The sequence below is a fragment of the Barbus barbus genome (genome assembly GCF_936440315.1).
Source record: "Barbus barbus genome assembly, chromosome: 5".
NCBI classification, from domain to species: Eukaryota; Metazoa; Chordata; class Actinopteri; order Cypriniformes; family Cyprinidae; genus Barbus; species Barbus barbus.
This window is the reverse complement of record NC_136733.1, coordinates 27179926-27322828: the sequence shown is the minus strand read 5'-3', so window position 1 is coordinate 27322828 and position 142903 is coordinate 27179926. Positions and strand designations below refer to the sequence as shown.

The 142903-nt window shown below is 37.7% G+C and overlaps 10 protein-coding genes across 18 annotated transcripts in view; 8 read left to right on the top strand and 2 right to left on the bottom strand.

Moving 5' to 3' along the window:
• Window positions 1-21923, top strand: part of LOC306870414 (spectrin beta chain, non-erythrocytic 1-like) — a gene marked incomplete at its 5' end in the record, with an annotated part of 133084 nt that extends 111161 nt beyond the window's left edge. For 2 of the 3 annotated variants that reach the window (XM_079417671.1, XM_079417670.1), the window contains 21 exons: window positions 1-54; window positions 248-450; window positions 1143-1233; window positions 1444-1590; window positions 2987-3250; window positions 3392-3616; window positions 3906-3995; window positions 4099-4392; window positions 4532-4662; window positions 4752-4956; window positions 5120-5497; window positions 5615-5859; window positions 6184-6322; window positions 6462-6546; window positions 6736-6932; window positions 7047-7159; window positions 13483-13558; window positions 17947-18128; window positions 18227-18400; window positions 18519-18561; window positions 18661-21923. The exon at window positions 1-54 is cut by the window's left edge and continues 129 nt beyond it. In XM_079417671.1, coding sequence (XP_079273797.1) covers window positions 1-54; window positions 248-450; window positions 1143-1233; window positions 1444-1590; window positions 2987-3250; window positions 3392-3616; window positions 3906-3995; window positions 4099-4392; window positions 4532-4662; window positions 4752-4956; window positions 5120-5497; window positions 5615-5859; window positions 6184-6322; window positions 6462-6546; window positions 6736-6932; window positions 7047-7159; window positions 13483-13558; window positions 17947-18128; window positions 18227-18400; window positions 18519-18561; window positions 18661-18870 — 3546 coding nt within the window. In that variant the 3' untranslated portion in view covers window positions 18871-21923. Of the gene's footprint in view, window positions 55-247; window positions 451-1142; window positions 1234-1443; window positions 1591-2986; window positions 3251-3391; window positions 3617-3905; window positions 3996-4098; window positions 4393-4531; window positions 4663-4751; window positions 4957-5119; window positions 5498-5614; window positions 5860-6183; window positions 6323-6461; window positions 6547-6735; window positions 6933-7046; window positions 7160-13482; window positions 13559-13955; window positions 14070-17928; window positions 18129-18226; window positions 18401-18518; window positions 18562-18660 lie in introns of all 3 variants that reach the window. The other variant, XM_079417672.1, reaches the window with a different exon arrangement.
• Window positions 21924-25129: 3206 nt separating this feature from the next.
• Window positions 25130-36962, top strand: LOC306870271 (cdc42 effector protein 2-like). 2 transcript variants are annotated; one of them, XM_079417440.1, is made up of 4 exons: window positions 25130-25504; window positions 27296-27459; window positions 27562-27684; window positions 32464-36962. In XM_079417440.1, exon 4 carries the CDS (start codon window positions 32755-32757, stop codon window positions 33523-33525), a length of 771 nt encoding a protein of 256 aa, XP_079273566.1. In that variant the 5' UTR covers window positions 25130-25504; window positions 27296-27459; window positions 27562-27684; window positions 32464-32754; the 3' UTR covers window positions 33526-36962. The 2 variants fall into 2 exon arrangements, with proteins under 2 accessions (XP_079273566.1, XP_079273567.1); XM_079417441.1 differs by lacking the exon at window positions 25130-25504 and adding an exon at window positions 25700-25715.
• Window positions 27446-55105, top strand: LOC306870270 (zinc finger protein ubi-d4-like). Of its 4 annotated transcripts, none has more exons than XM_079417438.1 (12): window positions 27546-27684; window positions 43028-43188; window positions 46073-46180; window positions 46397-46575; window positions 46682-46774; window positions 46891-46972; window positions 47619-47660; window positions 49719-49856; window positions 50264-50395; window positions 50482-50594; window positions 50751-50832; window positions 52290-55105. In XM_079417438.1, exons 2-12 carry the CDS (start codon window positions 43056-43058, stop codon window positions 52370-52372), a joined length of 1185 nt encoding a protein of 394 aa, XP_079273564.1. In that variant the 5' UTR covers window positions 27546-27684; window positions 43028-43055; the 3' UTR covers window positions 52373-55105. The 4 variants fall into 4 exon arrangements, with proteins under 4 accessions (XP_079273565.1, XP_079273564.1, XP_079273562.1 ...); XM_079417436.1 differs by lacking the exon at window positions 27546-27684 and adding an exon at window positions 40598-40646; XM_079417439.1 differs by lacking the exon at window positions 47619-47660 and having other exon boundaries at window positions 27446-27684.
• Window positions 55106-55944: 839 nt separating this feature from the next.
• Window positions 55945-57441, bottom strand: LOC306869480 (muscarinic acetylcholine receptor M1-like; the record flags this gene model as incomplete). Its single annotated transcript, XM_079416252.1, has 1 exon — window positions 55945-57441. The coding sequence occupies one exon, from the start codon at window positions 57439-57441 to the stop codon at window positions 55945-55947; it is 1497 nt and encodes a 498-aa protein (XP_079272378.1).
• Window positions 57442-61381: 3940 nt separating this feature from the next.
• On the top strand, window positions 61382-89986 carry LOC306869978 (unconventional myosin-Ic). 2 transcript variants are annotated; one of them, XM_079416970.1, is made up of 32 exons: window positions 61382-61970; window positions 77802-77960; window positions 78875-78990; window positions 79337-79535; window positions 79609-79689; window positions 79912-80094; window positions 80217-80315; window positions 80415-80528; window positions 80882-80953; window positions 81051-81170; window positions 81343-81425; window positions 81598-81703; window positions 84260-84340; window positions 84430-84521; window positions 84626-84720; window positions 84811-84857; window positions 84936-85016; window positions 85106-85211; window positions 85340-85457; window positions 85538-85651; window positions 85802-85878; window positions 85998-86066; window positions 86154-86238; window positions 86341-86500; window positions 87315-87398; window positions 87469-87562; window positions 87662-87720; window positions 88335-88470; window positions 88702-88772; window positions 88882-88979; window positions 89164-89263; window positions 89505-89986. In XM_079416970.1, exons 2-32 carry the CDS (start codon window positions 77835-77837, stop codon window positions 89523-89525), a joined length of 3087 nt encoding a protein of 1028 aa, XP_079273096.1. In that variant the 5' UTR covers window positions 61382-61970; window positions 77802-77834; the 3' UTR covers window positions 89526-89986. The 2 variants fall into 2 exon arrangements, with proteins under 2 accessions (XP_079273096.1, XP_079273095.1); XM_079416969.1 differs by lacking the exon at window positions 61382-61970 and adding an exon at window positions 71051-71641.
• Window positions 89987-93148: 3162 nt separating this feature from the next.
• LOC306869479 (unconventional myosin-Ic-like) lies at window positions 93149-97597 on the top strand (the record flags this gene model as incomplete). The annotated part of the gene is made up of 10 exons (XM_079416251.1): window positions 93149-93155; window positions 93628-93696; window positions 93784-93868; window positions 93971-94130; window positions 94930-95013; window positions 95084-95177; window positions 95277-95335; window positions 96275-96350; window positions 96826-96976; window positions 97555-97597. The coding sequence occupies 10 exons, from the start codon at window positions 93149-93151 to the stop codon at window positions 97595-97597; spliced, it is 828 nt and encodes a 275-aa protein (XP_079272377.1).
• Window positions 97598-110139: 12542 nt separating this feature from the next.
• Window positions 110140-111726, top strand: LOC306869856 (ependymin-like; the record flags this gene model as incomplete). The annotated part of the gene is made up of 6 exons (XM_079416781.1): window positions 110140-110266; window positions 110401-110435; window positions 110860-110994; window positions 111108-111294; window positions 111403-111487; window positions 111603-111726. The coding sequence occupies 6 exons, from the start codon at window positions 110140-110142 to the stop codon at window positions 111724-111726; spliced, it is 693 nt and encodes a 230-aa protein (XP_079272907.1).
• Window positions 111727-113489: 1763 nt separating this feature from the next.
• LOC306869278 (pannexin-1-like) lies at window positions 113490-121853 on the top strand. Its single transcript, XM_079415967.1, has 7 exons — window positions 113490-113713; window positions 115078-115214; window positions 115297-115496; window positions 116378-116583; window positions 116712-117022; window positions 120417-120567; window positions 120857-121853. The coding sequence occupies exons 1-7, from the start codon at window positions 113533-113535 to the stop codon at window positions 120940-120942; spliced, it is 1272 nt and encodes a 423-aa protein (XP_079272093.1). The 5' UTR covers window positions 113490-113532; the 3' UTR covers window positions 120943-121853.
• Window positions 121854-122580: 727 nt separating this feature from the next.
• LOC306869765 (insulin-like) lies at window positions 122581-123962 on the top strand. Of its 2 annotated transcripts, none has more exons than XM_079416671.1 (3): window positions 122581-122674; window positions 122771-122955; window positions 123717-123962. In XM_079416671.1, exons 2-3 carry the CDS (start codon window positions 122778-122780, stop codon window positions 123863-123865), a joined length of 327 nt encoding a protein of 108 aa, XP_079272797.1. In that variant the 5' UTR covers window positions 122581-122674; window positions 122771-122777; the 3' UTR covers window positions 123866-123962. The 2 variants fall into 2 exon arrangements, with proteins under 2 accessions (XP_079272797.1, XP_079272796.1); XM_079416670.1 differs by having other exon boundaries at window positions 122626-122674; window positions 122752-122955.
• A 155-nt stretch (window positions 123963-124117) lies between these two features.
• Window positions 124118-141703, bottom strand: LOC306869764 (rho GTPase-activating protein 35-like). Its single transcript, XM_079416669.1, has 7 exons — window positions 140962-141703; window positions 132266-136232; window positions 130449-130590; window positions 129938-130015; window positions 129516-129647; window positions 129237-129342; window positions 124118-129151 (listed from the first exon to the last, which is right to left on the bottom strand). Exons 2-7 carry the CDS (start codon window positions 135992-135994, stop codon window positions 128785-128787), a joined length of 4554 nt encoding a protein of 1517 aa, XP_079272795.1. The 5' UTR covers window positions 135995-136232; window positions 140962-141703; the 3' UTR covers window positions 124118-128784.
• Between the last annotated feature and the right edge of the window lie 1200 nt (window positions 141704-142903).

Here is a 142903-nt window from a genome sequence, read left to right as displayed (position 1 = left end):
TTCCAAACCTTGCTACGAGATGCAAAACAAGCAGAGGGCTTCCTCAATAGCCAGGTGTGTGATTATGATACTGCTTGTGTTTTACTTGGTTACTAACAATTAAATGCTTAATATTAAATGCTTAAATGTTTAATATTAAATGAAAACATTCCATATCTTTCTTCCTTTTGGGAAAGGGCCCCATTTCAGTTGAATAAGCTGCAAATAATGACTCAGAATAATACGTTTCCTTTCTCTTTGCCTGCAGGAGTACGTTCTATCACACACAGAGATGCCCTCCAGCCTACAAGGGGCTGTGGAGGCCATCAAGAAACACGAAGACTTCCTCACCACTATGGAAGCCAATGAAGAAAAGATCAACGGCGTGGTTGAGTCTGGAAGGAGACTAATTTCAGATGGCAACACCTATGGAGACAAGATCCAGGAGAAGACAGACTCCATTCAGGAGAGGTGAGCAGGAACAGAACAAATGAATAGAAGGCATGCTTAGAAGTAGAGGTGAACAGTATGATCAAAATCACCATGTTATGAATATTTTTTGTTTTAATTTAGTAATTTTGGCAGAAAATGGATATATATTTAAGTAAATTTTGGTATCAGTAAGATTTTTTTTTTTTCAAGAAATTTTCTTCAAAAATATCAATCACAACTGTTTTCAACATTGATAATAAGAATAAATCTTTCTCTGGAACCGAATCAGCATATTATAATTTCTGAAGGATCATGTAGCACAAGACTGGAATAATGGCTGAAAGATCAGCTTGCTATCATAGTAATAAATTACATTTTAAACTATATAAAATTAGAAAATAATTATTTTAAATTGTGATATTTCACAATATTACAGTTTTTGCTGTTTTTGTCAATAAATGCAGCCTTGGTTGAGCATAAGAGACTTCTTTTATAAACATAAAAAAAAAACAATCTTACCAACCACAAACTTCTGAACGGTAGTGAATATATTACACTCAATAATTTCAAAATGCCAAGTAAGAAGCTGCACTATATTGGAAATGTGCAGTATTCATCACTATCCTGGCAATTATCTACACTGATGATGTGCTGTTCTCCAGCAAATCCATTAAATCCATTACAGATAACATCATGTTTTTCATCTCATGTTCTCTTTTGATTTCCTTCAGGCACCAGAACAACAAACAAGCTGCCAATGAGCTGCTGGCTAAACTGAAGGACAACAGAGAGCTGCAGCACTTCCTACAGGATGGACAAGAGGTAATAAAGTACAGAGCAAACAAGACCACATACATCCATTATACTGAGTGCATTATGAGACAAAGTCCTTCTGACTGACATGAAGGATAATGCTCTCTCATTTAAACGACACCAGTAAACCACAGCACCACCTACAGGATGAAGCCAGTGATGATACATTCAGGCTTTTGTGGGATTAATGAGACTTCTTTTCCTTGCCCGTCTCTTTAGCTGACTTTGTGGATAAATGAGAAAATGTTGACAGCTCAGGACATGTCCTATGATGAGGCTAGAAACCTCCACAGCAAGTGGCAGAAACACCAGGCCTTCATGGCTGAGCTAGCCTCCAATAAAGACTGGCTGGACAAGGTTGACAAGGTATATTCTCATGCACATCTCTTCCAGTGATTTCGGATATCTGATGTAACAATACAGGTTTTGAAATGGTGAAAAGTCATAAAAAATTGCTCAACTCCGATATATTTAATTAGTTAGAAATTTCTCTTTTTGTGGAAAGTCTGGAAATGCCATGGGAATTGTGGGATTCCTGGAATGTGTTAATATCCATGATTCATAGTTTAATCAGGGCCATACTAAATAAACAAAAAAAACAAGGCTTGTGAACTCGTAAGCAGAACAGCATAAATCAAAACTACTACAGAGTAGGGGTGGGAGAAAAAATCGATTCTCCGATACATCGCGATTCTCTCTTCAACGATTCTGAATCGTTTCGGAGCTTCTTTTTTTTTTTTTCCGCATATGGCACGTGCACGCGCTAGAGACGCCGTTGCACAGAATTTGCGCTGTGAGACACGTGCACATTGCTTGACAGTGTGTGCTTCCTCCTGTTTTACTTTAGATATGCTTTAGATATTCTTTCATTTATACCGTTTGGAATGCAGTAATATTAGATGCACGAAACTCGCGCACTGACAGACTTTCACGTGCGCTTTGTGTTTGTTTGTCCTGAAGCTCGATTGCGGCTGTGGTTAAATGCACTTGCATTTTCGATTACTTTTTTACGAAATTGATGTACACGCAGTCAGTTTTGTTTTCAGAGCAGGACAAAACATCTGATATATCGAAATAGATCAGTGCATTAGTCTGAATGCAGCCTGTTAAAGCTGCCACTGTCTGATCTCATCAGTACTAATCAAACGGCAATAATGCTGAGGAAAAAAGAAAAACCCATAACTATTGTCTGTAAACTTTCGGAAACTTAAAGAACACTTATTTTAAATAAGTAATTGTTTTAAAAAGTAGCCTGCTTATATAGTAAAAAATGTAATAAGTAAATTTTGCACAAAATACATTTTATTTAAAATTTAAATGAAAATGTAGCCATGTGCTGTAGGCTAAGATTGAAAACTGAGAGTGTGACGCATCATGATATTGAGTTGATAATGATAATCGTAATTTAATTGAATCATGAAACCAAGATACTTACATTTCACTGCTGGTTATACTCTGTATAATTGTGTATGTGACGAATAAAAATCTTGAATCTTGAAGATTCACACCCTTTTAAGATGGCAGTACTGACGCACAGAGATTCCAACTATAAACAAAAAGCATAGAAACTGCAATTTTGGTTAAGATGTAAAGTTGTAAAGATGTATTTGCACAGCAGAAGAATTAATTGGGGAAAAAATGTAGATCAAGAATCGTTTTGGAATCGGATCGTGACTCCCAGAATCGGGATCGGATCGTGAAGTGCCTGAAGATTCCCACCATTACTACAGAGACTTTGTCTCTCTTTTTCTTGTTCTCGTAGGAGGGTCAGGTGTTAGTAAAGGAGAAGCCTGAGCTGGACCAAACGGTATCAGAGACTACGAGCAGCCTGCAGAAGCAGTGGGTGGAGCTAGAGAGCACCACTCAAGCCAAAGCTCAGTGTCTTTTTGATGCTAACAGAGCTGAACTTTTCACCCAAAGCTGCTCAGTGCTGGACTCCTGGCTCCAGAACATCTCTTCTCAACTCCAAAGTGATGACTTTGGAAAAGATCTCACCAGTGTCAACATCCTACTCAAGAAACACCAGGTAAATCCAAGGCCATATAGAAAGATCACTCACAGATCACTTTAGTGTGAAAGTCCCAGGAAAAAATGTGAAAAATGTTTTATCCTGTGTAAGCCGTCAAGTTTTAAACCTAATTTGACCCTGTATCTGTGTGTGTCTCAGATGCTGGAGCATCAGATGGAGGTGCGTGAGAAAGAGGTCCAGTCTCTGCAGTCACAGGCTCTGGCTTTGGCCCAAGAGGATTCTGGGACAGTGGAGGTGGATGGGCAGCAGAGAAGGGTGACAGACAGCTTCTCTGAACTGCAGGACCCCCTAAGACAGCGGAGGCAGCGTCTTCTTGCTTCAAAAGAGGCTCATCAGTTCAACAGAGACCTTGAGGATGAAATTGTGAGTCATTCAAAAACTGCTAAAAAAATATAGATGTATAGGATTTTTCAAAGTTAGAAAAGTTTGGGTACATGTTACAAAGAAAATACTTTCTCCGTCTTTCTACGACAAAATTTCATGTTTAATTCATGTTACTTGATGTTTCTTTGTGATTATTTGTGAAATTTACTAGCAATTTCTGAGTGAAAATTGTTTCATATTAAATCCTACACCAGTTTTTTTTTTATGTATTCATACATATGAGCAATATTCATTTGTAAAAATGCTTAAAGTTTGTTTTTGTCTAAAGTTATGGGTAAAGGAGAGGATGCCTCTCGCCACGTCCACAGACCACGGTAAAGATCTTCCCAGTGTCCAGCTGCTCATAAAAAAGAATCAGGTAATCAATCACTCAATCAATGTTTTTGAAGCTATAAATAAGTGTTTACTTTTGATCATCTCAATAAATATTCCACATTTTTTTCACTGTCTGACTCCCCCAGACTCTGCAGAAAGAGATTCAGGGCCATCAGCCCCGTATTGATGATATTCAGGCTCATGGTAGGAACATGTCCCCTGAGAAAGAGTCAGAGATGGACAGGGAGAGGAGAGCTGCTCTTGATGGGCGTCTGGTGGAGCTGAGGGAATTGTGGGCTCTTTTGATTTCTGAGACAGAGAAGAGGAACTTGAGGCTAGAAGAGGCTAACCGAGCACAGCAGTTTTATGCAGATGTTGCAGAGGCTGAGGCCTGGATGGGAGAACAAGAGCTTCATATGATGTCAGAGGAAAAGGCGAAGGTCAGTGAAATTGTACTTTGTATGTGTTTGTAGTAACTTTTCAAAGAGCTAGTTCATGTTACAGTTCCGATGAGTTTACTTGATGTTTCTGATGTGTTTACGTATTCAGTGTTTAAAGTTTTTATAATGGTTGTTATAGGATGAGCAGAGTGCTTTGGTGATGGTGAAGAAACACCAGATTCTGGAGCAGGCTCTAGAGGACTATGCACAAACCATCCACCAGCTGGCCAATAGCAGCAGACTTATGGTGAATAGTGAACACCCAGAGAGGTGAGGGCCATAGTAGGTTCTCTGGACTGTCAGACAAAGCATTTGACATGAAGTATTGGTATAATCCATTGTCTTTCTCCCTTTTGTAGTGAAAGAATCACTCTGAGACAGGCCCAGGTGGATAAACTGTACGCAGGGTTGAAGGATCTGGCAGAAGAGAGGAGGGGAAAACTGCAGGAGAGACTGAGACTGACCCAGCTGAAGAGAGAGGTGGATGATTTAGAGCAGTGGATCGCTGAAAGAGAGGTTGTCGCTGGGTCTCACGAACTCGGACAAGACTATGAACATGTGACAGTATGAATTCCACTTTTCACACTCTTCTTGAATCTTCACTACTGGAATTACAAAAAAACATAATTCGATTGATCATATTTATGTGAATACTGCTTCTTTAAACTTTCTTTAAAGATTATACCATGCAGTCTATAATTCTGGATGTTTTCTCTGAACTCTCCAGATGTTGCGAGATAAGTTCCGGGAGTTTGCGCGGGACACCAGCACAATTGGCCAGGAGCGTGTGGATGCAGTGAACGCTCAGGCAGATGAACTTATTGAGTCTGGTCATCCGGAAAACGCCAGTGTGGCTGAGTGGAAGGACGGGCTCAATGAGGCCTGGGCCGACCTGCTGGAGCTCATTGACACACGCACACAGATGCTTGCCGCATCGTACGAGCTGCACCGCTTCCATCAGGACGCCCGGGAAGCTCTGGGGCTCATACGGGAGAAGAAGGAGACACTAGCAGGGGCCGAACTTGGACGGGACCTGAACACTGTCCAACACTTGTTTAGACAGCATACGGCATATGAGCATGATGTACAGGCACTCAGTGGGCAGGTGAGAGTCTTCATTGAACCTTTTCACATATATGTTGTACATTTTCTGATGGCTTGATTTTGATGGTTTGATTATGTATCAAAAGGTTAAACTTTATTCTTTGACTCTTCACTGCAGGTCACACAGGTTCAGGATGATGCTGCACGTCTGCAGAAAGCGTACGCTGGAGAGAAAGCTGATGATATCCATCGCCACGAGCGTGCCGTAACAGAGGCCTGGGAGGGGCTTCAATCTGCCACTCAAGCAAGACGGCTACTCTTATTAGACACAGTGGAGAAGTTCAGATTCTTAAACATGGTCAGAGACCTAATGCTGTGGATGGAGGGAATCAACTTACAGATCCAGTCACATGACAGCCCAAGGTACATTCAGTCGAAATCATACACTATCATTCAAAAGTTTGGGGTCGTTAAGCTTCCTTAATGTTTAGAAAGAAGTCTTTTATGGTCACCAAGACTGCATTTGATCAGCAATACAGTAAGAACAGTAATATTGTGATATATTACTTCAGTATATTACTTGGTGTATATACAGTGGCACACTGAGAAGTCCTACATTTAAGTATACACAAAAATATAAAAATGCCTCGCAACTGTACAAGTTATTAGTAATCAGTTTAAGAGGAAATTACATACACGAGTAAGTAAATAACTGATGAGATTCATATATGCCCTGTTTTGTTATAGGGACGTCTCCTCAGCTGGTCTGGTCATCGCCAACCATCAGGATATTAAGTCTGAGATCGAAACCAGAGTGGAGAGCTTTACCGCATGCAATGAAATGGGACGCACCCTCATCAACAACAACCACTATGCTTCAGATGAGGTCCACACAAATAAACATAAACATGTCTGCTCTGTGCAAGATAGCACATACACACATTTTAATCATTGCATGTTAGCCTAGGAAACCCACATGCACCCACACACACACTGTGAGGTAATTGGATGTCTGTGATTTCTAGATTCAAGAGAAATTGGATCAGCTTCAGGCCAAACGCACTGAAATTAATCAGAAGTGGCAAGAGAAAATGGACCACTTACAGATCGGTGAGTATGTGGGAGGAAGCTTGTTTCTGTGGCTAGTGGCATGCTAATGAGATTTACATTAAAGGTGGCAGTTTTGATATAAATGTTATATATTATATACTTTATTATGAAATTTTTTTGACCATGTGACACATCCTTGCTTTTATGTGATTCCTCATACTTTGTATTCCTGTTTTTTGTGTGTGTTAGTTCTGGAGGTGTTACAGTTCAGCAGGGATGCATCTATGGCCGAGTCGTGGCTGGCAGGACAGGAACCACTGGTCAGGGCAGCAGAATTGGGCTCTAATGTAGACGAGGTTGAGAGTCTTATCAAACGCCACGAAGCCTTTGAGAAACTGGCAGCAGGCTGGGAAGATCGTTTCACACAGCTAGAGAAGCTCACCACGGTTTGTTATTTACACACCTACATTAACTAAAGTACAGGATTTGTAAAATAATGCTAGCATAATTTTTAGCATCTGACAATTTATTTTTTATGTTATTCTCATGTTCTCTATCAGCTGGAGGAACAGGAAATTCAAAGAAGGGAAGAGGAAGAGAGGGCCCGACGACCACCCACACCTCCCCCTGTGGAGGAGGTAGTACAGTCTGAGATAAACGATTCTGCTGCAAGGTAAAAAAAAAAACAGACAGCACTATTCCTGTCAACAAGACACTAAACAAGCGCTAAACAAGAAATAGTTTTGGTTTTATTTACACTGCCATTTGAAGGTTTGGTAAAGGCAATACTTTTAAGGCCTTTCCACACTGAGCGCAAAAAAGCAAAATGAATATCGGACCATGATGACATGCTGGAATAAAACAACAGATTCCTATGGATGCTTCCACATAGGCCACGAACATTCGCGCACTGAAAATGCATGTTTTTTTTTTTTTTTTGGAACCAGTCCGACAAATCTTCTAAGTTTCGCAAAGGGAAAACACGCACCACCTAGCATGCAGGCATGAATTAGCAGAAGGCGAACAATAGTTTCGCACTTGGTGTGAAAGCACCGTTCATCTGCGATTCGCCTCGCTTTTTCGCATTGCACTCAGTGTTGAAAAGCCTTTATTCTGCAAGGATGCATTAAAGTGACAGTAAAGACATTTATAATGTCACAAAATACTTAGACATTCTCTTCTTTTAAACTTTCTATATATCAAAATATCATTTAAAAAAAAAGTATCACAATTTCCCCACAAAATTTATTAGGAAGCACTTAAATAAATGTTTCTTATCAGCAAACCAGCATATTACAATGATTTCTGAAGAATCATGTGATACTGAAGACTAGAGTAATGGCTGCTGAGCCATTCAGCTTTGCCATAATAAGAATAAATTACATTTTACTCAGATTACAAAATACAGTGACCTCCATAAGTATTGGAACAGTAAAGACAAAATTGCTCTGTTGGCTGTGGAGTCAAGACATTTGCAAATATGATTAAAAGAGGAATATGAGACAAAACTACAGAATGTCACATTTTACCGCATGCAATGAAAATGGGATGCACCCTCATCAACACATATATGTTTTACCTAATAAAAAGAACAGCACTTTTAGAGTTCATCCCACTCATTGATGTGAGCATAAGTATTGGGACAGTTGAACATGAGGCAGATATAAAAGATTATTTAGTTGCAGATCCCTTGCGTGCAATCACAGCAGTGAGTCTGTGACCCATAGACATCACCAGACTCTTGGTCTCATCCTTTGAAATGCTTTTCCCAGCCTTTAATGCAGCCAATTCCAATTGTTGCTTGAGTTTTTGCCTTTACTCTCCTCAATAAATTCCTTGACTGAACTGGCAGGGTGTTTTTGGTCATTGTTCTGATACAATATAAAGCACTTCCCAATGAATCTGGTAGCATTTTCTTGAATATTGGTAGGCAAGATGGTTTTGTACCCTTCCAAATTCATTCTGCTACTGTCATCATACATTGTCATCAGTAAAGTTGAGAGGGCCTGTTCCAGAGGCAGCCATGCATGCCCATGCCATGACACCACCTCCACCATGCTTTACAGATGAGGCTGTATGCTTGGGATAGTTGCAGTTCCCTTTTTTTCTTCACATTTTTGCTTTCCCATCACTTAGATAAAGGTTCATCTTTGTCTCATTGGTCCATGAACACAGTTCCAAAATTCTTCTGGCTCACCTTTGTGCTTTTTTGTAAACTCTACTCTTGCCTTTCTATTTTTGGTGATGGTCAGAGGTTTACATCTTGCTGTGTAGCATCTGTAATTCTGTGAGTCTCCTGAGGACAGTAAATTGTCAGAGCATCACCCCAGCTTTCTGGAAGTTGTTGGTGATTTTACAGACACCTCTTTTAGGATTCATTTTCACGGCTTTTCTGATTTGTCTGTCATCAACTACTGTTGTTTTCTCAGCAGTTGGTTGCTGGTGGTTTCCAAACTCTTGATTTCTCCATGCCCTTTGTTTTTGCTAGAGCTCTAACTGACTTCCTCTTTTCTTTTAGCATCCAAATTGCTTGCTTTTCTCTCAAAGTCAGCTCCCTCATCTTCATCCTGGTTTGTGTGTGTCATCATCGAATGCAAGATTCAGAATACAGAAGTAATGGATATAACTGATACGACACATTCCCTGCTTTAAATATCTGAAGAATTAATGCAGCAGGAGACAGCTGATCACTTAGAAAGACCTGTGAGGCAACTGTTCCAATACTTACGCTCACATCAGATAGAGATAGGGATGAAACTCTAAAAGTGCTGAACTTCTTAGCTGGTAAAACATCTGTGTTGAATCACCCAATAATAAAAATGTGACATTCTGTAGTTTTGTCTCATATTCATCTTGTAATCATAATTGTAAATTTTGTCAGATTTTTACCTAAGATGGCGGCACGCACAGTCGCAGCGGCTTCTCTCTCTCCCGACAAATCGGTGTTTTCGTGTTTTTTGTCTTGTAAGTCGCAATGTTTTTGCACATCTTCGTCTCGTCTACCTGTCTTTAAGCGCGCATACAGTCGTGAGTTTCTGCTCGATGTCGGCAGAACCACATTTTTAGAGTTAAACTCCGCGCACGCTGAAGAGCTGCGGGACCTCGGTCTGCTCCAAATGCCTACTCGATCACCGACCCCCACTACTGCATCTCGCCCACAGCGGAGGCGCTACAAGCGGCGTGAGAGGAAGCAGAAGAGGGGTAAGCGCGGAGGTATCCGAGCTAGGCTAGCGGCCAACCCACACAAGCCAGCTATCCCCACCATCGTACTGGCGAACATACGCTCTTTGGACAATAAACTGGAATACATCTGACTACTCCGCTCTACTCGGAGGACTGTAAGAGACTGTTGTGTTTTTGTGTTTACGGAAACATGGCTTAACAACAGCGTACCGGACTGCGCCATACAGCTCAACCAGCTAACATGCTATCGAGCTGACAGAGCTCTCGTCGAGGGAGGTAAGATCCGCGGCGGCGGTCTCTGTGTTTACATCAATGATGCATGGTGTCGCGACGCTGTTGTGGTCTGCAAACACTGCTCACCCCTGGTGGAGTTTATGATTATTAAGTGTCGGCCGTTCTATCTACCGAGGGAATATACAGCCATACTGCTCGTTGCTGTATACATCCCTCCCAGCTCCAACAACAACAACAGGAGTGAGGCACTAAATGATTTGTACCAGCACATCAGTGAGCAGCAGACAGCCCACCCAGATGCTTTTCTTATCTTGGCTGGGGATTTCAACCACGCAGACTTAAAGAGTGTGTTCCCAAAAATTCACCAACACATAGACTTTCCAACAAGGGGAAAAAAACACTCTAGACTTTTACACCACCCAGAGAGGAGCTTACAAGGCCCTCCCCCTCCCCCACCTCGGAGCCTCAGACCACATCACTGTCATGCTAATGCCTGCATACAGACCGCTCGTTAAAGTCACCAAACCAGTTCACAAACAGATTCAAGTGTGGCCGGAAGGGTCGTCAGAGGCACTTCAAGACTGCTTTGACACCACTGACTGGAATATGTTTAAACAGGCTGCCACATACAACAACACTACAGACCTCCAAGAGTACTCAGAAACTGTTACTGCCTACATCTCCAAGTGCATTGATGATGTAACAGTCACAAAGTCCATCACCGTCCGGGCCAACCAGAAGCAGTGGATGACAGGGGAGGTCTACAGACTTCTGAAGGCTCGGAACGCTGCCTTTAGAGCTGGAGATGAGGAGGGCCTGAAGACAGCTAGGGCTAACCTATCCCGTGGCATCAAAGAGGCCAAGAGACAGTACTCCAGGAGGATAGCCCATCGTTTCAGCGACAGCAGAGACACGCGGAGCCTGTGGCAGGGGATACAGACCATTACGGATTACAAGCCCCCACCACAGACCTGTGACAACACCATCCCCCTGCTGAATGCCTTCTTTGCTCGCTTTGAGGCACAAAACAGCACCACTGCACAGAAGACTCCACCTCCTCCCGGTGACTAGGTGATGACGATGTCCCCGGACAGCGTGAGGAGGTCCCTCAGCAGGATCAATTCACGCAAAGCTCCGGGTCCTGACAACATTCCTGGGCGTGTACTGAGAGACTGTGCAGTGGAACTCACTGGGGTCTTCACAGACATCTTCAACATCTCACTAAATCAGGCTGTTGTCCCCACATGCTTCAAAGCTACCACCATCATTCCAGTCCCTAAGAAGTCATCTCCATCCTGCTTCAATGACTACCGTCCAATAGCACTCACTCCCATCCTCATGAAGTGCTTTGAACGGCTAGTCTTGCACCACATCACGTCTGTCCTCCCCCCCTCCCTGGACCCCTTCCAGTTTGCATATAGGTCCAACCGCTCGACCGATGATGCCATCACCACTGCCCTCCACCCAGCCCTCACACATCTGGAGAAAAAAGACTCATATGTCAGGATGCTGTTCATAGACTTCAGTTCAGCATTCAACACAATCATCCCTCAACAGCTCACTCACAAACTGGCCCAGCTGGGGCTCAATACCTCTCTGTGCAACTGGCTGTTGGACTTCCTGACCGGGAGACCTCAAGCAGTACGGGTCGGCAGTAACACATCCAGCACCATCACACTGAACACTGGGGCCCCCCAAGGATGTGTGCTGAGCCCCCTCCTCTTCACTCTGCTGACCCACGACTGCACACCATCACACAACTCCAACATTTTCATTAAGTTTGCGGATGACACGACTGTGGTGGGTCTCATCAGCAACAGAGATGAGACAAACTACAGGAGCGAGGTGAGCTGCCTGGCCGGGTGGTGCAGTGACAACAATCTCTCTCTGAATGTGAAGAAGACGAAGGAGATTGTTGTTGACTTCAGGAGAGTACACACTCAGCATGCTCCTCTGACCATCAACGGTGCGACTGTGGAGAGAGTGAGCAGCACCAAGTTCCTGGGTGTGCACATCACAGAGGACCTCTCCTGGACTAACAACACTGTAGCACTGGCCAAGAAAGCACAGCAGCGTCTCTACTTCCTCCGCAAACTCAGAAGAGCCAGAGCCCCGGCCCCCATCATGTGCACCTTCTACAGAGGCACCATAGAGAGCATCCTAACCAGCTGCATCACTGTGTGGTATGGCGCTTGCAACGCATTCTGCCGCAAGTCACTTCAACGCATAGTGAGAGCAGCTGAGAAGATCGTTGGTGTCTCTCTTCCCTCCCTCCAGGACATTTACAACACCCGTCTCACCCGCAGAGCCCTCCGCATTGCAGGTGATCCCACCCACCCGACACACAGCTTCTTCAGTCTGCTGCCATCAGGGAGGAGACTGCGGAGTCTCCAGGCGAGGACCAGCAGACTGAAGGACAGCTTCATACATCAGGCTGTCAGGAAGCTGAACTCCCTCCCGTCCTTGCCCCCCCTCCCCTCTTTCACCCCCATTTAACACAGCAACACACTAGGAACTCTGACTCTGTGACACCCCACCCATAGGACCCCCCCCCCCCCCCCCCCCCCCCCACCGACCAACAAACTGTGACCGGCACCTGTTACTTGTGCAGCATTGGCTGATCACTACCCATCCAACATTGACTGCAAATTACCTCTTCGGATAGTCTGACAAAAACTATCCGAACAGTCACTTCAACTTGTCACTTTAACAGACTGATAAGCTCTTCTTGCACTACACTCAAAACAAAACAAATCTGCACAGTTTTGTTTTTGTACATTCAACTGGTTTGCACTCCATCTATTCTGCCATGTGCCTTATGCACTTTATCTATCTCTCTTTTTTATTTTTCTACAATGTCCTCAGACGGATAAGCTCTTTTGCACTACAAATATATCTACACAGTGTTGTTTTTATTTAACTGGTTTTGCACTCTATCTGCCAGGCGCCTTATGCCACTTTATCGATCTAATTCTTATTTTTTTCTACAATATCCTCATTTGTATATTTGTATAGTTGTATGTACATATGTTTAAACTGTATTTAACTGTATCTGAACGTGTTTAATGTTAACTGTATGCACCAAGGGTCTGAGAGTAACGCAATTTCAATTCTCTGTATGTATGTGCTGTACATATGGAAGAATTGACAATAAAGCTGACTTGACTTGACTTGAAATGTCTTGACTCCACAGCCAACAGAGCAATTTTGTCTTTACTGTTCCAATACTTTTGGAGGGCACTGTATATTCAAAACAATTAAATATATTTAAAAACAATATTATAAAATACTCAAAAACAATTATTTTAAATTGTAATAATATTTCACAATATTAATGTTATAATTGTATTTTTGATCAAGTAAAACCTTCAAAAATTACCAATCCCCAAATTTCAAATGGTAGGGTATTTATTTTTTAAAGGTTTATTTAACATTTTTTAAATGTTATTTATTAGGAAATACATTAAATCAGGCCAAATGCTAAACAGCCAAATTGCTATTGCCAGGTGTGGCAGGTTTGGTTGTACTTTTTCTGTTTTTAATGATGCATTTACACATTTACATTGGTTTCTCTTTAAGGACGAGCCTAGACCAGACTACATTGAACCAGTCAGTATCTGTCAATGGTGTCTACAGTGACCAGGACACATCACAGGTCATATACGCTCCACACTGTACTTGTACTAAATTCTCTTTTCATGATAGTTCCAATTATGCATTCAATTTCATGCACGTTTACATTATATGTTAGTATATTGACTGTTTTCAAATTCATGTCGACACACGTCACAGTCCTGGTCTCAACTGTACAGTCTTGTTGTGTGTTCAGTGTCTTTTTCCTTGTTCCTCTCAATTATTTATGTTGATTTTAATGTTCTGCTGTAAACTCTTGAGTCTTTTTAAGTGTGGGAGATATTGTCACAACAAATCGAGTGTCTAACACGTTTTCATACTGTGTGGATGTCCTTTTAATTGTCAGAACAATCACACACAATTGCCAGTTCTAACACTCGCATGTTAATATACATTCTTGTGACGTCTCTTATCTGCAGTCATTATCGGTCTCTGTATCTGAACTCAAGAAACCTCAACCTAAACCAGAGAGTAAACCTCAGTCTAACCCAGTTTCTAAGCCTGTGCCTAAACCCCACAAGGCACAGGAGCGTGTGAGTACTAACCCTTTAGCGCCAGCCTGTAGCTGTAGTGTAGCATCGCTGCTTGCGCTTAACAACCCAGCAGCCTCGCAGCATGTCGGCAGCTATACCACACCTGCTAGAGGGCAAAGTCACAGCTCTGCTGCTTCCTATATTGCTTTCAGTGGATCAGTCTTGTGCTTTTATTTGTATGTATTTGGCTATTGTAATGTTGAGCGTGTAATATTTTTTTTCTTTCTTAGGCCTGAGCTTTAACATCAGTGTTTACGATGCACTTTATCACATACAAATTTCTACTTCATGATGTTAAAAGGCATCTTTGTTGTTCTGTGTAGTGCTGTTGTTTTGCTGTTTGTTGTCAGGGAACTTTAACTTACATTATGTATATATAGTGTTTGGGTGCATCACAACAACTGAACTAATTCCTACTAATCCAACTCACATGAGACATTGTTTCTTTATTTCCTTCAGTTTCATTGGATTTTACTTTATGCCAAGGCAACTATTTTTTCTAATATATATATTTACTTAGTTGGCTTAGGATATGAAATTAGTTTGAGTAACTGTTTTAGACAGATGTGTCCTAGTGTCTTTGGGGCAGTGTTATTTCATTATTACACCCTCATTCCCCAGGCTTGTCCATACTGCCCCCTGTTTATCCTTGGTGGAACATTCCGGCCTTGTGTGTTTTTTTTAGTCTGTTTTTACTTATGTATTTGAGTGTGCCTTCGCTTTCCTTTTGTATGCATGTACATTGTTAATATGATTAAAATATCAGAAAGGAATATTTGTTTGTGAATAGTAATTATACTTCAAAATTAGTAACAGAAAAAATAAGCATAATAAATTAGCTTATGAGAATACTGAAATAGGACATGTATTATATAGGGTCAGGAAGACATTTTTCAATAAATTAATGTTTATTCTTTTATTCATTAAATTGATCAAAAGTTATGGTAAATAGTACTTTCACTTTGTTAAAGATTTGTCATTCAAATAAATGCTGTTTTGAACCTTCTATTCATCCTGAAAAAGAAATATCACAGTTTACACAAAGCCTTAAGCAGCAAAAACTCTTCTCTTTCATAGGTTCACTCAACGTTGCGTAGCTTACGCAATGGGAACACCCCCAGGTGTGACGACTGTCGAAGCCCTTATAGAATTACGCCAATTCATTGGCTGATGGCGTGAGATACCGCTCCTACGTCATACATGATTGACATAGACCCGCACTCACGCAATCTTACCCCTCAGATTTTCCTCTCTTCAGAAGCGTTCTGGCCTCCGGCTGAATGGCCAGAAGAGTGTGCTCGCTCCAGCCCAGCAGACTGTCATTTTTGGGGGTCTGTCTGGACTCGATGCAGGCCCGTCTGGCCCCTGCTCGGGTCGAAAGCATCAAATCGTGCTCGGCCTGCTTCAGGCTGGGTCATCGAGTGTCAGTGGGCCTGTGTCGCAGGCTCCTAGACCTCATGGCAGCAGCTTCCCCGGTTCTTCCCTTGGGGCTGCTCCATATGAGACCGTTCCTCTGGTGGATGAAGTCCCTGGGTATTCGCCCCTCCTGGCCGTCCCTCCGCCTACTTAGAGTGTCAGGCGCCTGTCTCCGCGCCCTCTCAGTGTGGCGGGACCCCAATTTTCTCCAGAGAGGAGTGGAAATGGGGGTAGTCTGCCGTCGCCAGATGATAACGACGGACGCTTCGGTGGGGGGGTTGTCTTCGAGGGAAGGTCTTCGAGGGACACATTGTGGTGTCTGGACAGGCAAGTACCTCGTCTGGCATATAAACAGCCTGGAGTTGAGAGCGGTTCATCTGGCTCTCATTCACTTTCTTCCGTTCTTGGCGCACTCTCGTGTCATCGTCAGGATGGACAACATGGCGGTGGTGTCTCACATCAATCGCCAGGGGGGCTCCCGGTCGTGCACCCCTAAACAGGCATGCGCGCTAACTCCTCCTTTGGGCACAGGACAAAATTTTGTCCCTGAGAGCGGTCCATGTCTCAGGGGTCCTGAACCTAGCGGTGGACTTTCTTTCGAGACAGAAACTCAGGTCAGGGGAGGTGGACCTCTTTGCGTCTCAGGAGTCAACCCAATGCCCCCTTTGGTTCTCCCTCTCTCACCCTGCCTCTCTGGGGATAGATGTGCTAGCGCACTCCTGGCTGTACATGAAACTGTATGCTTTCCCTCCGGTCAAGCTCATCCCAGTGGTCTTGTGCAGGGTGAAGACGTGCAGAGTCTGCCTTCTCCTATTAGTCCTGTTCTGGCCTTCCCAGACGTGGTTCTCGGAGTTGGTTTCCCTTCTGGAGGGCGATCCGTGGGAGATTCCAATCAGGAAAGACCTGCTGTGTCAGCTCCAGGGCAGAATTTGGCACCCACGTCTAGAGATCTGGAAGTTGTGGGTATGGCCGATCAGAGGTCGCCCATAGCATTTAATCTCTCAGATGGAGTCCGTGAGACCATTAATAGTGCCAGGGCCCTTTCCACTAGAAGGCGCTATTCCTCCAAATGGAGGGTTTTCGAATCCTGGTGCTCGGCTCATGCTGTGGACCCAGTTAACTGCCCAGTTGGTTCAGTGCTGGAGTTCCAAGTGGATGCTGCACACTGGTGGTGGTTGAGGAGAGACCCCCCCTCATGATTGTAAAGCGCTTTGGTTGTACAGCTATACACAGTGCGATATAAATGCTTCATTCATTCCTGCAGGATAACTTTTCGCCTGGAACGGCCGCTACCACCCTGAGAGTCTATGTTGCGACTATTGCTGCTCGAAGGGACTCGGATGATGTCCTGCTGGGTAGACATCATTTGATCACTTCATTTATGTGTGGAGTTAAGCGCTTGAGGCCGATTCGTCCTCCTAGTTTCCTGTCTTAGCACCTTTTTGTTGTCCTGAAGGGGTTGCTGGAGCCTCCTTTTGAACCGCTAGATAGATCCTCCCGAGAGAATTCTGACGCTAAAGGATACTCTTTTGTTGGCATTGGCCTCTTTTAAGCGTGTGGGGGATTTGCAGGCTCTGTCTGTTAGCGAGTCCTGCACTGAGTTTGCGCCTGGTCTCTGGTCAAGGCATTCTTAAGACCTAGACCTGGTTATGTCCCCAAAGTTCTCTCTACGTCTTTTCGTTCACAGGTGGTAGTGTTGCAGGTTTTTTCTCCCTCCTCTTCAAGTGAGAGAGATGAGCATTTTTATGGCAGCAGGTTGGTCCTCTACCCCATACTTTTGTGAGGTTCTATAACCTTGATGTGAACACAGCTCCTGGCTCCCAGGTTCTTTCTGTTTGAGCCAGCTGGGTTTTTAGTATTCTGGTCTGTAATGGGCCAGACCTGGCAGCGCGTTAGATTGGCGTGTGTGGTATGTCTTTCCCATTGCGTAAGCTACGCAGCATTGAGTGAACCTATGAAAGAGAACATCTCGGGTTACTTGCGTAACCCATGTTCTCTGAGTAGGGAACGAGACTCTGCGTCCGCTGCCAAGGTCCTCTTGCTGTCGACCTGCTTCTTCGACAGGAAAATCTGAGGGGTAAGATGGCTCGGCGTGGGTCTATGTCAATCACGTATGACGTAGGGGCGGCATCTCGTGCCATCAGCCAATTAATTGGCGTGATTCTATAAGGGCTTCAGACAATCGTCACACCTGGGGGTGTTCCCATTGCATAAGCTACGCAGCGTCTCGTTCCCTACTCAGAGAACATGGGTTACGCAAGTAACCCAAGACGTTTTCAACATTAATAATAAAAAATAAATAAATTTGAGCACCAAATCAGATAAGAATGATTGCTGAATGAAAACTGGACAATTTCTGACAATTCAGCTTTAAACTTGAGTTTTAAAAATATATTCAAAAAGCATTATTCTGCATTATTATTCTGACGTCTCCTAACTGCAGCATGTTTTGGTCAACCAGGGATCAGAATCAGAATCTGTAAACGGTCCGGGCCGTGACAGCGGTCTAGACTCAGCATCACGGCAAGACCCTTCAGCAACACTGCCAGGGCGAGGAGGAGCAGAGGCGGCCACAGAAACCATGGAGGGCATCCTTTGCAGGAAACAGGAAATGGAATCGCACAACAAAAAAGCAGCCACCAGGTAACACAGGAAGCAGATAAATTATAAATGGAATAACTGAGAGAATCTAATAAGGTTAATTTTGTAAATGGTGTGTTTTTCTCTCTGTGTTTTTGTAGATCGTGGCAGAATGTATATTGCGTATTACGTAAAGGCAGTATGGGCTTCTATAAGGACAACAAGAGTGCCTCGAATGGAATCCCCTACCATGGAGAAGTTCCCATCAGCCTTAGCGAGGCTGTCTGTGAGGTCGCCCATGACTACAAGAAAAGAAAACATGTATTTAAACTTAGGTGAGAGAGAGATTTGAAATGATCAGTATTCAGATTTATCAGTATTCATGAAACTGCAAATACCCACGAAAACGAATGAAGTTCTTCATATGTGACAAACTACTTTATTTTGTTAAAGGCTTGGGGATGGAAAAGAGTTCTTGTTCCAAGCAAAGGATGAGGTAAGTTTTGCAAAGGATGTTTCTAGGTCGTTCTCTTATATTAAATTTTAGAAGAAGTGTAATAGTCATATTGTGATGCAATCATTCTCTCTCCGTCAGCCTGAGATGAGTTCATGGATTCGAGCAATCCAGTCATCCTTGTCGTCCACCGAGCGTTCGCCGGGTGCCACACGAGGTCTGAGTCGGGCGATGACCATGCCGCCTATGTCTCCCAGCTCGGGCGATGCAGGAGGCGTAACCATGCGCAACAAAGACGGCAAAGAGAGAGACCGCGAGAAGCGCTTCAGTTTCTTTGGCAAGAAGAAATAAGCACCTAAATATGCCACAGATCTCAACAGTGAGCCAAGCTAGAGATGGAAGTTTGTCAACACACAAAAGAAACTGATAAAGTTAGAAAAGGCGAAGAAAACTCGCATGTCACATTGTGATACATTTTTCATTTTTGCCCTTTCTTTTCTTCCACTTTTTTTTTTTTTTTTTAAATTTGTCATATTTCACACATGGATCTTGTTCAGTCTTGCCTCCTAGATTGAACGCCACTTTTGGTGACAGTAAGCTCTGAGCCAAGGGAGTGCGTCCCTGACCAAGACCAGCTCTCAGACCAAGAGCCATCCTGAAAGTTCATCTCATACCCTTCAATTAAACTAGTTTTTCCCTAAAAAATAATTTTGTCTTTGGGTTAGATGGCGCTTCCATACTGTAATGACCAAGAGTGCTATTTTGTCTTTTTCCCCTGATGATTTCATTTATCTGTCCTGATTTCAACCTCTCCCTTTCTTTGTGAAGGATCGTGATCCTTTTCTTTTTGTTTTGTTTTTGGTATTATTATACTTATAACAAAAGATTTAATTGTTATTGCTATTATTAATATTGTTTATTTGCGTTTTTGAGTCAATTTAAAGTTGAATATTTAAAGAAATTGTAAGTATAGTTGGGATGACCATGTTCAGAGAGGACAAAGCAGAAAGAATCCCATGAGTCAGTGTTGGGAGATTATGCTGGTCTTTTTTCTTTTCATATACATGCTCTTCTGACAGACAGAATATTTTCTTTCCTTTTCATTTTTCTAGATATGACTGTGTTGAATGCTTTTTTTAAGTAGCGTTTTTGTCAGCTTGCAAGTTAAAGAAAGAGTTCAAACCCCACTATTTATGATGGTTTTATTTTTTATTTTATCTTTCTATTCTCTTTCTCATTAAGAGGTACTTGGAGTATGCATTCTTATTGTGTGGTTTTGTTTCTTTAGTTCATCATGTTCCTTTAACCACTTTATCCTGTTCTCCTCATAGACCAGAAACGTGTTTGTTGTGAAGATTGAAATTGAGGTGTGATGCTGTGGTTTGGACTTTGGTTTTACAATTGCTCAAAAGAAAACAGACACAACACAAGTATCACTTGCACAAGCCAACATTAAACTTGCATCAAACAAAGAATTTCAGGACGGGCATTTTTTTTTTTTCTTTCTTTGATTTTCAAGTTTCCTATCGGAATGTATTCTCAGGCGTCAGTTTTAGCATTCACACAGCAGTGGACACGCACATAACCCTACACTTTAAATATTTTACAGGGATGAACCTTTCTGACAGCTGAAGCTGGGTTAGTGTCAGTGATGCGCTTGAGGTTGATGCTGTATTTTTAGGTGTGTGTGAGTGAGTGTGTGTGTGCTCAGAAGAGGTTGTTTTCAGGTATATCGGTTGTGAATGTGCTTCAACTCTGAATGAGAAACAAAATTACTGAGGTATTCTTAATGTGGACCAAATTGACAATTTTCCCCCCTCTCATAGTGATTGAGATGATCTGTTCCCTTTATTTGTACATCACAAGTTACTATCAATTATCTTCCTTGGAGGAATGTGAAATTTTTACCACATACTTATATAAATGTAGGTTTTATACTTGCGATCAACAGGAGACTCTCTCCTGTCCCGTAAGTCGCGTTACACAGAGGCAGAATCAATAGCAACCTAGAAGACAGGATTTCAGATATACTTTTGCAGTTAAACGCATGATGTATTGGTAACAAGTGTACCCACTGTGGCATGAAATCAGTATTTTTGTAGGATAAAGATTTTTCAGCCTCATATGATTGTGAGAAAGCTTGCCTTGGTGTGTTAATATTTGACGTCATACAATGAAGCCCCTTCCTCTGAGGTGTGTGGAGTATTGAGCCATGTCCTCTTATGTCATTCATCTTGACATTTCCTTTGGAGACGCATTTAAGGGGTCAACACGAAGACGGAAGCTGAATTTTTTTTTTTTTTTTTTTTGCTTTTTTGCTGTGAAGTTTGATGTGAAGGAAAATGATGCAGACTCTGCTAAACCCTGTCCAGTCCACAAAAACAGCCTCTTTCCAGTTTTCAGTGACTGGACAATGTCACTGAAACTCATTTTCCGCTCCGTTCAAGTGATGTGAAATTAGGAGCTTGGAGTCAATGTTACGAAACATTATTCTTTGGATCAGTCTGATGTTCTCCATCCTAAAGGATAAAAAAAAAAACACTGTGGTAGAAAGATTTAGTTGTAGACCACTGCTTTTGTTCACACAGAATACTGTCATTGAGCTGTAAGATGATTCATTTAGTCTGAGCCTGCACATACTGACTGTGTGCTAAATTGCTTCCTGAAATAAGTCAGTGTTGCATTGCATTAGTCTCATTTGTGCTGTTGATTTTTATTTGTATTTTTTTCTACTCTTTTTATTAGAGTTACTTTATCTGAAAACTTCTACTATTCTTTCTCTCACATTTTACACTATCCAGTGTGGTTGGTTTTAACCCAGTTTGCTTAGATGGTCAGTTACATTATGGCACATAAGAGAGTCTGTTTGTGTAAATTTCAAAGCACCAGTGTGGAAAATTGTAGGGAAAATGAAATATTGCAATACAGTAAATTCAATTGGATGAAACCCGTCTCTCAGTAAAAGGGAGTGTGGCCTCAAAGTACTGAGCATTAGATTTGATAAAATCTGGGATTTTTTTAAGCAGAATTTTCCTCATCCAATAGTATTATATTTTACAACATTTTAATGCGTCTTCAAAAATAATTCCACCAAACCCATTAAAAATACCATATATTAAAGAATGTTGATTCCATTCTTGGTTTTAAGTTGTTAATATCACTACTATTATCTGTTGTTGTTGTTGTTATTATTATTATTATTATTATTATAAAAGTCATTATTAATACTACTACTGTTGCAACTGCAGCCTATTCGTGCGGAGTTTCTCGTCTGTAATACCAAACCCCGCCACTTGGGGGCAAGTGTGCTGTGGAGCATTTTTCATTACTGATCTAAACAAGAAAAAAACTTATTTGTTGACTTGTGTATCTACATCTAATATTAGGAATAAAAACATGATTTGAAAATAAAAATGTGTGGTGTTTTTCTTCAAAAAATTCTATAGATGTTTTAAATGTAAGATTAATATGTACGCCCACCACTTTCAAAAGCTTCTGACAGTCCATCATTGTTCATTATTTGGGTATAACTATGCTTGGCCTTGCCTTTTTAAATACTTTCTGTTCCCAAACATGTCTAAGCACAAAGCAGTCCTCTTTCTATGACTGCTCTGCCAGCGAAATCTTTAAAGGGCCATGAACTTTGACCTTAACCCTTTCACGTCTATGAAGTTTACCATCTCACCAAGAACCAGCTTGCAGTGAATGCAAATCTCTCCTCCTCCCTCCTGTTCCTTCAGATTCTTGTGCTTGCAGAGGTGTTGTAACTGAATATGATTTTTCTACAATAATAGGATTAAATATTTATGACAAGGCACTATAACAAATGATAGGATGAGAATGACATACACTTTCATTATCTTAACCACATCTGCACCACGCAGAGAATAGTTTGTTCTGAATCTGGCCTTGAAATTCAACCAGAAAGCTTTCAACTGCAAACAAGGGCTGCATAAAATCCTCCTGTAGGCCTCTCAACAGGTCTCTTCTTAGACTTGCTCGGTATGCAAATCCCCCGTTTAGTTTGTATTGTACTGACTAACGGTCGTTCCTCCTTCTGTGTTTATTATGTTTTAAACTATCAGGCCTGATGAGTGTCGTCTATCAAGTGTTCAGAATCGCTTGGCAACGCAGCACCGCTATGCTAAGGCCGATTTAAAAGCGCGACGGCGGCCTCACCTCCAGCCCTCCCGGGCCCCCGCTTTGTGTTCAGTCACAATGGCGCGTTACCCAGCGACCGTTAAAACCGGCTGAGTGCAGCCCTCACTTAAGTGTCACCGATGCTTTAAACTATTGCCAAACTGTCTTTGAGCCCCAAACGGACTAGTATAACATTGAAAGAACATCGTTATTGGGTCACAAAAATTTGACACTGGATCTAAGCAACGGAATTATTGTAAGTATTAGTGCGTGGTTCTGTAGGCTGTTTGAATTTGACCAGGCCATTTGGAATTATGGTTTATTTATTTTTTTCTGGAACGGAAAATGATTACCATTGCTATTCTAAAAAGAAAAGTTGGAATATTTGTCACTGTGCTTGTTCTAGAATTCGAGTGAGATTAAACACGTTGTTGGCTGTGTGGCAGATGTCGTTTATTCGGGTGAATTTGCGCAATAGTTTCGAGGAAAGGCGTGAATCTTCAGTAGATTTGTTATCACGGCCGTGAGAAACATCTCGATAACATTCACGAAGTGGAAATTCTTGTAAATCAGCTCCAGATAAATGTGTTGAAATGCGATGTCAGTGCTGATAAACCATATTTCATTTTAAAGCTGTTGAGTGAGTTGTTCTCCGTGTTGAGAGGAAGAGCTGCGCAGAATGTCGAGTCAGCAGCACAATGCAGTGCGCGTGACCCCCGCCCGGACGCACTCAGCTCCGCTGGGAAAAGCGTGCATGAGTTTGATCTTTAGTGTAATCGAGTTACATATGACTTTCCACAGCCTAAGAACCTAACCTGGAAAAAACAAACAGGCGAGTGGCTGTTTAAAGCCTGATTAATATAGTAGCCTATTAATGGACCCGCTTTTTATGAAACAAAACATTCGTTCATTAGGCTACTTCAATAGGCCTATGTGTGTTGTCTGTATGTAGCCTATTTATGCGGTCATGATTTTATGTGATATCAACATTTAAGTTGTTTTCTTAAGAGATCAGTTTTTAGTTGAAATGTTTATTTAGGCCTATTATTTATTTTATATTTTTGTTTTGAAGCTAGTTCTAAATATATTGCAGCATTGACTCACTCAAGCTGTTTCTGCATATGTGAACTTATTTTGCCTTTTGACTGCTGAATTTGCAAATAACTTAGTTTGCTTCAGGGGGTAGATGCATTCTAGTGAAATTAGCCAATTAGCTCCACTGGCAAGTCCCTACAGTCCTGAGGTATGCTGTCACTCACTGATTCCAATTTCAGCTTCAGAAAGGGGTTCCTTAGTATCTGAAGTATAATGTGCATGCATTGCGTTTCTGCTCTTATGTGTAAGTTTCTATAGAAGCATATGTTCAGGAATCAGGTCTGCTCTACAAAATGCACATCACATCTGGAGTTGATTTGGAGAACAGAAAGATGGATAATAGCTGGCCCTACTTCCCAAGATTGTTTTGCAGGCAAATATGTGATGCTGAGGGCTTGTAGTTCACAAGAGCAGATAGGGTCATGAGGGCAGATAAGCAGATAGACAAAGCAAGAAAATGTAGAGTTCAGATATCAGACTGAGAGGAAGTGACAAAATATTTTTTTTCCCGCTTCCCTCTGGTCTCCATATGTTGAGCAGAACCATCAAACATGGCCTTAATTACTGTAGTATGGAATGGAAAAAACATTTTAAAAAAGAGAAAAAGAAAGAGGCCATTTTACAAACTGATTCAAACTGTTGAATGTGTAATAAAAAAACATATAAATGTCAGAACTGGCAGAAGGTCCAAGGTCTGATGATCAGAATTATCAGAGAGATGAATAAAATTTCACTATTATCATTGTTTAGTTGAAGAAAAGTTGAGAAATTGTTGATATTATAAATGGAAGTTAGAAAATAAGATTGTGGTGAAGCATTTAGTTTGGTCTGGAGTGTCTTAATGGACCCGCATTGTTAGAAGAATTCCCCCACGTGAAAAAAATGGAAAACAAGAGAGCTGTGAAAGAAAAATGAGGCGATAAGAAAGATGAGGAAGTGATTTCAAGTGAGTAAACTATGGTGTGTTTCATAAATCCTGTCTGTTCAAGCTTCTGAGAATGTCCTAAACTCAGCATCTCTTAGCTCAGTTTGGAAAATGTAACCGTTTTTGTTCAGTATGCATTGTTAATTAGTGCATATGTTTGAGTCATCTTTTGCTGCTTTGTCGTGTGAACAATCTGTGTGACGTATTTCCATTGGACATCCTGTCATTGTCAATGTGTGATGAACTTTGGAGCACAATGAGAGCAAGGAATACCAGAATGTCTATTTGTTACAAAGACCGGTCAATTATTATGAGCTATTAATAGGATGCAGCATGCAGGAACAGTTTTCACTGACTGTGTGAGTCACAGGATTGTGTTTAGGAATCTACAGTACAGGAAGAACAAATGAAATCTCTAGAAATAGGTATAGGAAAATCAATGATCCTCCCAAAGGCAGACAGGCAAGCAACAACTGGCCAGCATTGTTAGAGCTGAATGCATGGGTAAAAGTATTGTCCACTCTACTTTTTAAAAAGTTGAATAATTACTAATAAAAATGATCTGTGAAGGAGTATATCTCAGCAGATTGACACGGGACACAGAGGTAAGTGCAATACAAACAACAGGTTTATTGAAAAGCTGCAGAGGGGAATGAGATGAGCAGTAAGTCCGGGTAAGCAGGCAGGGAATGGGAAAGTCTTTTGGGGCTTATCTGAGTGTTAATGTCCTTGTTTCCTGATGCAGAGAGAACAGCGGAGCGTGGAGCACAGGAGCGATGGAGAACGGGGATAGGAACACAGGAGCAACTGGTAGGTAGACAAAAGGTAAGTGGGTCAGGTTAGTCAACATAGAACGTTTGAGACCAGACAGTGAGTGAACGGGAGGAGTGCAGGGATATAGTGCTGCTGATTAGTGCTGACAGGTGGCGGTGATCAGAAATCAGGGGATTGGGATCTGGTGAGTGTTGTTGGTGGAGACTGCGGTGACTCTCTGAGAGTATAAAGCCATTAAGACCTTGTAATATTTACTCAAAATGTCATAACTGAGCTGCAGTAAAAATGACTGAACGGAAACGAACTGTTGCTATTTCCATTTTATTCCAACTTTAAATTCTAATTAATTTCCTGAGCTTGAACTGATTTTATTTTATTTAATTTTTTTCATGAAATTTGTGTTAGGCTACTCCAAATGTAATTTAAATCAGAAGAAGAAAATCTGTCAAGACAAACTTGAGACAAAAAACTTGTTGAAATGTCTTGAAGTTTGAAGGTTTGTATGCCTTACAATCAATCAATAGATTTAAAGCTAAAACAATTAGGAGTTAGGGTACATTTATTAAGAAAAGTTTGTTTTTATTTTATTTAAAAAAAAAAAAAAAATTGGGGGAGGGGGTGTATTTATTTTATTTGGTATTTTGAGAGAATTTTGTTGGAAGTTGGCGTAGCCTACTTTTTTTGGTTTATTTTGGGATGATTTTTAGTTTTTTTCATATTTTTCTGTTAGGATTGAAAATCTGTTTTCATATAGGCCTATCTATTTTCGTATAGGCCTATGTTCAGAGGCGTCATGCCCATTCAAAGTGATTTTTGAGCCAAGTGGATTTTGAATGCAGCTTCCAAAAGACAAAAAATAGCCGATTAATATTTTCTATATTTAATACAATGACACCGGCGTGATTAAATCGTTCAGCGAGTCATATCATCAGCTGCTAAATTCAAATCTGCAATTGCTGGCTGGCGCTGAGCCAGATACAGAGCATTATAACCAATCACACACAATGCTGTTGAGCTTATGGAGCTAATGACCAATCAGAGGCGTTCAGATGAGTCATCGCTTAAATGCCGGTGTTTTCTTCACTCGATCGCTGACTGAATACCTCTTTCTGGCGAATTCTCTCCTTAAACAACAGTGCAAATATGTGTACGAATATGTAAGTAAGATATTAATTTCATAGTGTAAACAGCTTCAGTGATTTTAATGGGAGTTTTTGAGAGTGCTTGAACTCTAGACTGTCAGTGAAAATGTTCTTTGCTCTCTTTCTGTACAATGAAAGTGTTATGATTAGTAGCCTAACTTACAATGTTTTTATTCACATTAACTTTCAATGTAAAATTCACATTAAATATAAAATCAGTCGTATTAAAACATGTTAAGGCATGACACCCGTATTGAATAGATTACGTTATTAGGTTACTTTGATCGCCCACTAGATTATATAAACATTATCTATAAAGGTGAGAATCAAGATATTTCAACATATAGTTAATGCTTTTGTTTTGAATTAAAAGGTAAAAAATAATAAATTCTGTTATGGTTGCTGTGTGTCACATGACGACCCCCCCCCCCCCCCCCCCCCACCCCACCACCACCCAAAAAAAAACAACTCGTGCCCCCTCAAAAATAATAAGTGGGGACCTATGTTTTCTATATATAGAGGATGGGATAACAAACATGTTATCTTTGTTTATTTTGAGTATGTGCGATGAGTTGAGTATATGACAGATTGGAGGTTTGCATTGGGAGACATTCACATTGTTTTGATCTGGTTTATGTGAGAGTAGACGATGTGATAACTTCAAATGACTGCGCTGACAGCGGTGTGTGATGTGCTACAGACTCCCTCGTCTGTCCTGCTGGGAACTTCAGCAAACACGGAAGAAGCGGCACAACACGGCGGTAAACGCCAAATAATGGCCTGGATACCGCAATTGTAGATATGAACGGCGATCCAGATCCACTGAGTCCAGTCCTGTTCTCTCGGTTTCAGCAGTGATGTGAGGTGGGCTTGCAGCAGAGCTCCTCTATTTCTACAGGATCAGCAAATACTCTCTGTATATGTATGCGGTATCAAGTGTTAGGGTTATTTTTATATTTCTGTCAGTTCTGCAGGTTTTCGTGAGGAAAGAAGTATGACAGAGCTGAATTGATACTGAATCATTTTGACCTGGAAGTCCTGCGCATTGATGCGTTTTGGATAGGAGTTTGATCACACGGGCATCTAAAGGTAGGCAAAATATAGTATTTGCACGTGTTTTGAATAGGCTACATCACTTGCCGCTTAAATACAAAATGTGAAGTAATCATATTAGACGGTTTTCACGGAGTGGTTTTACGCGGAGTTACGCGTAATTACCTCTTTCTCCAGAGCACTCATTTATTTATAATGCAAATGATCGTTTAAAACACGATGACTCTGATAAACTCTCTTGAAGATACAGTAGGAAAGCACTTATTGTGTCCGCCAATGTTAATGTAATATGGGGTGTTGTGTTGCTCTTGTGGCCAAACGAGCGCAGGGTGGTGCGCGCAAACTGCCATGACATTGCTGCCATGTGAGATGTAGGCTGGACTACGGAGTTAAATGACTGCTTCAGTCACAAAAGTATCGTCTGCTTGTTTAAAATATAAATGTGTTATAAATTGAATCTGTAAATGTTATGAGTCATGAGTATAATGACGTTAAAAACGTGCCCGGTGGTAACTGGAATACTTTTGGAGCTTGTTAGTAAATTGAGAGCGCACACGAACGCATGACAGGCTGACAACTGTCTCCACAACAGTTGTATTTGAGTTCATTTCCTGAACTTCATTCAGGATAAGTTCGTGACTGCAAAAATAATTGCAATGAATTCAATGCACTGGAATTACTTGAAATTAATATGATTGCAAGTGTACTTTCGTAGCCCTAGTTTTAAAATGTCCTTGGAGTTTGAATTTGAAATTGAAGTTTGGCTAAGAGCCTTTGCTATCAGATAGGTAGAAACATAATTCAAACATAATTTTAATTAGAATTGGTGTACAATTATTTAAAAAAGTAAAGGTTTGTTTATTTTGTGGTTCTTGTTCATTTTTAGTTGTTTAATGTGAGGAAATGCAGCTCTATTTAAATCTATAGAGGATGGGATGACAACCTTGGCATATCATTAGCGAAACATAAAAGAAGTGTTAATGGTGATCACATGTGACCTGTAAGCCAACCATATAATGGCTCTTTTGTTGTCCCTTTCATAATTTTATCTGCAGTCCCATAGAAGCACGTGTAGTTTCATGAAATGAATCACACCTGTTAGGAAATTGCTCATGAGTTAACTTCTAAAACAGCTATATTTGGATATCAGACTTTTAATTATAGCGCATTCCAAAATGAATATGTATTTCTGAATATGTTTGACAATTAGCAGAAAGCAGTCAATTCTTTTTATATGATGAGATGTTTCACAGGAGCAGTGTGTTCAGTGTATTCTCCTCCACTGCCTTCCATTCAAGCAGAACAGCTTCCGCAATATGCACTTTTAAGCCATTTTAACCTGAGGGAGGTGCTCTGATGGCCCATCTCTATGGTTTGCTCAGCTTGTATTTTTCCTTTTCTGTGTTTAGAATTTGGTTAGGCAGAATATTTGTATGTGGTTGTCTTGCGAATGTTTTTCCCAGTCAAATCTGTTATAAAATTAAATTTTATAGGTACACCTCACTGCCATTAGTGCAATTGTTTTGATGACTGTTTTGAATATTTGGGGGTGTTCTTTTTTAATGGATTCTTTGCTTGTTAATTCTGATTTAGACCAAAGAAGAGTAGACATTTTCAATGTTCTTCAGTGCTCATTCTTCTGTTTGACAATAAATATGTGTTAATTTCTGAGATGAGGACGAAGATCGTACCATTGGTGTTTTGATGGTTGACCGTCAAGTTTGACAGTAACTCTCTCTGTTAAACAAACCAAAAGCTGATGTGTTTTTTTTGTCAGTTTGTTCTCTGCATTGTCTACCAAACAGAGCAGTCTGTTGAGGGCTTGTCTGAGCACAGCGCCTCATTTACGCTTTCCAGCAACATTGTTCACTTCTGCTCAGAAACTAATAAATAACCTCAGGCCTTCAGAGGAGCAGCATGGCTCATTTCCACATTATGAATTTTTTTTTTTTTTTTCTAAACTTTGAGTTAAATGATGGTACACATCATATTCTCCCGAGTTCCACAGAATTGTCTATGAATGATTAGACTATTATAAACACAGATATATCGGAATGCCATAAAAGAAAAAGCATTCACACTTCCTGACACTCCTCTGCGAGTCTGAACAGGACTCACCCCGTTCCTCAACTGTTACTCAGTTGTGGTTTGATTAAAGCCTTTCTGACATCCAAAGTTGTTATCTAAGTATCTAATGCTGACCCATTTTTGTTAAATGCAGTATTCTAAAGGTCATGCTGCTGTATGTAGTTTAACCGATTTGTAGTTTATTAGTTTCACCCAGTTTATTCACCCAGTTAGATCTTTGTGTTTTTAAGTGCTGGTTGATCTGTTCATTTAATTCTAAATTGAAATGTTAAACAGTGTCCTGAAAAAATCATGTATTTCAATTGTAGCTCATATAAATAAGTTATAACCAAATGATCTCACCTAAAAATGAAATATAAATTTCAAACAAAATATGCGGGTTGCAATGCAATCTAATTAATTAAACAGGCTGCAATGTAATTAATCTGTTGGTTCATTTGGGCTGGAACTGATGTGCTAATTGTTCTCTGTGTATCTATGGTTCATCATTATGTTGCTCAGTTTAATGAGTCAGCACACTGGCTTCTGTGAAGCATGTATATGTGTACTACCTTCTGCGTGTTTGCCAAGCACACTCATAGAATATCTCACGAAAACCTCTGCTTCTTCTGCAGAATATAAAGAAGATATTTTGAGGAACATTTAGGCCCCTGCCAAAAAAACGGTAACACTTTACAATAAGGTGTCATTTGTTAACATTAGTTATTGTATTAACTAACACGAACAAACAATGAATAATGCATTTATTATGCTATTTCTTAATCTTTATTAATGTTAGTTAATGAAAATACAGTTGTTCATTGTTTATGTTAGTTCACAGTGCGTTGTTAACAAACACAACTTGTGATTTTAATAATGCATTAGTAAATGCTGAAATTAACATTACGATTAAGAAATGCTGTAGAAGTATTGTTCATTCTTAGTTCGTTTACTTATGTTGTTAACTAATGTTAACTAATGAACCTTATTGTAAAGTGTTACCAAAAAAACATTGGTGACCATAGACTTACAATGTATGAGCAAAATAAACAGTGAGACATTTCTCAATATATAAATATGTTCTTTTATATTCTATAGAAGAAAGAGAGACCGATTTGGTAAACATGAGGGTTAGTAAATGATGACAGAATTTTCATTTTTGAGTGGGAGTGTCCCTTTAATGAAAAATAGTACTCGATGATATGATCTAACATTTATCATAATGGCATCTTTTCAAGAAGTAATCTCTCAAGTGATCTAAACATGTCAATGCTCTTACCATGATTTTGTATAAAAATAGCAATTTGTTACCATCTAAAAACACCGCTTGTCTAGAACATTCAAAATCTTCCAGAAATATAGTTTATGTATCACGTGATCAAACTGGAATAGGCATGTTTCATTGAATGACCTACATACTATGTTGATGCAATCTGTTAAGCAAGACACAAAACAGTCAGTTGACACATCTAGGATCAATATAATTTGACGGAAATGATGTCTAAACACACTGTAGTATATTCTCTGGAACGTTTCAGAACTTTTCTGACTTTTGCTGGGTCACTTATGCAACAGCGAGGTGGCTTTTCCCACACTTGAGATTGAAACACTGGCCTTTGTTTTTGCTCGGAGTGTGCGCTAGTTAAACTCACTTTGATAAAAGTCAAGGTTGAAGGAAATACACACACAGCAGGATGTAGTTAGCAGAACCAGCTCCAGAAGTATGATTTAATGCTGAAGGTATGTGTTAGGAGTCATGCTCTAGAGCCCCTGATTGTCACACACATACAGGTCTTACGGTCTGTTAAAGTTTTCAGCACACAAACATACACAGTAAAACAGTCACTCAAATGTTCCTATTAAACTGCTGCTGAACTTTTATAAGTTTTGACAGCCAAGTCCACTATCAGCAGAGACACAGAGACATGATATAGTCATCTATCATATGTGTGCAAGGCAAGTCAAACGTGCCAAGACTAACAAACCCTGATTATTTTCTCTGACTCTTTCCAAATTATAGTTTGTTTATTATCTCTCACTTAGTGAATCCCACTTTTAACTTTGACCTAAAGAACCCATGTGTTATATAAGTGCTACTTAATTTGCATTTGGTTTTTTACTTTGAAGGTTGGCTCAGTTCATAAAAAGCAAGCAAACAAAAAGAGATGGTAACACTTTAGGGAACACGTTCACTATTTAACTAGGAGTTTCCCTCAATACACTGCTAATTTGTTGCTTATTAATAGTTAGTACAAACAATATGCCAGTAATATGCATGCTAATAAGCAACTAATTAATAGTGAGAATTGGACCTTAAAATAGTGTTACCAAAGAGATATTTAAAATTTATATAGTAATAATAGATATATATGTACACTATCGTGGAAAAGATTGGGGTCAAATCTTTTATGAATTTTCAAATATTTTGAAAATAAGTCTCTTAAGCTCACCAAAACTGCATTTATTGAAACATTATTACAATTTAAAATAACTTTTCAATTTTTAATACATTTTAAAATGTAGTTTATTGATGGCAAAACTGAATTGTCAGCAGCCATTACTCAAGTCTTCATTGTCACATGATCCTTCAAAAATCTTTCTAATATTTCCAGTTTGCTTTGTAACATTATGAATGACTTTCTTTTCACTTTGGATCAATTTAATGTCAATGTAGTGGATCAATTTTGAGTTATTATATACCACAGTGTATGTGCTAAAAATACACTCTCTTTTTCTCCCAAACTGCAGGCATACTGGATTTTCAGTGTCTAAAACAATGGCAGGATTGTTGTCCTGATAGGAATACTGTCCTTCTGGATGTGGCCTTCAAATGTTTATATGAAAAGACACTCTGAGCTAATGAAGAATTTTCCACAAGAAAGGAACAAAAAAGCGTCCTGACTTTATCCAATTGGATTGGTTTTGAATGCTAAGTGCGTTGTGATTTTTGTCTCTCCTTCACGTGTACAGTCCTTTCTTCCCTTCACCCTGCTGCAAGGTCTGTCTCTCTGTTGTTCGGGAGGACGCAGTGGGTCCGACATGTCTGCCAAACCCCCCATATACCTTAAACGACGAAGCCGCAAAGGAAAGAAGGAAAAGTTACGTGACCTTCTTTCGTCCGACATGATCAGCCCTCCGCTGGGAGACTTCAGACACACCATCCACATTGGCAGTGGCGGGGGCGCAGATGATCTTTTCGGTGACCTGTCGTTCCTACAAGGTAAATTTCACCTGTTACCAGGTCAAGAAGGTCACCAGGGGTCATACCAACTAAGTCGCACAGCGAGTGTAAGCAGTCACCCGCCGGCCTGTGAGAGCTCGCCGCTTTTGAAAAATGCCTTGTCACTTCCTATCATTGGAGGGGTGCAGGCGCTCACCCTTCCGGCCCCGACGGCCACAGCCCCTCTGACTTCAACAGCGACGGCAACCACTGAGGTCCCAACAGCACCGTCAACGACCCAATCACCCCCAACATCTCCATCTCTCGCTCCACCTCCCAAACCTCCCAGACTGCACCTGGAAGAGAGGAGCCTGTCACGGCATATGTCACTGCCTGCATCTCCGAACCGCTCTCCACTTCATTTACACACATATGAACAAAGTCCAGATCCTGAGGAAAATGAGAAATGTGTAAAGGATGGAGATGAGGAGGAAAAGCCCTATCTGTCCAACGCTGGCTCTATGCTTTCCCTCCATCTGGACTTGGGGCCATCAATCCTAGAGGATGTACTTCAGATCATGGACAACCAGATAACAGGGACATTCAGTGGGGGACTTACACCGAGTGGAAGACAAGAGATATATACCTGAAAGTGAACAAGAGTTCTGAGTCAAAGCTTGATGGTCCCTAAATGGACTAATCAATCTTTCTTCATGTATTAAAACAGTTTTCCCTCTGAGAAAACTCATTTACCTGCTGTACAGTTGCATTTTCTTGAGAATTTTGACATTTTATGCTCATCATACATATAATCTTTGGAAAAGACCTTTGGAAGCACTAGGATTAGATCTGTTCTATCATTGGATTTCTCTGGGTTCAAATGGAATTAATTTCTCTTCATTTTGGACTATAAGCTATATACCAATTCTGGCTACTCTTAGATACATTTTGAAACATCTGAAAGCATTTAAGCAAGCACATGTAAAACTACCTGCATTGTGTATGTACTATTACAGAGCAACACTACAGGAAAAGAAAAACTGACATTTTTCTCTTTCAAAGCAGCAATGACATCATCTCCCCCTCTGTGTTGTTGCAATTTGTGTAATCGGGTAAAAATGCGCAGCTCCTCCCTAATGATCTGGACACACACGCATGCCAGGAGGCCTCTGCATCTACACCCTGGGATTGTAACTTTCTCTTTTTGTTGGGAGTAGTTTTCATTGTTCCGAAACAGAAACCCAAAGGCTGTTTTTTTCACGGACCAGAAATATGGAATGCTTTCCTTTCATAAAATGCCCTTTTTTTTTTTACTGTGTTTGGTTGTTGTTGAAGTGTCTGCTGTCCCTCAGGCTTTGACAGATGATCACTTTTCTTTGGCAGCAGTGTTTTTTTTCTTTCTCTGACTTGAGTGGTGGGCCTTAAGGAAGGGTTTGTGTTATCTTGGTATCCCCCATGTAACTCACCCCGCATGGGTTAATAATGCTCTGCGCTTCCTGTTCACAGACCTATTAGTATTATTTTTTCAGATTATAAATTCAGATAAATAACTTGTAACCTTTTTTTTTATTAACTTAGCTCAAAGTGCATCAAACCGTCAACAAGGAGAGCTTAAAAGAGCAAACATTAGCAGAAATAGTCATAATGCAATCAACTTTATATGATGCCTTTGCACTGTAACAGCAATAACAAAATCTACTGTATTGATTTACACTCATAAGTTCTCATATTTAAAAAAAAAAATCAATTTGAGATTTGAAGCATTCTCATTTTCTCCTCTTCTCAAAAGCTTTGTTCCAAGTAGCTGTTTCTGAGAGTATTAAGTGGTTGTTTCTTTAAGATTCTTCATTCTTTATTTATTTTTCTTTGTTTCTGTATCTCACAGTTTCATCCTTACATTGTGAATTTCATTCTAAAGTTGAATCTATATCCAAAATCACAGTTATGTGCACTTAATTTTATTTTTTTTATATATATACATCTGATCTAAAAGCAGATTAATTGCACAGACAGACAAATTCCGTTTGGCTAAGTACTTATTTTTGTAAGAATAAGAACTTCATTACGCTAAATATTATAATACTGAACATGGACCTAAATGTTAAACATAGAATAAACAGATTTTATAACTAATCATAACTCTTAGTGTTTATTTAGAATTTTCTTAGACTACATTAACCAGAAATGTGTGACCTAAAAGTTCTTATAGCCACTTTACTGCTCAAATGATTTGAAAGAGACAATAAACAAAAAACAGTAAATAAAAGTACAATACCATTTCAAAGTTCCGACCGATAATAAACAATTGGGTATGTATAGATGGGTATGTGTAAGTATAAAGAAGCAGATGCATTGCTAAAAAAAACACACGTGTTAATAAGCATCTCTAAAATACTTTTCTGCTCCACCACAGCAAAATACTATGATCATTTGTGACCCTGCCTGTGAAAACCCAGCTAAAGTAATTTTTTTGGTGATTTACTATTTTCTGCATAAAATCATCCTTCATAAGGTAAAGAACATTCTGTGAAAATGTAACCTTGATATCTTTAATACTGACTGAGCAAGACCATGTCAAAGATTGAAATCATGGTGAAATTAATGGTTGAAATGTAATTTTGATGCTTGTTATCTCATAATTAGATTTTGAGACTGTAGCCTGGATTTCACAGACATGGTCACATTTATGTTGTTTAATGTTAATGCTATTTTCAGTTTGTGAAAAATACAGACTTGGATTATTACTGCATTTTAGATTAAACTGAAAATGTGATGTTCTTACATTTATTGGCATGACTTATTTCACAAATACATTACATTCCTGGCAAAGACTTTTTTTTTAGACTGAAGGGGAAGCAGCTGCATCTCTGTGAGGAATATTATAGCATTGCTGCTTTATCAATAAAAGTGAATCATTAATGCCTTTGATTACACGTTAACCCTGTGTCATGTGCCTCTACAGCACCTGTTCAGATCTGCACCAGCAGACATTTTTGCCCACGTGTTGTCTTTTATTGGGCTTTATTTGGTCAGATTTTGTACTAGATGTTAAGTGGATGTTTGCTGCTGGTGCTGCACACACTACAATAGACTTACAGGATAAGACAGAGACAGAAACATAATGATGAATAAATGCTGATTTCTGATCCAACAGTGAAATCTCTCTCTCTCTCTCTTTTATTTGCTCATATACACAAAAGCAGTCAAAAATTGCATGCTTTATGTGATAACATACAGATTTGTACTGACTTATCCTATGTTAATGCAAAAGAATTCCCTAGCTAAGAATGAAATTATTATGGGTGTAAAAAGAGCAGAACTGCAGGTCAGTGCATGAGTGACTGTTATTACCGCTCTTACCTGTGACACACTTTTTTCATCGCAAGTCTTAGCATGCATGCCTTTATTTCTTCTATCTGTTTTGAATACAAGCAATGTCTTGAATTTGCTATTTTGAACATATACCTTGTGGCTGAAACCCTTGCTTGTGGTTGTGTGTGTGTGAGGCTCATTAAGAGTTTGAGAGTGTGTCTGTGTACTTATTTGCAGTAGCTCCTCTATTTTCTGCACAGGCCCTGGGAATCTTTCCAACTGGCTTTATTAACACAGAGCAGCCCAAGTCCCTGACCTTACGATCACAATACCATGGGAACACCAGCGAGAAAGAGAGGTGGGAGCAGTTGGAGAGAGGAAAGGAGTATGGAAGGAAAAGGGTTGAGGGAAGGTGAATGAGGGCCAGCATGAAGGAAAAGAAGGAGTGAAGATTTGCAGAAGAGCAGATATTTTGGTATCAAAAAGAAGACCGTTGATAACAATCCACAAATTATTTATTGTGAAAACACATGGTTGCACTTTCATACACATTTCATCAAAAATCAGGAGGGGGAGGCTCCTACAATCAACTCAGACTAAAGGAGATCATCATAACCAGCTGATCTGCATTCTGATAGTGATTGTTATAAATCTTAACTTAAACTAACGTGTCACAGCATATACTGGCTTAGTACTGGTTTAGCTTGCTGCTGTTTTCAAGTAATCATTTTTGGCCAATCCTCTGTTTTGCAAATCCATATTTAAAGAGATAGTTCACCCCAAAAAAAAAAAAAAAAAAATTCTTATAAATTACTCACCCTCATAATGTTCCAAAACTGTACGACTTAATTTTTACTGTTGAACACAAAAGGATATTGTTTGAAAATTATTTGTCTTTTCTTTCTCCAGGCAATTAAATTCAGCATGGACCAATGTTCTTTGAATCCAATTGACTTTCATTTTATGGACAAAAACAGTTCTTCAAAGACATCCCAGCTAATAAAAAATGTATTCCAAGAACATTTTGGTAATGTTTCCATTAATTAGTAACTAATGGTTTCCATTAGTTATGGAAACATTATTTCTGAATGTTCTCTTAAAAATTCAAAATGTTAAGTTTTAAAAATGTTTTTCTTGGTTGTGCAAATGTTAGACAAACTCTTAAGTGAACATAATTATTTTGCAAAACGTTATGGGAATGTTCTCTGAATTATGTATAAGTAATATTTTTGTGCTAAAGTTTTGAACATACTTTACACTTTAAACATACATTCTATTAATGTCACTGGAAGAATGTTTGTTCATAACTTTGAAAGAACGTTCGGATAACATTCCCTGTTAGCTGGCATAATGGCGAGTAAATGATGACTTTGGGTAAACTATCCTTTTATCAGACCTAAAATGATCAGACCTATAGATACAAGTACCAGTAGAATTTCTACTGCTGATTTGTGCTTAGCCTGTTCCTGGAGCTTGCATTTAAAAATCAAAACTAATCTGGCTGAACCTTAAAATGGATAGTTTTCAGTGTACAGGGTGTGTGCATGTACATCATGTGTGTGTGATTTCTCTGTTTTAAGAGGGAAATGCAGCCCTTATATCACAGACTTGCTCTAATGTGCTCCTCCTCACTCCCATACTAAGAGAATGTAACCGATAATAACCACCCAGGCAGCATCTGAGAACGCACGCACACATATAAAAACATTTCCATGGAATATTCTGACAGTGCTCTGAGGAAGGGAGGATACCGAAAGTATTCACTATGTGTTCTGCTACTTCAGTGCAGCCTTTGTGAGCATGTCAAAGGCTTTGCTCTGTGTGTGGCTACTATTCACAACCTGTCAGTTGTAATTGAGAAAGACCAATAAAGGAGGGAAAGCAAAAGAAAAAGGAGAGAACAGATTAAGAGGTTTGGAGAGGCTGAATAAAAAGTTGTTTGTTATACACTTAAAATAAAAATGGTCTACACAAGAAAGATTTACATGAATATAGTATCTCTTTACAAAAAAAGCAATGCTTGTGGGTTGTGTCTGTGTTCAGCTGAGAACAATTTCCACAACATTGACATTAAACTAGGACTAATCAGATTTACAATAGCCTTTTCTATATGTTCTCCAGACCTTTTCAGCACTCTTAACAAAAACTTAAGCCAGCTGCTGAGGCCCCAGACCAGCATATCAATCAGAGATCCAGATAATATCCATTACAAGAGGAAGAAGGGGTCCAGTCGAGATTTCCTAGTTTTTGGTGAATTCAGACTCCGCTTGTGTTTCCCAGCTCACAATTACAAATTTGATTTATATTTAATTAATTTATCCTAATATTTAAACCTAACTCATCACTGACACTCATCACATCTTTTGTGACCCTTACCATTGAGTAAAAAGCAGTTGAGACATCAATGTCATTATGTTATTATGTCAGATTGACAGTTAGCGCCACCTCGTGTCCATTCGTGAACAGTACAACATAATGACTTTAACTTGGGTTTACCTGTTTACAAGTGAGTGTTAATATACTAAATATAATATTTTTTGTAATTTGCAATACAGCTAAGTAAACAAATTATAATTACAATAGGCTAGAAGCCTATATCGTTTAAGTCTAGAACTTATTTAGCTGTATACATATCAATATATCAACAAAAATTACAGTGTTTTTTTTCAGCTTTATAAAGTGAAAAAAGAATTGGTCTATAAATGTTGGTCAGTTTTATTAAAAGAAGGCCTATTCGATATGACTCGTGCACTAGGCCTATTTAAGTCTTCTGAAGGCATAGTTGTGTGACAAATATAGACGGAAATTGCATTCGTTGTTTGTTGACTACATTACATCCACCGATTCACGAACGAGTCATTGAGTCATTTGAGTTGGATCTTTTCAATGAATTGATTGATCTAGTTCCCAATTAGGCCTGTTTTGTTCGGACACGAATCGGACAGACCTTGTGTTTAACTCATGACTCAATTTCAATCTCTTTCTGAAACAACGCTTCAGAAGATATATCACGAAATAGTTTGAACCGCTTTTATGATACTTTTTGCGTCCTTTTGTCTTTAATAGCAACCAGTACAATATTTAAACTTGATCTTTTTGTGCTTCATAAAAAGCAAGTCGTTAGAGTTTAGAAAGACAACTAATTAGCAACCGCAACTTCCAAAACAAGACCAATATATATTTTTGGATGATTTATTATCATTAATATTATTTATTATCAATTATTTATTACCAATAAACGAGCCTGCAACATATTTAACTGAAACCACTCTTTTATCTGAAAAGCAAAAACAGAAGCTATTTTACAAAAATTAGCAAACTGCAACAAAAAAACAAAACTCATCTCCAATCACCTGTGAGCAGAATAGGATTGGAGAGATGGAAAAGGACAAAAGCACAAGAGCTTCAAAGGGGAGCTGTAATATAGCCACATAGTTATAGCCTAAAACATAGGGGTCATTCTTGGGCCATCAATGTGGCAATATTTGTTTTGAATTAATTATAAAGAATTCCAAGCACACCACAAAACTGTTTGTCCTCACAGCTATATACAGAGGGAAAGTGCTTTATTTTGAGGTCAAAAACAGAGTTTTCCTACCAATTAAAATAAAATAATGTATACATAACTATAAAATAAATGACATAAAAAACTAAATGCCAAATAAATATTATATAAAAATATTATATTAAATTATAATATACATTATATTAAAAAGGAAATATTATATTCTATAATATTATTAAAAATGTTATAAAAAATTAAACTGTCATTTATGTGTATTCGTGAAGTCAAAAGGTAATCTAATAATGTGGTCTAAATTTAAATGTTAAAAAAATAAATAAATTTTAAGACATCTTGCCATACCAGGCTATCGAGCCAAATGTATTTACTCAGTATTAGGATATGACTACTTGTTTTTTTATTACAGAACCGTGATAATTAATACATTAAAAAAACATAGTAAAAATGAGGCTAAAAGAAAGTCATCCCACTCCTCTAGGTCTGCTTCTGTTCTTTTTGAATGTGATTTTTCTCCAATGAGGGGCGAAGGATTTGGCAAATTAAGCTACGGCACTTTTATATTATTGCAATGACTGGCAGACAGAGTGTCAATCAAATCATTGGCAAATACGGCGAACATAAATAAAGAAACGAAGTTGCTTGTCAGATTTCCCTAACAAGCAACCATATTTTTTTTAAATAAACCCAAAAAACAGCAACCCGTGACCAGGGATTGTTTCACGCAACTTTACAAATAAAGAAGCACAAAGTCGCTTATAATACGCGGACTTGCAACTGTGACTGTATCACGAAAGCTTGGCCCTCACGCGCCCTCCTCCTGAACGCCCCTGACCCGCGACCTTCCTCTAAGGTGCTTCCTTTTGCGCAAGCGCAGAACACCCGCTGTAAGCTCAATAGAGCCAAGATGGCGGCGGTGGTGGAGAATGTTGTCAAGCTGTGAGTATTTTCTATCCTTATTTGACTACATATGAGATTTCCATGTTGAACTATGATATGTAACTTTGATGTAATAACACAACGTGATGGGCGTTTGAATAATTTACTTAAAGAGAGCTAAGGACACGTGTTTGACAAGGTTATCCGAGCTCTGTTTAAGTTAGCTGTACTAGCAGCTGCCGTGTCCCGCTGGTGTTAATGCTTCAGTTAGCTTCCGTCTTTCAGCATGATCAAGGAGTAAAGCATGTAGGAGGCTTTTCTGTTCCTCTAATGAGTGTGTTTATGTCAGTGGTGCCATAAAGTGCCACGGGGACCATGTTAAGGCGCTCAAAAGTTTGATTCAGTTGCTTGTCAGTGCTTTTGTTGCTTGGTTATTCTGCTCAGTTCAGTTTTGGAAGCAGCAGCTGTCAGTAAATTTTATTGGATTGCAGTTCTGTCATGTGTGGATGTGAACACGACAGACTCATATCACTCATTTTGAAGCAGGTTACATTTACCTGATGCATTTTATTTAAGTTATAAGCTAAATAGTTTGCTCTGCCTGAAAGTTATTTCCATTTATATAACCAATGATATACTTACTATATCATGTAGCTCTTTATGTTTTTGCTACATCAAACTGTCCTGAAACCAGGAAGTGCGTTTGGTGAAAATTGGGCTGTTAAGTGCCTGTGTTCTTTCATTTAAAACACAAAATTACCTGTTCAATAAAGAGCTTTTAGAAGAAGGGCAGTGAAATGGTTAAAGTTTCTGACCGACTTTGACAGCCCTGGTAGCTCCTAGAAACACAGTTCCTTATTCAGCTCTCACTTTATTCTGACTCATGAGTTGAGGACACAGTAGCCAAATCCACAAAAGTTAGAAAAGGGAACCGAAAACAGGATTTGCACTTCAAAACCAGCCAAGAATTGTGTTCGAGTCTATTGAAATTTCTGTGATTGGAACTAATAGAATACCAACTAGTAACAGTTTAATAAATTGTCCGCTAGTAACATTAATTTTGCAGTATCAAACACCCTTACTCTGAAGCCCTGTATACAGCTGCTTGAACATCTGTATTGGTGGTTCAATATTAAGTGGCTCCTGTGATCACTTGTCATATTGTTTGATATATAGGCCTATTTCTAGAATTATTTATTTTTTTCCTAAACCAGTCAAGTTGCCAGCCCTAAACCGCTACTCTCCTGCTGGTTTTATTGTTCAATCAATCACACAGTCACCTATCAACAAAAGGGTGGAGAGTAGGCATTGGGTGGATCCTATCTATCAGCCACAGAGTATTTTTAGTATTGTTCATACTAAAAAAAATAGAAATGTTTTTTGTAGTTTTCATGTTAGATTTAGTTTTAATCATTGTTACAGGCTTTTGTTATTCACATTGTTTTTATTAGTTTCTTTTATTTTTAAAATTTTCTGTTTAGCTTTCATTTATTTTTATTTGAGTATTTCCACTTAACACAATTTATTTCATTTAGTTGCCAAAGCAACATTATCATTTTTGTTACATATAATTTTTTTCATCTAAAATCTGCCAAGACTAAAAGTAATTTGAAAAATATATATACATTCACAGCATTCAGGTGGTTTACGGTTGTGCATTTATAGTCATTTTACAACGTAGCTCATCCGATATGAAATTAGTCTTAATGTTTTAGCATTTTGGCAGGTGAATATGTGGTTATTTGCTGTTGTTCAGTTCAACAGTTCAATGTGATCACATTTCTGATTCTGACTACCTCTGAATATGGTTTGACACTGGACCTCAATTACACCTGGATTTGGTGCTGTCTATTAAGTGGATCTTAATAGCAGGTGTTCGTGTGGTCAGAGTGTCTGGTTTGTAGAATATGCTTTTCCACTGAGCAAGAGTCTTTTGAAGCGACAGCTCTGTGTTTTGGCGTCTTTAAGGCAGGCGATCATCCCAGGGCTATTTTGTTGTCTGGGCTGTAAACCCCTCAGAGCTCTTGGTTCTAACACACTAAAGCTTTAAGCTTTTGTTTCATCCTCTGTGACGTCAACGCCCGTCTGTGCTCTAATCTCTCGGGCTTTAGCTAGCCTGTGCTCTCTCCGGGCTCTTAGTGGTTGCCGTGGTGACAGGCGGCAGTAGCACCTGCTAAGTGGTTGGAGTGAGAGAGTTACCATGACTGAGCTGCATGCCTGCAAGAACTCCTGCTGTATACAAACACACACACGGGTGGCTAAGCTGAACAGGGTTGAGCTGGTTTCAGGGCGGCAGTGGTGGGGTGTGTGTTGCCACACTATTGCTTGTCCCTGGCAGAAAATGACTACTTTAGACTCTGTGAGTTTCAAAAAAGCACCTCTGGTTAAACTTTTAATTCAGGCTGTTGCATTTACCGTTGGCCTTGTTTCTCTGTCTGTAGGCTGGGTGAGCAGTATTACAGGGACGCTATGGAGCAATGTCACAACTATAATGCCCGTCTGTGTGCAGAGAGGAGCGTCAGGATGCCCTTCCTCGATTCTCAGACAGGTGTCGCCCAGAGCAACTGCTACTTCTGGATGGAGAAACGGCACAGAGGACCAGGTGAGACACACTCACTCACAGTGGTCTGTTTACAGCAGTGTTTCCCAAACACTGTGCTGCGGCACACTAGTGCAGTGGTTTTCAAACTTTTTTTTAAGAGTGACCCAATTTTTTTCTTTTTAAATTGCCGGCGACCCATATATACACTGAACAAAATTATAAACGCAACACTTTTGTTTTTGCTCCCATTTTTCATGAGCTGAACTCAAAGATCTAAGACTTTTTCTATGTACACAAAAGGCCTATTTCTCTCAAATATTGTTCAAAAATCTGTCTAAATCTGTGTTAGTGAGCACTTCTCCTTTGCAGAGATAATCCATCCACCTCACGGGTGTGGCATAGCAACATGCTGATTAAACAGCATGATTATTGCACAGGTGTGCCTTAGGCTGGCCACAATAAAAGGCCACTCTAAAATGATATATAGATATAAATATATATATATATATATAGATAGATATGATATAGATATATTATATTACGTAGGCAACTGCGCTACAGACCGATCTTGAATTGGATGCTCTGTTCCAAAATCAAATCACTGTCTGTGCTTCTGAAATTAGTCATATTCATATTAATCATATTTTGTCCAGTCCATAGTTATGATTAACACAATGTCATTGCAATATTGAGAGAATATGCGGATGTCACTTCTGAAAGTTTGTTGCAAGCACGCCACATTGGTCCTCTTAGCAGCATGGAAAACAAAACTTTTATTCAAATTCTGAATGGAGAATAGGCTATATCAGGGACGGACTTAGTGATTTGGGGGCCCTAAGCAAATTTCAGGTACGGGGCCCCACCACAATAACTATAAAGCTCTTTTACACGTAACCCTTATATTGTTCGCTAGCTCTCTCTCTCTGTTATAGTTATAACTATTATTTATTGTAACTATTTCCCCTTCACAACCTAAGTAGCCTAAATATTTAGTCAACCAGATGCTGTTCTAAAGCCATATTAAGCTACCTTATTTTCGGATTACAAAAGACATTATATAAAAAAAAATGCTTGCACTTGTCCATTTAATGAATTGTAAACTTCTTCAGTCTTTTTCCAAAAAGGATTAAAATGTCATAAAAATTATCCCATGCAACTCGTTCCGTATTCCAAGTGTTCTTAAGGCATATGATAGGTTTCTAATTCCGTTAATATCAATTAATCTGTCAACAGGGCACAATTAATCTCTTATTTACATCACCTCTACACTTGATTATAATCAGAGGATTCGCGTCGCGAGCTTCCAGAACTCTGGACTGAACAAGAACACTCGCGTTCTGAGCGGTGAGTGGATTATGACTCACTAAAACTCCTCTGATTGGCCATTGTGATATAGAAATCAACAGATAGGCTATGTCTCTGATTTGCTACAGAGCGCAAACACAAATACACATTTGATTCTGAGCTTATGCGGCTGCTGGTTACTTTCGTTTTGTTGTTTGTTTATTTAGTTGCTGCTTTCCTGAGTCTTGAACTTGGTTACATACATAGGTTTTCATGTGAGGTTTTCATCCTGGTGAGGCGACCCATTTTTTAAGCCCCGCGACCCACTGCGAAAACCACTGCACTAGTGTGCCGTGACAGGCTATCGGATGTGCCTTGGAAAATTATCAAAAACTTCCTTATCTCCATTGTATTCCGTTATTATTATTTTAAATCAGTGCTATTGGTCATCGTTATGTCTGTTTGTGGGTTTTACAAATATTTAACCAATGAAAAGCATTCAAAAGAGCTTGTGACTAAACCTCGTAAAGCCATTGGATCCTCAAATTGTCAGTCAACCCTCATAACTCCACCCCGCCACCATTCAGAATGAAGCGCCACGATGCGCAGTTTGAAGACAGACGTCTACTACTTTGCAGTGCAAGGGTAAATAAAGAACTGATGTTTAAATAAGTACAGCGTTTCCTTTACTCAAGAAACGCTGTCTATAAAGGCTAATTTTTTGTTTAAAGGGCAGAGAAGAGTCTTAGCATTTGCTGTCTAGTTCTAGCCAATACACTTTTGTGCGTTTTACATATCCTGTGCATAGCGGTTCGTCTTTTATATCGTGAGATTTTGGCCAAGTGTATTAAACAACAACAGAAACTTGAGTGCCCATATAGCTACAATAAACTTTATAACCTGCAAACTGATTAAAACGTGATGCTGTTAATTTACTGCCTCAGTTGCGGCCGTTCTAATGATGGACATAACACCGATCTCATGTCATTCATTTGTCAAAAACCTTGTTAACTCCATTTGAGTATGATTATCGGGAAATAAGGTCGTGTCTGATCGTATATATATAAAGCCAAAATACCAACTCTGATGACGCAATGTTTAATTATTGGGAGAAAAAAAACAAAAAAACTTTTCCACTTACTATTTTTATATCTTTTTTTTTATAATGCTTAGATTTTTTACATATCAAAACTGTGCTGCGGCAGAAAAAAGGTTGGGAAACACTGGTTTACAGAACAGAATTGGGTTTTGTAGTGTTGGCAGTATACCAAAATTAGTTCATACAAATACAAGTTAATTATTAAATAAATGAGATTAAATTATTTTTTAAATCAAGCTTTAATATGCTTATGTAATGTTTCAAGTAAACAGTACATATATAACAATGTAATCACTATCAGTGTATCAATTTCTTTTATGTATGCGCACATGCATACACATATTACATTACACAAATGCTTGTCAAATAAGTAAATACTAATAAATTACCTTTCTTGTCAGTATTATTGTTGTCCTTGATTATGCCAATATTAAATAATTACACTGCAAGGCCTAATGTACTTGTTTGTTTGTTTTTTAAACGTGTGTTTTTAGTGCCTTACCTCATTTTCACGTAAGACATGACTGACTCTGTATCTTTTTCATGTCTCTCTCCCCAAAGGTGTTGCCCCAGGTCAGTTGTACACATATCCAGCACGACGCTGGAGAAAGAAGAGGAGAGCTAACCCTCCAGAGGACCCTCGTCTAGCCTTCTCATCTCTAAAGCCCGGTACGCAGCCACTCACATCCTCTGTCTAATAAAAATATAGAGATGTTGTTTGTGGTTGTTTTTTGTAATTCTCTGTGCGTAGGCCATTCATAGATTTGTGTTTAAGTATTTATGTCTCAATTTAATGTAATTAAATTAAATTGTATGTTTTGATGACATTTCTATCCATCTCTGTGCAGTTGCCTATGGATGTGAATGTGCGTGTGTATGTTTCAGAGCTGGATCTGGGGCTTAAGAAAGATGTTTTCTCCAGTGATGGCAGCAGTTTAGAGGCACTTCTGAAGGGAGAGCCTGTGGAGAAAAGATCTGGGTTGGAGCTCCGCTCAGCGGAAGAGGAGCCCAGCTCTACAGAGTACTCTTCAGGGGGACTAAACCCCAGCAGCAGGGTCCGTAAGGTACTGAGAAAACAGCTTATGATTTTGATTGGAGCTGTCACTGTTTTTCATTGAAATCTCGCCTTAAGTTATTCTGTCTGATTGGTTTTCACCCTTTTGTGTGTAGAGAATTTTGGAGCCAGATGATTTTCTAGATGATCTGGACGATGAAGATTATGAAGAAGATACTCCAAAGAGACGGGGAAAAGGCAAGGGAAAGGTGAACTCTTGATCTTATAAACTTGCATGCATGTGCATAGCATTTACACACAACGTAAGTGGTTTCAACAAAACACCTCTAAAAGCTTACATTTATGATTAAAAACGGTTTCACAGGGTCGTGGTGTCAGCAGTGCTCGGAAGAAGTTGGAAGCAGCAGCTGCTTTGGAGGATCGAGACCGACCGTACGCTTGTGACAGTGAGTCATATACAGCATTCAAGGAAACCACATGACTCAGCCTCCTGACCTCTCGGTGATCTCATCTGGAGATCGACTTCTCTTTGCTATAAAAAGGCTGAGCTGTACTGTAACACATCCAGTCACAATCAAAGATCTGTGTCACTCCTTCTCAGCAAAACTGTCATCATGAGCTTCACCACATGAAAGCTTGCAAAAAAACAAATATGATCATTTTCCAGGTTGTCCATCATCTGACACACTGAACTTGAGAATAATTTGTCACTTAGTTCTTTCTTGTCTACTCATGAAACCAGAAGTACAAAAATAAATACATTTTGTTGAAAACAAAAAGCATATTCCTTTATACTATATGCTGTGGTTTACCAATCCCACATATAGCCTGATTAAACTAGTAAATTAATCTTGTAAACCAGAGGACAGTTTCTACTTGATATCCATTTGGTTTCAGGTTTCGTGTTGTACTTTCATAGTTCTGGATCTCTATTCTCTGCATTTGTGTCTTTGCCCTTAAATGTGTCATGATACTGTGATGCAGATGTTCTTTATGAGTTTATTTTTCCTGATTTCCTGATTATTGTTGTCAGTCTGTGAGTCTTTCTGTCTTTCTTTCTCTCCTTTTTCTTTCTCTTTTTCTCTCTTTCAGACACTTTCAAACAAAAGCATATTTCAAAATCTTCCGAAAGAGGTATATTGCTCTCTTTTTCTATCTCCGTCTAGTTCTCCTTTCCTCATTCCCTTTGCCTTTCTTTTCTTTCCCCACCCGCTCATGTCTTGGTTTCCCTCTTTCTCTTTATTTTGTGTGCATTGCAAACATGATTTGTGCCTGACAAGATTGCACTGAACTTTTATGAAACTAGGGGTTATTGATGGCTACATTTTACACTTTCTTTTTTTTTTTGCGCAAGTTAAACTGCCTGAACAGCGTTAAGTGTGACAGCAGCTTCAAAGGAAGACTTTTTCCACAGAATTAATTTCTTTTTCCCCCGAAACAAGCTTTATTGCTTCTGGGCCATGTGATGTTCAGACACGTTCAAGCGGGTTGTTTGTGGCAGCATGACATAATATTACTTCCCAGACTGAGGTGGTCTCATTGTGAACTGTTTGAAAAGCACTTTATACTTACAACTTTCTGTTACTAACAATTTTCTCACATGGGTCTGATAAGTATCAGCAGGGACATGGCGATAAAATATTACACTACTGTTCAAACGTTTGGGGTCAGAAAGACTTTTAGAAAAAGAAAAAAAATCTCTTTTGCTAACCAATATTGTATGTATTTGATTACAAATACAGTAAACAGTAACATTATTGCAAGTAATATTATTAAAATTTAAAATAACCATTTTCTGTTTTAATATATTATAAGATGTGGTTTATTCTTGAAATGAAAAGCTGAATTTTACTCTAGTTTTCAGTGTCGCGTGATCCTTCAGAAATCATTCTAGTATGCTGATTTGGTGCTCAAAGAAACATTTATTTTTGTTATCAATGTTTATATCAATGCATTATTTATTTTAATAGAAATCTTTTGTAATGTAAAAACTTTTACTGTCACATTTGTTCATTTTAATGCATCCTTGCTTAAAAAAAGAATTAATTTCTTTCAAAAAGAATCTTACTGAACTCCAATTTGAACAGTAGTGTATATCCATGTCTAGCTCCCAATACAGCAGTATTGCAATTGGTTTGTTGAGTATGTAGTTAATCAGCTGTGATGCATTTCAATCTTTTATTAGACTTCAGTGCTTTGTGCTATTATGTTCTTTAGTATATAATTGATTGTACTCTACATTTCTCCTCTTTGCACACTCGCATACTCCTTTTTCACAAATCATTTTCTAAGAAACGTATCTTAATTAGCTATTGTTGTCACAAAAAATGACAGTACTTTGATATATATATATATATATACACCCCCCCCCCCCCCCAAGTTAATTTGAATTGCCTGAAATGTAAATTGCTTCTCTTTATCTCCCTCTATTATTCACCTCTCTTTGTGCTTCATTACCTGCTCTGTGTTGTCTCTCTGTAACTCTCTCATTTCTAAGTGTTTTTTTTTTTTACGTCTTGTAATACTCATCCTTCTCTTCATCTCCAGATCACTCCCTGTTTTTCTCATTCCTTATCTGATTAGACTGAAATAGTGCCTCTGCTTTTAAGTTGCCAAAGGGCTCCCATTTCCTGAATGTGTAGTGCTTATGGTTTTAAAGGGATAGTTCACTCAAAAGTGAAAGTTGTGTCGTCATGCACTCACCATCATGTTGTTCTGACCAAATAGCTTTCTAGTGTTGAAAACGAAAGGAGTTATCTAACAGAACGACCAAGCTGCTCTTGTTCAGTGAAATTGTCCAGCTGTTGGTCCCTATTTGCTTTCACTGTATTGGAAAAAAAAAGGCGCTTGGTTCTATGCAAGGAAATAAGTAATACCATTCTGGAACGACACGGCTGAGTAAATGACAGGTTGTTCATTTTGTGGTGAACTATTCCTTTTGTTTAAGTGGAGAATATTGGGCGATCTTATTAGCAAGCATATTAACATTTGCCATGCTGTTGAAGAATGAGAATTAATGAGCATCTGGAGAGCCAGGAACGGTGGATTGAACTCTCATGCATGAGAGAGCTTATGGTGTGAAGCAGTAGTGCTCCATGTGCTAAAGTACAGATGATGTTTCAGTGCATAATGACAATTACAGGTGCTTATAACCCATGATTGTGCTCTGTGTGTGTGTGTGTATGTGTGTAGTCTGTGGGAAGCGCTATAAGAATAGGCCTGGTCTCAGTTATCATTACGCCCATTCTCACTTGGCTGATGAGGAGGGGGAGGAGAAAGATGAGATGGACATTCGCGAACCAACTCCACCCCGACAAGACGAACCAAAGAGTAAGCAATTAATCACAGACTCTGGTAGCCAACTGAACAGAGGCCATTTAACTGTCACTTTAAATGGTATGAAATATTTTACACAATCTATTTCCAATAAAACAAAGTAAATTTCTTCTAAACTGACTGGTTGGCACAGTGTTGGACACTTTGGATTTGTTTCAAAACCATGTGAAGTGCTTTGCCTGCCTTCTAAGGTGGCGCTTTAAATGAAAGCTTGTAAGTGACCAGTTTGGAATGCTTTACGTAGGCAGCATCTCACAGGACCTTAAAATGCCAGCTACGTGAAGGTTAACGAAGTTTCAAACAAATGTTTTAGCTTCTAGGGGTAGTGTTGTATGTTTAATTTTCACTGAATGCTGTGAGTGATAATGGGTATTCTGTTCTCTTTCTGTCTGTTCTGTCAGCTCCTAAGAAGGGCCCAGATGGTTTGGCTCTGCCAAATAACTACTGTGATTTTTGTTTGGGAGATTCCAACCTAAACCAGAAAACCGGCCAATCAGAAGAGCTCGTGTCCTGCTCAGACTGTGGCCGTTCTGGTAAAACAGCCACACATACGTTCACCTGCTTGCTTGCTTTGGATTTTTCTCGACCAAATTATCATTGACCGATTCTCTGTTCTCAGGTCACCCCTCGTGTCTGCAGTTCACTCCAGTGATGATGGCTGCTGTGAAAACCTATCGCTGGCAGTGCATTGAATGCAAGTGCTGTAATATCTGTGGAACATCAGAAAATGATGTGAGTTTGTTTACCACTATCCAGCCATAAAAATGTATCAACTGTAGTTTACCTCCACAGGGAAGGCAATTAGTGTGTAAAACGATTCCCTCCCTCGGTTTATTATGCATCCCTATTTGGATTCTCTGTGAAGTAGTTTCTTATGCTTTGCTACAGGACCAGCTGTTGTTCTGTGATGACTGTGATCGAGGTTACCACATGTACTGCCTCTCGCCCCCTATGTCTGAACCGCCTGAAGGTAAAGCAACATGCAATAATACACACCACTGTTAAAGTTTGGGGGTACATTGTTTTTTTTTGGTAATTAATACCTTTTATTTTGCCAGAATGCATTAAATTGATTAAAAGTGACAGTAAAAACATTATAATGTATAATTTCTACTTCAGATATATTCATATAAATTCCATCAAGTTTTCTGTTCATCAAAGATTTCCTGGTTTCAGGTTTCCTCCAAAAATTAACTGTTTTTAACAGTGATGATAAAATGAAATGTTTCTTGAGCACAGAATCAGCATATCAGACTGATTACTGAATGATAAGACTGCTCATCAAAAGACATAGAACTGACTTGAGACTGGAATACATTGTGACAGTTGCCCAGATTTTGGCCCTGATTTGCAGTCTGGACAGGTTGAATCTGAACAGATTTGAGTTGACAGATTTCAAAGAAAAAACCACAGTGTATAGTAATCACAGACTATCTTTTTTTTTTATAGCTTCAGACTATGAATCCATCCAGTCAGAGGATATAAGACATGATTGATATTTTGAGCTGATTTTAGAACGCATTGTTTTCATTTATCATGTGTCTTCCTAGCACATGGACATGTGACGTGTGATCCTCGGTCGTTTAGTGTATGATGCCTAGTGTTTTTAAAACTTGTAAGATTTTAAATCAGATTTTAAAAGTCGTGTAGTGTATTTCAGCCAGTATATAATGCTAAATACCGTATTGACCCGAATATAAGACGACCCCCCTTTTTCAAGATGTACCTTTTGGAAAAGGCTTTTTGAAAACCAAATCTTGTGTGAAAATTTTTTTTTTTTTTTTCCTATTTTACTTTTTGTTTTGAATGTATGGTAAATACTGGTAATATGTACCAACGATCACATTTAAAATATACACTTTTTGATATTCCATAAAAATAACAGGTAGCCCATCTGAATTATATAACAATTAGGCTATCCATCTCATAGTAGTCTACCAAAAGTTTGTTATCAGTAGAAGTGAAATCTTATTGTAGCCTTCAAATCTGTCTTGCGTTTTAAAATCACTTACAGAGGAAGTTTAGTCCCATCAGGCTAACATGATAGTCACGACTCCTGCATCTGTAAGCTTTTCTTTTTCTTTTTTCACTTGCGATCTTCTAACATTATTACAACACACAATATATTTCATATTTGTTGGCACACTTGTTTTAGGTGTATTTGGCACCACCTATTGTTGTGGGTGTGTTATTGACATGTCAAAGTCTACCTGAATATAAGACGACCACGTTTTTCATATGTAGTTCCAAGAAAAAAACATTGTCTTATATTCGATTCAATACGGTAATAAAGGGGTCCATTTAGTCCAAAGAACAATATGAAGGAGATATGTTTATTTATCTTATATCATATATAAGTGAATGATATAATCATCATACGACAAGTATTATCACAAGTGAATAAGTGCATTGTTTTATTCTTTACAGGAAGTTGGAGTTGTCATCTGTGTTTGGCCCTCCTGAAAGAGAAGGCCTCTATATACCAGAATCAGAATGCACCGCCCTCATGATGGCCTTTTTGGAAAGACAGACCCTCTTTCTCATAGTTCCCTCCAAGATTGGTCTGTTCAGTTTAAGCAAACGAAACGGGTCGAACAGAAGTTGTAGTGGAACAGAAAAGGGACAACCACCTTACCCAGGCCCGCAGACGCAAATGGAGGGAGAGAAAAAGAGAGGGAGTGAGAAAAAGTGTGCCCTCCTTCTCTTAGTTCTCTTTCACATCTCAGCAGGTTTGATCTCAGTATGACTGTTACACAGTTCCAAGTTTCAAACTACCCCTGCTCTTTGTTTTCAACTATTAGCCCCCCACAACTAACACAGTACTTCCATAGCAAATGTCAAAGCCAGTCAGAAACTCTCTTGACCCTTACAGCAATACATACTTGGAGGAAGTTACTATGAGAATATTATGACTCTGTTTTTGAGTTCCTGCTCATATTAAACCTGATATTTCCACCCATTTCTGCAGACACTGTTTAACAGAAAAAGAATTAGCTGCAGCTTATATCAGCCACAATAAATATAGCATATTCAGCCATATCCAAAATACTCTGTACTGACACTGTGCTTAACACGGAGAGGAATAGTTGAAACCAATCAGCATGCCAATGCTTGTTCATAATAAGCAAAATAGAAAAGAAACAATAATGTGTTTTTGTATATTTATAAATTTGTATAGCATATAAAAGAGTGCCGTATTTAAGATTTTAAACAATAGAAATGGTTCATTATTATTATGGGAGTTGCTTGGGGATTTTTTAGTGTAATGATAGCATCTGTATATGCCACTGAAGCACAGAGTCTAGCAGTCAGTGTGTTACCCGTTTACTAACTAATGGGTTAATGGTGCAGGTAAGGGTAGTGATTTTAAATTATATTTTTATATTGTTATTCATTTTTGCAGTTTTAGACGTTCCTAAGATGTTCAGAAATCGGTTAAAATTTTGTTAAAGATGGTTAAGACGTCAGGTAAATGAGAAAAGGGATTGAAAGAGAGGACTAAAAAAGAAAAAGTCCAGTATAAAAGAACGTCCAGAAACTATTGTAACTGTTGGCAATTAATTGAGATATAGAAAAATGTATTGCAGGCTACGCTGAGATCAGTTTGTGGATGTTCATAGTTAGATTCTGCCAAGAATGGTAAATCCCTTTCAAAGGAATTCTGAAGGATTCGCTGTTAAGTCCATGAAAGATTTCTATAGTGTAAGGAAATATGTGGACAAAAACTTCAATGCCAGAATTGTCATGTTTACTGTGATGACATTTCATTGATTACAGCCATACATATGACATAAACATATTCTTTTATTAAATTGCCAGCTTGTGTAGGATATTGAGCAAAAGTTCTTCTGGCACTCACAAAGCGAAAGGTCTGCCTCTGGACATGAGCTGTTAAATAACAGACTTTCAATTTTTCTGAAGAAAAAAAATTAGTAATACCCAGAAACCAGCATTGAAAATTAGAGATATCAGAATGACTTTGAGTGTCACATGCCTGGTTAGCCTGTAAATTCATTTTAGTATGGCTTAACTGAGAGACTGCTTTTAGTCCTTTAATCTGAGGTCTGTATTGGCATCTTTATGGCATCAGATATGAGCCATTTAACTTAAATTTTTAAGAAAACTGGTAAAATTGTCATCTCTTAAAGGGATAGTTCACACAAAAATGAAATTGTCATCACTTACTCACAAACCGGTATAACTGTCTTGTGTGGAACATAAAAGGAAATGACAAATGTCATGCTTTGGTCACCTTTGATAAAAAATATAGTTTGGTTCCCAATATCAACTTTCTTCAAAATATCTTTTAGCGTTCCACAGAAAATAGTAAGTCAGACAGCTTTTGAATGGCATGAGGGTAACTAAATGGTGATGGAATTTGAATTTTTTTGGCTGATCTATACCTTTAATTAGGGATTGAATTATGGTAGTGAAGACAATACAATACAGATGTGAAGTGTGGTATTTGCTGAATTTGCCAGAGCTTAGTTTGACTTCCTAGAGCAAGCTGAGGCAGATATACAGCCTGCGTCAAATGTTCCCCTATTTTCCTGTCTTCTATTGCCATTTACCTTCACAATCCAGCCAAAACTTCCTTTGTTTAAAGAATAAATCTAGAGCACTGCACGCAGTTGCCTCGTTTAACCCTGTTCTTTGTAAATGTATACTGAATGAAGAAATGAATTGACCTGAGATGAGTTCTGTGTACTCTGTAAGTCTTCAGTTTCAAAAGAACTGCAGACCTCCATAAAGGTTTAGGCTTATATCAGATACTGATACATTAATTATTGTCATGGCATTCATAACATGTACAGGATCTTATCATTGTTTTATTTTTCATTCTCAGTTTAGTTACTGCATGTCTACCTTACATGGTGATTTATACATAACATAACATTTAGCTTACACTCACTCTGTTGTACTCTCACGGTACCAGCATAGTAAATGTTTATGGGAAATTTGATAACTTAGCTTTATGGTATCAGCCAACTAACTATAATGAAAATATAACAGTTTACTTTCCTGATTTTTTTTAAAACTACACCCTTTATCTAAAGTCAAAGTGGCCATTTTTTTTTTTCTTTTTCTTTTTGTAATTTAATTTTGCTTTGTTTGAAAAAAAAAGGAAAAAAAAGTGTTTGTTAGGTTGGTTTTGGGGGATCCATTTGTTGTTGCTTTTTTTTTTTGGTGTATGGTACACTTTTTTTTTTTTTCCCAAAGAAAAATAAAACTCACATACCATATATGTTGTGTTCATCAGTTCTTGTTAACTTGTTCAGTACCTGTTCTGTGTACATTTACATTCAATACGTACATATTTAATTTACTGAAATTAGAAGTGTCCACAGATTAAAATATATATATTTACATTTAGCAGATATTCTGAAAATATGCCACTAAAATAATTATAATTTGATTAGAATTCCAAATGCTTGGGGGTGAATTAAGAAATATCTTGATTTTTGGTTTTAAAGCTGGTTTTAAAACATTTTAAGTCATCTTCAGTCCCTCTTGGAAATTTTCTGAGGCACCCTTGTGGGTCACTGTGTCTTTTTTGAGAACCACTACTCAAAACGTGTTTCTGCTGTTTATAAAATAGATATTGATATTTATTTTGAAAATACTATTTAATAAGCACATTCAAAATAGCATCAGAAAAATATTTCAATATTGTCAAGTTTATGCTAAATGTTTTCTTTATTAATTGTCTATACATAAGGCAATTTAAATAACATGCAATTTATTTATTTTTTTTGTTGGATCTTCACAAAGTACTATTCCAACTTTTGATGTAGCCAAAGACATACAGTCCACAAGGCTGAGTAACTTCCCATTAGTGTCTGACAAGATTCAGAATCAAGCAGTTTTGCAGTGAAAGTGTAATGTCTAAAAGCAGAGGCACGCACAAATTTAGTCATACAATAGTAAAATCTGAATCAGAAGAAGTCATATTCAGAGTTAACACAAACCCTATATTATTCTCTGGAAAAAAAAAAGTGTCTGCCAATTGAAGCACTGTATCTTGATCATTGAGCAATTAAAAGCACCCATACTGTAGAATGAAAAATGATCGAGTGAAAGATTACACGTTACTGCAAGACGACTTCTGCCTCACAGAGGCATGGCGATTCCAGCTGTTTGTGTCCCACTTTCGTTTATCTCCACGTCGACAAAGTAGCAGTGCCTTGAAGGTGATCCGGAAGGACTCGTTGCAGAGGGCGTAGCACATGGGGTTGACCGTGCTGTTTACATAACACAGCCAGTATCCCAGCTGCCAGAGCTTTTCTGGCACACAGTATGAAATGGAAGCCAAAACCATGATGTTGTATGGCGTCCACGTGAGGATGAACGCCAGCAAGATGGCACTTAGTGTCCGGGCCGCTTTTTTCTCTTTAATGATCATATTGATGCGATGTTTAGCTCTGAGCTGATGGCAAATGCTGTGGTCTGACTTTTGGGGTGGTTTTAAGTGGGACTGGTGTCTGATGGGACACCCAGCTGACGAGTTGAACTCTTGCACATCTTTGGTGTCCTCTGATCTACTTTGCAGATCCTTCAACTCAATTGCTGTTGGATTGGATGAAGGTGCTCTCTCCTTGATGTTCTGCTCATGTTCCTCGTCTGTCGAAGAAGACAAGGTGCTATCGTCCTCGTCTTCAATGTTCCAGCTACTGTTGCTGTAAGCCTCCTTGTAACTCTCATGAGCTGACTTCTGCAAAATGGCTGCGGTTTTGTTTTTCGTTGAATTGAAACACCCAACTGACTTGTCTTTGGTTTCGCTTTGTCCTTTTCTGGAATTTGTTTCCTTTGAGCGACTTAAGTTGCTCTTGGTAATGGTTTGGTGCACTGGTTTTTTGTCCAACCCATTCAGAACATCTCTAGTGTTTTTCACAGCGCCAACAAAACCCGCAAGTCCTTTTGCTCTTTTCTCAATTTCCCAATAAATTCGCCAGTACAGAATGATCATGATAGTGACTGGTAGATAGAACGCAGCGATTGCAGTACCGTATGTAAGCGGAGGAACCTTCAAGAACGGGATAGAACAGGCCTGGGCTTCAGCTCCAGATGGTCGTCCAACCGCATGAGGCCAAAACAAGATAGCGGGGCCCCATAGCACAAACGACACCACCCATGCGAGAACGATCAATGCTGCTGCTGTCTTCGGAGTTCGCTTTGTTCGATAAGTCATTGGTCGTGTGACTGAGAAATATCTGTCGAAGCTTATGACCAGCAGGTTCATTACTGAGGCGTTGCTCGCTACATAGTCAAGTGTCAACCATAGATCGCAAGCTAGATGTCCCAGTGTCCAACGGCCCATGATTATGTATGCTGTATATAGATTCATTGACACCATACCCAAGATCAAGTCTGCCACCGCCAGACTCAGAAGATAGTAGTTACTGATGGTCTGTAACTGACTGTTGACTCGGATGGAGATGACCACCAAGGAGTTGCCCAGGATGGTAACGAGAGACAGGGGTCCAGTCACGAGCACGATCAGAACCACCTCCCATACCTGATGACCCCCGAGAGGAGTCATGGTAAGGTTAGTTGCTTGTGAGATGCAAGTGTGGTTCATGTTCCCAGGGGAGACACAACATCAGATCCTTGAAGGGCCAAATGCAATCTTCAGGGGGAAAACCAGAAATTGTCTCTTGCATTACTGATTATGAACACCAGGGGTGCTTTGTGGCTCCGTGTTCTGATAAGAAAGACAGAAAGGTAAGTTTGTTTTGTTTTTTTTTGTTTTTTTTAAAGCGTCTTTGGTAAATGAGGTTACATTCTCTGGCCTTTTGAGGTGATGACTGTTTGAAGCAATATAATTTTAATTGGATACTCTGACCTCTTCTTTTAATAACTAGTTTTACCGATTACCAGTGAGCCTCCCTCATTCACTTATTATTCACTTATGCCTTGATAATTTTTCTTTTTTTTTCTTCTTTTTTTCTTTTCAACACTAAGCAGCAAATATGTTAGGAATGTTTAGAGCCATTGTAATTTTGTTTGTTGTCTTGTTTTAAAAGGTTTATACAGACCTTGCCTCTAAAATATATGAACTTTCCTTGTCTGCCCCCAAAACACTTTATAAAAAAAAACAATATAAAAAAATCATTATGTAAAGGCTTTCATTTACATTTTCTCTGTATACATTTACACATTTACATTATTTTCTCACGTATAACTAATGTATTGACACGTTTTTAAAATGAGGAAAATTGCTGGGGAAAAAATCATTAAAAAAGAGAGAAATTTACTGACCAAAAACTTTTGAACAGCAGTGTAAATTGTTACAAAAAAATCCTATTTTAAATTAATGTTATTTATTTATTTATTTTTCTTCATCAAAGAATATTGAAAAACTAATCACAGGTTCCAATAAATAGAAAAAAAAAAAAAAATATTAAGCAGCACAACTGTTTCCAACGCTGATAATAAATCAACATATTAGAATGATTTAGGACCATGTGAAGACTGGAATAAATGCTGATGAAAATTCATCTTTGCATCCGAGGAATACATTACATTTTAAAGTATATTAAAATACAAAACAGTTCATTTAAATTGCAATGATATTTCACAGTATTACTGTTTTCTTATTTTTGATCAAATAAATGCAGCTTTGATGAGCATAAGAAATGTCTTTAAAAAAACATCAGAAATCTTTTGAATGACAGTGTCAACTCATAAATGTGTCTTAGTTATAACTCATATTAGTTATATCAAAGACAGAAAATAATGTAAATGAAAGCCTTTACATAAGGTTTTTTTGTTTAGTTTTTTTAAACAGTGTTTTCTAAAACATTTGCAAAATAGTTGTTTGTCATGTTCATTGATACGATGCAGAGATTGTTTGCTTTCTCTTAAATTGACAGAGACACATGTATTCTTTTAATTAAGACTCTGCAGATTAAGTTGGTATCATGGTGGTCAATTTATGTAGCCATATAAATATACAGGTTAAATGTGAAGTTTCTAAATAGCGAATCTGTACCCTTAACAATTTCTTTTTGGATTCTCTAATCATATTAAAGACTAATTTGCTGGGTACATGGGATTCCCGATGCAAATACAGCACACTTTTATTAGAAAATACTGATTTACAGGTTATGACCTGAGTCCCTGTGTTTGGCCTGAAAATCTCCAGAAAGTCTTACTATAATTAAATTTTAAATAGCAGTGGCCATGAAATAGCAATAGTTGACAACATGATTAATATACCAAGTGTATTAATAAACAGTCAATTACCTTTTTGGAAACAGTCCTTAAAACTGCCGTTACTCTTAAATTGTACATTTGAGGTCATAAGTTGTATATTTATCTGTTTTCTCCAGATGTCCACTGTAGGATGATACATGATAACCCCTGATGCCATTAGGAATACTTCGATGATGACCAATACTCAAACAACAGCTACTTCCACGGTTGTGTTTGACTTGAAGGAAATCCTAGTAACAGAAAAGAGTTTTTCTAGCTCATCATAACATCGTAGCCCACTGGCTCATCCACTCCATCTGATTAGAGATGACAATATGTCCTCTTCTGGCTGGAGGACCTGAGCTTCAAGCGGCGGAAATAGCCGACTGTCATAATACATGTAAATACTGAATGAGAGGCTGCTAACTGTTCATACTCTCAGCCCTGGGTGACAATGTGCAGACACCTCTCTTCATGTTTACCTCAAATGAGCTCTGAACACTCATGGGTTGGCGACCATTCACCCTCATTTATAAACAAGAATATGGTGTATTACAACAACTGTGAGCCACACCGTTTTTTCTTTCCCTTTGTTTATATATAATACTTGATGTACAAATAACCTGGGTTTCTTCTCAGTGATGGGTTAATGCATGTACACTGTGAGGTTTACATTTAACATTTGTGAGGTAGCTGTACGTCCACAACCAGATTTAAATAGAAACAGCATAACATGATAATGATAATTCTTTACAATCTGGAATGGTTTAATTTAGTCATATAGTCATGTGAAGATGTGTTTTGTTTCATTTAAGTAGTTTAAGACTTTTGATATAAATCTGGTCTCATTTGGACAGAATTGTGACGTAAACCGATGATACAGGTGAGAGGAAAGTAGTGCATTAAACCTGTTCTCTACTTAGCAAACAGTTTATCAGCTTGTTTTATGTAAAACAAATTTGCAATTATGTTTTTCATTTCCACAATTTTTAATTTCCAATTATTACCACCATCTCTGCTGAATCTGTCTCTCATTTTGGAAAAAGTACATGTTTAAGTAGTTAGTTTAATCATTAGCCAAACCGTGTATTTGTTTATATATTTATGTAGATATTTTATTTTGTTATTCATTATTATTTTAATGGGCTCCAAAATGAATATCTGGTCTCTTAAAATCTGTGCACTTTTGCACAAGTTACAGTTCATCTTACCTCACTCTCCCCTATGTATTATTTAAAAAAAAAAAAGAGAATATTTATGTATTTCCAATGAGGACAATCAGTTGTTAACAGATGCCATTGTAGTCAGGGTAAACAACAGTTCTTCTGCTGAGTGAAGATGGAAGTAAAAGACCCCAAGAACATTATAAGGAAGAGGTGGGAGTAAAAGGGAAAGAGGTGAGAAATGTTGTAAATGCTAAGCATGTCTGTGTTTTGTCTCGTAAAAGAGGCTTGACAGTTGTGAGGCTGGTCACGCAAACCCTAAGGTAAAAATGTTACAATGTTTCCTTTAGTTTTTAATAGGCTGTTACTTGTAAAATGCCCATTTCAGGGGTAAGAAAGGAGCAGTACATGGATGCCATGATACAGGCATGCACTGCTGTGTGTTTAATTAAAAAAATAAAATTAAAGTTTTTATAAATTAACATTTTAATATTTAATATTAGTACATTTACATTTACATTTAGTCATTTAGCAGACACTTTTATCCAAAGCGACTTATATGATGACAATGGAAGCAACGAAAATCAACAAAAGAGCAATGATATGCAGGTGCATTAACAAGTCTCAGTTAGCTTAAAGCAGTACACGTAGCAAGGTTTTTTTTATTTATCATTATTATATAATGAATAAAAAGAAAACGGATAGAATAGAAAATGAATAGAGCAAGCTAGTGTTAGAGGCCTTTTATGCTTTTGGTAATTGTAAAATAAAAAGAAAACAAAAAGATTAGAAAAGCTAATGTTAGTTTTTTTTTAAAGAATAGAATTAGAATAGAGAATACAAAAAGGTAGAGTCAGAGGCTCAAATAAAGATGGAAGATTTTATGTTCCCCAAAATTTGTTGTTTGAATAAATAATGATCAGTTGAGGAAAAGTTTGAACAATGTATTCTGTTCTGATCCATGCATACAGAAACTACAAGCCAAGCAGCAAGCCACAAACCTTTGTGTGTGTGTATTCTCAAATAAATAGTCGGCAAACGTTCAGGCCATATCACTACAGTGCAGGGTGGTGTGTCTGTCTTAGGGAGGTGACGTTGAAACGCTGTTCTGCATGATTCATTCACAGACAGCAGGGGGCGCCAGACGGGTTCTCGTCACTTATACCCCAGATAACTATTTTGAAAGTTTTGCGTCTTATTTTTTTAGCTCGATATGTCTATGCTATAGTAATTAATGCAGTAGCCTAGATCGTACACTTCGACGTTTTAACGGAACATTTGAGTCATTGGGATGTTCTGGGTCGCCACAAGGGCTGGACCGAAAATGGGAAAGCATCTGAGAAAACAATTATTTTGAGGGGTGTGTGTGTGTGACCCTCGACTCTTTCCCATTGTTTTAATCGCTCATCTGCGGGACAGGAATTCCACAACGGCTCCCACCCACCGGTCATGCTAGTCGTGCTCATAGAATATTTGAGTTGGTTCTTAATAAATTAATTAGTTTCTGTTTGTCTTATATTTCTCTTTCTTTTATTGAGTCGGTGAGGTGTTCGCGCCACAGGTGGGCTGTGCTCTCTGCGCCACAGGTGGGCTGTGCTCTCTACACCTGTCTACAGGAATGACATGTGATGCTCTGAAGCCTCACTGAAGCGAAGCGGACCGTAGCGCGCGTCCTCTGCACAGCGCGAGCGTGACCTTTAGGTGGACTTGAGGCTGTTGTACTTTTGAAACCAGAGCGGAAAACTTACAGGTAAGACAAACGACTCCTAAGTATGTCTTGTAATCTTTCCAACTCACGTAGACACCTTAGTTTTGCATGTTCCCTAAATTTGACAAAATCAATGTAGTTTGGCGGCTGTCATTTAAACGACTCAGCCGTGTCTCGCTCTCCACGCTATGGAAGCATATGGGTAGCATAATTCATTTAGAAATGTAATATGCAAAATGGCAATGTTTTTCTGTATTTAAATTAAAATTTTTCCATACATTTGTGCAATGTTTAGTGCAATATGAAAATAAAAATTCAATTAATTTACATTTGCCATTTCCTACACTAGTTTTAATATGCAAATTAAAAACACATTTTAACGCTTTATAAGTTGCAAAATGAAAATGTATTACCCAAATTGATTAGATATGTTTAGCATGTCCAAGCAAAAACTTCCATTGCACATTCCAACCAAAAATTACAATGAAGTGTTACTTCCTCCTTGCAGTTTCCTGGCTGTGTAATGGTTATATTTTTTCATACGTTTGTGGAAGCTAAAGAAATCATGCGTCATTTCATTGAAATATATATTTTTTTCAAGAAATAATGTCCATTTGCCCTAAAATTCTCAGTCAAGCCAGTGTAATGGTACTTTGCATATTTGGTTGTAAATTTCCCTGACCAAGTCACCAACAACATTTCTTTTCTTCCTTATTCTTTAATTGTTAAGTATATGAAAAAAAGAGTCTCATACAGTATATGAGAGAATAATTCTGAAGTCTGAACCACCATCTCTGCTGAATCTCTCTCATTTTGGAAAAAGTACATGTCATTAGCCAAACCGTGTATTTGTTTATATATTTATGTAGATATTTTATTTTGTTATTCACATTATATTACATTACGCTAACATGCAAGGAACAAATCTACTCCTTTTAATCACTGAATGCTATATAATGGGCTCCAAAATGAATATCTGGTCTCTTAAAATCTGTGCACTTTTGCACAAGTTACTGTTCATCTTACCTCACTCTCCCCTTTGTATATAAAAAAAAAAGAATATTTATGTATTTCCAATGAGTTGTTAACAGATGCCTTATTGTAGTCAGTTCCCTTTTGCTTCCACCTCTTCCTTATAATGTTCATGGGGTCTTTTACTTCCACCTTCACTCAGCAGAACAGTCATTTACCCTCACGTAGACACCTTAGTTTTGCATGTTCCCTGAATTTTACAAAATCAATGTAGTTTGGTGGCTGTCAGTTAAACGACTCAGCCGTGTCTAGCTCTCCACGCTATGGAAGCATATGGGTAGCATAATTCATTTTGAAATGTAATATGCAAAATGGCAATGCAATATTTAAAATGGCAATGTTTTTTCTGTATTTAAATGTAAATTTTTCCATACATATGTGTAATGTTTAGTGCACAATGAAAATGAAAATTCAATTATATAATTTACATTTGCCATTTCCTACACTAGTTTTAATATGCAAATTAAAAACATTTTAACGCTTTATAAGTTGCAAAATTAAAATGAAAATGTATTGCCCAAATTGATTAGATATGTTTAGCATGTCCAAGCAAAAAACTGTTGCAAAATGATCATGTAAAGGGGACTTATGCAAAAATCACTTTTATAAGGTGTTTGAACACAGTTGTGTGGCCGCAGTGTGTGAAAACAACCAGCCTATAATGGTAAAACCCCACCCACTAATTTTTTTATAATCTAAAAAATCCTAACGAGCAGTTTCAGATTCTCCCTCTGTTCACGTCACCGAGGGGAAAAAGTCCCACCCATTTGTTAACGCTGCCCTATAAGCATAGACACAGCCCTGAGTGAGAAGCAGCAGTCCGACTCCGCCATTACTGTTTACTTGCTGTAGCTGCTGGAGATATACAATGTCAGCGCCAAAGAGGCGTTTCAAGTGTTGTGTTTTGGGATGCACTAACGAACATAGGAGTCTCCGTAGGGATCAATGTCAATGCTTTGTGCGCGAAGGTCAGCTCCAGACAAAGTAAGTATCACGCGTTTGTTTTCCAAAATGCTCTTCTGAAAGAGCTTCTTGGCACTCTGTAAGGCTAATGATGCTAAAGCTACCATTGTCTCTGTCTGTTTTCACTGTTGCTGCCCCTTTTCATCATAATACCGCATGATAATTGTAGCAAAATGCAGAATTTAAGAATGCATTCAGAGCCAAAGATGCAGCAAATAGGTAGCAAAACGGTGATTTAAATGTCTTTTATTTTTCTTAAATGCATTGAGACTTACACTTAAGATGTTTCAATTGCATTTTCATTAAATACCCCACGATAATGTAGTGTATTGCATTATTGCGGAATGCATTATAAAATGCATTCCGAGGCAATCACGCCCGACCTGTCAATAATTACATCAAGGCCAGTATATAGGTCAGTATTCACCATTAACCAAACGCTTTTCACCTGCCTCAAGATCTCTCTCTGTTTGCACACATCGATTGATGCACAAGATCAAACAGACAATGCAATTCTACACTTTTTTTTATTTTTATTTTTTTATACCTATTTGCCACCTTACACCATGTCTATACTGGACGCGATCGTATCGCGCCGCATTGCACCGCATCCAGTGTAAACAGCATCACTGATTATAATGGGTTCAATACTATCTTTTGTCGTGTTCGGTGTAGACACAGTGTTGCCTAATATTTTCTCTGTTCTAACCCATAATGGAGAGTGCGTCCCGTGACACCTAAGCATTGTGCACGCCTCACTATAGAATTACACTGCCTGTTTGCTTATAATGTGCAATCGAAGTTTTTGCTTGGACATGCTAAACATATCTAATCAATTTGGGTAATACATTTTTCATTTTAATTTTGCAACTTATAAAGCGTTAAAATGTCTTTAATTTGCATATTAAAACTAGTGTAGGAAATGGCAAATGTAAATTACATAATTTAATTTTCATTTTGCACTAAACATTGCACATATGTATGGAAAAATGTCAATTTGAATACAGAAAAACATTGCCATTTTGCACCAAACCTTAAGAATCTCTTGAACATTGTTAATTTAAGGCAACGGCAAATTTTCTTTTAATGATTTTATGTCCTCATAAATGAAGAAAAATCATATCACTTTGTGTACTCAAATGCCTCTTCTTCAAGAATAGTAAAACTTACAAGCCTTCATATCTTTCATATCCTAAAATGTCTTCAATGTATAGATTTACAGTGAACTAATCATAAACCATTTCCATTTTTATCATTTATCAAATGATTTATATAATTTCAAACATTGTGACTATATGATGTAAATGGTGGCATCATTTCCACAGTAAACAATTTAACCTAAATATTATTTTTCCAAAATATAGTATCAGTGAAGATAATGTATTTTGGATAAACTGCCAGTTTTGACACTAGCCTTAGCCTGAGTCAGCCAAAAATGTATAAAATGTAATTTTGCCACAGAATGATAAAAAATCTCTTGTGTAAGCCCACTGTTAAAACATTTTAGTTGACAAATTGAATGTACTAGTGAGAATGTGAATTGTATTGTCTAAATGTCCACAAACATGCCCATATGAAGTAATGCCTATAGCATATCCCCCCTCCTTTTTTAGATAAACTGAGTATGGAAGCATTTTCATAATTCAAATGTAATTATTTACATTTTAATTTACACACAGTTTAGATTGCTTAAAGCAATTATAAACTCATAAAAAGGTGCAAAAGCTGTCACTTTTAAAAGATGCTAATATGTATTGTTTAGGTACTGATATGTGTACACTGTGTACTTTCAAGGTGTGCACTTTTTGAAAGGGTATCACCCCAGGGACAGCTTTTGTTTCTGTTTTTCTGAGAGTGTACTTCATTACCTCTAGACAACTGTTACAAAACTGTCTGTCACAGAAATTTGAGATCTGTTACAAAGTTTGACCCCTGTTGCATTATTATGTGTTTGCAGCCCAAACTAAGCTTCAGTGATTACACTAAACAACTTCAGTGATTACACTATTTTTCAGTTAACTTCAGTGTTGATTATTTCCAAATTCAGACAGCATTGACGATTAAGAACGATGGAAACGGTAGGTATAACAACTGTGTGTGATACTTTTTTTTAAAATTTGTTTTATGACTTTTATCCTGGTAACCACCGAAAGCATCTCTGTATGGGAGTTCTCGTGTTGTATTTCACCCCAAGCAAAATGTACACTAGGACTAGGCCTAATTCCAACTGTTTTAAATCTTCTCAGTGTGATGCAATGAATTGCATATTTTGTTGAGCAAGTTCACATCAGTGCCATGTTGGTGACACCTGTAGGCAGCTATTTGCCTAATATTAAAATCAGAACCCAATCAGCTTCATCAATGTCATACATAACACTAAAGTAAAATATTTGTATTTACTCTGAAATGTAATATGAATATTACATTAGAACATACCTGGGAAATATTATTAACAATATTCTTCTATATTGTCAGAGAAAGCATGTTTTGCCATAAACGTGTAGTGCCGTTAAATGGAATGTATCACTTTTGCAACTCTTGCAACAGAGTATTTCTGCTTTGCTCTGTTCCAGACAGGGCCAATGAAATTACCATGTGTTCCAAATAGAGGTTTCACTTTGGGACAAAATGGGATGTAGTGAAATTCGCTCAATGAAGTCGTTAATGCAGGGAATCTTTGTACACCGTGCCATTATAAAAAAGCAGTAATCCATGCATTCTGTGTCAAGTAGAAGAAGAAAATAAATACTGTTCTCTTGCTATAGAGAAATTCTGCTTGCATATATGATCTGCCATAGTGATTTGATAAATTACACTGTTTACATTATTCAGAGGAAGGAATTCATCAGGGTGTCTCTGGGATTGAAGCTGTTCAAAACTGTGCATAGGCCTGTTCAAGAATCCAGCATCTTAGCAGTTTACCTTAAAAGGATAGTTCACCCAAAAAATAAAAGTTTATTCATCATTTACTGAAGATATTTTGATGGTTCCCATTGACTTCCATAGTATTTCTTTCATTAATATGGAAGTCAACGAGAACTAACAGCTGTTTGGTTCTTCAGAATAATTAAAAATATCTTCTTTTGTGTTCTACATAAGAACTTACAGGTTTGGAATGACATGAGGGTGAGTAAATTATGACAATTTTAATTTTGGGGTGAACTATTCCTTTAAAGGGATTGTTTACCAAAAATGAAAGTCATTTACTCACTCTCATGTTGTTCCAATCCTGTATAACTTTGTTTCTTCTGTGGGTCTCAGTTTTGGAACGACATGGGGGTAAGTAAATAAAGACCATCGACTCTACCGTGCGACTCCACCGGGCAGGGACACCGGCAAGGGATAGTAGTAGCTTTTTATTTAATTTTTTCATTGATATGTTTATTATTGAAATGTTGTTGTTATATGCATGTGTTAATTTTATTTAATTTCTTTCTTTTCTTAAATATGTGGGTAGATAGTATTTATAGAGTTGTAACTTTTTAGTTTTAGTTACTTTTTCTTATTTGTAAGTCGCTTTGGACAAAAGCGTCTGCTAAATGACAAAAGTAAGTAAGTAAAGTAAAGTAAATAATAATAGAATGTTAATTTTTAGTCAACTATTCCTTTAATTAGCGAGCGGACAAAATAGTTTACTGGCAATTATTCAGAGGTGGGTAGTAACGAGTTACATTTACTTCGTTACATTTACTTGAGTACATTTTTTGGGTAACTAATACTTTTAGAGTATATTTTAAAATGGGTACTTTTATTCTTACTCAAGTATATTTTTAGAGAAAAAACGGTACTTTTACTTCGTTACTGTGGGCGACTCTCCTCTCGTTACTGTATCTTAATGCAATACAAGTTAAAAATGCTTTGGTTTATTCCAAACGCGCCGTCTACTTTTCTCTGGGCAATGAACGATGCCCATTCGCGAATGATTCATTCTTTTGAGTCGATTCTGTTTAAAGGCTTAATCAAACCAGTTGGCAAACCAGTGAATCGGTTCGCGAATCAGTTTGAATGATTCGTTCAGTTCCCTGCCGCACGCGCTGAGTCTCTGAAGCGGTTCTCACTCAGATAACAGAGAGTTTAAGAAGATCTTTTATTAGATGAACACCGCGTGTGCTGTCTACTGTTCCACAGGTATAGGCCACGATACCACTAAGACATTACCAGTTTGTTCTACATGTACCTTACATTAAATACAATGTATCATTTATACATTAAATAAGCTGTCACAGAGTATGAAATGAACACCCGCGGAAGCCGCGTTAGCTCTGTGCAGCGGCGCGTGGCCTGCTCTAGACACAATTAATATTCATATTTTTACAATATTTACGCTTGCAAAAATATAGGCTACATTTGTTTACAGTTTGCAGAACAGAAGATCCGTCAATATGCATTTGTTTCGTTATGTTCAGAGCAGTCATGTGAGGCGTTTTCAGAGGTTTCAGTGTCAGAGGTTATAGGATAATACATAATTAATTTACTTTAAAATATAATTTAATTCAGTGATGCAAATCAGAATTTTCATCAGCTGTTACTCCAGTTTTCGGAGTCATATGATCCTTCAGAAATCATTATAATATATCGATTTATTACCAGTGTTGGAAACAGTTTTGCTGCTTAATATTTTTTGGAACCTGTGCTATTTTGTTCAGTATTCTTTGATGAATAGAAAGCTAAAAAGAGCAGCACTGATAATAAATCAACATGATTTCTGAAGGATTATGTGACTCTGAAGACTGGGGTAAAGGCTGATGAAAATTCTGATTTGCATCACTGAAATAAATTACATTAAAATATATATATATTTTGAACGGCAGTGTGTGTGTGTGTGTATACACATACACATTACATAAATGTAATCTATATATCTAAATAAAAATAGACTATATTCAGTACCTACCAAAGTAACTAGTAACTAACTACTTGAGTAGTTTTTTTATCCGATACTTTTTTACTCTTACTCAAGTAACTATTCAGACTATTACTTTTACTTTTACTTGAGTAAATATTTCTAGAAGTACTTTTACTTTTACTTGAGTACAAATTTTGGGTACTCTACCCACCTCTGCAATTATTAAATAAAGGTATGTCCCTTTAGGAACATCCACAAAACTGAAAGTTTTTGAAAGTTCTACTCAAATTTACTGGGCTTGCAATCCATTACAGCATTTCTTCTGTGTGGACAGAACCCAACGTTTGCCATTGTTTTGTTTAGTCCGTATTTCAGACTGTACAGTGACTCTGAAACTGGTTCGCACAGCAAACATACAAAGATACCATGTCTGCTCAGAGATGCTTTCAGTTGAATGTTTTGCCAGATAATATTTGTGTTTTATGCGTGTCAGTGTGTTAGTCTGGTGAGGTCTATTTTTTGAGTGTTAAGTGATGTGATGAAGCAGCAACAAAGGTGGTCAGTACAGGATGTTTGTGCATGCTTGCTTTTAAATGAAAGGCAAAATTGTTGATGTAAAGAAGGTAAAGTGCCAAATTCTGCTGAACCAAAAAAAGAGACAGCGGCTCTGAAGTGATCTTACAGCATACACACAAACTGTTTGTTTGTTTATGTGTGAGTTTGAAAGGGCATTGCATGAGCCTGAAGGGGGCTGGCATGAATTTGTCTTTATCATGTGTTCATCACCGGATTAATTATGTACTAGATGTGTGTGGGTGTGTTTATGTGTGTTTGTTGTCTGCTACCATGGTTACCATGTCCATCATTGCTCTGTGTTTGCTATGTCTGATGCTGTGAATAATTCATTCAGCCCTTCAGTTGGCAATATGCATGAACAGCTCATTGGTATCCATGAGTAGTTTTGCGTTTAAATTTGAATAGGAGATTATGAAAGTGCACACCCTCTGTATCCGTATTATAATGGCATGCTGGATTGATTAAAATCTCATCTTCCTGTCTCTCTCGGTTTTCCACTAGCCCTATAAATATGATTAATGAGATCATACGTCAGGCCTCCTCAACATAAGCCAAGTGTTTCCAGTTGTATGATGCTTTGGCTAAACGCGGTCAAAATCCAGCCCAAAATTATTTTCAGAATACAGCCAAGAGGAGAAGAGAGTGAGCATTCTATAAACTTGATATTGTTTTCTCTTTTAGTATTTAAGCAATGTTACACTTGCAGTCTTACACTTGCAGACTTAATATCAGAATGGTGTTAATTTGGCCACTTGTAATCATCAACATTGTGCGTACACTACAGTATATACAGTACAACAGTAAGAGTATGATATTGATTATATATTATATTGAGAAAATACAAAAGTTCAGTTTAAATACAAAAATTAATATTCTGTATTTCAGACAGAATTTGGCCAGTTAGGTCATTTTTTTCTTCACCATTGATTTCTATGCATGATCACTTCCAAAATGCAGCATGATGTATGGAAATTGAGAATAAAATCAAAGAAATATTATGTTTTTATTATATATATATATATATATATAGGAAGAATTTATATACACACACTATACTGTATTATATTGTGATTGACAGCTATTATAAATATGACAGAAAGAGTTTTTAGTGGCAATAAATAGGTAGTAGGTCTGCATCCAGTCCAGTAAAATAGAATTCAGAAGGGGAACCAGTGTTGTAGTGTTGTTGTGATCTTGAAGCACTGCTTGTCTAGTCTAGCAAAAAATCTAGGAAAAAATGAGCTTTTAAAAGGCTTAGATGTGTTTGCATTGTTTCTGTGCTTCATCTGTTTGTAATTTCAAGACAGAAAGAGAAAACAGGCAAAAAAAGAGAGACAAATAGTTTGGCTTTTGCTGACGAATTACATTTATGCATCTGACAGCTATTCGGTGATCATTTGTTTCAAATGTGCCTGAGCGTGTGAGGAAAAAGAGGGAGGGACTGAAGAGGGAGAGAAGGAAAGGGGGGAAAGAGAAGAAATGTTCTGAGGATGAATCATGTGATGTTTGTTTGGCCATTTTAATAGCCTGTAGTCATGTTTGCGTCTAGTGTCAGCGATTAGATGTTAGACTATTTTTCCTAACTCTCTCACTGTTTAATTGCCTTTTACTGACACAAGTTAGATTCTACAAAAACTAAACCTACAACCCTTTCTCTCTTTCCTTCCTTTGTAAAGGGATGACTCAGCCCTGTTTTTTTCTGTGTGCAAAGGGAAAGAGAAGGATAACAGATGGTGGAAATAGAAACTGTTGAAGAAAGAGATCTATTGAAGATAGGGAAAAAGGAGGGAGAGTCTGATAGAGATTGACTTACAAAGTAAAGCAAGAAAGTTTGATAACAGGAAAGAGAGAGAAGCGTTTTGTTTGTGAAGTTTTTAAAGTGGTCTTTTGACTAATCAGCTGTGGGTGGGGCTTTGGGTGTGGGAGACTGTCATCAATGTTTCCCTTCATGGACGTCTAGAGCAACAGGGAAGAAGAGAACAAATTAATTTGTTTTAGTTAGCGTGAGAGAGGGGGAGAGAGAGGAAAGCTGTATTAGTGTGTAAGTGTGGAGGATGGACCTTCAGCATGTGTGAATGTGGATGTGCGTGTGCTTTAGTTTAGTTTAGTTCTCAGTGTATGTTACATGCCGGAACGAGAGGAACTGCCTGCATGCGATAAAATGCACACACAGACCTGTCAGACACACCTTGAAGATTGTTAGTGAAGAAAACCTTGCACGAGGGATTCCCTTAAAGAGAAAGAGAGACGGGGGAGAGAGAGAGAGATAGGGAGAAGGATGAAATACCGCCGCAGGGTAAGACTTCTTGTTTTAATTACATCTATGTGGGTGTGTCGTGTATGCCTGCATTCCTGTTTTCAAACAGTGACGTTTTAAGGTGAAAATCAATGCTCCATTTAGTGTTTTTAGTGTATGTATTAGCATGGTGGGTTGCAGACATGTTTTTTGATTGTTTGAGTGAGCACAGAGGCTTTGTTGTTGATTTGCCACTCATTTATGCATAGAATGTCATGCATAGCTATAGCAACACACTGCACAAGATATCTTTCCTACAAGGTCAGTTTGCCTGTCTTTGTGTCCCAGATAGAGATCACTCATATGGGCTGCACAGCAAAGAACAGCCCTTATATGGAAGAACTGGAGACTTATAAACTCAAAATGGCTCAGTGCCAGATTATACAGCAAAATTGTATTACACCTTCCTCAGGGAGTACAGTACCCGCATTCTTAAGCTGTAGAAATGGTGTCCACAGGCTACTGCTTTTGAAATACCACATATAAATCTCTGTTGGATTCATACTCATACTGTAATTTATTATTTGAGTCACACAAGCAGCTCAAATGGCTTGAGAGCTCTTTTATACCTGGTATTTTGGGTAGTTGCAGAAGTAAAAGTGGTCTAAAACATTTGTGATCCAGTCACTGAAACTATATGTGGTGAAATACATGTGACCACATCATGTTTATCTTTGTCTGTCCTGGTGCATCATGGCAGCAGCAAAGAATAGACTACTCAAATCAATCCACATTTGCATTAAAACAGTTATTTTAAATATTGGTTATGTGTGATACAGTATGTATGTATATGTATATATATATATATACAGTGTTTATATATATATATTCTGTATATATACAAAAAAATCAGATCTTGAGAAATCTCAAAAACCACCAGCTTTAGGACTTTGAGTATACAAAGGTGACCAGACGTGCCACTTCCTGGGGACCCGTTTTGCACTACACGTGTCCCTGGGAAGTGGCACATCTGGTCACCTTAGAGTATACTCACCTTATGGGGAAAAAAGATGGTCTGTACTTTCATCAAATATGTGACCCGTACTCGCAAAATGAGTTGGAATAAGCAAATTTTCAAAAATGTTTTTTTATTTTTTATTATTATTTTCTCATTCTCCATTAAATACTTTGAAAAATGAAATATGACTTGTTGGTATCGGACAAAAAAAAGTAAAAGACGCAAATAAACAGTAGTTTAATCAAGAGCAGCGAGAGATTCTGTCTTTTCTTTTAAAGTATGATTAACATTGAGACGGCTCTATATTAAGACCTACTGTAATGCATCGATCTAATCTAATGATGTAATCTTCATCAGCATGGGTTTAAAAATGATATTTCACTGGTTTGGACTCATGTCATCGAGAATTCGATACGAATATTCACAAAACTGGAATGCTGTGCTTTGCAACAGTAGACCTACAACTTGTGGTGAGAAGCAGCAGGAGTCGTCCAGAAGTGAGCAGAGAAAAAGGTACTCCTCTTAGAAAACTTACAAATAAAGATCATTTTGGATTTTTAATTACTATTTGGAGCATTGGGATCACTAGATGAGGGCTTAATGAACTCATTTTTGTGAAAACATCAAATTCGACCAAAACTGACATTTTTTACTTCTTTTGCCTGAAGCTCAAAATTAGCCCGTGCACATTCCGACTTATTTTGCAAGCATGGGTCAAAGTGTAATAGAAACTCAAAAATAATGGTGCTTTTTTAACCTGTAGAAGAGTATGTTTTAATTTTAAGTTAATCTGAGCATTAACTTTACATAATAGTGATGAATAACTTTCTAAGTTTGTCTAACTTGTGTATAAGCTTGTTGAGCAAACTGAAATGGTTATATAGAATTACTTCTCTACACCAAAACAAGTTGAATATTGTGTAGAAGTTGTATTGAAATGGAAAAAAACTTCACATAAGAGAACACTAATCACCCTAACAGTGACTTTTGCAAAAAAAAATATAATCAGAAACACTTCTTAGATTGAATTCTGAATAACAAAAAAAGTATTATCATAAGTCCCCATGCTTTAACGCAAAAACGACAACAACAACAACAAAAATCATCAGTGCATTATCAGTGAGCAAACTGAGCATGCTCAGCTGCCTCACCATTCAATTTGGCAGGTTCTTGCTGTGTAATATTTTAAGCTGCTCATACTAAATGGCTTCAAAGTTGACTTTACTTATTTTTTTTTATATAATGTTGCCTTTTTTCTACATTCAATAGTTCAGTCAGCCTTTAAAATAGCTTTGTCTGACAAAATGGAAGTTGGATTTACAGTGAGCAATACACTGATGTCATAAATAAAGTATGCGGTCATGAATTCAGAGACCTTCCCCTTCATGAAATCCAGTCAAGTGGTCACAGGAGGCGCATTGTAGATGCATGCAAACACCAGGTGTAAACAGAAATGTGTCTCAGCTGACCAGTGATCAGTTCACCCTGGACAGATGCTAACACCAGATGTAAAAAGGGCCTGAACCATGGAGAGTGTATATAGGGCCTGAGATAAATACAGCTGGTTGACCTAGTCACAGCAACTGCATGTAATATAAACTAAGTTTGTGTTCAATAGGGTTTATCTGCTGCTGTTTATCAGCTGTGTTTCCAGCTTCAGTAGGTTATGTATTAGTACAAACCCATTCAATACAATCCTGCATAAGTCTATCTTGGAGGCTGGTGTGTCTGTATTGGAATGAGTTTTTTTGACAGAACAAGCTCTAATCTGGACCAGATTTTATGCTGATAGTAAAACGATTACTAGGATATTAATTGTTTGGTCAATGGATGCATGTGACTGAAGAATTAAAATGACTTGTATAGTTTAAACTTTGAACTGTCGTTTATAGGTGCAGTTAGGAATTCGCATAGACATTTTGGGAAATCTATCTGAAATTTTTTCAGTCTTTTAATTTTGCAATTTCATTTGTTGCACACCAAATAACACACTTCATCTTTAAAGGTTCTGTATGTAATTTAGACTGTACTAAAGCATAAAAACACAATAATAAATTTGCAGATATTCAGGAAACATGCTACTTGTTCCTCCAAAAAAACAATGCTACAGTCAGTTATTCAACTTTGAAAATGTGCATTCTATGTTAGAATGTCTGTTTTTGTTTTGGACTGTGTGATTCCACCCACTTACAGTTTGCCCAATAACATTTTAGCAGTCTGGGTTGCCAGTTTGCAGAAAACACAGCATACTGCAGTCTGCAGCCATGTAATTGGATCAGAGATTGCTGATTCCACCTCACCTAAAAAGCCCCGTTCTCCATCTGAAAAGCTCTATGACCACAAGCATATTAAAACACAAATAAATCAACTCATCAGTTTACAGTGTAAGGTTCGTTGCCTTCCATTGTCAGTTACGCTCACTCATGTAGCATGTCCTCAATCTGACAACCCGCATGAGCGTTAAAGGGATAGTTCATCCAAAAATGAAAATTTGATATTTATCTGCTTACCCCCAGGGCATCCAAGATGTAGGTGACTTTGTTTCTTCAGTAGAACACAAAGTTTTTTAACTCAAACCGTTGCAGTCTGTCAGTCATATAATGTCAGTCAATGGCATTGACTGACATTATATGACTGACCCATTGCTTTGAGAGACAAAAATGCATACACAGACAAAATCAAATTAAACCCTGCAGCTTGTGACGATACATTAAGGTCTTAAGACACAACACAATCAGTCTGTGCAAGAAACTGAGCAGTATTTATATCATCATTTTTTTTTGCATTTTTCTATGACAGGACAGTATAGATATGACAGGAAGTGAGTGGGAGAGAGAGATGGGGGGTGGGAATGGGAAAGGTCCACGAGGCGGGATTCGATCTCGGGACACCCGAATTAGAGGGTGACACGGGAGTGAATTTTCAAACCTCTCCCGTCCCACTCCCACAAAAAAAATCCCGTCCCATCCCAATCCCATAAAAAAACTGGGGGGAAATCCCGTCCCGTCCCAATCCCAGAAGAATGACTCCCATTCCCTCCCACTCCCGTGTTGTTGTTTTTTTTTTTTTTTTTTGTCTACAAGTTTTGCAGCTGGCGTATGGCGTTTTCATGCCATCTTTCTCAACGCGTAAATTTTTAGTTATTTCAGACCGCCCAGAAATATCCGTGAGCACAACTGACTTATTATTTTCAGACAGTAGTCGTTGCAGTGTAGCTTTCACGTCTGCCTCCATTTTGGTTATGATTTTCACGGCTAAAAAGTGCGTGAAGAAGCCTACTTCTTCTCTACCATTATTGGTGGTTGGCACTATCGCCACCCACTGTTACGGGTGTGTGGAGCACGCCAGTCACTTAACCGGCTACACCAAAGCAAACAGGAGGAGAGCATAAAGAGACAGGACAACTAGTATTGAGTTCAAAATTAGTTTATTTATTTAAAAGGTATATTTCTGTATAGTTATAGTTATCATAGTGTTATTACGATTCCCGGTCCCGCCCACTCCCGCTTACATTTTTTCCAGTCCCGTCCCAATCACGTTATTAATAGTGATTTTGTTTCCCATCCCGTGGGATTCCCGCGGGATTCCCGTGACCCGCGGGATTCCCGAAAAAATGTCAGCCTCTAACCCGAATCTTAATTGTGCCATATGTCAGTGCACTGCCCACAAGGCTATTGGCGCTGACTATATAATTTTTTTTCTGTGGGACCCATTGACTGTCATTATATGACTGACAGATTGCAACAGTTTGAGTTAAAAATCTTCGTTTGTGTTCTACTGAAGAAACAAAGTCACCTACATCTTGGATGCCCTGGGGGTAAACATCAAATTTCATTTTTGGGTGAACTATCCCTTTAAGTCTGAGGAAGAGGTGGCGGAAGAAACAATATTTTAGTACCCATTTCAACCACTAGCTGTCATATTACATCCTGCACCTTTAAATAAAAAAATCTGTGCACATAGTTCCTAAACAAACGTTTAAGTCAAAACCATGCCAAACTTGGCTTCAGTTGAGCTAATGAATCTTCAGTCTGTCATATCGGCTCAAATAAGTTTTGTTTACAACACTGAAGATTAGAAACTGATGAAACTTGCCAAAAACATTAACTATAAAAAACAAATCATGATAAAAAATATTATGATTACACTTCCATGTCAATTACATCATAAAAATAAACACAACAGAAGTTGTTTTTGAGTTGTTAATGGGTTGTTTTTGAATTGGAAGGGATTTTAAACTTGTTTGGTTTATAAAAGCGTGGCCAATTTAAACACCCCTAATCAAGAGTTAATTTTAGAGACAGATATCATTGCTTGTTTTCATGTGCATACGTCTGTATCCTACTGTGTAAGCGTACATAAGAACATAAAGGTGAAGAGAACAATGGATTAAGAATGGTAAAAGGAAAGATTTAAAAGTGCAGGTGTCTGGAGAGGGGGGTATCTGGTGAGTCGTTAAGATCTTGTTAGGCATTTTAGGGGACCCTTATCATTAATTCATTGGAAAAGAATTTGTGGAACAACAGTGGAGCAGAGCCAAGGAAAGTGAACATCCGCTCACACACTGTATTATTCCCAGCAGATTATTGTTTTAGTCTGAGCTTCCTGTCTTTCTCACAAACATACACACAAACTCGCTCTCTTCATGAACCCACTCCAAAGACACACTTCCTCAAACACTTAAAGTCTTGTCAGATTTTCCACTGGATTTACATACAGAGGTACCAGCACTAACTCTGAAAAACAGACAACTGTGTGTCAGGAACTATTGCCAAATATTTCCATGGCGCCCTTCCTTAGTGAATTTGTACTTGGATCAATGTGTGTTGTTTGTCTTTTAGTGATTTGTACTTTTTCTGGTATTTGCTGTTTATTTGTGTTATTTCCTTATGAAAGGCCATCTCCAGACTTTTATGTTTGCATTTTTGCAATCTGCAAAATTGTGTAAGTTTTAACAAATTACCCAAAGCATTTAATAAACAACCGCATGGGGCGAGGACGTGTATAACTTTGTGAATGACGGGTGTTCCAATTCTGTGTAAATCAGTGGAACTTTATTCAGAATTTCTGAGGTCGCAGATTGGTTGTAAGTGTACATACACTCTCAGTTCCTCTGTTGTGGCTCTGCTGTGTGTAAGTGTTTGCATCTGTGTTCTCTTTGTGTGTTTTTTTGTTTCTATCTCACTTTGTTTCTCTCTGTAGGAGGTTGGTGTAGAGGGGGGTGTGAGGTTAGTGATGGAGAGCGCTCTCTCAGCAAGAGATCGGGTCGGCGTCCAAGACTTCCTGCTCTTGGAGAACTACAACAGTGAAGCTGCTTTCATTGAAAACCTGCGCCGACGGTACAGAGAGGGCCTCATTTATGTAAGACATACACAAACACCATCTTACTATATAATATAATAAAATACTTTTAATTACATTTACATGGAATATGCAACTTATGAGCATATAGGATAAAATATACAGTGCTGTTTAAAAGTTTGCAGTCAGTAAGTTTTTTTTTTTTTTTTTACTTATTAAAGGAATAGTTCACCCAAAAATGAAAATTCTGTCATTAATTACTCCCCCTCGTGTCGTTCCAAACCCGTAAGACCTTTGTTCATTTTCAGAACACAAATCAAGATATTTTTGATGAAATATGAGAGCTCTCTGACCCTGCATAGACAGCATTGCAACTGAAATGTTCCCAGACCCAGAAACTTTAAAATAGTCCACGTGACATCAGTGGTTCAACCATAATTTCCCAAAGCCACGAGAATACTTTTTGTGCGCAAAAAACTAAAATAATGACTTTATTCAGCATGTGTTGTGATACTCTCCACAATGGCGGCACGCCACGGCAGACGGGATGAGGAGGGGAAGAATTGTTGAATAAAGTCATTATTTTAGTTTTTTGAGCACAAAAAGTATTCTCGTAGGTTCGTAAAATTACGATTGAAAATTACGTTTTACCGATGTCCTTCCTACGTTTCTGGACCTGGGAACATTTCAGTTGCGTTGGCGTCTATGCAGGGTCAGAGAACTCTCGGATTTCATCAAAAAAATCTTAATTTATGTTCCGAAGATGAATGAAGGTCTTACGGGTTTAGATTGCATTAAATTGATCAAAATCTATTTTAAATTGGAATATTTCACAATATTACTGTATTTTTGATCAAATAAGTGCAGCCTTGGTGAGCAAAACAATATCAATCCAAACTTTTGAATGGTAGTTTACATGTGGTTTTCTGCTTTCTTTCTCTCTTTCCGCCTCTTTATCTGTCTGTCTTTATAAGACATATATTGGCTCAGTGTTGGTATCAGTGAATCCTTACAGAGAGTTGGAGATTTACTCCAAACAGAACATGGAGCGCCACAGAGGAGTCAATTTCTATGAGATCTCCCCTCACATGTGAGTGTTAAGTGTGTGTGTGTTTGTGTGTGTTATAGCCGTGAGAATCCCTGAGAACATTCCGCCAATTCTCTTAGCATGACTCACTTTCCTGGAGATTCCGGAGATTGGACCATGCATACAACTTTCCACTTACATTCACACCCACGTACTCATTTAAAGAATATGTAAAATCCTTCCCATAGAAATGGGAATAAAATATGTAAATGCAGGAAAGAAAACTGTACTTGTCAAATGATTTTATAGGATTTTTAACATTTTACACACAGTTTATGTCTTTGAAACCCATAACTGTAATTGGCTGTATTATCTGTTAGTGATTCTGTATCTGTTTGTGTGACTTTAGTTTTGCCCTGGCCGATAATTCATATCGTGCACTGCGGACTGAGAGACGAGATCAGTGTATTCTGATTTCGGGTGAGAGTGGCGCTGGGAAGACTGAGGCCTCCAAAAAAATCCTTCAGTACTACACACACATCTGTCCCACCCGCAACAACACACACACTATCAGAGAGAGACTGTTGCAGTCCAACCCAGTACTGGAGGTAAGCACACACAAACACTGCAAGGGTCCTCTGTGCACAGCTTCCGAATGTCACTCTCACTCTTTCACAACAGGCTTTTGGGAATGCTAAAACTCTCCGGAATGACAATTCGAGTCGTTTTGGGAAATACATGGACATTCAGTTTGACTACAAGGTAAATGAAACACACTTCTTAGTTTAATACCACAACTCTTTGCTTAAATCCAGCCCAAATTTACTGGTCTACATTTCAGCAGTTTACATTAGCAAAAGACTAATATGTATTAGAATATTTCAGCAAATATATGGGCATTTTGGATAATACTTGGGCTTATACACAAAACATAACCTTTTATGCACCATTATAAACAGTTTTTTCTATTTATGTCTTGTTCAGGGCGCTCCAATTGGAGGTCACATCCTAAACTACCTGTTAGAGAAATCCCGTGTGGCCCATCAGAACCATGGTGAGAGAAACTTCCACATCTTCTATCAGCTGCTGGAGGGTGGAGAAGAACCTCTTTTGAAGACACTTGGTTTGGAGAAAAACAACCCACAACATTATCATTACCTGGTTAAGGTGTTTATGTTAATGGTGTCAATATGTGTCTGTAAAAGAGAGCAGATTTGTCTACCATTATTGGGCCATGGGCATTGTTGCCATGTTTGTGGTGTGTTTGTAACAGACACTCTCTCTGTCAGGGTAACTGTCCACGGGTGAGCTCTATCAGTGATAAGAACGGTTGGAAAGTTGTGAGAAATGCTCTCACCATCATTGGCTTTAATGAGGAGGAGATACAGGTACACCACACGCAAATACACTGGACATCAAGAGCCACTGGACAGAACACCTTCTGTCGTAGTCAGGAAACACACTTACAAAGTTCCTCTCCTATTTAGGAGCTGATGGAGATTGTGGCGAGTGTTTTACATCTGGGGAACATACAGTTCGGTGAAGATGAGGAGGGAGAGACACACGTTACCACTGAACCTCAACTTCAATATCTGTCCCAGGTGAGTTAATGTCCCGTCTCAAGTGATAACTCAGTATGTATCTGAACTTTATACCTGTTTGTGGGGAATTAGATAGTTGTATCTCATTAGAGTCACTTGTCTCAGGTTTGTTGTGTGCTATTTTGACAATAGAGTGCTAGATGCTAGAGTGACAGCATCTGTCAGAAACCTGTCTGAATACCATTAAATAGATATTAGTTTGAATTCAAAGGCAATAAAAAAAAATATATATACATACTGTATATAATATTTTATATCCCAAAATATTTTTGTTGCAAATGTTTTATTTGTTTGCAAAAGTTGAAATGTTCACACTGTTTTTGTACACTGTGTTTTTGTTTTTTTGTCAACAGCTGCTGGGTGTGGACGGGTCAGTCCTGAAAGAAGCTCTTACTCACAAGAAAATTGTTGCCAAAGGGGAGGAGGTAATATCACAATATCTGTCTGTTCCATCTCACTTTCAGATTTCAACATACTTGATCTTTGTTACAAACCGTTGTGTGTATGTGTGTTTGATTTCAGATGATCAGTCCCTTTAGTTTAGAACAGGCTCTGTCTGTTCGGGACTCTTTGGCCAAAGCCATATATGGTCGTGCCTTTACCTGGCTTGTCCAGAAGTTAAACCAATCATTGGCCTTCAAGGTGTGTTTCCTCTTTCTGTCGATGAGGACCGTGCTCTTGCTTTGCTTAAGTGGGCTTTATTGTCAGAATGTCATCTTACATGTATGAACTGGAGCTTAGTGTGCTTTTTAGGTTTTGATGTGCCCTCTAGTGGAGTGATTCTAAAGATTATAATATTTTTGTGTTTTTACAGGATGAAGTCTACTACTCAAGTAAATGTTCTTCTATTATTGGTTTGCTGGACATATATGGATTTGAGGTCTTTCAACACAACAGGTTCATTTGACTCGCTCTCTCACTCTTTGACTGAAGAAATGGTAAAATAGAAAGATTATTTGCACTATTAAAACATCACATTATAGAAAAAATGACATAAAATGACATTAAGATATCAGAAGTAAGGAAGAATTTATAAGTACATTAATGTCTTTCTTTTTTCTCTCCGTAGTTTTGAACAGTTTTGCATTAATTACTGCAATGAAAAACTGCAGCAGCTGTTTATTGAGCTCACACTGAAAAGTGAACAGGAGGAGTACGAGGCGGAGGGGATTGTGGTGAGTTTGTGGGAGAAAAATAGTACAAAAATCAGTGTATGAGTGAGAAACATTTATATGTAAGTTCACCTCTGTTGAAAAGATTTTCATCAGTACATTTCTAAAACATTTCCATTAATAACTACCTTTTTGTATTTAAAGGGATAGTTCACCCAAAAAATAAAATTCTGTCATCATTGGGTGAACTATCGCTTTAAATAAACCCTCTATTATGCACAGCAAACCCCTCTGTTTAGACTTATGTCCTATTTATTTAAATATAAAAATAATAAGAAGAATTATTATTACTATTATTAATGTGTACATACACATTAATCTGATCAAAAGTGACAGTAAAGACATTTAAAACATTACAGAACACTTCTATTTCAAATACGTGTTGTTCTTTTGAATTTTCTATTCATAGAAGAATCCAGAAAATAAGTATCACAATTTCCACAAAAACATTAAGCAGCACAAATATTTTCAGCGTAGATCATATTAAAATGTTTTTCCTGAGCACCAAATCAGCATATCAGGAATTATTTCTAAAGGATTATGAAAACTGGAAAATTCAGCTTTGCCATCACAGGAATAAATAACATGTTAATATATATATACAGTCATGGCCAAAAATTCTGTCAGAAAATGTAACCCTTCTCTCAGAAAATTGTTGCTGTTGCAAATGTTTTGGTACTCACATGTTTATTTTTTTTTTGTCAAAGAAAAGTCAAATCTGATACAATTCCACACGGAACCCAAAAAATGCACTGGACAAAATTATTGGCACCCTTAACTTAATATTTGGTAGCACCCCCCTTTTGAAAAAATAACTGAAATCAATCGCTTCCTGTTACCATGAATGAGTTTCTTACACCTCTCTACTGGAATTTTTGGACCACTCTTCTTTTGCAAACTGCTCCAGATAATACAGATTTGAAGGATGCCTTCTCCCAACTGCTGTTTTGAGCAAGTAGGGCTCGCTGCAGCCCACAAGATCCAGGGGGCGTGGTTGGATCCACATCTAGGGGGTGGAGATTGGTAGGTTTAGGGGTGGAAATGGGTGGGTTTAGGGATCAGGGGGTGGAGATGGGTAAGTTTAGGTATTTGTAAGGTGGGAGGAGTTCAATCTGGATCCAACCACGCCCCCTGGATCTTGTGGGCTGCAGCGAGACGCTCCTTGTTTTGAGATCTCTCCACAGGTGTTCTATGGGATTCAGATGTGGACTCATTGCTGGTCATTTCAGAACTCTCCAGCACTTAGTTTGTAACCATTTCAGAGTGCTTTTTGAAATGTGTTTCAGGTCATTGTCCTGCTGGAAGACCCATGACCTCTGGTGGAGATGCAGCTTTCTGACACTGGCCATTATGTTGTGCCCCAAAATTCTTTGGTAATCATCAGATTTCATGATACTATTCACACAGTCAAGGCATCCAGTGCCAGAAGCAGCAAAGCAACCCCAAAACATCTTTGAACCTCCAAAATGTTTGACTGTAGGGACTGTGTTCTTTTCTTTGAAGGCCTCGTTTCTTTTTCTGTAAACAGTGCCATGATGTCCTTTACCAAAAAGCTCTACTTTTGTCTCATCTGTCCACAGTACGTTTTCTAAGAAAGATTGTGGTTTTGTCACATAAGTTTTGGCAAACTCCAGTCTTGCTTTTTCTGCCTTTGTGTCTGCAGTGGTGTCCTCCTGGGTCTCCTACCATAGCGTCCCTTTTCATTCAGATGGCGATGGATAGTGCGAGCTGACAATGTTGTACCCTGTGTCTGTAGATCAGCTTGAAGTTGTTTGGAAGTTAATCAGGGTTCTTTATCCACCATTCGAACAATCCTTTGCTGTAATTTTTCACTAATTTTGCTATTCCGTCCACGTCCAGGGAGGTTAGCTACAGTGCCATGGGCTGTAAACCTCTTGATGATATTGCGTACAGTGGACACAGGAACATTAAGATCTCTGGAGATGGACTTGTAGTCTTGAAAATGTTTTTCCACAATTTTTCTCTCAAAACCACAGACAACTCTTTACACTTCTTTCTTTTCTCCATGCTCAGTGTGACACACAACACAAAGGTTAAGTCAACTTTTCTCCATTTTAACTGGTTGCAAGTGTGATTACTATATTGCCCACACCTGTTTCTTGCCACAGGTGTGTCTAAATAGAAATTACAGGAGCATCACATGCTTGAAAAGCAATTATTTCTTACAATTTTGACAAGGTGCCAATAATTTTGTTCAGTCCATTTTTGAGTTCTGTGTGAAGTTTTATTAAGTTTGACTTTTCCTCTCTGTTTTTTTGTGTTGTTGCAGAGCAAACAAAAACAATAAGCACGTGAATACCAAAACATTTGCTATTGGAACAATTTTCTGAGAGAAGTGTTGCATTTTCTGACAGAATTGCAAGGGTGCCGGTATTTTTGGCCATGTCTGTATATATCTTGAAATAGAAAATCGATATTTTAAATTGTAATAATATTTCACAATATCAATAAACACAGCCTTGGTATGCTTACAGACTGCTCACATTTCTTTCTTTCGCTTTTGTTATATTTGTGTAAAAAATTATGTTCCTTGGCCAGTGGGAGAGAGTGGAATATTTCAACAACAAAATCATCTGTGACCTGGTGGAGGAGAAACATAAAGGCATCATCGCCATTCTGGTCTGTCTTTGTGTTTTCCTTCTAACTATGAGGTCTTTCTGTTCATCCAAATTGAATTGAAATGAACTAATCTAATTTATTGTAATCAGGATGAGGAGTGCTTAAGACGAGGAGATGCCAGTGACATCACCTTCCTGGAGAAGTTGGAGGACACGCTGGGTGGCCATGCCCATTTTGTCACGTAGGACTAATAGCACACTCTGTGTCTTCATTGTTGAAGCAGCATTACTGATGTTTAAGATATTACTGGGATCTGCTATCTGATTAGTCCATTTCATGTTCCAGTCATAAAATGGCCAACGGGAAGATCCGCAAGGCAATTGGGCGAGAGGAATTTAGACTGGTTCATTATGCTGGAGAGGTCAACTACAACGTCAACGGTGAGGAGAGAACAGCCATTCATCCATCTGTCCGCTCATAGTTAATTTTGTTTGGTGCTGTGATTGTAGTTTTTGTCCCTCCATTTTCAGGGTTTCTGGACAAAAATAATGACCTGCTGTACAGACACCTGAAGGAGGTACAGTGTGTTTACAGTGTGATCATGATATTATGGCTGAACAGTATGTGATTCTAAACCCACTGTATCTCATTGCAGGTGCTGTGCCAGTCAGGGAATCACATTGTCAATCAGTGTTTCCATGTAGATGAGTTGATGGACCAGAGAAGGCCAGAGACGGTTAGATGAACACAAACCCACACTCACACATACAGACACATGCTGTACATAAATTTACAAAGAAATGAAGGCTTGTTTTCTCTGCTCAGGCTGCCACACAGTTCAAGCTCAGTTTGGCTAAACTGATGGAGATTCTGATGTCTAAGGAACCATCATATGTACGCTGCATAAAACCCAATGACTCTAAACAGCCAGGTAAAAGCATATTCGTGTTGCATTGATCGACAAATAAATTGCACACACAAAATGCTTGCATTTCATTTTTTGATGTTACTGACTTTGTGCTGCTGTTCTCCCTCCTTTCTCTTCCTCTGCTACTTCAGGCAGATTTGATGAGGTTTTGGTCAGGCATCAGGTGAAGTATTTGGGTTTGATGGAGAATCTGAGAGTAAGGAGAGCTGGATTTGCATACAGACGAAACTATGAGGCGTTCTTAGAGAGGTCAGTCTTGTGCAACCAGTCTTTCTGTTAACAGATGGCCATGTTTCTTTACCTTGTTTTGTGCTTTGATTTTTGCACAGGTACAAGTCTCTGTGTCCGGACACCTGGCCAAACTGGCGTGGGAAACTCCCAGAGGGGGTTGCCACTCTGGTCAAACACCTCAACTACAAACCTGAAGAATACAAGCTGGGCAGGTGAAGAGTGAGAAGAACAGATATACACACTACCGTTTAAAAGTTTTTTTAATTGATAAAAAACAGAAACCCTGAAAATAGTGAAAAGGAGGTCCACCTTTTCTGGGGCAGCAGCGGGGTGATGTTTATTTTTGTTTGCTTTCTGTTTAGGTCCAAAATCTTTATCCGCTTCCCAAGGACTCTGTTTGTGACCGAGGATGCACTTGAGGCCAAGAAACAAACCATTGGTATGTTCTTTCTTTCAAGCACTTAACTTGTAAAGTTGTGATAATTAGCTTGTTTTTGTAGATCTCTTTTTCTTAGTTTTTATTATGATATAATGAATTAACTTACAGTTGTTTTTAAGCTGTTACTCTGCAGACATCTTGGCGGGGCTACAGGGAGCGAGCCAAGTACCACCGGATCCGACACGCAGGTAACCTTGACAAATAGACTAAACACAGACAGACAGGCACAGCAAAGGAAGGCAACAGCCAATCTGTTTGTCTCTTTCATCATGCAGTAATTGTTATCCAGTCATGGTGGAGAGGAGTCAAAGGCCGAAGGAAAGCCAAGCATCGTAGACAAGCAGCTGACACTATACGCAAGTATGAGAGTTTTTGTATCATGTAGGTGAATGAGTTACATTGATTGAGTCATTGATTCCGTCCTTTCTTAATCCTTGATTTCATCCTTCTCTAATTCCACAGGTTCATCAAAGGCTTCATCCTGCGCAATGAGCCTCGTTGCCCTGACAATGAGTACTTTCTGGATCATGTGCGATTCTCCTTCTTGATGAAAGTGAAACGAAATCTGCCAAAAAGTGTTCTTGACAAGAGCTGGCCAAGACCACCACCCTCACTCATTGAGGTATGATAATAATGTATGATAAAGGTATGATAAGTTATGATACTGAATTGAACCACTGAGCTCTGTTTGGTCAGACCAACTGGAGATCTGGAATCTGTTTTGAGGATGTAGATGTGATTACACTAATGTTCAAAATGAATACTTCTACTATTCACCAAGGATGTATTTGAACAAAACACATTAAAAACATATATTTTTTTTGAACATTAATAATAATACAAAATGTTTCTTGAGTACCAAATCTGCATATTAGAAGAATTTATGAAGGATCATGTGACACCGAAGACTGGAGTAATGGCTTGCTGCTGAAAATTAAGCTTTGTCATCACAGGAATAAATTATATTTTAAAATATATATTAAATAAAAACAGTTATTTTAAGTTGTAATTTGATAACTATTTTACAATATTACTGTTTTTACAATATTACTGCGGCAGTTATGGCCTAATGGTAGAGAGTCGGGCTCGTAACCCAAAGGTCTAAGGTTCAAGTCTTGGTACTGGCGGGAAATGTAGGTAATACCATGACTGGGGTGCGACCCTTGAGCAAGACAACGAACCCCCAACTGCTAATTGTTTTATTTGTTCACTACTCACTGATGTGTGTGTGTGTGCATGGTGATGGATGAAGTTCAAAGCACAAATTCCAAGTGTGGGACACCATACTTGGCCACATGTCATGTCCCTTCCTTTCCTTTTCTTTTTACTGGATCTTTGATCAAATAAATACAGCCTTGCTGAGTACAAAAACTGCCCCCAAAAAGACCCCAAACGTTTGAATGGTAGTGTATGTACAACTTTGTTTTTCCCGACAGGCATCTGAGCACCTTTACAGAATGTGCATTCGCAACCTGGTCAATGACTACTGCAGGAGAATCCAGCCAGAGTGGAAGAAGCAGGTACTGCATTCATACAAGAGCAAACACACACACACATGGACAACCATAACTAATTTCACGCTGTCTGCAGTTGGAACAGAAGGTTGTAGCCAGTGCGATCTTTAATGGTCAGAAGAACTGCTACCCTAGAAGTGTTCCCAAACTCTTCGTAGCCACCAGACTAGGTAATATTCACAAACACATGAAAAAATGTCTATGCTGAAAAAAACAAATGCATAGACAAACAAACATAGAAAATCACTGTCACATTTTTATTAACACAGAGACTGAAGAGATCAATCTCAAAGTGCTGCAAACTCTTGGGAATGACAACAAGGTGAAGGTAAATAAGTTGCTATGCTTTTGTGTGAAATTGAAGCTTTATGTTTGTGTGTATACTATATAAATGTACTAGATGCTTTTAGATTTTTTGTTTGGCCACAAGGTTCCATGTATAGTATTCATTAAAGTCCACTATGAATGAGGTTAAGTTGAAGTTGTTTGTTTATTCATTGTGAATGTTACAGTTTTTGAAATAAACTACAATATAAACTGTAACGACATTTTGAACTGTAAATGAAAAAGCACAACTTAAAATAGGCCAAATAAGAGTAAAAAGATCAAAAGACTATGTGCTCCCAGCAGAACACTCAGGTGCCATCTCAACACCTGAGGCTTCACCCTGTTTCTCCTGTAGAGGGGGCACTCAGCCTCCATTTACAACAAAAAAAAAAACACTAGACAATTATGGACCAAAAAAAAAAAAGTATAAATGGCTCCTACAGAAATCACCTTTCCACAAGACAGTGGCAAGTATTTATCAGAAGGAGCCAGTGAACCTGTATTATTAAGTTAACAATAAAAAACAAAATCAATCTAATGTAAGACTTAATAGAGATTTTTAATGTTAATATTAGAAGGGTTGAGAATCTATTTGTATATTCTTTTCTTTTTCAGTATGGTGTTGCGGTCACCAAGTACGATCGGCATGGTTTTCACGCACGAATGCGTCAGCTGCTGTTGACCACTTCATCTGCTGTGCTGATCCAGGAAGCAAAAATCAAACAACGTATCGACTACGGCACATTGCTGGGTAATGTTACTGTAATACAGCTCTCTCCTTTTTTGCCTAACAATACTGTACGACATCCAAGCTTATTAAAGTTTCATACTCCTGTTTTTCACCGTATCTAATTCTTGGGTAATCATACTCTTCCTTAGTACTCAAACCATAAATTCTCATCAGTGACAAACAACTAGTGTGCCATTAACCTCTTACTGGGTAACACTTCACAATACCATCTCGGTTTGTTTCTTTTTGTAGGTATCTCTGTTAGTTCCCTCAGTGACGGATTCTTTGTTTTGCATATTCCCACCACTGACAGTAAGCAGAAGGTGAGAGAAGCCTTCTTCTGACCACTAAAGAGAAGACAATTATGCTTTGTGATTGTCTTGGTTGTGCAGTTGGACCTCTGTTGTTTCACTTTGACCTTCTGACCTTTAGGGTGATCTGGTGCTGCAATGCGATCATGTGATTGAGGCTGTCACCAAGCTGGCCATCATGGCAGACAAGATACACAATGTCAACATCAGCCAGGACAGGTGTGTGTGTTTGTTTGTTTGTGTGTGTGTGTGTTTGTGCACAGTGGTAAATCCCTTAATAGACAAACTGTGTTCGGGAGTGTTGGCGATGTTCTCTAGAAAGGCATGAGAATTTTAGTTTACAGCAAGTACATGTATGCATGCATGTTTACAGCTTTCAATCTGATTATGCTTTACACTCCAGTATCAGGTTTGCCGTAGCAAGGGGAAAGGAGGGGGTGATAGATTTCTCCAGTGGTTCGGACCTGCGAGTGGTCAAGACCAAGAATGGACACCTGTCTGTGGTGAGGCTCACATATTTACTGATGAAGGCTGAAATACAATGCTGAAAAATGCAATGGTTTTGGTTAGAAGGGAAGACAGACAACAAAGTTTATAATAGTATAGTAATATAGTTTAGCAGAAAAAATGGATGGCAATGGGATTTCAGGATAAAAAAGTAATCAAATACAATAATAAAATGGATTATTTAGCAAATGTTGTTTGCAAGTAAACTGATTACTCTAGTCCCTCTTTTTTTTCCAGACCTCCCCACGAATTTCATGAACAGCCAATGACAGCTCACAGCAGTGGACAGATCATTTCACAGGAGTGCTTTAGCCAATCACTACACTATGATTTATTTAAGTCTCACAACAAAAGCACATGTTGGCATGTTTGCAAGAGTATGTTAAAGGACATTTGTAATCTTTTCTTTTTTAACAAAATTTAGCTTATGCTGTAATAATTTTTAATTAATTGATGGGTTTATTTTATATTTTCTCTCATCTGATCAATTAAATGAATCTTTGTTTTTCAATTATGTTAATAATTCAAGCATTACTATGCAGATATACTACGAGAATTTTTGAGAATTCTTACTAACTAGATAATCTTTTAAAATTTAAATTCAAAAGCATAGTGCTTTCCAAATGACACCACTACTTGTCAGTGCAATGTTTTATAACTCAACTGTAGTTGTATAATTTGAAAAAGAAAAAAAGATTAAATATGGTTAATGCATTATTTTTGGTTTGCTTTATTAAATCTCTTAAAACGTAAAAAAAAAACAAAAAAAAAACCTGATGCCAAAAACTGCTTCTTCAAGGCGGCGTTTTGAAACAGAGATCAGATCATTGCACAAACATTTCAAAGTTTAGGCTGCATCAACTGTTTAGCACGACTTCACTTACTGTCTGTTGTGTGTATATATATATATATATATATATATATATAAACAAACAGTCACACAAATACACATGCACTAGAAGTGCTTCTTAGTCATTTTATTCAGCACACACGCTTGTACAAAAACATATATTTCACTTTTGCACTTATTTATGAACAATAAATATTGTATGAAAAATATTAGGCACATAAATAAAATAAATAATTTAATAAATAACACAAGGTGGAAAGTACAGAGGAATGACAGCGAAAAGGGGATGTAAAATTAATCTCATTCTGACCTCTGATTTGCTGATTAACAGTGGAGGAGGGAAGTGGGGTGTTTGGGGAATTTTGGTCTTCCAGAATGGCCGACTAACCTTTTTTGTTTCAGTTAAATTGTCCAATATAAACAAAATAATTTGCTGTTTGGTAAGCGCTTACCCTTTAAACAGAGCCATATAAGTTCAAGTATAATAATTGTATTATCTAAAAATACTTTGTAGTAACGTTCGTAGAACGGGAAGAAGGAGGCGGGAACTGGCAAACATTTAAGAATTTAATAACCAAAATAAACAAACACAAAAGTAAAGCGGCAGCCCCTCACGGACGACTGCCGCACACAAAACACAAAATAAAGTCCAGGCTTGGTCCTCTCTCGTCTTCCACTGTCGTCACTCCTCCTTTTATCCTTCCGGAGCTCCTCTGTGGGACTCGAGACCGGTGAGTGGTGCAGGTGTCGCTCATTATCATTAACTCCACCGGCCTTGCTCCGTTCCCACGGCTCTCGGCCCCGCCCCACTCCCTACATACTTAATGGTCACATAATACTGTTTGGCAATCTCATGATAACCCACACTAGCTGCCTGCTGATGTACTCAACCCCTGAGACTTATCAAATACATCGAAAATACTCCAAATACTTAAATATAAAATACAGAAATGCAGTTTAAAAAAAAAAGTCTTTACACATTAAGGCAAGTATCTGTTCAATTACTTGTAAACAAACAATAAATAAAAAATAAATAATAATAAGTAATAAATTATTTTTATAAATAAAATACTTAAAGAACATAGTAAACAGAAACTGACATGAAAATGTTTATGGTTATGAATGTTAGTGTATTCAATTATGTCTTTTCTTGGTTTTGTTTTATAATTTCATTCTAATACTTGTGCAATACTTTTTTTTTCCTTTTTTTTCCCATCTTTGTTGGTTTACTTATGTGTGTTTATCAGTATTTGGCTTGGAGCACAGCGTAATCTCGTGCCAATCTGCTCAAGTACCGTTCCAGATCTCTCAGTATCACATACCCTCTCAGATGCTGAATCCAGCGGGACGCCTCTGCTGTTGTTGTCTGCAGGGTGTCCATAGATAGCTGGCTTCCCGTGAAAATAAAGCCTTCTGATGCCTGGGTGGGTTGTGGGAGGCTGACAGAGGTCTTCTCCATCATTGAAGTAGAAGGTTGTGTAGAGGATTGTGCGGAGCTGCGAGGATTATCCATCTGAGTTGGGGTCTGGAGTACAGTGGTGCTCTCTGTGGAATGATGCATGCTGGTAATCAGACTGGAAGATGAAGTTGCGTGCAGGGGATGGAGAAGTGGGGATTTTGTAGATGCAGTGATACTCAGACTGTTTAACTGCAGATAGAGAACGAACATTAGTAATCTGTATGATTCAGCATAATTTAATCTGTAAAAATATGGATTTTCTTGGTAACACTACTACTTACACACACACACATACACACACACACACACACACACACATATATATATATATATATATATATATATATATAGAGAGAGAGAGAGAGAGAGAGAGAGAGAGAGAGAAAATTTTCTTTTTAAGCTTTTCAAACTTCAAACATGTGGCTGTAACACAGGCTTTAGAATATGACATCATTGCTGCAATATTGTAGTTATAATATTAGTAATATTCTAATGTAATGCTATTATTTAGAAGTCTAAAAAACTAGAATAAATAATAAGTGGAATTGATTTACTCTACCAGTAAGTAAATTATCACACAGAGATCACGAGATAGACCAGACAAATATGACTAAAATACTTTGGCTGCATGCCAAAGTCTTTATTGTTATTCTTAGATATAAATATATCACAAACAGTTTCTATACACCCTAAAAAAATCCCCTTGGGATTTTTAGAGATATTCTGGCAAGAGCCTCCTCGTTTTGTAACTAAAAGGGGTCACGATGTGTTGATCATGGGAGTTGTTGTGACATTGTGTCTATGAGATCACCAAATTAGCTACTGATGGCTGGGAAGTGATTACGCATCTAACAAGTGTGCACTTGTACCTGAGAGTTGACTTGTTTCATTAGGTCCCGCAGATCTATTTGCAGACTAACATATCTTTGGCACAAGCTGGGCTGAGGCTTTCCTCGTTTGCCTATTCTCTGCTCTCTTCTTTCCTTCGTCGCATCTCTCTCTCTCCCCAGCTGCTGCCGTTGAACTTCCAGGTGAGTCCAGAAGGTTTGGAGGTTGTGAGAGGCCAAACGCAAACGCTCTGTGTCCTGAACCAAGCAAAATGAAAAAATCAAATATATCCCCGTGTAGAAAATAGCTAAATACGCGATAAAGACATGATGCGCACCTGCATGTATAGCCAGGTCTGATAACTGACAGTAACCGCAGGAAGTGTGCTCAGCATCAGCTCTCTGTATTCAAAGAGCTCTTCACCAAACAGCTGTTGTTTCTGTGAAAACAAACCCGCATGGTATGAACATTTAGATACAAAGTGGATTATAATAATAAAATGTGACAACATATGTGATATTGTCGTTAATATGTTTCGTTTTTTTATGCAAATAGCATTTCGTTTTCTTACGTAGCGAGACAGAAGTTCTTGGACACGTGCGCGAATAGTGCGCGTGAGGCGCAATGAATTGGAGAAGGACAGCGCCCCCCTGTGACCCAGAGGCGAAGAGGAGTTTGTGGACACCATACAGATGAGGATGAGGATGCAAAGAGGAGACAGACACCGCCGAAACATCTGCGAGAATGGAAAGTGAAACTGTTAGATCATTCAAAGTAGTGGCACCTTCAATATTATGCAGATACAATGCTGTATAACAAGACGCACGGTTTATTAATATTATTCGCCAACGTTTTTATCGATCAAATCTCACGTCAGAGATCAACCAGTAGCCTCAGTAGAACAATTTCGCATAATAATACTGTTAAGTAACGTTGAATCTGATACGTGGGACCGTACACATTTGGAATATTATAACTTAATAATAATAAAGATTTTTTTTTTCTGTCTAGTAAGTGATGCTGTAAATAAGAGGTAATAAGAAAGTTCAAAAGATGTCTCTTACCTCTGTTTAAATAAACAGCACTTGATTGCCCAAACCATTGGTATGTTCTTTCTTTCAAGCACTTAACTTGTAAAGTTGTGATAATTAGCTTGTTTTTGTAGATCTCTTTCGCTTAGTTTTTATTATGATATAATGAATTAACTTACAGTTGTTTTTAAGCTGTTACTCTGCAGACATCTTGGCGGGGCTACAGGGAGCGAGCCAAGTACCACCGGATCCGACACGCAGGTAACCTTGACAAATAGACTAAACACAGACAGACAGGCACAGCAAAGGAAGGCAACAGCCAATCTGTTTGTCTCTTTCATCTTGCAGTAATTGTTATCCAGTCATGGTGGAGAGGAGTCAAAGGCCGAAGGAAAGCCAAGCATCGTAGACAAGCAGCTGACACTATACGCAAGTATGAGAGTTTTTGTATCATGTAGGTGAATGAGTTACATTGATTGAGTCATTGATTCCGTCCTTTCTTAATCCTTGATTTCATCCTTCTCTAATTCCACAGGTTCATCAAAGGCTTCATCCTGCGCAATGAGCCTCGTTGCCCTGACAATGAGTACTTTCTGGATCATGTGCGATTCTCCTTCTTGATGAAAGTGAAACGAAATCTGCCAAAAAGTGTTCTTGACAAGAGCTGGCCAAGACCACCACCCTCACTCATTGAGGTATGATAATAATGTATGATAAAGGTATGATAAGTTATGATACTGAATTGAACCACTGAGCTCTGTTTGGTCAGACCAACTGGAGATCTGGAATCTGTTTTGAGGATGTAGATGTGATTACACTAATGTTCAAAATTAATACTTCTACTATTCACCAAGGATGTATTTGAACAAAACACATTAAAAACATATATTTTTTTTGAACATTAATAATAATACGAAATGTTTCTTGAGTACCAAATCTGCATATTAGAAGAATTTATGAAGGATCATGTGACACCGAAGACTGGAGTAATGGCTTGCTGCTGAAAATTAAGCTTTGCCATCACAGGAATAAATAATATTTTAAAATATATATTAAATAAAAACAGTTATTTTAAGTTGTAATTTGATAACTATTTTACAATATTACTGTTTTTACAATATTACTGGGGCAGTTATGGCCTAATGGTAGAGAGTCGGGCTTGTAACTCAAAGGTCTAAGGTTCAAGTCTTGGTACTGGCGGGAAATGTAGGTAATACCATGACTGGGGTGCGACCCTTGAGTAAGACAACGAACCCCCAACTGCTAATTGTTTTATTTGTTCACTACTCACTGATGTGTGTGTGTGCACTTGGATGGATGAAATTCAAAGCACAAATTCCAAGTGTGGGACACCATACTTGGCCACATGTCATGTCCCTTCCTTTCCTTTTCTTTTTACTGGATTTTGATGAGATAAATGCAGCCTTGCTGAGTACAAAAACTGCCCCAAACGTTTGAATGGTAGTGTATGTACAACTTTGTTTTTCCCCACAGGCATCTGAGCACCTTTACAGAATGTGCATTCGCAACCTGGTCAATGACTACTGCAGGAGAATCCAGCCAGAGTGGAAGAAGCAGGTACTGCATTCATACAAGAGCAAACACACACACACATGGACAACCATAACTAATTTCACGCTGTCTGCAGTTGGAACAGAAGGTTGTAGCCAGTGCGATCTTTAATGGTCAGAAGAACTGCTACCCTAGAAGTGTTCCCAAACTCTTCGTAGCCACCAGACTAGGTAATATTCACAAACACATGAAAAAATGTCTATGCTGAAAAAAACAAATGCATAGACAAACAAACATAGAAACTCACTGTCACATTTTTATTAACACAGAGACTGAAGAGATCAATCTCAAAGTGCTGCAAACTCTTGGGAATGACAACAAGGTGAAGGTAAATAAGTTGCTATGCTTTTGTGTGCAATTGAAGCTTTATGTTTGTGTGTATACTATATAAATGTACTAGATGCTTTTAGATTTTTTGTTTGGCCACAAGGTTCCATGTATAGTATTCATTAAAGTCCACTATGAATGAGGTTAAGTTGAAGTTGTTTGTTTATTCATTGTGAATGTTACAGTTTTTGAAATAAACTACAATATAAACTGTAACGACATTTTGAACTGTAAATGAAAAAGCACAACTTAAAATAGGCCAAATAAGAGTAAAAAGATCAAAAGACTATGTGCTCCCAGCAGAACACTCAGGTGCCATCTCAACACCTGAGGCTTCACCCTGTTTCTCCTGTAGAGGGGGCACTCAGCCTCCATTTACAACAAAAAAAACACTAAATTATGGACCAAAAAAAAAAAGTATAAATGGCTCCTACAGAATTCCATCAATCTTAAAATCAACAACAGCAAATCACAATGGATTATTTAACAAGAGCTGTGGATGTACGGGATTCTTTTGATTAAATATTTCTCGTAAGCATAGCATTTTTACAATTTAGTATTTTATTTAGCAAGTTAATAATGGAACTAGGGCTGGGCGATATATTGCATGCGGATCTCGTCAGTAAAGCCGGTTCCTTGATTAGGGCTAAATCTCCATCAAATGTTTTCAAATTGAGCGGCATTTAATACACAGAGCCGTAGTTCACTGACAAGCTACGTAATATTGCTTTCATTATCGCAGATATATCGCCTTCGATAATGAACGTGATATTGCGTAGCTTGTCAGTGAACTACGGCTCTGTGTATTAAATATTAAAAGTGTTAAATTCACGTGCGAAACAGCTGATTTGCCAGACAACTTTTGTTATGATCCACATAAAGCTAATAAATCAACGAGATGTTTTTGATCTTTGATCAAAGTAAAGTAATGTGAGTCTAGAATATTTACGCTGCATTAAACTTTGACGAGCAACACTCCGATCCGCAAACAGATGAAGAAGAGGAGGATGATGATGGTCTGGCGCATACAGGGAGAAAGCTTTGTAGTTTTAGTTTCCTCATTCTCATTTTTATGAATCTAACTGAATGTAATTACACCAAGGATGTTCGAGTGAAAAGGATTGGTTTGTAGCTATTAGTATTATAATTCTATAGAAGAACGTTCTTTTCAAATAATGTCAGTTAACCAAATATATATGCTAGTCGCAGGGATTTTTATGATAAGAATGTACTGCAATCAAATTTATATGCATCAATATATCTAAGATCATCTGCAGTAGCTGTGTCCTGCTTTTGCAGTTGCTAAATGTAAGCAGACTTATATGTACAGGTGCTCACCACTGCCAAAACACACATAATACTACAACAAAACACAGAATCATAGTTTTGTTGCTACTTTAGTTGCTTCTTAACTTAGCATGTAGCGACACAGGAATATCTGAATATTTCTCTTAAATGTGCTACAAATTTCTTTTAACCTATGTTTTGTAGTAACCAAGAGAAGTGTCATCGCAGAAGAAGTGGCTGAATTTCCTCAGACACCTGTGAACACCGAGCGGTGCTTGGAGTCAGACAGTGGACTTTCATCTTTATTATACTTCTCTGACTGGACTAGCACGGACCAGTTAGAGCCGATGAGAAAGTAAGTTCAAGTAAATGTCTGCACTGACCATGATTATACCATGTAATATAATGTTTTCTGCAACAATTGGGGAGAATTTTAACTGAAGAGACAAACTGACCAGCAGGAAGCTTTGGATCTATTGAATGTGTATTTTTCAAGCATTTTATTGTGGCATTCACTGTTATTTTTCTGCACAGTGATGACTAGAGAAAGTGCTTCTACTAATTTACGAAAGTACAGGTAACCCAGAATTTTGTCATCATTTACATTATTACATCAAATCCCCCTAATTTTTTTTTTTTTCAAACCCCTGACTTTTATTTTTCTGCAGAACTCAAAAGTTTGAACCAACAGGTTTGTCACGTGTAGAGGACAAAGGGAGTAAATGATTTTCGTTTTTGGGTAAACTATCTCTTTAATTAGGATCATACACACTTTAAATTTCAATCATACTGAACACAGCCACTTAATGTGCTAGAATTAAATGGGTAAATAATAATAAGTAAATAGATTTTCAAACATCATATTTCATTCAGTTTGGTGCATTCAGTTAGACCTTTAGTAGTAGATACTTGTGCAATATTTGCTCTTTACAGGTGCAGAAATGAAAGCTCCCAAGCAAAGAACTCACTGGACTAAGATGTGGAAAGACATGCTGCAAAATAAACAAAAACCAAGAACAGTATTCACTGATTACCTTTAAAAATGATACAGTTATTAACAGTTAGGTAATAATTATTTAAATTATTTTGCCAAAACTTTGCCATTTACCAATGTGTTTTTCAAAACACCTTTTACATTTTTTATGTTTTAACCTTTATTTATTAAATGCTACAGTCCAAGTGTAATTATAAATGCCTCATTCATTCAAGTAAATGCATGGGCAATTTTTCAAAATGTGTTAAATATTTTATCTACACCTATTGTATAACTGCTGTTTTTTGTTGAAACTGCATGGTTTTGTAAATTTTGGAAATGAATTTTCCTCATGCCAGCTTGGTCAAGCTAGTTATTTAATGGACTTTAAAATTGCTTTCATAATAATGAGATGTTTATAGATTTGTTAAGTCATGTTATTTATGTATTATAATCTATATAATTAAAATGAAAGTAAATGTTTTGTCTAGGTAATGTTATCAATTTTAATTTGAAATATTAATGAATAGTACAGTAGATATAGAAATGAAACTGGGCTAAGTCTGGCGTGCTGCTCAACTTGGATGTGGGAGTTTTGGTAAGTTACAGCTGTCGCATCTGGTCCTGTTGATTCGGCCCAGAATCTGAAAGAGAGTACACAGGCATCCAGGCCAGGTGCGGCAGATGGATCCGGGCTGATGGACAAGTCTCTAGCAGGTGAAAATTTAACTGAAACTGGTTCGAGTGTACGGAGAGGGATTGTGTATGAGGTAGATGTAAATAGCCTATCAGCAAACATCAAATTGGTAAGTTTTCACTAGACTTTAGTGGAGTCAGCGGTTCGCTTGATGGTAAATAAGGATCTAATGCTAAATTATTTTTGTAAATACCATTGCTTTCCGTTGTTGGTGCCACTTATTTTGGTTTCCGATCACCAAGGAGAGGCTACGCAAGGTCCTAAAGATGGCGGCCGCAACAAAAAAGTCACGTGACTGAAACCCATGAATAGGGATAACCGCACCCTGGAGAGGATTGTGAAACAAAACCCATTCAAAAATGTGGGGGAGATTCACAAAGAGTGGTCTGCAGCTGGAGTCAGTGCTTCAAGAACCACCATGCACAGACGTATGCAAGACATGGGTTTCAGCTGTCGCATTCATTGTGTCAAGCCACTCTTGAACAAGAGACAGCGTCAGAAGCGTCTTGAATGGACTGCTACTGAGTGGTCCAAAGTTATGTTCTCTGATGAAAGTAAATTTTGCATTTCCTTTGGAAATCAAGGTCCCAGAGTCTGGAGGAAGAGAGGAGAGGCACATAATTCACGTTGCTTGAGGTCCAGTGTAAAGTTTCCACAGTCATTGATGGTTTGGGGTGCCATGTCATCTGCTGGTGTTGGTCCATTGTGTTTTCTGTCGTCTACCAGGAAGTTTTAGAGCACTTCATGCTTCCTGCTGCTGACCAACTTTATGGAGATGCAGATTTCATTTTCCAACAGGACTTGGCACCTGCACACACTGCCAAAGCTACCAGTACCTGGTTTAAGGACCATGGTATCCCTGTTCTTGATTGGCCAGCAAACAAGCCTGACCTTAACCCCATAGAAAACCTATGGAGTATTGTGAAGAGGAAGATGCAATACGCCAGACCCAACAATTCAGAAGAGCTGAAGGCCACTATCAGAGCAACATGGGCTCTCATAACACCTGAGCAGTGCCACAGACTGATCAACTCCATGCCACGCCGCATTGCTGCAGTAATCCAGGCCAAAGGAGCCCCAACTAAATATTGAGTGCTGTACATGCTCATACTTTTCATGTTCATACTTTTCAATTGGCCAACATTTCTAAAAATCTTTTTTTTTTTGCATTGGTCTTAATTGATATTCAAATTTTCTGAGATACTGAATTTGGGACTTTCATTAGTTGTCAGTTATAATCATCAAAATTAAAGGAAATAAACGTTTGAAATATATCAGTCTGTGTGTAATGAATGAATCTAATATACAAGTTTCACTTTTTGACTGGTATTACTGAAATCAACTTTTTCATGATATTCTAATTTTATGACCAGCACCTGTCAGCACCAAAAAAAACAAACAGTCACACAAATACACATGCACTAGAAGTGCTTCTTAGTCATTTTATTCAGCACACACGCTTGTACAAAAACATATATTTCACTTTTGCACTTATTTATGAACAATAAATATTGTATGAAAAATATTAGGCACATAAATAAAATAAATAATTTAATAAATAACACAAGGTGGAAAGTACAGAGGAATGACAGCGAAAAGGGGATGTAAAATTAATCTCATTCTGACCTCTGATTTGCTGATTAACAGTGGAGGAGGGAAGTGGGGTGTTTGGGGAATTTTGGTCTTCCAGAATGGCTGACTAACCTTTTTTGTTTCAGTTAAATTGTCCAATATAAACAAAATAATTTGCTGTTTGGTAAGCGCTTACCCTTTAAACAGAGCATATAAATTCAAGTATAATAATTGTATTATCTAAAAATACTTAATGGTCACATAATACTGTTTGGCAATCTCATGATAACCCACACTAGCTGCCTGCTGATGTACTCAACCCCTGAGACTTATCAAATACATCGAAAATACTCCAAATACTTAAATATAAAATACAGAAATGCAGTTTAAAAAAAAGTCTTTACACATTAAGGCAAGTATCTGTTCAATTACTTGTAAACAAACAATAAATAAAAAATAGTAATAAATTATTTTTATAAATAAAATACTTAAAGAACATAGTAAACAGTAGCTCAAATAGTAGAGCATGGCACTAGCAACGCTAAGGTCATGGGTTCGATTCCCAGGGAAAGCAAGAGCTGTAAAATGTAAAAACTGTAACTTGAATGCAATGTAAGTCGCTTTGGATAAAAGCGTCTGCTAAATGCATAAATGTAAACAGAAACTGACATGAAAATGTTTATGGTTATGAATGTTAGTGTATTCAATTATGTCTTTTCTTGGTTTTGTTTTATAATTTCATTCTAATACTTGTGCAATACTTTTTTTTTCTTTTTTTCCCCATCTTTGTTGGTTTACTTATGTGTGTTTATCAGTATTTGGCTTGGAGCACAGCGTAATCTCGTGCCAATCTGCTCAAGTACCGTTCCAGATCTCTCAATATCACATACCCTCTCAGATGCTGAATCCAGCGGGACGCCTCTGCTGTTGTTGTCTGCAGGGTGTCCATAGATAGCTGGCTTCCCGTGAAAATAAAGCCTTCTGATGCCTGGGTGGGTTGTGGGAGGCTGACAGAGGTCTTCTCCATCATTGAAGTAGAAGGTTGTGTAGAGGATTGTGCGGAGCTGCGAGGATTATCCATCTGAGTTGGGGTCTGGAGTACAGTGGTGCTCTCTGTGGAATGATGCATGCTGGTAATCGGACTGGAAGATGAAGTTGCGTGCAGGGGATGGAGAAGTGGGGATTTTGTAGATGCAGTGATACTCAGACTGTTTAACTGCAGATAGAGAACGAACATTAGTAATCTGTATGATTCAGCATAATTTAATCTGTAAAAATATATGGATTTTCTTGGTAACACTACTACTTACACACACACACACACACACTCATGTTGGTTTTTGTGGTTTATGGGGACTCTCCATAAGCGTAATGGTTTTTATACTGAACAAACTGTGTGTGCTATTGCCCTACACCAACCCTACACCTAAACTTAGCCCTCACATGAGACTTTGTGCATTTTTAGATTTTCAAAAAAAACACCATTTAGTATGTTTTTTAAGCCTTTTGAATTACGGGGACATAGGCAGTGTCCTCAACCACCTTCATATTGTAATACCTCTGTCATACCCATGTCATTATACAAATTTGTGTCCTCATAAACCACATAAACATGCACACACACACACGTGTATATATATATATAGAGAGAGAGAGAGAGAGAGACAGAGAGAGAGAGAGAACATTTTCTTTTTAAGCTTTTCAAACTTCAAACATGTGGCTGTAACACAGGCTTTAGAATATGACATCATTGCTGCAATATTGTAGTTATAATATTAGTAATATTCTAATGTAATGCTATTATTTAGAAGTCTAAAAAACTACAATAAATAATAAGTGGAATTGATTTACTCTACCAGTAAGTAAATTATCACACAGAGATCACGAGATAGACCAGACAAATATGACTAAAATACTTTGGCTGCATGCCAAAGTCTTTATTGTTATTCTTAGATATAAATATATCACAAACAGTTTCTATACACCCTAAAAAAATCCCCTTGGGATTTTTAGAGATATTCTGGCAAGAGCCTCCTCGTTTTGTAACTAAAAGGGGTCATGATGTGTTGATCATGGGAGTTGTTGTGACATTGTGTCTATGAGATCACCAAATTAGCTACTGATGGCTGGGAAGTGATTACGCATCTAGCAAGTGTGCACTTGTACCTGAGAGTTGACTTGTTTCATTAGGTCCCGCAGATCTATTTGCAGACTAACAAATCTTTGGCACAAGCTGGGCTGAGGCTTTCCTCGTTTGCCTATTCTCTGCTCTCTTCTTTCCTTCGTCGCATCTCTCTCTCTCTCCAGCTGCTGCCGTTGAACTTCCAGGTGAGTCCAGAAGGTTTGGAGGTTGTGAGAGGCCAAACGCAAACGCTCTGTGTCCTGAACCAAGCAAAATGAAAAAAAATCAAATATATCCCAGTGTAGAAAATAACTAAATACGCGATAAAGACATGATGCACACCTGCATGTATAGCCAGGTCTGATAACTGACAGTAACCGCAGGAAGTGTGCTCAGCATCAGCTCTCTGTATTCAAAGAGCTCTTCACCAAACAGCTGTTGTTTCTGTGAAAACAAACCCGCATGGTATGAACATTTAGATACAAAGTGGATTATAATAATAAAATGTGACAACACATGTCATATTGTCGTTAATATGTTTCGGTTTTTTATGCAAATAGCATTTCGTTTTCTTACGTAGCGAGACAGAAGTTCTTGGACACGTGCGCGAATAGTGCGCGTGAGGCGCAATGAATTGGAGAAGGACAGCGCCCCCCTGTGACCCAGAGGCGAAGAGGAGTTTGTGGACACCATACAGATGAGGATGAGGATGCAAAGAGGAGACAGACACCGCCGAAACATCTGCGAGAATGGAAAGTGAAACTGTTAGATCATTCAAAGTAGTGGCACCTTCAATATTATGCAGATACAATGTTGTATAACAAGACGCACGGTTTATTAATATTATTCGCCAACGTTTTTATCGATCAAATCTCACGTCAGAGATCAACCAGTAGCCTCAGTAGAACAATTTCGCATAAAAATACAGTTAAGTAACGTTGAATCTGATACGTGGGACCGTACACATTTGGAATATTATAACTTAATAATAATAAAGATTTTTTTTTTCTGTCTAGTAAGTGATGCTGTAAATAAGAGGTAATAAGAAAGTTCAAAAGATGTCTCTTACCTCTGTTTAAATAAACAGCACTTGATTGCTCAGTCGCCAGCAGTGATTTGAGGTGATGCACTGGAGATAGCATCTTATATTCGCTTCTATCGTTTCGGTTTCGCTCTTCTTGGGAATGCCAGTGCTTGTTCTTCTTTTTCAAAACGCGTATAGCTAGCCAAACAATTCCAAGAAGTACACTATAGTCTTTAATATTGTACTATATTTTCATGTTTTCATGTATAGGCTGTATAGGTCTAACTTTTTATTTCTTTATATATTTTTTTCTAGAGATAGCCTAACTTCTACTTCTTTACATGACATGTTAGCTGACTAAACAAAAAAAACTAATAAATATAGAAACACTGACAAAAAAAAAAAAAAAATGGAATGAGGTATAAAACATCAAGGAAATCAAAATGCTAAAATAGACAAAACGATATAATGGAAATTAGGATGTATATATGAAATTGATAGAATGTGAACAAGAAAATGAAATGCAAAACTTATTTGAAAGCATCTGTTAAAAGATATTTAATATTACTTCTGTATATTTAAAACAAATGGCACCCTCTCAAAATAGAATTGTATATCAGGGAGGGTTTTCAAACATGTAGCAGAATTTATTATTAAGCCAGAATTTTATTATTAATTATTATTATTTAATTTTTTTATTTTTTGGTCAACATGTTAAAATAAAGTGTAAATAAATGATAAAATTATATAATAAAGCATAAATTAATATGTAGGTTGTAGTTGCATTGCATTTTACATCCGATGAAGACATGGAAACTCGCATGACAGTCCCTATGGGGAAGGCCCTCTCACGCTTCCTTATGATCTAGTCTCTGTCTCTCTCTGACGTTGTCTTACTCAGCAGCTGCTTTCTACAAGAAAATGAAATGTCTGTTTTGCCCCATGACCAGCTGGGGCATAAATTCACAAAAAGTACCTTCTTAAATAAGGAGACCACAATATCTGTAAATTCGAAACATCTGTATAAAAAACACAGAAAAATCATGGTTTCACTTGCTCTAGAACTAATGCATTGCAGCCCTGTATCCCCCGTACATTTATTTGCTTTTAGCACATCTTTTATCCCATTGGGGCCTCCATGGATCAGATTTGTTAGTCCAGAACATCCCATAGATGCACAGTCAGATTGTGAATTTGGATCAGAACTATTCCTGAAATCATTCCAGCACAATTTCTGCAGTGTGACAGACAGGGTGCATTATCCTGCGGAAAGAGGCCACTGCCATCGGGAAAACACCTTTGCCATAAAGCGGTGGTATGTGTCAAAGTAATATCCACATGAATGCAAGCACCTATGTTATGCAGCAGAATGCCCATAACCCTGGCACGCAGGTTGTCTTTTGGTAGGTATTAATCACTGTATACCAGGAATGGGAACACTTGCTGTTTTGGAGATGCTCTGACCCAGTCGTAGAGCCATCACTATTCTGCCCATTTTTCCTGCTTCCAACACATGCAAATTCAAGAACTAACTGTTCACTTGCTGTATAATATATCCCACCCCTTGACAGGTGCCATTGTAACAATATAATCAATGATATTCACGTCACCTGTCTGTGGTTTTCATTTTGTGGCTGATATATTGCTGAACAAACTGGAATTTTCTTCTTTTGTGTTTTTCTGCAGTTCCTGCTGCTTGTGGAAATCAAAAGAAGATTAATAATAGTGCAAATAAATGTTTGTTTGTTTGTTTGTTTATTTGTATTTTTTTTTACAGTTATTCAAAACATTTCTGACCTGCAAGTCAAAAACAGCAGGTAAACATGGTAAGTGCAATTCAGTCCTAGCACGTGGCTTTGAGAAACAACTAAAATATATGAACTAAAACTTTACAACTAAAACATTAAAAAACTAGTTTTAAAAGGAAATCCTCTGGATTGTTCTTGTACATTCCCAGTGTTTATTGAATTTACTTTCTTTCAGTCTGTCTAATCTGGGATATTCGAATACTACAAAATATTTTTTAGTTTTCTCTTCTTTTTGAGGGAATATCCATTCTAATGACACTGGCGATTTCATTTGCTGTGAAGACATGAAGTTTTAGACATGCAACACGGTGTCACTGGATTTTGAGGTAATCATATGACTATTGTTTAAAAGAAGATGCCACACATTCAGACCACAACTACTATGTAAGTTTACGTATAGTTTACAGTGAGTAAAAATGGTGAGGTTTATTTGATGATGCAAAACCGCAGTTGCACCACATGAGCTTCTTACTTCATGTTTTTCACGCCAGAAATTTTGAGTTGAGCAACACTTCCTTTCTCAATTGCTCTCTCTCTCTCTCTCTCTCTCTCTGTCTCTTTCTCTCCGTCACACTTTTCTCTTTCTCAAGTGATGTCAATTGTCAGAGAGGAAAACTTATTTAGGAACATGCATATGTATGTTCACATAATTAAAGAGGTAATTATAGAAAGCCAATGCATGTTACATTTTTAATTTAAAATACAATTTCATATATTATGTACATTATATAATCAGCATAAATGGAAAAAAAAATCATTGAAAATATACATGATTTTTAAGAATGTCTTACTAAATGGTTTATCTCCCTTTCATGTTATTGGCAACAGCACTAGAGCTGCATGCCCTTTAAGCTTAATTGTATCAAATGTGCTTTTGAAGAGTACTTGAAAGTATGAAAAAGTGTAGCTGCAGGTAATATAATATTAATTATATAAAAGTCCACTTAAATGTACATTAAGAGTGTCCACTTTTAAAAAGTGCACTTTGTAATCATGTAAAATAAAACTTTTTATATTAGAGTATGTTGTCATGCTTTAAAAAAGTTGTTATTTTGATGTGTTGACTAACAAAGCACAAGCACTTGATGTTGTACTGTTTGAATTGTACTGTGTTATTTGATATTACATTTAAAGTTATATTATATGCACTAAATTGCTTCATTACAAATGTGTAATTATATTTGCAGAATTCTCAAATTACATATAAAGATGTCAAAGATGAAGATAAAGATGATTATTTGTCAATTTATCATGTAATCCAGCATTATTTTAGATGATTCAAAGAGCATTTTGACGATTTGAAAAGCAGTTCACAATCTTCACATGATCAATGTTGCAAAATTAGAAATAGAGCAGAATCAGAAAAATACTTTTTTTTTTCTTCTCGTTTTACATCATATTGTGTCTTTGTTTCAAATTTGTAAAGAAAAAAAAAATCCAGATTTGCTACATTTTGAGTTCCAGATTTTTAATATGGTTTCAGACATTTGAAATCCAAGGCATAGAAGAAGTGGTGGGTGGTTTTCTTAGTTTGGTCATATTCATGTTCATCAAGGAAGTAAACCCCATCATGACTCTTCCTGGTAATCCCTTGAGTGATCCTCTGTGTCAGTTGGAGAGGGCAAAAACAGAGAAGTAGGGCGAAAACCACATGGGTGGAGGCGGAGCAAAGCGGTGGTGTACAATTTGTCATTTCTTGTTGTTTCGCGGTAAGCCGTAGGAGGGGGTAATTCTCTGACAGACACCCACATAGATTTCACTGGGGGTCACAATGTCTACTGAGATTTATATATGACTCAAATGACTTTGTATGCATGAAGACATCATTAAGATGTAACACATACCATATATATGTATTTACACATAATATATTAAAAGTGAATTTAATGCAGGCAAAACCATGCCTTTGCAAAGTATGTTACAATGTAAACAAACTGTATCATAAATACACTTTTGGTATTAACATCCCTCCTGATATTGTTCTAGTATTTCTTCCTCTTTTCTATTTTTCGAGCAGTGTCTCTATTTCCGTTTGCTGTCATTCTCAGTCCTGACTCAACCAATACTGTATATTAGTTTTCCTTATGACACACCAGTTTTTTTTTATTTTTCAGCTAAAACTTACGATCTCACTTCTCTCTCTATTTTCTTTCACAACTTCTTTTTCCCTTATCCTCATTTCTCCGGATGTTTAAACTGCATTTTTTGTTGAGCTGGGTTATTATCATGACATAAACCCACTGCTCACTTTATAAGGTACACCTAGCTAGTTCGGGGTCGGACCCCCTTTTGATTTCAGAACTGCCTTTCTTCTTCGTAGCATAGATTCAGCAAGGTGCTGGAAACATTCCTTGGAGATTTTGGTTGATATTGACATATTATCACGCAGTTGCTGCAGATGTGTCAGCTGCACATCCATAAAGCAAATCTCCCATTGGATTGAGATCTGGTGATTTTGGAGGCAATTGAGTATAGTGAACTCTGTCATATTCAAGAAACCAGTCTGAGCTTTGTGACATGGCGCATTATCCTGCTGAAAGTAGCCATCATATAACGATGTGTTCATCAGATGTGTGTATGCTCTCCTGCATACTTCAGTTATAATGAGTAACTGTTGCCTTGCCATCAGCTCAAAGTCTGGTCATTCTCCTTTGACCTCTGGCATCAACAAGGCATTTTCATCCACAGAACTGCCGCTCACTGGATATTTTCTCTGTTTTGGACCATTCTCTGTAAAGCGTAGAGATGGTTGTAGATATAAAGACCAGTAGATCAGCAGTTTGTGAACTGTCTGGCACCAACAACCATGCCAAGTTCAGTGTCACTTAAATCACCATTCTTCCTCATTCTGATGCTCCATTTGAATTGTCTACATGTCTAAATGCATCGAGCTGCTCTCATGTCATTGTCTGATTAGATATTTGCGTTAACAAGCAGTTGAACAGTTGTACCTGACAAAGATGCCTAATAAAGTGGCACAATATTTACAAGACAACGCAGATCCTTAACCAAATTACAGTATGCCATTAGGTTTTATTGTCAAATGGACTAAATACAGTTTATTGGCTATCAAATGAGATCAGACTTGCAGTCTACAGCCAGTAGGTCTATATTATGATTCCTATGGTATCTTTTATTTCTGGAATTATGCCTGGTTTTATATCTGGTATCACAAGTTCTCCTTGTCTGAACGTGAACTAAAAAGGCACAGGGATAAGAGAGTCAGACAAACTTCGTTATCGATCATTGAAAGCTATTAATAATACTAAATGTTACTACTAATAAAATATGAATAATAACAGTAAACGTTTAGTTGATTGCATGACAAGGTTGTTAAGAAAAATGTACATATCTCGACAACTATAGAGACAGCGAGAGAGAGCAAATAACAATACTTGATCCTGCATTCTTGGTCCAATGCTGGAATCCTAAAGGTGAGCCTATACACACATTGAACTCAGTTTAGAAGAAAACTTCTGAACTATGAGAAGTTGCCCAATAGCCTGATGAGGCTGTAGTTTACAGTTTGCACACATTTAGATCAGGGGGGAAAAGGGGGCTGTTGCTTTCAAATGATCCACAAGATGGCAAAAATAACCTAAAGCTATCGCTAATTCGAGAATGTAAGAAGGCCTTTTCTTTTGTGAATTCTATTGGGATGGTTATTCATGGGCCAGCAGACCTCTTGCTAGACCTTTTATATGAATTCAGTTTACATAAAAATATCCAGATGCAGTTGTATTAGAAATGCAAAACAGAGACATACTTCCAATCCAATCCAACAGTCAGGCTGAGTATAAAATAAAATATAGTATATAATATAATAAAGTATTGATACATGGAAAACTGAAAATAGTAAATCTGCCATTTAGATTTGCATTTAAAATTCTTCCATGTTTTATGTTTTCCTTCTGGTTTATTGTTCCCTTTTACCTAGAAAACAAGACTGACATCAAGCAGGGAAAGCAAATAAACTAAGTTTCACCATTCACAAGCATCCCGCATTGACTCCAGCAGAACAGAGCCCACAAAGGTGACTGCAGTTCAACATCTGGGCTCTGATAGTCTCTACACGCATCAGCCACACACCACCTCTTTTGGTATTCATTATACATATTATTTATTCATCTTAAATTTATAATGAAAATATTATTTTGCTAAGGCTTTATTTATTAAGAAAGCCAGTTTAAGAAACTTCTGTATAAAATTTACAGTCAGATAATGTTTGAATACCAGACACCAGCACAGTTATTGGAAATTGAAAGATCCAGATTTCGCAACATGCATCAGCTAAATACACACAACTTTTCTTTAAAACTGATCTAATTTTCCACACCCGGATCTTTATCATCTAATTGCAAAAGTCAGAATCAATTCCTGACAATCCCTGGCATAAAACAGCAATAGTGAAAGTGGCCTACAAATGTTTAGGGGGATTTCTTGTGTCCTCTTTCCAAGAAAACAGAATCAATGAATTATAGTCAAAATTCTTATAAGTTGCTAGATATGCAGTTGAGTTTACATTTAAATTTGAAGTTTGCCTTTATCTTGTTTGACTACCAGTGGTACAAAATGAAGTAAAATCACATGGGTGGCAAAACAACTGACCAGAATTTTTTCTTCACATTTGTTTAGAATTTACAACTAGAACTAGACAAGAAATATTATAATTTAAATAATGAAGAACTTCATTTCTTTACCTCTGGCGTAGTTTCTTTCACATTTTTACTTTTGCTATTTTACATACTTGCATATTAACTTGTGTGATGTACATGAATGCTGTTCTTTTGGTCTGTGGTTTGAAAGATGATTGCAATTTTTAAAATGTAAAAATCAGATGAAAATGCTTCGTATTGCACGTGTAGACTAGCAAGTGTGTTGAAACAGAGAAAGTACCAGATGGGATTTTGTTTTCACACCTGTATAGCTGACTTTTGTTTTTGTGTTCTTTTCTTTTTTCCTTGATTGAGAAGTTCAGTCAGGGCATCCTCAGTGTATTCTTCACCTTACATGAACCAAAATCATGTGACGCGACACCAACTGTCTTTGGACTTATGGTCCACCAGTATGGAGCCAGCACCGCTGAGTGCCGATCAGAGGCCGGACGGGGGGGATTGTTTGTATAAATAAATTTTTTTTGACCTTGTTTATCTTGTGAATGGCTATTTGTGCCAATTCTGTCCAGCTTTCTGATTTGCACTTACAACAGAAGGGGATTTCGAAACATCTTTTGTGTACTCCATCGCTGGATGCCCAGGAGATGGAAGGGAGGGGGCATTTATATGGGGTGCAGGGGTTATATATAAAAAGCACACTCTCTGAATGATTGTGGATGTGTCTGGACCTGCAGAAAGTTGGAGAGCAATGATGCATACAGTCAAGCTGCTCTGTGTGGTTTTCTCATGCTTCTGTGCTGTCGCCTGGGCTTCATCTCATCGCCAGCCATGTCGTAAGACCTTTTTTGTCTTTGCAGTTAAAGAAGAATCAGTTTCTGTAAATGACTGTTTTTAACATTACTGACATTACATTCTCCGAAGCTGTAGCTGATGTGAAGACATTTTAATTTTAATATTTCTTTTACAGATTCACCACCACTGACCAGTGGAACAATGAAAGTGGTGAGTGTATAAAATTTCAAAGAGATGTTTAATATTTATAGCATACAGTTAGTGTACAATTTGGCTCTGTAATGAGAGAACCTTTAAAAATAGTGCCTTTAAAAATGCTGTGTCATACAAATACATGCATAAGCCCTTGTTTTTTCACCACTTATGAAACAATATAATTCAGTGATTGTACAAGTCTTTTTAAGTAATACAAACACTAATTTTAAGGCATCTATAGTGATAATATTCCCTTTAAAATGCTTGTGTGATAAAATATTTGCTCAACATAAGGCAGTTTGGAAAAAAGGACATTTTGCATGGTTTCATTACCAAAAACCTATTGTAACGTTGAGAACTATTAAAAGCTGAAAAAATAGTATTTTTATTGAACATTTATACTGTTCTCTTTTGTTTCACATGCAAAATGCACATTCAGGTTTCAACAGGGGGTCATGACCTTGCATCTGGAGAGTTCAGTTATGACTCCAAAGCGAATAAATTTCGTTTTGTGGAGGACACTGCTCACGCGAACAAAACTTCTTATATGGATGTGCTCATACATTTTGAAGAGGTAGGTCTAATCAGCAATTCTGACTCTCTCTGTTCCTCTTCCTCTTTCAGTGTGTGATTTACAAGTTTTTGTTTTTTCAGCAGTATATATTCAAACACCTTATTTCCACACAGGGTGTTCTTTATGAGATAGACAGTAAAAACGAGAGTTGCAAGAAGGAGACTCTGCAGTTCCGTAAACACCTGATGGAGATTCCACCCGATGCCACTCACGAGTCTGAGATTTACATGGGCAGCCCCTCCATCACAGAGCAGGGACTCAGAGTTCGTGTGTGGAATGGAAATTTGCCTGAACTTCATGGTCAATACCTTTTTTTTTACTTTTTGGTTATTTTATTGTTTTTCATAATCATTTTACTGTTTCAAAATATCATGTTTATTTTTTGGTGGGTTCCAATTTCCTTTTCAGCGCACTACTCTATGTCCACCACGTCCTGTGGCTGTTTGCCGGTCTCTGGCTCCTACTATGGTGAAAAGAAGGACCTTCTCTTCAGGTACAGCAGAGATTAAATTCACGTTTCTCTGAAAAGGTTTTTGAAGATGTCTAAATATTATTGTATCCTGCAGTTTTACATATCAGTCATTAATCTGTGCTATTTTCTCCTTCAGTTTCTTCGGTGTTGAAACAGAAGTTGATGACCAGCAAGTCTTTGCGCCCCCGGCCTATTGTGAGGGGGTGGCATTTGAGGAGGCACCAGACGACCACAGCTTCTTCGACCTGTTCCATGACTGAAAAAAACATATGATATACTAACGGCCAAAGATGGCTACACACAATAATAAAAAGAGCATTTAAATAAAAAATATTTCCTGTATCGATCTTTCTTTCTTCAGAAAATGCAGTTTCTTTCTTGCTATCTTTTGTTGTCTTTTGCAACTTGTTTCTTCACTGAAGTCAATAAAGCTGAGCTTTCACTGAAATCCATTTTTGATGTCTGTTTGAAAAACACGATAATCACAAATCGATGTGGACAACAGAGGTGTTAAAAAATCAGCAATTATACAGCATGATTTAAAGATCATTGAATGGAAAGAGGGGAAAAAGTTACTAAAAGTTCTTATTTCCAGGAAAAGTTAACTAAATGAATCAATCAAAAAGAGTTTTATGTGCAATGCAGTGACAAAAGTTTTATATCAGTCACCCTTAACCACGTTATTGAATAGTTAGTTCACGCTACTAAAATGATAATAAACACAGGATCACTGAATAAATGTTAAATGCACAAGGATGAATGGCAAACTAACTGCATTTATTTACTTACTGTTTAGTGCTACAAAAGTTTTTGTTTATGTGTTTGTTTCAAGAACAAATAGTGATGATCCCAAAAATGTATTCAATTATGCACAAGCAATGTTCATGGGATGGCAGGGTCAGTGTCACAGACAGAAAGAGATTTGTGGGAAGCCACATCACGTGAAATCTTGTGAAAGCTGGATGGAGCCTCCGTCTGACGTATCTTCACTGTCTGAGGTTTACCTAACCAGCACCTCTGTCTCTCAGCAAAGTCAGGGAAATTTCACAATTTCACTATTTAGAGATACAGATAATTCATTCATAATGACATGAATATTTCTTTCTTAATTTTAAACATTTTGTTTTAAATAAATGCATAATCAAATAGACTTTTTACATGCAGTTTTTGTTTTATTCAAATAATAAAACCAATCATGATTTAATCATTTCACATGGCTTTGCACTTTTGCCCCGTATACACGAAGTGGTAAAAATGATGCATGTAACAAATTAAAGAGTAGTACCATGCATTTAGCCTACTCTAAATTTCAGTAAATCTCCCCCCAAAGTAAATAGGCCTTCATGTACAAATTTAAATAGATTAATACAAAATTACAGTAGTAAGTGTATGGACCTAATCATTTTTTTTTTAAATATATTATTTAATTACATTATTATTATTGTTGTTTTTGTTGTTGTTTTAGTTTACTACTAGCCTAGAAGTTATCCCTCTTACTTTATTGCTGTCTTTATTAATAACAGATTCTGATAGATATGTCGTCTGTTATCAGAATCAGAATCAGAATGAGCTTTATTGGCCAGGTATGTTTACACATACGAGGAATTTGTTGTAGTGACAGAAGCTCCTCAGTGCAACAGAAAGACAGCAACAGGACAGGACACAGATAATAAAGAATAATATACAAATAGGCAATGTACAAAATAGCAAAAACACAATATATAATATAGACAATCATGTGTGTACAGGTCTGATATGTGCAAATTTGAAATGAAAAAATAAGCATGTGTGGTGAATAAATACATTTCTTTGTCTTATAAAATCACACTTAATTTTATGTCTCATTAAAACACACATCATGTAAGTGCCTACGTCAGTGCGTAACGAGCTTTTTTAAAACTTACAGAAGATTGATTGCTTTTATTTGGACGACTGAAGCAATCAGAATATGGTTTCTACAATTCCCTCTGGTGGTGTTGTTGTTATTGGTTGGAGAATCGTGCACGAAACCCTGCCCACCGGAACTAGCGGTGCACTTGACACATAATGTACATTTCATCTCAACAATGGCAATAGCACGCGTTGCTACCGAATATGTGTTTTCTGATTTTTTATTGAAAGAGCAGAGTGACTCGAAGTATAAAGGCGTGCGCCTGGAGCTGGCAACAGACAAACTGGTCACTTTTATCGCGGTCGGGCTTCCTTTGTTATTCATCTCACTCGCCTTTGCACAAGAAGTCTCTGTGGGTCAGTAAAAATATTTTATCACCGCTTTGGAAACATCTGATAGAGACGAAGAGGCTTAAACCTGTGGGGATAACAGGTTCAAACTGATAAACATGAAGCGCATCTCTCGGTTGTCTTGCTGATTTGAACAGAAAGGCTGCCAATTGTTGACAGACAATCGCTAAATCTACGTTTACTCCATTGTTCTTGAATAATGTTTTGTAATATTTCGTTACAGGACGTGTTTTTACACAACTTTCTGTCGATTTTGTTTGGACAAAGACCAACGCCAATCGCTAATCGGTTTTGTGTGTAAATCCAGAATGGGCGCGTTACTGCTGGAGATGGATGCGTCAGGAGCGACGTGCGCGTTCACAAAACAAAACATATTGACACACATGCAGCAATGTAAAATCATGCGAACTGTTAACATCGTATTTCGCAGAATGAATGCACTTTAAATAATTTTTACGTTTTAAATTGCAGTCTTTTGCCTCGCGCATTGTGACATAACCTACCTGTGATTAATTTATTTTTATTTCACACAGTGTAGCCTAGTTGAGGGCATGTTAGCCTATCAAAAATAACACACTTCTTCAATCACAACTTAGCAAAGTCCTACAAAAGAGTTGTTTCACAACATTTAAAACAGAAAAAGAGCATAATCCCAACAAACTCAGAACGTTCCCCTTACGTTTCCCATGGTTATTTTTTGAGAACCAAATAAGAACGTTCTGGGAACCAAAAATTGTTAGCTGGGATGTTATCTTTGATGCTACTGAATTCAGAATATCTTTTTATCTGTAGGCTGTTGGTTACATGTTGCAACATGATCCAAACAAGATAGTTGTCATCTTGGTTATACTATTTTATATATATATTAATTGTATTAGAATATTAAAATCAGTAACACTCTTTGTTAAAGTTCAAAGTCATTTACTCACTCTCATGTCATTCCAAAACCGACTTTAATTTAAATATATTAAGATATATTGAGAAATGTTTCCCCTCCATACAGTGGAACTCAGTGGGCTCCAATAATGTTCTTCAATATATCTTCTTGTGTGCTACTTTTGGCAATGCACAGACATTTAGGTAGATTAGTAGTCTGTAAATTAAAGAAAGCAATTGTCCTTGGTCTTCCCACTTGTTAGTTTTGTGATGATGAATTTAAGATGAGTGCTTGAAAGACATTTATAAATAGACATAATTATCACAAAGCATACCAACATAATACACAGGAATACGGTTTGCTCATAACATCTGTGTTAAGTAGCATATTTGAGTATTTTTTGGATGAGATTAATCTAATTTCCATCCCATAGCTCTTGTTATGACTTAAGATAAGAAAATTACAAGTACTTGTGTAATTTCCTCTCCCTTAGGTACTCAGATCACATGTTTTCCACCCACTAACTTTACATTGAGACAGGCTGCATATGTGGACTCCTTCTGCTGGGCTGCAGTAGAGCATCACCCTACAGAAAATGGGGCTGATAGCACCCCCCTTCATCTACACAAGGTGATGATGAACAGCAATGACATATCCAAAGAGGTTCTTTGTTGCTTTGTTTTTGTCTTATTCTCTGTCTCTTTACTTGCAGTTCTTTCCTTATATCCTTCTGCTGGTTGCCACCCTCATATATATTCCTGCTGTCTTCTGGCGCTTCACGGCTGCCCCTTCCCTATCCTCTGACCTCAGTTTTATCATGGAGGAACTTGACCGTTGCTACAACCGTGCCATTCGCCTCGCCAAGAGCCTCACAACCAAACAAGACAAAGACATTGCAGAAGACCCACACAGGTGTAGTGAACTGAACATTTTCAAAATAGCTGCGATGGCAACCTGAAGTTTTGAATTGTGAGAAATACAATGTTTGATTCTCACAGGGTGCTTCTAAAACTGCTTCTAAAAGCCCTTATCGACACTGTACACTGTACAAAAAAAAAACAGGCTTGGATTCATTCAAAATATTTAAACACTCCAAAAAGTTGGTTTGCTTCAAGATCAACTCGGGTCCAGACTGAGACTCAGTAAATCTGTATCAGTAAAAAAAAAAAAAAAAAAATTTGTTCAGTGAGGCTGCATTTATTTAATCAAAAATAAAGTAAAAATGGTACTATATAATAATACTAAACATTACAAATGTAATGGAAATAATGTTTTTCTATTCTACTGTATTTTTTTTTAAATGTAATTTATTCCTGTAGTGGCACAGCTGAATCTTCAGCAGCCATTACTCCAGTCCTCAGTGTCACATGACCCTTCAGAAATCTTTCTAATATGCTGATTTGGTATAAGAAACATATCTTATTATCATCAACAGTGGATCTTTTTTGGATTTTTTTCAGGAATCTTTCATGTGTAGAAAGTTCAGAAGAACAGCATTTATTTATTCATTTGAAATACAAATCTTTTGTAACATTATACATGTCTATACTATCACTTTTAATCAATTTAATACATTATGCTGAATAATAGTATTAATTTTCAAATCAAAAGAAATATTCACTTTCCTGTACGAATGCTCGTGAACAATGGACTTCTTTGCTATTTAAGCTTCCTTTCTATTTCATTTCCTTCCTCACTCATAACCCAAATATTTAAATATCCTTAATATTCTGATTCTGCTGATCTTAACCTTATTCTTAAACCCCTCTATTCTCTCTCCTTCTCTCTCTCAGTGGTCTTGAAATGACTGAAGCTTGTTTTAAGTACCCTCTTGTAGAGCAGTACTTAAAGACAAAGCGTTCATCTTGGGCTTTGGCTGCAAAATATCTGCTCTGTCGGGTTTTAACATTCCTCACTTTACTGCTGGCCTGCTTTTATCTGACGTACTACATCTTTTGGGTGTCACCCATTGATCAGTTCTCCTGTAACCTGCGCAGAGGTGTGTGCTAGATAATGTGTTTCTGTACGTGTGATACACTCCCGAAATGAATATTAACCTGTGATAGTGTATCTAATCATTTTCAGATGATTTTTCTTTTTCTGAATTGTGTTTGTGTTTGTCTCCAGGTATGTTAGTAAATGAGAGTGTGGTGCCAGATGCAGTTCAGTGTAACCTGGTGGCGGTGGGTGTTTTCCGCCTGCTAAGTTGCATGAATCTGCTGGTGTATTTACTGTTAGTACCAGCTGTGGTTTACGCTGCCTTCCAGCCTGCTCGTCAGCACCAGCGCGCTCAGTTCCTCCGTCCATACCACCTACTGCCTGCTTTCGGTCACGTGCTGGATTTGCAGGCTACCACTCGCCGTTATGATGACCTCAGCATCTACCTGCTCTTCTTGGAGGAAAACCTGAGTGAGCTTAAGAGCTACAAATGTTTGCAGGTTTGTAAATGTGTGCATTTGAGTGTTTGAATTTTATGCATCTGATTTATATTTTTGTCAGGGTGTTAAGTTCTTTATACACAGTGTTGGGTGTAATGTGTTACTAAGTAACACATTACTGTAATTAAATTACTTAACCACTGAAAAAGTAAAGTAAGGCATTACTGTTCATTTTTAGGTAATTTAATAATTACAGTTTCTTATAAAGTACTTGCATTACATACAATAAATAATTTCAACAGTTCTAAAATCAATATTGAATTTGAAATTAAATTTACAGTCTAAAGATATAATTGAATGCAGCGTCTTTAACCCTCTGCGCGCCGGCACATTCACTTTCAGTTTTTCCTGATTCACAGCGAAAATACAGATAAGAATAAAATCAATCGAATCTAAAAAGGGCCTACTTTTATTTTGTGTACGCTGACAAGAACAGCAAAACATTGTGCTTTTGAACAAAACAAACGGTGCGCTTTCTGCTGTCTAGATCTCCGTGAGAAACTTTCTACGTATCACAAACTCGGGAATACTTGACACAAAGACATGAGAAACATGTCTATAGCTTGAAGTGTCTACTTTGACATGAACAATTCAAATAAAAAACAAATATTCTCTGATTATGTAATCCGTATGAAACTAAAGCGAGGTACAGTCTTTCCTCAAAAAAAAAAAAAAAAAAAAATAGATAAAAAAACAAAAAGCCTAAGTAGCCTTCTACTGTAGCCTAATTAGCGATTTGAATAATTAACCTGTTTAATCCCAATTTTTTTCCCAGACTTAAAAATCTCCAAATGATGTGTCATTAGTAACCCTTTGAAATAATCAATAATTATTATTTATTTGAAAATGAAATTTTTGGAAAAGTGTGAAAAATTGTGTTTTATGGATGGTCACAATTGTGACCGGTGGGATAAGGCGAGTACGGAATTAACATATTTCTGCAGTCATAAAAATTGTTATATATCTTAACCAAGCTATTTTAAACTGTTTGATCATATTCTAGGGTTACTATTATGCATAAAAACCCTTATGCATCATTGATAGGAACTAGGGCTGCAACAACTAATCGATAAAATCGATTATTATCGATTATGAAAATCATCGACAACGATTCTCATTATCGATTAATCGGGTCTGCCCACAGTGCACGTCCAACTTCAGCTGGTTAGTCAAATTACGGCACTGAATAATGCATTTCTATGGACAAAATGCATCTAAAAATAGTGGAGGAAACAGAATGAGATTCTGCCGGAGAAGCACGTGATCCAAGCTGCCCAAAACATGATAATTCTTTATTTTAAGCTTTAAGTTAATGCATAAGAGTCATGGCTTGCCCTGTCAGGCGCTTTGACAGATGCGTGTGCGTCCTCCGCGCAAAAACGTTCAGTTTACGGTCATATCCTTATCTATAAATGCCACAAATTCACGAGAGCATATCCATTTTTGCATAAAGGACCGTCCTGACAGTCTGTGTTAAATTTAAAATACCGAATGAGCGCCGGCGCGTCGGGCGCGCGCACGCGCGTCAGACGGACAGAACACAGTAGAGAGGGAGACAATTAATAGGCTTTTCAGCGCAAACATATCCACTGTGCTGAATTATCTGTTGTTGAAAGTTAATTTAAGGTTTAAAATAAATTAAAATATTTTATAAGAGTAGGAACTTTAAAGGGATAACAGCGTGTAATTGTCTGTCTGAATATAAACATGAGACGCTCCATAACGGCCTTTTACAGGATAAAGAAATGACGAGGTGACTGTGATCAAAGTAGTTCCTGCAGAACATTACTCTTACCTGTTGGTTAACACTGAGTTTGTGTTTTTATTCGTCTTTATTATTATCTTTATTATTTTAATTTTTAATAGAGGTTTAAACTATATTCAGTTTTTACAATGCTTAACAAATTTATGTAAGTTTTTTAACAATGTGTTTATGTAAGGTTTGTGCCACTGCTGCTCTAAAGTAACAGTATTGGTGATAACCAAAATCATTTTTCGGCTTTCTGTACTGGTTAGTACTCCAATATGTGTAAGCTCTTTAGTAACAGTAGTAGGCTATTTTTAATGCTATAATATCATTATTGCTGTTATCTATGAAAGAAAACCAGAGCACTTATTTTTTCTTGTATTTTTTATTTGAGTATTTTTTTTTTTCGCGATACCCAATTGCAGTCAAAAAGTACATAAACAATACCAGCAAGAATGCAAGCTGTTATGAGGCCATTTTTTATTATTATGTCTAATAAATGACAATAACATTTTTAAATTTAAACAAATTTTTGACAAATTCCTAAAATATGTTTTCTCTTTATTATGCTAAGTGGTCTAATAAATTAAGCACTGTATGTTTTCATAGCATTCAGTTGTCACGTTTGTTTGAAGGACATTGGGCAGAATGTGGAATAGTGTTTTTTTTGGGCAATATTTTTTTAATCCGATTAATCGATTAATCGAAAGAATAATCGGCCAACTAATCGATTATCAAAATAATCGTTAGTTGCAGCCCTAATAGGAACACTGAGATAAAAGACAAAAAAAATTAAAATCAACTATCAGAGCATTTCAAAATTGTTACTTTTTTGTAAAATACAACATCAAATTTTTATATTAGTGCTACCAGTATTACATCATCAATATTGTAAAATTTAGAATTTTGAACATTTGAATTTTTTATTTAGTGCAATATTTTGTCATTGCAACATTTTAATGCAATTTTCACTAACAACTGCAATTGGATTTATATTGTAAACCTAAGTTTGCCATTATCCCACTGGTCACTATTGTGACCATGAACATGTTTATTCAGTTTTGTTGAGTGTGGTCATAGAATATGTGAATTCATATATTAATACTAGACATTTTAAAGATAATGTGCACCAAAAATCTTTGTCATATCTTTATGTTAACATACTATCATACTACCCTTTCGTTTTGGAGCTTTGATGCAGTTATCATCTTCTCAAGTTGCAAACAGGAAATAAACTGCTCTGGTCATGTGACAATTTGCACTAATCATGTGAAACTGCACATATTTCACTGAGACCATTTATTTTTTCCATATTTGCAGGAAGTGCACTAAAACATCATTCAGTAAGGTTTTTAGAGCTTTACAAATGAAAAACTGTTTTACTGTCGCTATTGGGATTAAATGGGTTAAAGTACTTATTGAGTAACTAAATTACTTTTCAGACAGAGTAATTAGTGAAGTAATTTAAATACAATATTGATGATGTAATTAGTAATAGTAATTAATTTCTTTTTGAAAGTAACTTACCCAACACTGTTTATACATTGTTATATCTGGTCAAATGCACTAATATCTCATTCCCAGAACTGAATGGCGGTGTCAGTGAGTGAAGACTAATACATTTGTTTGTGATGTGTGTGTACACAGGTGTTGGAGCTGCTGTCAGAGGGAGGGGAAGCAGCATTTGACACCATGTGTCTCCTCAGGACTCTAGGACAAGTGAGGACTGACATGGTGGACAGAAAACAAGCCCAAGCTGTAAATGGAAATGCAGAGAAAGAAATCTCTGAAATGAAGGGTAAGTATAACATCAGTAAAGTGAAAATGAGACGCACAATAATTACTTGCATTTCCTTCACAATTAATTTGCCTTTTTGTATGATTTACTGCTGATATTATGTTGGCTTATTAAAAATAAATCTATAAGCCAATAAAATACAGCTTTGAAAAAAAAATTCTAATCAAATGGCTTTCGTCTTTCTTATGTGAAGAGAATGAACACACTAAATCCATGTTCTTTTTGTCGGGAGGTAGAAAAAAGTAAAACATTCTTGTTGCTAAATCAATATGAATGTGCTTTTCTCTAGATGCCTCTTCTGTTCTGCTGGATGATGGAGGACAGACAGAAAAAAGCTGCAGCTGTGTGAAAGATGTAAGACACAGGGTGGTCTAAAATATAACAAAGTCAAATCAAATGACAAACAATGAGTTTACACATTTTGAATATGAAGGAAATGTAAGATTATATAATGCTTGAATATAACACTGGTTATTTACTAATTTACTAACTGCAGAACTGAGCTGCATGACCTTTTTATGGCTTATATTAATAGAAATTGGATGAATGTTTTTTAGAACTTGATGAAATTATTATTTGCCAGGTTGATGAATGTTAAGACCCTATTGTATGCTATATGAAAACAATGTTACAACATATATACTGGGGTGTCCTTTGTAGGTACAGTATTGTTGCAACAATGAGAGAAAGATGCTAATGTTAAAATACTAACAACTAACTTCTGCCAATGTTGCTTCTTGGTAACAAACCATTTAAATAATTCCTCTTAACATACAAATAATGACTGCAAGAGTATAATGTGACCAAAAAAATCATCAAAGTCTTTGCTGGGTAAGACTTAACTTTAATTAGGCCCCATTTCTAGAGGTAATAATGCACTGCCTATATGCAAAAAGCAATAATCAAATATACAAAATATGATATGTATAATACTATGTATATGTATAATACTGTTTTTAAGTTGAATATTTTATAGTTTTGTATTTATTTGATGCAGATTTATGTCAGATATTATTTTGTAGTTCTAATTGTAATTTTTTGTTATATGTCTTTTTACCTTAAATCCTTCAGAGATGTTAAATTGCATGTCTTCAAATGTGAGCTCTTCAAAAATGGTGCTTGTAGCCCTAAAAAATGACTTTTAATGGACTTCATTCAGGGATGTAGAATACAGGCTTGTAATGTAATAAAAAGCACTCCATTTCCCCCATACATCTGTATTTTTCTCTGTTATCATGGATTTATATACCTTTAGTACATAATAAACTTAAAAATAGCCAAAAGTCATGAAGTTCAGCACTGATGTTCAGATATGTTTCAGTAAACCAGCTTTACATTCTCATTTACTGCTATATATCAAATATTGTTTTATGGCTAAGCTCCTGAAAATCAATAATGAGGTGGCTTTGACAGTTACAGACTTGAAAAACAAAGAAATGGGAATAAAGAACCATAAACAAAGAATCATTTAAGCACAAAGGGTTCTTCAGGCTCTAAATAGAACTGTTGCTATATCTAAAGAACCATTAAAGTTTTTTTTTTATTTTTTTATTTTAGAATAGAGTGTAGTTGTCATTTCTCAAAAACGTCACAGAGGATGTCACAAACATTACTACTGTCTAATGAGACATCTAATCCCATTTTCCCGAAAATGAGATACCCAGAGACATTCTGCTGTTTCACTCACAATCTTTACAAAGAAAAGCCACCAGCTGTCACCTTCTAGCAGATCCATGATCAGGTCATTCTGTGTAAACTTCCACTCTCAACAATGATTAACAATTAACCAAAACCCACTTGAGATCGTCAGCACAGGCTACTAGACCTGCGTGAGCACCAGAATGTATTTGTCTTTCGTGAGCATAGTAGCACTCAGGAGTTAATGTGAATTAGTTGGGCAAACACCTCTAATGTGGCATGTGTAATTGGACAGTCACTTAAAAGTGTTAAAGTGTGTTTGCGCACAAGATTCGTTTTCCGCTGATTCAGGCAAAGACTGCAGAACCTGCCTAAACACATGTATAAAAGTGAGAAGCACACGCTGTTCGTCCCAAACCTTCTCTCGTCTACCATCTCTGCTATTCCTTGTCCTCTGCTTCAAGAACAGGTATGTGACCAGCAGGATGCTAAATCAACAGATAGTGCTATTGTAACTGGTGCTGCATGTAGTTATAAAAAGAGCAGATATCTGTCTTTCTGTCAGTGTTACCATGGCAGTGTGGCTCCAGGCTGGTGCTCTGTTGTTCCTGTTGGCCTTCTCCAATGTGAACGCTAATGCAGGAGCCCCGCAGCACCTGTGTGGATCTCATCTGGTTGATGCCCTCTACCTTGTCTGTGGTCCATCAGGATTCTTCTACAACCCCAAAAGAGATGTTGACCCTATTCTGGGTAAGGAAGACTGTTTTAGTAGAGCATCTTTGAAAAGTATGCAAATATGGGAAGAGATACTGGGAAACTAATAATACTCTGGATACTGCAAAGATATACACCTATCCTGTAATTAATGCATTTATTATTGTATAGTATACATAGTATGTTTTGTGTGCCTTTTAAATGCAAATACATTGCATGAAGAAAATAATACTAACATAATAATATTGGCTAAAATAATGGTAATGGTTAAGCTATTTTTAAATATTTTATAATGTGATTTATTCCTGTGATGGCAAAGCTGAATTTTTAACAGTCGTTCTAATCTGCTGATTTGGTGCTCAAGTAACATTTCTTGTTATCAACGTTGGACTACGTTGATATTTTTGTGGTAACTGTAATACATTTTTCAGGATTCTTTAACGAGTGGGAAGTTTAAAAACATTTAGGGCACTTTATTTGAAATAGAAATGCAATTACTGTCACTTTTGATAAATAAAAAAGAAAGTGAATGGTAGTGTATATGTATAAAATATGTATAATGTGTAAAACAACTTAAAAAGTACATTTACAGTATATCATCAAGGTTAGACATGACATTTTGGGCAGAAGGCAAAACAATTTTACCTCTGTGGCAAAGAATGAGGGTCTGATCTGATTGTCTTCATTTTTTTATCCAACTGAACAGGGAACTTCAAAGAAGAGCAATAAGTAAATTTGGCCCTTTATATAAAACTAGACTAATGTCAGGATTTTCCCTATTGTTGTATTTTTTTCAGGTTTCCTTCCTCCAAAATCTGTCCAGGAAACTGAGGTGGCCGACTTTGCATTTAAAGATCATGCCGAGCTGATAAGGAAGAGAGGCATTGTGGAGCAGTGTTGCCACAAACCCTGTAGTATCTTTGAACTGCAGAATTACTGTAACTAAAGAACCTGCCAATGACTTCACCACTTGTTTGCACACAGGCACAGGCCTTAATGCTCTTGACTTGTTTTTCATAGAAAATAAAATTTTGTCAAATGAATGCAGGAGTTTTTGTATCTCTACATTGCGATTTAAATAAGGTATTTAAAAATTCCAGTCATTTAAATGAGAAAACAGTTCAGTTTTATTTGACAAGTTAAGAATATTAGGATAAACAGGAATAATTCACATTAGTTCAGCCCCATCTGAGCTTTCCTGATTGAAATATAGACTGTGCTCAGATTCTGAAACTTTTGGTTCCATGATTAAACCTCAAAACCTCTAGAGTTGAGTCTAAGTCTAATAACCTATCCAGCCAAACCCTGGGTTAGCCCATCATAACAGACATCATTTAATAATGAAAGACTAAACGGTATTATAGCAAAACAGCCTGTTTAATTCTGAGGGCCAGAGACGTGAAAGTGGTCATAAAAACTAGATTTTGGTGCAACATTGACAAGGCAAAAAAATAAAAAATAAACACACTATGGCTTTGTTACTAGTGGTACAGTTGCAAGATTGTGATCCTTTTTCGAAATATGTATTATAAGGCCTTTTTAATTTTTGACATTTGCTGAATGCAAGCTTTTTAAAAATAAAAATGAACTGTTATCATTCTGAGGTCGATATTTCGGAAATTCTGTTTAACAATGTCCAACCAAAAAGTATGTACTTTAAAAAAAAAAATTGAATACTTTTTACACATTTAATTCTGACTATATATTGTAGCCTCATATGTGATTATAAATATTAAATAATAATATAATAATCTGAGAAGTCTGTTCTCATGAACTCTTTTTGAATACAGTAGGTTTGAAAATATACAGTGGCATCATCCGTTTAGACAGATAAATATAAATTGGACTATTCCACAATATTATTGGTTTTTACCAATATTTAATGAACAAATAAATTTATGAAACAATGAACAAATAAATCTAGCCTTGGTGAGCAAAAAAAGAATGTGTCGTATCAACCCCAAACATCTGAACTGTAGTATATAACCAGTATTAATAACAAAATATTCAATCTACATATAAAGCATGTCTAAAGTAAGCTCAATGAGAAACACAAAAATTTAGAACATTATACATGTAACAAAATCGATTTATTGTTTGTTCTCATTTATTTAAAGTCCTCCTGACCCGCCTTCATCACAGGATCATTTTGCTGTTTTTTTCCATCATAATTAAATACATATTTTTAATCAGACTCATATTCTGAATATTGAAACCAGCAAAAGCCTCCCCGTATAGATCTTCGGTCATGCATGCTTTTATACTAGCCTAACACCATTTAAAAAAAAAGAAGAAAAGAAGAAGCTTAAATAAGAAGCAAGAGACTAAGCACCAAGACTTTTTTCTTTTGTTCATATATAAAAGAAACAACAGGTTAGATTACAGTCAACTAAAAGGCAGTGTGTTTTGCACTTCTAACACACAACCAGGTCACCACTACAGTGAAATGTCCTTCATTTGAGTGGCACAAACAATACCAAGTGAGCCACATGAAAAAGCCACTCTGTCAGCTATGAATCTCAGATGCCACCTTACAACCTTTTTTCTCTCAAACTTTTTAAAAAGCATAACATAAAGGTTTTTTTCTTTCCCAACATGAAAGGAAATAAACCAACTACTCACAGCAGAAAGAGCTTCTCTGCTAATTAATAGAAACTAAAGGCACCAGGAAGAGGATGAAACAAAGTGGTAGGTGTGTGTGTGTGTGTGTGTGTGTGTAAGTGGTCAAGAGTCTAGACTCTTCTCCCACAAACTAACTCAGATACAAAAATTAAATAGCTATGAACAGGTTTTCTCTTTAATTTACATTTTCAGTCATGTAACTGGGCTGTTTCATGCGCTCATATATTTATTAAACATAGGCTACCTGCTGATTAACGTATGGCCACAAGAGGGTAGCAGAACATTCAATTACAAAGAGCAAGAGTTGTTGAATTATAATGGACTGACCCTTGATCTAACTTGCATTCAGACAGTACAACTGATTTGAGTCAGACTTTTTCTGATTACAATAATGTTATTTTTTGTAAAGATAAAATTATTTAAAAGATTCTGTAGAGGCTTTCATCTCAATCATTCTGATTAATTAATGTTACAATTACAGTATTTAAAGTGAGATGTAATGTTAAAGTGAGAAATTTCATGTGAGTTTATACTGAAAATAACCATGAAATACAGTTTCAGTGTCAGATGAGAATTTTCACAATTTTCAGAATTTTGACTAATGCTTACTTAGTAGTTTCTAGGTAAAGTTTATTAGTAAACTCAGCAGGTCAGGTGTTGTGAGGAGCACTTTCACACATTTTGATTGTTTAAATGACTCCTAATGTTGCACCATCACAACTAATCAGGGCTGCTTCTTTTTTTCACCAGTATTCCATAAACTGGCTTTAACACAATGCAACAACGGACAGAGAATAAACAAGTTTTCACATCAGACTTTTAGGAGAAAATCAAAATCTTGTCAAAAACAAAAGTAAAATCCAAAGTCCTACTTCTACAAACACTTCTACTTAACAGAACGTTTTGTGGCACACTTAAAGGGCCTCAAATGATAACCATCACAGTTATCCATCATTTTCTTGACCAATCACATTATCTTGAAGAAAAATTGCATCCTTACAAGTATAACACACAGAGATGGCAGTATAAACATCTGGACTAGTTGCTAATTCAAGAGTTTTCAAGCAGTTTGCTGGAAATCTCTATATGAAAGGAAAATATTACACTTCAAGTAAAGTGGGGATACTTTCAGTTTTGTTCAGCCTGGTAGAAAAGCAGCAGATACACAGAATGAAGAGGATCAGGAACGAAAGCGTTGTCTAATCATCAAAGATTTGCCATATGGGCTTATTTGTCAAGTATATGAGCTGAATCTGACATACTCATCCCCAACCCGTCATCAAAATATGTACACCTGGTGTTGAACCCTCATCAGCCACATTGCACTACTTTGGTACTTCAGCTTTTCTACCTTGGCTGGATAGAAAAAGGAAGTGGCATTTCAAGCAAAACACGTTTAGGAATAATTTCCTTCACATCAGAAGCTTTGTGGTTTAAGAGAAAAAAAATAAGGTAATATACATATAATCTACACATTCGATGAATCATTGTATCATTACACATCATGGATTTGTCCAGAAGAGTTTAGACAGAACATGGAGATGGTAGAAGCAGAAGAAGCAAATCGTGCCATTCCAATCCAGTCACATGGAAATGACAACGGAAAAAAGGTGAATTAAGGTCCATGTTAGTTAAACTTCAGACTGTACAAGAGGTCCAAAAAACATACTAATAGAGGACAAAAGACATACTAATATGAATGTAGAATCATCAAGAGTAAACTTCAGTCCAGGATTAGGCTTAATCTGTGACCACTCTACATTCACCTTGAAAAGGTCCAATGATCTTTTAAACACAACGGCAAAAATGGGAACCAATTATTATTCAGTGTCTCAGTTCACAATACAGGTCTATATAAAAAGACAAAAAAGTGCTTTAGATTATTAAAAACAATGGAGTTTGTAAAACAGTCAAACTGGGCATCAGTAAAAGGCTTTCAACATGTATTTGTTTTGTTTTTTAATTTTGAGTCCAAAATTAAGGTGTGAGTTTTGAATTGCTGATTCAGAGTCTAATGTTTAAGGGTCAGAGTAAATCTGCAGTCTCAGTGATCTTGAGCCCCACACCAGCGCTAACTGGAAGTGCATTCCCTAAAACCACGTGATATCGCTGCCATTTAAATCCCAGCCTTCAAAGAAAGGGCATGTATGCTCCCATTAGGTGAATTTATGAGCAAAGATCCACAGGAGACACTCAGCAAAGCAAATCCTCGTCAACATCACCTTTTAGCCTATCAGGTGTCAGAACTTCAAGTCTTTAAAGCAAGGAATAAAAACATCCTCCGAAATCCATGGTATATTTAGAGTTCATATAACAAAATAGGCATGGGGTAGAAACCAATAATGGTAAAGTGGAACACAACAGCCAGGCAAAGTGGTGAATATGGTTGCTGCTAAAGTGATTTCATTCATCTTTTTGAAATAAAGATAAAATGAGAGAGAGAGAGAGAAAGAGAAAGAGAAAGAGAAAGATGAAGTAAATTCTATTATTCTACCAAAATGTTTTTGAAGTGAAAGGCTTGAAAACGTGTGAGTACTTCATGGATTTGATGACTATAGTGTCCTTTATACCACAGATCCATATGGAGATGTAAAGAGAGAGAGAGCAGGAGAGAAAAGAGCAGATACTGTTGTAAAATGAAATGTAAACACCTTCTACTGAAAGAAGAACACAGGAAAATCCTTCAAAACTGTTTGTATCCTTCTTGATTTGAACATCTATATTCACTCTCTAGAAAATAACACCTTCCCCCTTCTGTAATAAACTACATAAAGGGCAGTGCTGACATGGTGATTGGAGTCTTTGTTGGTTACACACTTTAAAAAGAATTTTTGAGAGTTCATAAGCGCACAGACCTTCATTTTGTGTGTGATATGTTAATAACTGTAGATAAGGGTGCTCTGTACAACAAAGGGTTTAGATATAAACCTAATCAAACACACCTGAATCAGATAATCAAGGTTTGTGGTATATTAAAAATTACAGATGTCTGTTAGAACAGGTTGGAACTAAATTCTGCAGAAAGGTGGATTTCCAGGAGCAGGACCGAGAGCTCAGAATTGTTTTTTTTTTTTTTTACATACAACACTGACCTAAACAAGCTACATGTTTTAGAGGCTTTTAGATGTGTGTGCAGAGCATGTATGTAGATGTGTATGCATGCATTGCAAGTGTGTGTGTGTGCAAACAAGTTTTTGGGTGTGTGTAGTTCACTAAATAACGGGCCACGTGATTTTCCCCATCTCACAGTGTTTGTGGTTCTCCAGGGGCCGTGTGTGGGCTCTGGGGGGGAGAATGTGGTGGGGATTGCAGAAGGGGGGTAAAATGTGGGGTTGGAGGGTAATAAGAAGGAGCGGCTGTGGGGGATGGGGGCAATCCGGAGGGCACCAGTGGTCCAGGGGGTCCGAAGGGGCCAGTGGGTGACTCAGCAGGAGGCTGGTTGTAAAAGAAGAAAGCACATTGATGGATGAATGTCTCAATGATTGTCTGGTAGGTGCGTGTAGCTGTCAGGGCATCCATAGAGGTGAAATCTGGCCGCATCAGTGTTGGCCAGAAACAGATGGAGAGATTCTCGCTGGTCATTAAGTTGACTCTGTTCCACTGACTAACCCTGAGAAAGAGAAACAGAGATTTAATGTCTCTTCCCTTTAACTGATCTTCAATAGTTAGCAACTGCAGGCAGTTTTCAAACTCACTTGTTTAGATGGCTCATTACGTATTTGAAGACATCAAAATTCTCCCTGGGAAATCGTCTTAACACATCCTTCATTGTGTGAAGCCTCTGTTCTCGATCATTAATTTCTATGCACAAAAAATGAAAAACTTGATTATTCCACAGGCTTAGACAGGCATGGTGTTATGGATGACATAACATCCAATTTTGCTGCCTCTGCATGCAACACTTTATTATTTTAGAATTAATTTACAATTTTATATTCTTCACAAAAGCATTTATATGCTAAGTGAAATCTTACTGAAAGCGTCCACTAGCTCCTCCTGTGAACTATAAGGAACCAGAGGCTCAGGCAGCTCAGAGAAAAAACTTTTCATTGCTCCGGCAACTGTATTCACAGTGAAGTCCTTCTCCACAAGGTCCAGATTATGGTCTAAGAGGAATAAAAATAATAATAAATGAACAAAGTGAGAGCGATAAAATGAGGGAAGCAAGAAAAGAATCAAAGAAGAACATGAGCAGTAGAGCTTATCCATCAATATGATTTTGTGTGTGTGTGGAAATAAAACACAATACATTTTACATTAAAAGCTTGTACATCCTGTCAACATGCACTCATACATACTATATGCAACAATATGTGCCTTAATACCATAAGACAATCCACCATCATATTAACATCTGTAATCCACAACAATTTTATTGAAATTCTTCTGAACTTACCCTGTTCGAACTGTCTCTGCATGCTCTCTATCTCCGACTTATTCCCACTTACCCTGTAGATACCCTCTGTTGTCAGACCTGAGAGAGAGAGTGTTGATTAACAAGATCATTTTAGTGTACATATTTCTATGACTCATTGTAAGCATTTTAAGACATTATGTACTAATTACTGCCAAAATACTTTTTGAAGTGTTGAAGACAATTCTACAAACTGCTACTACATACAGGTCTAATATACTGTGTTTCTGGCTATTATTTTAAAATTCTAAAATAAAAAAAGAAATCATATTAATATGGTTTTACAATCTTCATTGTCAGACCATAACTGAAACCCAGTCAGGAAAAAGAGTGAACTATGTGCAAAACTATGCTGTGGTGTGATTTATGACAGCTACAGCCCATTAAGCATCTAATTTTAACTGGACACTGCAATAATGATAAGCTTATATGGTTCCCTAAGCACAACTGTTTTGGGCTAAGTATGATGGTGTAACAGCAGCAGCAAATGTACCTGTGGCCTCAATATAACGAATAGACTTGTCAATGAAAACTGGAATAGGTCGTTCAAGGGAAACCACATTGACCAAGGGCACCCCAAAGTAGTTACTCTCCAAGGGCTTAGAGATAGAATGACGAGGCTTTGGTCTTGTTTTCTGCCAAAAAGCAAGAGAAATACAGCTTATTTGACAATTACACAAGACAACGAGCATGGTTTTCACTAGGATTCGTCGCGACTAGTCGATTATTAAAAATCGTCGACTTCATTTTGCTCGAGTCGACTAACCGGCAAAATACCGGAAGTGGCGCATTTCACAGACGAGAACCATACAACACATTTTTAGACTATTTTCCAAGGCTGTATGATATATTAAACCCATTTAAAAATCCTAATTAAGCATAATTGTGAATTCAGAAAAGCTATGATTTAATTAAATAATTATATGCGATGCATTTCTAACACCGTATATGGTCTTTAATTATTTCCATGCGTATAGTTAAGTAGTACATTATGCGTCTCACAGTGGCTCAGTTCACAGTAGCTCCACAGAAACTGTTACATGTGGAGCATCTCAAACTCCATCTCTGCATGTTGTTGTGAGTTTGGGTTTATTATAACGTTCATCTGGGAACGCATCAGATTTGTAAGGTAAATCATTTATAAATCTACACAAACAAGGGAGAATACATCGAGATTTCAAAATAAAAGCTCAACCCCTCACTCTGAGTTTACACGGTTTGATGTCCACATATTCATGTAATTACAGCGGCTGTAGCATTTCTGTCCTAAAGAAATGGACAAATATTAAAGATTAAGTGTACGTTTGAATTAAATGCTGCTCGGTCAATATTAAACGGTAATGTGTAAAAATAATCGTCAGGCCGTCGGCGCCTCCTGCAGGCCTTTGTTTTAATGCGTAATCTACATTAGCTCTATTGTTTATAATACATTTTGTATTTTAACAGTTTTGTTCAATAAAACCATGATTTTTTGCTTTTGATGCTATATTTGAACTAATTATTTTTGTATCATTGCTATTATATATGTACTTTAAGCCATTTTAAAAGCTATTGTTCACTTAAATCCATTTTTATTACCACAAAAAATTATATATATAATTATAGGGCCCTATGAAATCTGTTTTATTTCCAAATTCAGTTTTGTTAAATTTTATTAATCAAAAAGCCTAATTAATTGAGTTTTACAGTTTTATCTGTACCAAATTCTGTTTTCCATTATTTTCTGTATTCCATTTAAATTGTTCCATTAAACTTTAATAATAAAAAGCATATCCAATTAATTGATTTTATATTTTAAAAAAAGTATTTTTTCAGAAATACTGCACATTTAAATTATTTTAAAAAAGTATTTTTTCAGAAATACTGCACATTTAAATTTTTCACCTAAATAAATTCTGGTAAATAATATTTCTGGTAAATAATCCTTTAAAAAGTGTTTTTGGATTTTAATTTTATTATTATTAGACATGTGGATATGTTGTCATTCTCACACTATAATACTGAACTGTGATTTCAGTGATTTGGACATGAGATGGACACTTGCTTCTTGCACTCTATGTTGCTTTAAAAAAGGATTTCATAGACATTTAGATTTCATTTGGTTTAATAAAATATTTTAAGTAAAATTGTTGATTTTTTTGCGGGAAATTAGTCGTTTAGATTAATCAAAATAAAAATAGTCGTTAGTGGCAGCCCTAGTTTTGACTCCTTAATGAAGCCTCCAAAATTAAAATAAATATTACAATGTTAAAAACACATGAGCATACTTTTTTAAAAGCCATGTAAAATTTGTAAATAAATGAATCTTACTTTGCCTGGTCGGCGAAGACTTTTTAGTATGTTCCTCTTTTTGGGATCTTCTCCTTCTTCATTGAGTATGTCTGCCTTTAGTCCTGAAACATCATCCTCTTTTGACCTTGAGAGAGTGCCAATCTCATCATCGCTACCAATGGAAAAACTAGTGCGGAAACTGCTGAACTTCCCCAGACGTTTGGAACGATCACGGTAGAGACGTGGCTTCACCCGTGCAGCTGAGAACTTGCGACGTCTCTCCAATGAGCTGCCATCCCCTTCACTGTCTGAACCATTGCCTCCTCCATTGGAGTGGATCCGATTGGAATTGCGGATAGTAATAATTTTGCCCTGTGTGCTGTCATGTGGCACAGAATATATGCTGTCCTCATAGCTGGGGCGGGGTTTAGAGACAGCATCCATTGGCTCAGCGTAGTCTGAAGGATCATAATCTCCTCCTAGAGGCCACGTCACATTGGATGTAAGGGAACGGCGATGGCTGACTGCATCCACATACGGATTAAAATTTGGTTTTCTAAGATCAAATGTGACACTAGGTTTAGGTCTTACTTGTGGAGGAACTTTATTATTTAGCTTGTTCTCAAAGGTACTAAGGTCAGAGATCACAGAGAATGTGTCACCTGAGTCCAGGTCAGGCAATTTGAATCCACCGTGAGAGGTGAGTGTACCATCATGGTAAGGTGGGGAAGCTTCCATGTCTTCCTCAGAATCTAACAGCATCGTTACAGGGCTTGGGGAGCCACAATGTGGCGAATACATGTTCTCATTTGTGTTACTGGCTTCTGCAACGTTTTCATACATATGACTGGCCTCAACAATGGTTCTCTTTTCTAACACCTCTGTGAAAAACTGTTCCAAAAGGTCTAGTTTGTGTAGTCCTCCAATAACTCCTCCAACACCACAGATAATACTGCAAAACCGTCCCTCAAGTTCACGCGCCAGTTCTTCACCTTGGACTAGCAACTCGTGAGCAGTCTCAGAGTCAAGAAGTTCAGTCCGGGTTTCCCCCACTGCAAGCAGCTGAACTGGGACAATGTCCTGAACCTCACACAAAAAGGCACACAGGGTTTCAAAAGAAGCCTTGCGGCTAGCAGAGTATACAGCAATGTAGCCATGCACCAGCCGACTCTTACGAGTGGCAAAAGAAGCATGGTATGACATTAGAGTCAGTTCAATTGTATGCTTGTGACACCCAATTGTTTGTTCTAGCAGCACTGAAGTGCCACTTGTCTGAGGAGAGGTCGGCTTGCAATGCTGAGGAAGCAAGAATGGTGCAAGGAGTTGATCAATGTCATAGGAGTCTCCACACATTAGACACATGACAATACGCAATTCAGCCTCTGGACTCTGATCCTGCTGTAATTCTCGAATACATGGAGGCAGCGGAGGTGCAGGTGGAGAACAGCTACGAAATGTAGAAGTCCTCCTTGTTTCAAGTAGAACCTTCAAGACCTGATTGATCTGCTTTTCATTTACATTTCGCCCATAGCCAGTGCCTGGGGAGGCAGGTTCCAGGTAGTTGCACTGCAGTTTTATGGCTACCTGCTGACCCTGTGAGATTAATGCTTGAGCAGTCTCACCTCCAATGTCACCCAGTCCACCAACACCTCTTTTGGTTACTAGTAAGAGTGACAGGGGAAGCTGAGCCATATGGTTGTCCCTTCTGCCAAGTGTGGACTCTCGCAACTTCTCAATACTTTCGACAATGTATGACAAGGACTCTTTTGAATTGTACAAACACAGGCATACATGGGGAGTAAATGTGGATGTATGAAATGAATTGACAGGAAGTCTAACATTACCCTCAATGGGCCGAAGGACAAGCTCATACATTCTACCTTCAAGCATATAATGATCGTCGTTTGTACACAATGCCCGAATCTCATTGGCTAATTCTCTGGCAAGCCCATCTTTGCCCAGTATAACAAGATTGATCCTATCTATCTTTCCATCAAACATATTGGACTTTCCAAAGGAAGGGTATTGTGCAGGGAAGCACGAAGCTAGTATTTGCTCAATTTTGTTGTCAACACAGTGTGGGCAGTTCGGACATGTTTCCTTCGTGGGGTGATATACAAAATGGATGTGTTTCAGCACTAAAGCATCCCTTTCGGCTTGCAATTTCTGAAGCACCTTGAAGCGTTGTTCTTCACCTAACACTTCTTGAATTGCTCCCATCTTCTCTTTACTAGGTTTGGCATCTACCTCAAGTTCATAGAAGAGCTCAGAGTACTCCAACAAAAGCTCCTGAAAATCCTCTTTTGCCCTGTCTATGATTGCTTTCTGGTGCCGGTTATAAATGTCCAAATATTCTGGCTCCTCAAGCCACTGGTAGAAGTCTTCATTCATGATGAAGCTTCGTGCCTCCTCCCAGGGTTTGCCAGGGGTAACGAAAGGTGATGATGCCAGTTTTGCTTTGAACTCATGACGCATCTGGGCACGCTTGCATTCGTTGCGCAAGTGTTCAAGGTGTGCATCAAAGATTATTTCAGCAGCCGTGGTGTCTAGCACATCAAAGGGGATGCGCTCATCCTCCATGTTGTCAAGATGTGGTGTGTCCTCCCATGGTGCATCATCCAGTACCACAAACCAGTGATCAAAGTCTTTTTTAGACTCAAGGACCTTCTGGACCCCAGACCAGCTCAAATGTTCAATTTCATCCAACTCGGACACTAAGCTACTCAAGGCGAGTGGAAGAGCGCTCAAGTATGCTTTACGACGCCTTTCAGTGTGTTCCTGTTTTAGCCTGTGAATGTGTTGTTGAAATAGCTTCTTAGCCTTACCAGTACCTTCTAAAAATACATATTCCTTGTATTCAGGTGAAGTCTGCATTCGTCGGCTAACATTGGGCCACATTTCATTGTGATTCTTAACAATGTGGTTCACTAACCACTCATAGTGGTCCTTTGCAGAAGCAATTAGTTGACTCTGGTGTTTCAGTGCCTCAAAGTAAGGTATGATCTTGGGCTTACCTCTTCCCTTATCAATGAGCTGTATCAAGGTAAGGAAAGCCAAATCAACATTGACGTTGGATCGTGCCGACGTTTCAACAACCTGCAAGTTCTTTTTTGTAAGGGCAAAGGTATGAGAGTCCTTGATGTATCGCTCCACACCCTCATCACACTTAGTGAGAACCAGCACAATAGGCTTTTTTGTCTTGCTTAAGTGATTGTACAAGTTGGTGACAAATTTCATTTGATCATCAAAGTTGCGGTTCATACCACGACTGACATCAACACAAAGCAGAAAGCCATCCACCTGCAACTTGCCTTCGGGCATTTGCTTCTGTTCGAAGTCTTGCTCCAGTCCCAACTGATCAGTGCAGAAATACATGAGTTTTTCAGCAGAAGCCAGTTTGGTGGAGGCAGCTCTTTTGATGTAGGGCTGTAAGGCTGTGCTGCGATGGGGCTGGAAAGTCTGGTCATCAATGAATTCGGTCTGCTCAACCACATGCATTCTACAGTCTGCACCATCTTCCAAAACTCTCCCCACCTCTCCCCAGAACAGGAAGTGGTCATTGTTGACAACCCGGCCACCGAAGTCACTTGTACTTAGCACAGAAGTGTGATCAAGATGGAAGTCATCCGCACTAGGACGGACAAAGCGGTTACAAAGGCATGATTTGCCAACTCCACATTGCCCCTTCTCCTTCTCCGTTCCCGATAGGCCAACAACAACGAGGTTGTAGATAGGCATTCGGGATTCTTGCTTTTTAGCCATCATCATCGTACACAGGCATTCATCTTGCCATGCCCCAAAGGATGACAGAGGCAGACTCTTTAAAACGTGTCCATAAAATGTTAAAGGCCCTGTATTTGATTTACAAATTAGTATTTAGTTCTGATGTTTCAATCATTCTTTTAGGTCAAGAAAACTGCTTGTATGTTCTGCCCATATTTGAGGGTACTAATCAGAGATGAGACATGAAGAAGTGAAGAAGGCAGAAGCAGGAATTGGGGCTAGCCTAAATGAGAAAAAGAGGGAGAAAGAACAAAACAATTATCTGCAAAATTGTGTGCTTTGTTTGCACAAAAGGCAAATTTAAAAGCATTTTAACCTACACCATGAATTCCCACAGATATTAAGATGATATTCAATTCACATAGTATAACCCTATATTAAACACTAAATCCCTTAATGTACATAGCAATTTAAATAAATACATTTCAATATGTTTCTAATAATGTTTCTTCAATAATATTCTAAACAAACATAAGACATACAGTGGGGCAAATAAGTATTTAATACACTGCCGATTTTTTAAGTTTTCCCACTTACAAAGAATGGAGAGATATGTAATTTTCATCGTAGGTACACCTCAACTGTGAGAGACAGAATATATATATTTACAAAAAATCCAGAAAATCGCATTGTATGATTTTTGAATAATTAATTTCCATTTTATTGCATGAAATAAGTATTTGATACAATAGAAAAATAGAACTTAATATTTGGTACAGAAACCTTTGTTTACAATTACAGAGGTCAGACGTTTCCTGTAGTTCTTGACCAGGTTTGCACACACTGCAGCAGGGATTTTGGCCCACTCCTCCATACAGGTCTTCTCCAGATCTTTCAGGCTTTGGGGCTGTCGCTGGGCAACACAGAGTTTCAGCTCCCTCCATAGATTTTCTATTGGGTTCAGGTCTGGAGACTGGCTAGGCCACTCCAGGACCTTGAAATGCTTCTTACGGAGCCACTCCTTAGTTGCCCTTGCTGTGTGTTTGGGGTCATTGTCATGCTGGAAGACCCAGACACGACCCATCTTCGATGCTCTTACTGAGGGAAGGAGGTTGTTGCCCAAAATCTCACGATACATGGCCCCATCCATCCTCCCCTCAATACGGTACAGTTGTCCTGTCCCCTTTGCAGAAAAGCACCCCCAAAGCATGATGTTTCCAACCCCATGCTTCACGGTTGGGATGGTGTTCTTGGGATTGTACTCATCCTTCTTCTTCCTCCAAACACGGCAAGTGGAGTTTATACCAAAAAGTTCTATTTTGGTCTCATCTGACCACATGACCTTCTGCCATGCCTCCTCTGGATCATCCAGGTGGTCTTTGGCAAACTTCAGACGGGCCTGGACATGTGCTGGCTTGAGCAGGGGGACCTTGCGCGCGCTGCAGGATTTTAACACATGACGGTGTAGTGTGTTACTAATGGTAACCGTTGAGACTGTGGTCCCAGCTCTCTTCAGGTCATTGACCAGGTCCTCCCATGTAGTTAGGCTGATCCCTCACCTTTCTCAGGATCATTGATACTCCACGAGGCGAGATCTTGCATGGAGCCCCAGTCCGAGGGAGATTGACAGTCATCTTGAATTTCTTCCATTTTCTAATAATTGCGCCAACAGTTGTTGCCTTCTCACCAAGCTGTTTGGCTATTGTTCTGTAGCCCATCCCAGCCTCGTGCAGGTCTACAATTTGGTCCCTAGTGTCCATAGACAGCTCTTTGGTCTTGCCCATAGTGGAGAGGTTGGAGTCTGATTGATTGAGTGTGGGAACAGGTGTCTTTTATACAGGTAACGAGTTCAAAGGTGCAATTAATACAGGTAATGAGTGGAGGATAGGAGGGCTTCTTAAAGTCAAACTAACAGGTCTGTGAGAGCCAGAATTCTTCCTGGTTGGTAGGTGATCAAATACTTATTTCATGCAATAAAATGGAAATTAATTATTCAAAAATCATACAGTGTGATTTTCTGGATTTCTTTAAAAATATTCCGTCTCACAGTTTAGGTGTACCTATGATGAAAATTACAGATCTCTCCATTCTTTGTAAGTGGGGAAAACTTGAAAAATCAGCAGTGTATCAAATACTTATTTGCCCCACTGTACAATTCTAATCAAAAAATCTAAAGTTCTGATTATGGATTTCTAGCAATACAAGACTGACAGATCTATGCTAGCAATCCTACACAATACAAAAAAAAAACTACAGTAGTCAACATTTGAAGTGGATCATAACCTTTCATCAAAGTTGATCTTAAACAAAACAATACCCCTTCTTGTCTTAGAACAACTTTGATTAACTTTTTTAGTTCACTTCAAAGTCCTTCAAAATCATCTATTAACACTTGGTTTCATGATGTGCTTTGATTTTAAAAACTGAATTTGAATACTGTTTGCTAGTTTCTGGTTATTTTGGGTTTCGTTTTTGCGAGTTGCCCAATATTAACCAAAATGGTTATTATTTAAATGGCCACATTGCTTGCATACAGTATGTTGGTTGGCCATTTAATAATGGTGCTTTCATACACAGCAGACATTAGCAATAATTCCAGCATGTAATTAATCCACTGTTATCCTTAGCTAGTGCTGCTATTTAAAGACTTAGGAAATTCCTTATTAGTTCATTTGCAGGAAATAAGTCTTCTGTTGTCTGAAGTAGTCACTTCACATCTCAAAGTTCACATAAATGTTAACATATACTGTAAATAAAATACCAAGGCTCCCATATTCTTACAGCCAACACCATATTAATGACAACTTTTACAATATTTCATTGTCTGAATGTCACTGGTGCTTGTCAGTTCAACTTTTAATTCCAAACATTGCCAGGGTGTTACTAGACGGTTTCCAAGTCATTCTGAGCGGTTCGTAAAGTGTTGCTATGTGGTTGTTCAATCATTCAAGTTTCTATGAAATTCCAGTTGTAGATATGAATCAGGTTGTATAATGTGTGATTACTCAATACTACTTACAAAATACTAAGGTACAATATAATAAATACAGAAAACCTTAAATAACAGTAAAGGTAATTACTTCCCCTCCAGTGAACTGTAGCATTTGGCAGTTAGGGTCAAACAGTTAACCTACATTTTCAAAGTATTTGAGTATGATATAATAGCAAGCACATTTAAAAAATAAGAACCAGTGAATAGAATATTACCAGCATTTAATGATTTCTTTCTTTAACCATCTCTGTATTATTTCAAACACAATAGCACACCCACAACTCCATCATTTTCTCACTTATATGTCATTCCAAACCCATATGGCTGTCTTTTTTCCATGAAATGCACAGGGGGAAATTTTAAATAATGAAGTTGATTGCCGTTTTCCATGCAATTACAATGAATGTGGACTGGAGCTTTCAAGCTTCAGAAAGGACAAAAAAGCACCATAAAAGCATCATAAGTGGCTGACGTGATGGGCTATTCCATGTCTTCTAAAGCCATTTTATAGCTTTATTTGAAAAACACACCAAAATTTAAGTTGTTGTTTCAAGTTGTTACTTTCATGTTACTTTTTTGCTTTACTGTAGCTTGACGGCCCCAGTCCTCATACACTTTCATTATACTGAAAAGAGTGGGCAGAATATTCTTACCTTCTCACAGAATTTGTGTTTTTTGTTCAATTAACTGTTATCTAAGGGCATTGTCACATACTGTGTGCAGTTGTGGAAATCAGTATTAACTGTATGCATTTATTGTAAATTAGACAACTAAATGGGTGGCATTTTCAAAGAACGTATTCAGAAATCATTTATTTTATTCACTGAAAAAAAGAATTCAAAAATAATATGCAACCAGATCCCTTCGACAACAATTCTTGCACTTTGCAGCAAAACAAAGGCACATACAGTATTTACATTGTTGTATTGTTATGAATGCATTAAAAAAATCTTTATTCATCACCTAATTAGTGCTGTACCAAATACAATAAAAAAATTCTAGAGCTATTCCTGGACGATGCATTACTCCAGCTTACTTTTAGTGGTACAGTACCACACACAGGAAATGTTTTGCTGGTGAACCCTCAGGCAATATCTGGTGTTGTAAACTTAAAAACACAAATACAGACCCTGTCTGGCAACAGAGCTCAAAGTAGGCGATCCACAGGCGGGTCAGGTGCAGTCCAAGTGGGTGCTAGGGACAATACTGTTCGATTGCTACATGATATCTGAGTCTACCAGCTGTTTAGACTTACCTTCTACACACACCAAGACACAACCTGATGTTATTCTGACTTCCCTGTACTTGCTGTAGTCTACTGTGTTGTTAGACACAGAAATATATGGCTTGAATATACATCAAGCACTGTTGTGGTTGTATGTGCATGGCAAAATAAAGACTCGTAAAGAATCCTACGGCACACTTTTCAAGCAAAACACACGTGAAGTTCTGAACCCTAAAAAAAGCAACTGCTAAAGGAGTTCACTCCCAAAGCCAAGGCCCAGCAAAGCCTAAGCAAGAAAGCTACGTAATGCGGATGTCATGGTTCTGAACTGCCTTCCTTTGAGCGGCTCAGCTGTCTGTGTGCTGCTGCAACAGAAATTACACACTAAACTGTCTGTGACATTTTCCTCACGTATTTAAATCAGAGCATGCAGTTCTAATAAATTAGCTCGACTCATCTACGTTGGTTTATTCTACAATGCAGCGTTACATAGCGACTAACAAGGTGCACATCACGTGAGAAAATAGTCTGCCAATTTATAACATTCTGAGATTATTAAAGTGCAAGATAAATCCGTTTTCAGTGCAACCAAGGCGCTGCCTGCACAATAGAAAGCACTCGCTTGTATTTGTAGATACAATTTACATTCTGCAGCTACTGCTCCACTCCTTATTTAAAGATATTCGACTTATAGGCTTCTTAAACGGCTGGAAACTGTCACGTATGTGACACGGTCTACTTTGCTCGCTAATACTTGTTTTAATTAAAGACCGGGGTTAATACACACATACATACCAGTGCCTTTCTCCGTCCTCCCTTTCCCTTCTCAATCCCTCTTCCCTCGTCCAGGCCAGCGCAAGAGGGCTTACAACCGGCTCGGTCAGTGTTGTTGGAAACCAGAAAGAAAGGAAAACAAAAGACTACGTAAAAAGCCGAGGACATTAAATTCCGTGGGGGCTGTTAGATTGTGGCTTGACAGACTTGCAGTTTCCAAGGGATGTTTTTGTCAGGCGCAACTTACTGATCTCGCGTTCGCATAGAAACGGCTGTGAAAATCCACCGACGTCTAAACATATCCTAACAAAGAAATGTCCTTTCTTGGAGGCCAGTCGTTTCCGTGCAGAAAAAGGCTTGTTTTAATTTCTTCCTCCGGCCTAAGCACGTTGGTTTTGATCTGTTACAATGCCCTTTGTTGTGGCCACAAAATGCTGATTTCACCGTGAGCAGACAGCATGCAGCGATGCCTTTACACTAAGACACAACATCCAGTTTTTGTAGCCAAATCACCAGCAATCTGGGCCACGCATGTCTTTAAATTTTACGATATATAGCCTACACATTGTGCGTGAGGGTGAAAGTGGTTATCCAAGCCTCCCAGTAATGGCGGTCCCTTCGCCCGAGCCGAACTCTGAGTCTGCCCTCTTTCGCTCTCCTTTTTTGAGGATAAAAGAGGGTTACTGAGACAGCCGAGACTCGCCCAGTGGCGCATGGACAACAGCACAGCGCTGAGCCAATTACAAGAGCAGAGCTCTAACGCGCGCGCGCGCGGACGCAGGCCCGACCTAAAGGCGAAGCAGCATCCTTTCAAAGACAGACTGATTGATGTTGTTGCAGATGATTGTGATCGTATATACAGTTCTAAAAATAACTGTGTGAAGCAGTATCTTAAAATATAATGCGTCTGAGTGTAACACGTGCTCTGAAACCATGTGAATAACTGCGCATTGTCAAATCTCGCTTTCAGTTATCATATTCTTTTGACATAGGCTACTATTTGACACAATACAATGTTCTTTAAAATGGTAAGAGATTTCACAGAAAGGATAATTTGAGTTTTATTGTATTGTGACAGTATACATAGATCTTGTGAATGAAAATTAACTATTAATTAAATTAACTAACAAAAAGAAAATAAAGCTCCACTGTACATTGAGACATGGAAAATGGTCATCCTTGGTGAATTTATTGAGGTGTCCGTTGACCTGCACAAAACGAGAGAAAGAACTGTAAGTTGGGTATTGAATAAATGGGGATCTTTAACATCTACATTCTGTTAATATACTTGTATGTGTTTCTGAGATAACGAGACCATGACCTTTTAAAAGTCATTTAAAAAAGCTTTCTTGACAGAAAGTCATGACATTTCTTTTTTAAAACATGATATAATGCTTGCTATGAATATGCTTGCCAAAAGTTTAACAATGTATGTTAATGCATGCTCACAGTGAAGGTTAATGAAGGAGAGGTCAAAGATCGCCATTGTCTTCAAGCCTACAGAGAAGACACACCAAGAAGTAAGAGAGGGAGAATTTGTGTCTTTTACTGTGTCTTTTATTGTATAAATATTTTATGTGCCATACTTAGAAGACGCCTTGTTTCCACAGTTGAGCTTTTTGCCTGCCAGAAAAGAAGATAACGTTTGATTATACAAGGAAAAACTGATGTACGCGTACATTCCTGTGTTTGCTTGTATTTTTATTATAATGTATGCAGAAAGGACATGCTGTAGATTGCATGAATCTAGACATACTCACTGAATATGATAGCCATGCCCAAACAGAACAAAACAGCTGCAAAGATCAGCCCACCTCTTCTGATTAACTCATAATCTGGCATAAGCACACACTCAGATAGTTACAAGCAATATATCCACAAAAGTGTTTCTAAAAACACTTTGCATTAATAGTTGTAAAGCACAACTTTAGCTGTTTACTGGCTGTTGAGAGCAGGGCTTACT

What these genes read in the sequence shown, in the direction of transcription:
- LOC306869765 (XM_079416671.1), top strand. Translation starts at nt 122,778, where the DNA reads ATGGCAGTGTGGCTCCAGGCTGGTGCTCTGTTGTTCCTGTTGGCCTTC. An exon ending in AGATGTTGACCCTATTCTGG is followed by an intron (nt 122,956 to 123,716) that starts GTAAGGAAGACT and finishes TATTTTTTTCAG; the next exon opens with GTTTCCTTCCTCCAAAATCT.
- LOC306869764 (XM_079416669.1), bottom strand. Translation starts at nt 135,994, where the DNA reads ATGATGATGGCTAAAAAGCAAGAATCCCGAATGCCTATCTACAACCTC. An exon ending in GTCTTCGCCGACCAGGCAAA is followed by an intron (nt 130,591 to 132,265) that starts GTAAGATTCATT and finishes GCTTTTTGGCAG; the next exon opens with AAAACAAGACCAAAGCCTCG. An exon ending in GGAGCTAGTGGACGCTTTCA is followed by an intron (nt 129,343 to 129,515) that starts GTAAGATTTCAC and finishes TTTTGTGCATAG; the next exon opens with AAATTAATGATCGAGAACAG.
- LOC306869978 (XM_079416969.1), top strand. An exon ending in GAGGTCTTTCAACACAACAG is followed by an intron (nt 81,426 to 81,597) that starts GTTCATTTGACT and finishes TTCTCTCCGTAG; the next exon opens with TTTTGAACAGTTTTGCATTA. An exon ending in GGTCAACTACAACGTCAACG is followed by an intron (nt 84,721 to 84,810) that starts GTGAGGAGAGAA and finishes CTCCATTTTCAG; the next exon opens with GGTTTCTGGACAAAAATAAT.
- LOC306869278 (XM_079415967.1), top strand. Translation starts at nt 113,533, where the DNA reads ATGGCAATAGCACGCGTTGCTACCGAATATGTGTTTTCTGATTTTTTA. An exon ending in TGCACAAGAAGTCTCTGTGG is followed by an intron (nt 113,714 to 115,077) that starts GTCAGTAAAAAT and finishes CCTCTCCCTTAG; the next exon opens with GTACTCAGATCACATGTTTT. An exon ending in CCCCCCTTCATCTACACAAG is followed by an intron (nt 115,215 to 115,296) that starts GTGATGATGAAC and finishes CTTTACTTGCAG; the next exon opens with TTCTTTCCTTATATCCTTCT.
- LOC306870271 (XM_079417440.1), top strand. Translation starts at nt 32,755, where the DNA reads ATGTCTGCCAAACCCCCCATATACCTTAAACGACGAAGCCGCAAAGGA.
- LOC306870270 (XM_079417436.1), top strand. Translation starts at nt 40,615, where the DNA reads ATGGCGGCGGTGGTGGAGAATGTTGTCAAGCT. An exon ending in CCAGCAGCAGGGTCCGTAAG is followed by an intron (nt 46,576 to 46,681) that starts GTACTGAGAAAA and finishes TTTTGTGTGTAG; the next exon opens with AGAATTTTGGAGCCAGATGA. An exon ending in CCGACAAGACGAACCAAAGA is followed by an intron (nt 49,857 to 50,263) that starts GTAAGCAATTAA and finishes CTGTTCTGTCAG; the next exon opens with CTCCTAAGAAGGGCCCAGAT.